At 42.7% G+C, this 115754-nt stretch overlaps 5 protein-coding genes across 16 annotated transcripts; 1 reads left to right on the top strand and 4 right to left on the bottom strand.

Annotated features, from left to right (window-relative positions):
* Positions 1-2889: 2889 nt before the first annotated feature.
* Positions 2890-26068, bottom strand: KATNA1 (katanin catalytic subunit A1). The gene is made up of 12 exons (XM_081905186.1): positions 25917-26068; positions 25412-25503; positions 16211-16384; positions 14575-14732; positions 12877-13060; positions 11708-11829; positions 7939-8044; positions 7380-7538; positions 6079-6205; positions 5459-5593; positions 4837-4963; positions 2890-3239 (listed from the first exon to the last, which is right to left on the bottom strand). Exons 3-12 carry the CDS (start codon positions 16379-16381, stop codon positions 3041-3043), a joined length of 1488 nt encoding a protein of 495 aa, XP_081761312.1. The 5' UTR covers positions 16382-16384; positions 25412-25503; positions 25917-26068; the 3' UTR covers positions 2890-3040.
* Positions 26069-30687: 4619 nt separating this feature from the next.
* On the bottom strand, positions 30688-45298 carry LATS1 (large tumor suppressor kinase 1). 2 transcript variants are annotated; one of them, XM_081905720.1, is made up of 7 exons: positions 44947-45298; positions 42222-42372; positions 39204-40699; positions 35321-35903; positions 34802-34984; positions 33537-33643; positions 30688-33408 (listed from the first exon to the last, which is right to left on the bottom strand). In XM_081905720.1, the coding sequence occupies exons 1-7, from the start codon at positions 45295-45297 to the stop codon at positions 32902-32904; spliced, it is 3378 nt and encodes a 1125-aa protein (XP_081761846.1). In that variant the 5' UTR covers position 45298; the 3' UTR covers positions 30688-32901. The 2 variants fall into 2 exon arrangements, with proteins under 2 accessions (XP_081761846.1, XP_081761847.1); XM_081905721.1 differs by lacking the exons at positions 30688-33408; positions 33537-33643; positions 34802-34984 and adding an exon at positions 36815-36872 and having other exon boundaries at positions 35827-35903.
* A 6483-nt stretch (positions 45299-51781) lies between these two features.
* NUP43 (nucleoporin 43) lies at positions 51782-63019 on the bottom strand. The gene is made up of 8 exons (XM_081905504.1): positions 62534-63019; positions 61473-61595; positions 61187-61264; positions 57336-57504; positions 55827-55962; positions 55551-55702; positions 54569-54691; positions 51782-52766 (listed from the first exon to the last, which is right to left on the bottom strand). The coding sequence occupies exons 1-8, from the start codon at positions 62651-62653 to the stop codon at positions 52549-52551; spliced, it is 1119 nt and encodes a 372-aa protein (XP_081761630.1). The 5' UTR covers positions 62654-63019; the 3' UTR covers positions 51782-52548.
* Positions 63020-66099: 3080 nt separating this feature from the next.
* PCMT1 (protein-L-isoaspartate (D-aspartate) O-methyltransferase) lies at positions 66100-82599 on the top strand. 11 transcript variants are annotated; one of them, XM_081905216.1, is made up of 9 exons: positions 66100-66343; positions 73249-73353; positions 73667-73698; positions 74661-74765; positions 76399-76519; positions 77247-77332; positions 77957-78126; positions 79944-80041; positions 81810-82599. In XM_081905216.1, the coding sequence occupies exons 1-9, from the start codon at positions 66289-66291 to the stop codon at positions 81836-81838; spliced, it is 801 nt and encodes a 266-aa protein (XP_081761342.1). In that variant the 5' UTR covers positions 66100-66288; the 3' UTR covers positions 81839-82599. The 11 variants fall into 11 exon arrangements, 6 of the variants coding, with proteins under 6 accessions (XP_081761342.1, XP_081761340.1, XP_081761343.1 ...); XR_014166724.1 differs by having other exon boundaries at positions 66103-66343; positions 79937-80041; XR_014166725.1 differs by having other exon boundaries at positions 66103-66343; positions 79937-80053.
* Positions 82600-85791: 3192 nt separating this feature from the next.
* Positions 85792-97897, bottom strand: LRP11 (LDL receptor related protein 11). The gene is made up of 8 exons (XM_081905183.1): positions 96981-97897; positions 94557-94714; positions 93658-93799; positions 93058-93183; positions 92548-92751; positions 91433-91603; positions 90978-91079; positions 85792-87600 (listed from the first exon to the last, which is right to left on the bottom strand). Exons 1-8 carry the CDS (start codon positions 97519-97521, stop codon positions 87446-87448), a joined length of 1599 nt encoding a protein of 532 aa, XP_081761309.1. The 5' UTR covers positions 97522-97897; the 3' UTR covers positions 85792-87445.
* Positions 97898-115754: the final 17857 nt, after the last annotated feature.

Genomic DNA, 115754 nt, shown 5'->3' with positions numbered 1-115754 from the left:
TAACGAAGGTCTCCAGAGCAAAGTGTGAGACAAGGCAAAATATTTATTTTCTTACCAGCACCATGTTACCCTTTATATATTGCCATTGGTTTTCTCCTGTGAATTCTCCTTGTGCCATTCGTGTTTCCCAGCACCACCTAGCACTGATTCCCATTGAATGTTTATGTTACAGAATTAGGGCACTGTTAGTGAGTGGCTCCTTAGGCTGTATGGATGGGAGATTGCCTGTTCTTGGTGGGGTTACATACTCTGAAGGAGCAGGTATGTAGCTTGGGGGTTATTTTGGATCCTTTGCTGTCACCTGAGGCTCAGGTGGCTCACTTTTACTTATCATTAGTTAAAGTGTAGGCAAACAGCAGAACAAGCTTACTCTGTTTGAATATAAAAATTGAAACTGTGGATCTATGTCAAAAAGTTTTCACCCTGTTATCTGTACAGTGGTGCCTCGCAAGACGAAATTAATTCGTTCCGCAAGTCTCTTCGTCTTGCGGTTTTTTCGTCTTGCGATGCACGGTTTCCCATAGGAATGCATTGAAAATCAATTAATGCGTTCCTAGGGAAACCGCCTTCAGACCAGGTCTGGGGACAGTCTGTCCCCCGACCTCTTCTGAAGGCTGGGGGGGGGGGGGACAAGGGCTTTTCTTCCCACTGCCAGCCTTCAGAAGGCTGTTCTGAAGGCTGGCGGTGGGAAGAAAAGCCCTTCTTCCCACCTCCCGCCCCGCAAGCTCCGGGGACAGGAGGGCTTTGCTGCCGACCGCCAGCATTTTAAATGCCCCTGCTATCCCGGGGCGATTTTAAAATGCTGGCGGGCGGGAGCGAAGTCTCCGCTGCCCCAAGGAGATTTTAAAATGCTGGGGGTCGGCAGCGAACGCTTCGCTCCCGCCCGCCAGCATTTTAAGATCGCCCGGGGCAGCGGAGAAGTCTCCGCTGTCCCGGGAAGGCAGGCGGGGGGAGCAAAGACTTTTGCCCCCGCCTGCCTTCAGAAGAGGTCCAGGACCTCGTTCCGATGCCCGGCGGCAGGGTGCGAGGTTCCCGCCCCACCGCCCGGCATCGGGGCATCGTTCCGATGCCGGGCGGCGGGGGGAGAGGTTCCCGCCCCACCGCCCGGCATCGGGGCATCGTTCCGATGCCGGGCGGCGGGGGGAGAGGTTCCCGCCCCACCGCCCGGCATCGGGGCATCGTTCCGATGCCCGGCGGCGGGGGGAGAGGTTCCCGCCCCACCGCCCGGCATCGGGGCATCGTTCCGATGCCGGGCGGCGGGGGGAGAGGTTCCCGCCCCACCGCCCGGCATCGGGGCATCGTTCCGATGCCGGGCGGCGGGGGGAGAGGTTCCCGCCCCACCGCCCGGCATCGGGGCATCGTTCCGATGCCGGGCGGCGGGGGGAGAGGTTCCCGCCCCACCGCCCGGCATCGGGGCATCGTTCCGATGCCGGGCGGCGGGGGGAGAGGTTCCCGCCCCACCGCCCGGCATCGGGGCATCGTTCCGATGCCCGGCGGCGGGGGGAGAGGTTCCCGCCCCACCGCCCGGCATCGGGGCATCGTTCCGATGCCGGGCGGCGGGGGGAGAGGTTCCCGCCCCACCGCCCGGCATCGGGGCATCGTTCCGATGCCCGGCGGCGGGGGGGAGAGGTTCCCGCCCCACCGCCCGGCATCGGGGCATCGTTCCGATGCCGGGCGGCGGGGGGAGAGGTTCCCGCCCCACCGCCCGGCATCGGGGCATCGTTCCGATGCCCGGGGCGGGGGGAGAGGTTCCCGCCCCACCGCCCGGCATCGGGGCATCGTTCCGATGCCGGGCGGCGGGGGGAGAGGTTCCCGCCCCACCGCCCGGCATCGGGGCATCGTTCCGATGCCGGGCGGCGGGGGGAGAGGTTCCCGCCCCACCGCCCGGCATCGGGGCATCGTTCCGATGCCCGGCGGCGGGGGGAGAGGTTCCCGCCCCACCGCCCGGCATCGGGGCATCGTTCCGATGCCAGGCGGCGGGGGGAGAGGTTCCCGCCCCACCGCCCGGCATCGGAGCAGCGTTCCGAAGCGGGGCGGCTGGGGCAGGTGTTCCCGCCCCCCCGCCCCGCTTCGGAGCAGCGTTCCGAAGCGGGGCGGCTGGGGCAGGTGTTCCCGCCCCCCCGCCCCGCTTCGGAGCAGCGTTCCGAAGCGGGGCGGCTGGGGCAGGTGTTCCCGCCCCCCCCGCCCCGCTTCGGAGCAGCGTTCCGAAGCCGGGCGGTGGGGGCAGGTGTTCCCTCCCCCCCGCCCGGCTTCGGAGCACCGGGAGAAGCGATCTCCCCGCAGCCCCTTGCTTCAAAAGAGGTCCGGGGGCAGCGGGGAAGAAGCGCTGCGCTTCCCGCTGCCCCCGGACCTCTTTTGAAGCAAGGGGCTGCGGGGAGATCGCTTTTCCCCGCAAACCCTTGCTTCAAAAGAGGTCCGGGGGCAGCGCGAAGCGCTTCCCGCTGTCCCCGGACCTCTTTTGAAGCAAGGGGCGGTGGGGAGAAGCGATCTCCCCACAGCCCCTTGCTTCAAAAGAGGTCCGGGGGCAGCGGGAAGCGCTTCCCGCTGTCCCCGGACCTGGGGCTGCGGGGAGAAGATCGCTTCTCCCCGCTGCCCCTTGCTTCAAAAGAGAAGACCCGCTGTCCCCTGGGCAAGCTTCGTTTTGCGAAGCAAGCCCATAGGGAAATTCGTCTTGCGAGGCAACTCGAAAACGAAAAAACCTTTCGTTTTGCGAGTTTTTCGTCTCGCGAGGCGTTCGTCTTGCGGGGTACCACTGTAAATAGGTACCTATACCACTTCCCAACTAATACTATTGCATTAGTTGGGTGCATAGATTGAAGGCTAGTTTACATGCAAATACCTTGTGCAGAGAACAGGAGGGACAACTGGTGCAAGAGGTAAAAAATGAGCTGCAGTTTAAAAAACTAACTTTATTAAGGATATTGCTGTTAACTGTAATTACAAAAGTTAAAAAATAGTACTCAGTGCCCTGTTGCACTACTTTTTAATTACTTCTGGAATTGTTTGAAGACTTAAGGCAGATATCTCAAGGTAGGAAGGCTTAGCATGATCCAAATTCGAATATCCATTTCTCATATTTTTCAATGTCCGCAGCAGAGACTGACTTTGAAACTTTCTTTAAAGCCATTTCAAAATCTTCCATTGTGGTTGGCATGTGCATTTCATCTCTGGAAAGATTTCGGATTTCTTCTGGTGTCAAGCCTTCAATACGCCTTCTCATAGCCATTAGTGAAGCATCCCTGTTGGTATCCAAGATTGGACTTAATGAGAATACACAATGCCACTGGTCCTAAGTAAATAGCTAATAGTAGCTGTAGATGAACACTGACATGCTTAAAATATCAAACAGAGACTGCTTGGAAAGTTTGACCTTCAGCACACAAACGGAAACACATCTGAGGATTTCGTACTGTATTCAGTACTGCATGGCTAGGGAACCTGTGGCTCTCCAGATGTTGGAGTCAGTCCAGCAACATCTGGAGGCATGCAGGCTCCCACTTCTACAACAGTGGATTAATAACAGTTCAGTAGATCACATAAAACTATTGCAGTAATTTGGAATCTGAGACCCAGCTTGAAACCCCAGCTTACACAGACACCTTTTTATCATTCTTTTCTCTCTCTCTCTGATCATGCATGTCTTATCCTTTGTACAGTGGTATATCAGGTTACATACGCTTCAGGTTACAGACTCCGCTAACCCAGAAATAGTACCTCGGGTTAAGAACTTTGCTTCCGGATGAGAACAGAAATCGTGCAGCAGCAGCGGCAGGAGGCCCCATTAGCTATAGTGGTGCTTCAGGTTAAGAACAGTTTCAGGTTAAGAACAGTCCTCCGGAACGAATTAAGTACTTAACTCGAGGTACCACTGTATACTCACAGAAACCGCTACACATTTTTGGTATCTCCCTTCAGCAAAATATCACAAGAATCCAGGAAGTTGCCTTATACAGAGTCAGAGCATTGGTCCATCCAGTTCAGTATTGTCTACACACTGACTGCCACTGGCTCACTAGGATTTCAGGTAAGGGATATTTCCAACCTAGGAATTTATGCATTCAGAGCAGATGTTTTACAGCTACAGCTCTGTCAAATATCAAAACTGCCTTCAATGGGAAGACAGGAATTTTGGTATTTCAAACAGTGACACTGGCTAGGCTAATAGATGACAGATGGCAAGGAGTGTGGTGTCATTTTGGAGGGGCTGATATGGGCATTACCCTCTTTATTTTGCAAGGGCTGAACGGATTCGCCCACTGAGAAACGGCACAAGTAGTGCAGTTGAGACAGGTATGGGGTTAGAGAAAGGTTTACTGAGTGAGGCAGGAAAAAATAATGGAGAGGGAGTAGAGGGGAGTGGAAGAAATAAGAGAAGGTAACTGATGTGGATGAGGAAAAAGTGAATATGGCCAGAGAAAAAGGATAAAACAAAATGTAGAGTGGAGAGGAACAATACATGAGAGAAGTGTGCACCAAGAAGGAAAAAACCCATCGTGGCAGAGAATGGGGACTAGGGGGAAAAGGTATACAAACCTGCCATTCCCTAGGTTCAAGGAAAGCAGACAAATATGTTGAATCTATCTGCTTTCCTTGAACTAGAGGAGAATGAAGAGGGAGAAGAATAAAGACTGCCTGGCTGGGAAATAGTTTCAGTATAATATTTTTTTATCAAAGCAGCAGTAAGCCAGGGGACAAACGGCAACATTAATGTAGTTTCATAAACAAATTTTGGATTCCAATAGAAGCCCCAATTAAATTATTATTCATTCAAATTTCTGAGTAGGTATGCTTAAAACAGGCCTTCATTATTTTAGAAGTGTTACAGTTTTAACGTACCTGCACACATTAGTAATGTCAGCCCCGGAATAACCGTCCATATTTTGTGCTATATTGGCAAGGTCAACATCATCAGCAAGTTCCAACTCTCGCAGGCTTATTCTTAGAAGTTCTTCTCTACCTTTGGCTAAGACAGAACATTTTTTTAAAAGCAGCAATATAAATAGTTTGAACCACATAGTATAATTACTAACTTTCACAAAATGCTGAGGCTTTCAAAAATGGGTTCCTAAACATGCACTTAGTTCTGCTTTTTTGCCACCCGAGAATCTTGTGTGCCAAAGTTTACAATCAACAATCTACCAAGGAAGGGAAGTGATTTTCACTGCAACCCAAACTGCCACCCTAATCGCAGCTCTGGAGGTTCAGGGGACTTCCCAGGGGAGAAGGGAACACTGGGCAGGAAGACTGGGAGCTGCAGAGCCTCTATTGGATTTCTGTCCCTTCCTTAGAAGGCAGCACAAACCTGGGATTCTACTTTTTGGGGGAGTATTTTCCCCGGAGGCCACTTAGAAGCACCACCCCTCTTTCCCAATACAGTCCTATACCAAATTCAGGTTCAGAATTCAAAATTCAGGATAAATAAAAAGGTTGGTTTCCGCCAAAATGGAAGTTGTTCTACCCGATGGTAAAGGAATATAAATTCTCTTCTCCAGCCGCCGTCGTAAGGCCTCGTCAATATCCCATGGGAAATTAGTAGCTGCTAGTACCATAACCATTTTGGTAGGGTCATCATTTTCAGAAGCCCCTCCAACACCTAAATCAGAAGGAAAGAGGAAGTTATTAGGGGAGGTCACAAAATTCTGGAAGCTATCCAAAGTTAAAGCCAATGTGAATTTTAATCACCTGCATAAAATGGCAACAGATTTGCACTGAACAATTTGAATAAAGTGTCTCTTGGCTATTGAAGCAGCTCCCCCTGCTGCTGCATTTAATTACTAAAAAACGAAAACAGGAGCAGAACGACTAAGACACTTTGTAAAGAGGGAAAACACTTTTCAGAAGTCTATCCACTGGTCTGCAAAATTAAGACTGTTCAATGATTCCACCACCACGGTAATTCAGACAGTGGCTACATCCACATGATCCATGTATAGCACAAAGCTACTACTTTAAACACTCATACATAATTTCTGATCCAAAGCAGAAATATTAGCACAGTGTTGTTACTATAATGTCACATCAAAGTTCCTCCTTTGAGCTCCGCTACTCTTTAACACAATGTGAACTGAGCTTATTTACCATCCATCTGAACGAGTAATTCTGCCTTCACCCTTCGGCTGGCTTCATGCTCCTCAGAAGTTCCTCTGCGACTACAGATAGAATCGATTTCATCTATAAATATTGTTGTTGGTGCATAGAATCGAGCCTGGAGAGACAAGATGAAGGAACATTAATTGAACTTAAATCACCAGAAGTACCGTTGGGCTATATTTGACAACTTATTTCACAAAAACATGGCATATAACCTTGAAAGTCCATACAATTACAGTTTTTCCCTCTCAAGTCAGCAACCAGCACCAGATTTAGGGTGATTTGGGTAGTTCCCCTGCACAGGGTGCTGAGCTGAGGGGGTGCATCATCATCATCATCATCGCTATATTTCTATGGGTACCTACTCAAAAATTTTTGGGGGGGGGGGACCAATGCCATATTTTGCCTTTGCTCAGGACACCATATTACCAAAGTCTACCCCTGAAGCAACAATCTTGGGTTCCCAGACACTGGACTTCAACTGCCATCATTCCTAGCCAGCATGGCCAAATGTTATGCATTAATCCAACATCCAGAGACCCAACAAACGTTCAAATAATATTCTGGGCAGCATGCAAGTGGGCTTTGGAGTGCTTCATAATAAATTTTAAAAATCGTCCAGTAGCACCTTAGAGACCAACTAAGTTTGTTCTGGGTATAAGCTTTTGTGTGCATGCACACTACTTCAGATACTTTTAATTTTTTTTTTACTGTGTCAGACCAACACGGCTACCTACCTGAATTCATTCATTAAAAAAGTAATAGAGGTTATACATTAACTTGAATGGTATGAAACCAAGGGAGGTGCTACTATGCTATTCACTGCTAAGTGGCAAAGCAACCTGTAAGACCTGTAAGAGGGGTGGTGTGGGAATGAGGCTGGCCACACACACACACACACACACACACACACACACACCCCTCCCTCTACATTTTGTGATGCAACTGCATCATGCTTGTCTGGTAAAGGAGAATAGCCCATTGCAGTCAGATAGGACTGGTACTGTGTTAAGACAAAATTATGACGGTACAAGGAGTCTGGTCCACGATAGCCCAACGCTGGTCAGGCCTGCTCACCCGACCAATGTAACACAACAACCATTACATACAAACATGCATACCCTTTAGCTGTACAACTAGAAGTCTGAAAAAAGCTTAAATATAAATATGAAAAAGCTTAAATATAAATTTCAGACGAGTAGCCAGATTTTTGAAACACCTGTATATTCTAGAAACTATTATTCATCCAAAATATATATCAAAGAACCAACAGTGAACTCTAAAATCACCATTTCAAATAGAAGTCGAACAAGTTTTTCAGATTCTCCTCTGTATTTTGAAGTAAGTGTTGATGATGATATGTTGAAAAAGGTTGTCTTGCATTCAGTAGCTACAGCTTTTGCAAGCAGCGTTTTTCCAGTGCCAGGAGGACCAACCATCAAAACACCCTATGTAAAAGAAAGGAAGTCCAAAAAAATGTTCAGAAAATTTCTCATTTGAGATATCTAGAACACATTTTCCACGGGAAATTGCTTTAGAACTTCCTTTTCTCCAAATGTGCTTTAATATCATGTCTAAGAAGATGGTATCCTAGCTTTGAGGATCAGAACAGCAGGCATTCTTACTTAACTTGTTTACGTACATATCTAGATCACTACACATGGCATTCAGAGGAATTGTGATATATTATATTTTGCTCTATTGCTAAAATGTGAGAAATTCTAGCCATACAATAACTGCATTCAGATTTTAGGTTAATACTAACGCATCATTTTCTCTTATTAAAATTGTGCCCAATCAGGACATATGAAAAAATTATTAATTCAAAACTAAATTGCATGATTTTACCTTCCAGGGCCTTCTAATCCCCTTAAAGAATTCTGGCATCCACATGGGTAAAACCACCGCTTCCTTGAGCAACTTTTTAGCTTCCACTAAATCAGCTATATCATCCCTGTTTAAGAAAAGAAATTAACAGATTATGACACACTAGAAGCAACTAATTACTGTTCCATTCAAGAGTCCCTATCACAGTCGGACGGTGACCTTGGGTTAGCTTCTAAAACATGCATTCCTACCTGCAGCTGAAACCTTATATGACTATCTACGGAAGAATATCAAATAAATAGTTTCTCATTTGAATTCTATCTGCTCCCAGGTGTCAGCATTCTGTTCCAAGTAAATTTGCATGCTCTGTAATTCTGTTCCAGGAGAAAACTATCAATACATCAACAAACTTGTTGTTTGTACAAAATGTTCTTTCACGTGGAAGTCTATCATAAAGTTGTTTTTAATATAAAAAGTTCAGGTGGTTTTTTTCATTTAAGCATTTCAGTAATATTTATCATCCCTTTAAGTAACCTGGCTTAAAATGCTCTCTGAATGCAGGCACCACATTCAGTTAAATTTTGACTTTCTAACACACCAAGTTAAAATATGATTTTATATATAAACCAAGGGTAAAAGTGATTAGAGGTGAAGCTTTATAAATACGTGCATTTGTTATATAAATTATAAATATTCAAGAAGTCAAAACCACAGAAAGGTATTTAGTGGGTGTCCCACTGCTGACAGAAAAAATATATTAGCTGACTGAGCAGGCTGGCTGTTTCCAGCAATTCCTCCTCCCCCTGCAGCCCCTCAAACCACCTCCTCCTCTAGAGAGTTTCAAAATATAAATTAAGTAACAAACAAACAAACAATCACAACCACAACCGTTACATTCTAAGTTATGGAGAAACATTATTTTGTACAGTATGTGCCAGCCCTGTCTTTGGGCACAAGTAGCCTAATATTATTCATGTTTACTCAGCAGGGCACATTCCTCAGGATTTAGTTAGAATGAAGTGTTTCAGTATGAAGGAATTTGCTTTTAAAGTACAGGTTCATAATAGAAACAGAAACCAATACATTGGTTGTATATGGCAAGTAAAGACCAAGGAAAGCAGGCAATTTGCTTCTCTAAGTCAGAAGAGTGTTCTCCCCCCCCCCTTTTCAGGCATTGAACAGGCCCAAATACAGACTTTGTTGTTGTTGTTTAGTCGTTTAGTCGTGTCCGACTCTTCGTGACCCCATGGACCAGAGAACGCCAGGCACCTCTGTCCTCTACTGCCTCCCGCAGTTTGGTCAAACTCATGCTGGTAGCCTCGAAAACACTATCCAACCATCTCGTCCTCTGTCGCCCCCTTCTCCTTGTGCCCTCCATCTTTCCCAACATCAGGGTCTTCTCCAGGGAGTCTTCTCTTCTCATGAGGTGGCCAAAGTACTGGAGCCTCAGCTTCACAATCTGTCCTTCCAGTGAGCACTCAGGGTTGATTTCCTTCAGTATGGAGAGGTTTGATCTTCTTGCAGTCCATGGGACTCTCAAGAGTCTCCTCCAGCACCATAATTCAAAAGCATCAATTCTTCGGCGATCAGCCTTCTTTATGGTCCAGCTCTCACTTCCATACATCACTACTGGGAAAACCATAGCTTTAACTATACGAACCTTTGTTGGCAAGGTGATGTCTCTACTTCTCAAGATGCTGTCTAGGCCTGTCATTGCCCTTCTCCCAAGAAGCAGGCGTCTTTTAATTTCGTGGCTGCTGTCACCATCTGCAGTGATCATTGAGCCCAAGAAAGTAAAATCTCTCACTACCTCCATTTCTTCCCCTTCTATTTGCCAGGAGGTGATGGGACCAGTGGCCATGATCTTCGTTTTTTTGATGTTGAGCTTCAGACCATATTTTGCGCTCTCCTCTTTCACCCTCATTAAAAGGTTCTTTAATTCCTCCTCACTTTCTGCCATCAAGGTTGTGTCATCTGCATATCTGAGGTTGTTGATATTTCTTCCGGCAATCTTAATTCCGGCTAGGGATTCATCCAGCCCAGCCTTTCGCATGATGAATTCTGCATATAAGTTAAATAAGCAGGGAGACAAAATACAGCCTTGTCGTACTCCTTTCCCAATTTTGAACCAATCAGTTGTTCCATATCCAGTTCTAACTGTAGCTTCTTGTCCCACATAGAGATTTCTCAGGAGACAGATGAGGTGATCTGGCACTCCCATTTCTTTAAGAACTTGCCATAGTTTGCCGTGGTCGACACAGTCAAAGGCTTTTGCATAGTCAATGAAGCAGAAGTAGATGTCTTTCTGGAACTCTCTAGCTTTCTCCATAATCCAGCGCATGTTTGCAATTTGGTCTCTGGTTCCTCTGCCTCTTCTAAATCCAGCTTGCACTTCTGGGAGTTCTCGGTCCACATACTGCTTGAGCCTTCCTTGTAGAATTTTAAGCATAACCTTGCCAGCGTGTGAAATGAGTGCAATTGTACGGTAGTTGGAGCATTCTTTGGCACTGCCCTTCTTTGGGATTGGGATGTAGACTGATCTTCTCCAATCTTCTGGCCACTGCTGAGTTTTCCAAACTTGCTGGCATATTGAGTGTAGCACCTTAACAGCATCATCTTTTAAAATTTTAAATAGTTCAGCTGGAATACCGTCACTTCCACTGGCCTTGTTATTTGCAGTGCTTTCTAAGGCCCATTTGACTTCACTCCCCAGGATGTCTGGCTCAAGGTCAGCAACCACACTACCTGGGGTATACGGGACATCCATTTCTTTCTGGTATAATTCCTCTGTGTATTCTTGCCACCTCTTCTTGATGTCTTCTGCTTCTGTTAGGTCCTTTCCACTTTTGTCCTTTATTATGGAAATCTTTGTACGAAATGTTCCTTTCATATCTCCAATTTTCTTGAACAGATCTCTGGTTCTTCCCATTCTATTGCTTTCCTCTATTTCTTTGCATTGCTCGTTTAAGAAGGTCTTCTTGTCTCTCCTTGCTATTCTTTGGAAATCTGCATTCCAAGCTCTAATTTTAAGATGCACAAACTCATTCTCCCACCCTCACTGAAAACTGGCTCATGTAATATTCTAAGAAAAATTCTGTTGAGGCAAATTGATCATCTTTTCCAGGGATTCTTGGTACAAGTGTATATGTTAAGCTCATTTTATAACATTCTTGCCTTATGTATACACAAAGGAGAAAATGTTAATTCAGATAATTAGCAACTCTTAACAACTGTTGACTAGCCCACATTGGGACAGTAGTCATCTACGCTTCAGCCACTAAAACTACATCCTGTTCACAGCAAATACAGGATGCCAACCAATGAGTGAATGGCCACTCAGCTGGCTATGTGGTAACAGGATTGCTTCTAAGCAAGGAAGTCTGTATAGCAGCATTAGTTAAGAGTATGGTTATTATTATTTCAGACCACTGATGGCGTGGTATAGCATCTAGTTGTGTACCATTCTTTTGCTGTTCCTGGCTGCACAGTAGGTATGATGTAGTGATATCCCCTCTATAGAAGCCTTGTGCTAGATTCAGCTGAACGATGCAAATAAGTTGGCAGGTCACAGTGGACAATATGTTGCCCTGAGCTAGGCCTGATACACTTAATTCCTTGTATGTAATATCTTGCCGTAAACTGAATGAAAAATATTATTAATGGAAGACCTACAATCTGTTGTCAGGTTAAATTTAATTTTTAACCAAGCATTGGCATTACCCTCTTTAAAGGATTGAGCTTACACACATACTTCCCAAGTAAAAAAAATACAGAGATGGGTTACACTTACCATCGAACATTGGGATTTTGGGAAATGATGTCTCTTTCCAAAGCTTCTACTAAGTCTTTGTCGTATCCAGTGCTATCAAATTTCTTTGGCTCAGATTCTGAAATGTCAGACGAGGGCTTATTCTGCATTACAAACACAGTTTGCATATCAAACCTACATTTGTTATTTTTAAATTGTCCACACAATGAATCACTATACCTGGCTTAATGCCCGCTTAATTATAATAGAAGCAAGGGTCCTGTAGGCAAAAGTGGGCATAGTCTACACAGCTTACAGCCGCACCAGAATAATGCAAATTCAAGATGGAAATATGGCACTGGGTGGAACTATTAAAATCATCCCCAGCTAATTCAGAAGTCAGCTGAGCCATGAACTGATCTGGCACCTTGTTATAATAAATAATTCCGTTACTGAATTGTGGCATTAGGTATATTTATATAGCATTTTACAATGGAAATGTTTTGTAAAAGCACCCATGGCTCCACCCAATATTAGCAAAGGCTATTTCTCAGATGGAAGGACATAGTGGAGGTCTCTGCTAGTGGAAGAGGGGGAACCATTTTTACCAACCCCATTGATCCCTTCCCCAAAGATATATTCTGGAGCGTTGAGCAGTGCTGGAGTGCCATGGTGGGTGTTGGTGAAAATGGTCCCCTTCCATTAACTGAAGCCTCTTCACTTAATTAAAAGTTCTTCCATGAATGGAATGACTCCATCCATTTGCAGAAACCACAGGAGAGGGGAGTGCTCTTGTGCTCAAATCCTGCTTACTGGTTTCCCACAGGTAGCTATTCAGCCACTATGAGAACAGGATACTGGACTAGATGGGCCCTCGGCCTGATCCAGCAGGGTCTTTTTATGCTCTTATGAAATACACTATAGCCTTCAGACTCCCTGAAAGGAAATTCTAATAATATTCATCTTTGTACCATTTGACAAAAACGCCACGTTTAGTTTCATTAAGGCTGCAATTCTATACACATTTACCTGGAAATATGCACTACTGAATGTAATGGGGCTTCAAAATTGACATGTTTCAAACTACTCTTCCCTAAAACCTTAGACCTCCTGCCTCTTGAGAATGTTGACAGTGTATATGAGAGAGATCCAAATGGGAGAGGGGCACTTCTAAGAACTTGAAAAGCTAGCTTCACATTTTAGACACTTACTTTTTCTTCTTTCATTTTATTCTGCGGATCCTTCTTTTCCCGGCCACGGATTATTTTGCCTTTATCATTAGAGCTTCGGGAGGAGGGACGGCTGGAGACTTTAGGCGCTGCACTCGCTCGGTTATTTTGGCTCCTGCAATCACTGCAATGAGCAGACTGACGTTTCCTGGCTCCTGGTGAACTTCTGGTTAGTTAGAAAATGTAAAAGAGAAAACTGTAATAAAGCTAAACTAAAGCAGCTTTCAACATAGGGGCAAGTGCATAAGCATTTTGTTTGGACCTGAATAGTTTACATTATGGGGCAATAGATCTTAGAAATCCCACCCCCCTGGGCAAGGTCTGTGCTGAGGCTTCATGTGGACTGCTAAGGCAGTGTTTCCCAACCTTTTTTGGGCAAAGGCACACTTGTTTCATGAAAAAAATCTCGAGGCACACCACCATTAGAAAATGTTTAAAAAATTAACTGTGTGCCTATATTGACTATATATAAAGTAACTCTCTTTAATAGGCATCAAATAAACACAAAGAAAGTATTTTATAATTACTTTATTATGAAATAGGACGCACCTACTTTTTTTGGGGGGGGAAATAAAGGAAAAAATTTTTTCCTTTATTTCCCCCCCCAAAAACCAGGTCGGGGTGGGTGCTGCGCCTCCCCGCTGTCCCCCGAGCTTGTGGGGCTGGCCCATGTCTGCCTGGCGCGAGGGGCGCTCTGCTTCAGGGCGCCCCGCGCGTCGGGCGGCAGGCTACAGTCCGCAGCATGGGGAACCCTCTGTTTCAGGGCGCCCCACGCGCCCCCGGGTGCGCAAGGCTTGCCAACACGAGCGCGGAGCACGGGGCGTCCTCCGAAGGGCGCCCCGTGCTCCGCGCTGCCGCCCGCAAGCCTTGCGCTCCTGGGGGGAGATCCCCGGGTGCGCAAGGCTGGCCAACACCAGCGCGGCGCACGGGGGCGTCCTCCAAAGGGCGCCCTGTGCTGCCGGCTTCCGCCCGCAAGCCTTGCGCTCTCGGGGGGAGATCCCTCGGGTGCGCAAGGCTTGCCGACACCAGCGCGGAGCACGGGGCATCCTCCGAAGGGCGCCCCGTGCTGCCAGCTGCCGCCCGCAAGCCTTGCGCTCTCGGGGGGAGATCCCCCGGGTGCGCAAGGCTTGCCGACACCAGCGCGGAGCACGGGGCGTCCTCCAAAGGGCGCCCCATGCTCCGCGCTGCCAGCTGCCGCCCGCAAGCCTTGCGCTCTCGGGGGGAGATCCCCCGGGTGCGCAAGGCTGGCCGACACCAGCGCGGAGCACGGGGCGTCCTCCAAAGGGCGCCCCGTGCTCCGTGCTGCCGGCTTCCGCCCGCAAGCCTTGCGCTCTCGGGGGGAGATCCCCCGGATGCGCAAGGCTGGCCAACACCAGCGCGGAGCACGGGGCGGCCTCCGAAGGGCGCCCCGTGCTCCGTGCTGCCGCCCGCAAGCCTTGCGCTCCCGCCGCCCGACTCGCCCGCCTCCCTCCCACGGCACACTAGGCAACGTCTCGCGGCACACTAGTGTGCCGCGGAACACCGGTTGGGAAACACTGTGCTAAGGTATATTTACCAGGGACAGCGCAGCATGCTTTTTCCCCAACTTAGGAACTGGAACCGGTGTGTGGGCCTCACAGACATTTTAAATGTAATGTTTTGGGCTTCCCTGATCCACTTTACACTCTCGGCGTCTCTTACCTACGTTCGGCAGGTACAGGCAGGGACCAAACTTCTCCATCATGAGCCGGTAATTCTTGCTGCGCAGCTTTCAAAGGCGTGCTGTCTAATTTAAAGCTTTCTAGTGTTTTCATGATATCCTTCACGTGCTTCGCTTCTACACTTATCTCCTGCCTAACCTGATTGAAAACATGAAAAGTATAGCTTTAACAGGTAGAAACATGTCCCTAGCTGAGCATATGTAGCTTAAAGAAATTTCTAGGGCTCCATTAGAAGTGCTAGAGATGTTTAACTTCAATTGTTTGCTTTGATTTTTTTTCAATTGTTTGTTTTGATATTGTATCAGTCTTTTATTTTTATCTTTATTTTGGATGAAGGGGCCGTTTGGAAGTTTTCAAGATAAATATGTTACTTTATGGGAAGTTGACCTGGTCCACCAAAGATTCCCAAATCCTGCACCAAAATGGGGAACAAATGCACCACTACATGCTTGACTTTTCTTTCAATGGATCTTACATGCAAACTTTTTATGCTTAAAGTTCATTCCAGTCCACTTTGTACTGTTTGCAAACTTATGCTAAGTAACTTAGAAGTTTGTTTGCATGTTCCATTCCATATTAAAGGTACAGTATTACTTCTCTGTGATAGCTAATCTTAAGGATCGCCCATATGCTAGGTGCCCTTTAAGGTAGTTATTCCAGAACAGACTCCTGTAATCTAAATTTCATAGCAGGCACAGTAATGCACCACAGAAGCCCTCGCACTGGTGTTTACTGCAGGCCTTTCAAGGTTACTTGGGCCACTGCAAGATATTCCAGTACTAAATAAGCAAGGCATAATGATGAACTATTATTCTATTTATATCCCACTTTACATATTTATATTCCAGAGGCATATGTATTCCAGAGGCATTTCCAGATGGCCTCCCATCCAGGCATTGTTCTCAGCAAGGTTGCCGCATCATGTGCCTTTGGAACGTACCTTTAGTACTGAGAAAGAATACAACTCCCAGTGTGGCAGGAGCAAATTATCTGACAGGAAATTTCAGATGATCATTCACATGGAAGAGCCACGATATGCCAGAAAGGTCACATTTTTTGTACATAAAGTTGTGTTTTTTGAAAAACATTAAGGGAGAGCATTCATAAATGCAAGTCCTCACCAGTAGTCTGAAGTGATACATTCCAGGAAGGGCTCAGATGTTCACATGATAGTGATTAATTAAGACAATTCATCAGAGCAGTAAGTTTTAGATTAATCAACTAAGGCTGCAAATCCAAACTCCACATACCTAGGAGAAAACCCCATTGAATTCAATATAGGACTTGCTTCTGAGTGGACAAGGTTTGGCTTGAACTTTAGTTAAGCGCTGGCATCAGATTTTAATCAGTGCTGAGTTTATTTTTGAGGCTTTTTAATTATTAAAATAATAGGTAACTTAAAAATTAAAGGTGCCATTTTCTCTAACAATTTGTAGCAGCTTTTCTTTAGTAAGTGTAAGTCAGGAATTCACCAAGAAGAGGTTTTAGAAATGTGCATGTTTATAAAATTTAATCGATCTGTTGTAAGCAAATTATTATCAAGCAATTTTTTTAAGCTAAGGACCTTATGAATTAAGTGTAAGTAAGAACCAATCAATGGAAAAAGGATGACCCACCTGTTGCCATTTCTGCTGGAGGTATGTGTCTTTGACAGAAGAGAGGTATTTATTCATTTGGTCAAGTACTCCCTGGTAATAGACCATTGCAGAGTCATAATTTCCCAGCAAGGCGTACTCACGGGCCAGCTTCACATTCTCACTTATCATGACAAGACTCATGGTCAACATAAGCTGGGGAGGAAAAAAATGCTGCAATTGGAGTATGCAACAGCTGGGATATAAAGAAAACCTGTCAAATGTGTAACATGGAAATGTGTAAGAATGGAAAGGTTCTCATGCTGTATTTCAATTTTTCATACATTATGTGAAATAGTCTTAGTACTACAGAACAGTTACATTTTGCCACAAAGCCATCTCTCTCAAAGACCTTTGAATCTATTGTGAACATGGCTGTTGTCAAATAATCATGGCACAAGCATTACTCAATACATAGTTCCAGCATGTTCAAACAGTTTCATCTCCAAAGAACTATACTTTAAATAATGATAGAAGTTGCACATAGTCTGTAGATTTGTCATAATTTACATTAGACTGTTAATTGTGAATAACTATAACATAAACTGAAGAATTAAATTCTATGGTATATAGCAACCAGACACATGGCTTCCCCTCCAGTCCCAGTTTCATTGCTTTGTATTATTCAAATTCAGAATCTGAAAGATTTTCCCTACCAGTCTTAAAGCACCTGACTTGCCTACAGAATGTCCTAAATTTAATCCCTGGCATTTCCCGGTATGGCTGAGAGACACAGGTGCAATCTACACACACATAAAAAATGTTCTGAAAATGCTTTTTTAAAAGCATTTTAAAAATACATTGAATTTTCCCTAAGGTTCACCATTGCCATATAGTGTCACATCGTATATTGCACTTTAAAAGTTTTATTTGCAGCTGTATAGCTGAGTCCACAGAGTGGCCAAGGGCTTTTAGAAGCATAGAAGTACATGAGATAGGCTATGATGGGCAGAAGATGTTCCATTAAAGCCAAATAAGAAAAAACAAAACCATACTTCTCATACATCTCTCAGAATACATTAAATATCCTGGGCTGCCCGTATGGACTTCTCCGCGACCCTTCCCCTCTGCAGGGAGGTGGGACCAATTCAGATGGTCCGCCCCCGCCACTTAATGGATCCAAATGGTTTCCAGAGAGTGGTAGGGGATGCTTTATCCCATGTTGATGGCCTTTCAGCTGATTCCCTGGTGGCCTGCTGGAATGTGGAGTTAACCAGGGCTATCGACTGTCTGGCTCCGAAGCGCCCTCTCCGATTGCATGGAGCCTGGACAGCCCCGTGGTTTTCTTTGGAGCTGAGGGCGATGAAACAATCGCTGAGACGGCTAGAGCGTCGGTGGCAGGAAACTCAATCCGAATCTGACCAGACACAGGTTAGAGCTCAACGTCGAGCCTACCAAGTGGCGATAGCGACGGCGAAGAAGACTTTCTTCACCGCCTCTATTGCATCTGCAGAAAATCGTAGCAGGAGACTCTTTCAGGCGGTTCGCAATTTAACGGAACCACCTTTGCCACCGGGGCCTTGTAAAGACCCCAAGATCTCCTGCAACAATTTTGCAAAGTTTTTTGCAGATAAAATCACTCATATTCGGAAGGAGCTAGACACCACCGTAGGAGCAGGGCTGGGGCGGGAGAGTGCTAGAGCTCTGTCTGGTCAAGTTGCATGGAATCAATTTTAATCCGTTACCCCCGAGGATGTGGACAGGCTGCTTGGACGCGTGAAACCAACCACCTGTCTCCATCCTGGCTAATAAAAGCAAGCTGGGAAGGGCTGGGCGATGGGCTCTGCGGGGTGGTGAATGCCTCCCTCTGTGAGGGAACATTCCCAGATCCGCTGAAAGAGGCGGTCATTAAACCGCTTCTTAAAAAACCATCTTTAGACCCGGCCAGTATGGCCAACTATCGCCCAGTCTCAAATCTTCCATTCTTGGGCAAGGTGATTGAGCACGTGGTTGCTGAACAACTCCAGGCACGCCTGGAGGATGCGGACCATTTGGATCCCTTGCAATCAGGATTCAGACCTCATCATGGGACTAAAACTGCCTTGGTCGTGCTGGTTGATGATCTCCGGCGAGCTAGGGACAAAGGTGAGAGCTGTTTCCTAGTTCTGCTGGATCTCTCAGCGGCCTTTGATACAATCGACCATAACATCCTTCTGGACCGTCTAGAGGGGCTGGGAGCTGGGGGCACTGTTATACAGTGGTTTGGCTCCTTCCTCCTGGGTCGTGTTCAGAAAGTGGTGGTGGGGGATGAGTGTTCAGACCCGTGGGCTCTCACTTGTGGGGTGCCTCAGGGTTCCGTCCTCTCCCCCATGCTTTTTAACATCTATATGAAGCCGCTGGGAGAGATCATCAGGGGGTTTGGACTGGGTGTCCATCAATATGCAGATGATACCCAGCTCTACCTCTCTTTCAAATCAGAACCAGTGAAGGCGGTGAAGGTCCTGTGTGAGTGCCTGGAGGCGGTTGGAGGATGGATGGCGGCTAATGGATTGAAGTTGAATCCTGACAAGACAGAAGTACTGATTTGGGGGGACAGGGGGCGGGCTGGTGTGGAGGACTTCCTGGTCCTGAATAGGGTAACTGTGCCCCTGAAGGACCAGGTGCGCAGCCTGGGAGTCATTTTGGACTCACAGCTGTCCATGGAGGCACAGGTCAATTCTGTATCCAGGGCAGCTGTCTACCAACTCCACCTGGTACGCAGGCTGAGACCCTACCTGCCCGCGGACTGTCTCAGCAGAGTGGTGCATGCTCTAGTTATCTCCCGCTTGGACTACTGCAATGTGCTCTATGTGGGGCTACCTCTGAAAGTGACTCGGAAACTACAACTAATCCAGAATGCGGCAGCTAGACTGGTGACTGGAGGCGGCTGCCGAGACCACATAACACCGGTCTTGAAAGTCTTACATTGGCTCCCAGTACGTTTCCGAGCACAATTCAAAGTGTTGGTGCTGACCTTTAAAGCCCTAAACGGCCTTGGCCCAGTATACCTGAAGGAGCGTCTCCACCCCCATCGTTCTGCCCAGATGCTGAGGTCTAGCGCCGAGGGCCTTCTGGTGGTTCCCTCATTGCGAGAAGCAAAGCTACAGGGAACCAGGTAGAGGGCCTTCTCGGTAGTGGCGCCCGCCCTGTGGAACGCCCTCCCATCAGATGTCAAAGCGATAAATAACTACCTGACATTCAGAAGACATCTTAAGGCAGCCCTGTTCAGGGAAGTTTTTAATGTATGATATTTTAGTGTATTTTTGGTTTCTATGGAAGCCACCCAGAGTGGCTGGGGAAACCCAGCCAGATGGGCGGGGACAAATAAATTATTATTATTATGTATTACAGAAATGCTATCAACAGGAGGGAGGCTGATGGAAGGAGAAGAAACTCTGTAGTTGCCCAACCACATCGTGACTTCTTAATTATTATTAAATGTTCTCTCTTTATATCACTTCAGAAGTGCTGTGTGCCTGCAATTCTATACAAGCCTATTCAGCAGCTAGTGCCATTGAGTTAGTTGGAATCTACTCCCAGCATTCCAAGAGTTCACCCTTAGAAAACCTAATGTATCTTAATGGCTCATTCATAAAAGATCATTGTTCTGGGGAGACTTAAATAAGCAGCCATAAATGTTACATTAAATGTTCTGTGCTATGTTCTAAGTAAACTAATCTGGTTATCCATGGAAGAAGGATTTAGGATAGAATTACACTTAAAAACAAATGCAGGATCATTTCTGCAGCATTTTGTGCTTAGTGGAAATGTTACTCTTTTGATTTCTGCTTGTTTGTAAGTAACACGAGATTAAAACTCAGGGAATGACTCTCACTGAAGTTGGTAAAAGCTCTCTGCTTTATCCCTTTAAAACACATTTCACTGTGTCAAGTGTTGCTATGAGATTCAGTACGCAATCCATTCAGAGCTACATGTTGAAACGAGTTATAGGTGACATTTCTGGCTACAGAACTTATATTAATAGAAACTCAAAACACGCTGACATAACTAGCAGTAAGTAGTACAGGGTGCGGCAGCAAGTTTGCAGCTTCCCCTGCCGATAACACAGAGGCCCAAACTACATTGACCAGATAAACAGCTATTAGCTGTACATTCTACTGATCACCATGTAATTTTTAGAATTTTATTTTGTGATATGGTATATATTTTTGATTTTTATATGTTTTGATCATTTTGTACACTGCTTTTTAAAAAATAAATAAACTGTTTTTAAGTATCTTAAGTTTTAAAAAAAGTTTAACAAAATTTCACTGAAGATACCAACCACACTTAAATTAATGCTAAAAGACATTGCTTTGTTTAGTATGTGGCTCTTTAATGGGATTTACTTTGTGTACAGTGCTCTCTCATTTCAAATACTCTTCCTCTGGTTTTCTCCTTGTTTACCATTACTACCGTTTCATTCAGTATTATCTACTTCCTTTCTTTTTTGCCTGCCTATGACTTTTCAGAGCACTCTTATCTCTGGTGCTTTACTGCAAAAACCGAACTGTAATGTGCTTTTAAACTCTGGAATCCAAAAACCCCAAATCTCCTTTATGACTTGCCATTACTTGCTTAATTGTTTTCATCATCTTGCTAAACTTGTAATTTCAAACTAGTTTAGTCATCAGCTCATACTAGCAAACAGGTGTATCAGGTATGAGAATCATTTTTACCCATCCTAAACATCTATGAGAAAGCTTGCTGAAATCTTGGAAGCATGTTTCCTCACACAAGTTGTACACTAAAAACTTCACAGCATTTTCCAAGACTTGTAACTTTTAACAATAGCACTAACAGAAGCTCAGCTTCCAAAGAGAAATTATGAAGCTTATAAAATGCATTTCCAGTCATGACATCATACTTTAGCATTATGTTTTTTATTCAAACCATCTATTTAAATAATTTTTTTGTGTGTGTGTGCGTGCTCTGCTGCTAAATGAAACTCTCCCAAAACAATATTTGGGCCGGATCGGGTGTGGGGACAAAGCGGGCAAGTGCCCCTGGATGGCACATTAGGGTGGCTGCAAAATTACTGGGTTCAACACGCACACACATCAATGCTGAAAGGAGCGAAAGGGCAGGGAGGAGCCTCTCACTTCACTCTGGTGGAGATCCCAACATTGGGTCTGGTCTGTTGGGCTGGCAGCAGAAGGCAAACAGCAGCCAGACAATGCAAGCATGGCAGCAACAGCAGCAGTAGAGCCCAGAACCTTCCCTGCCATTTCTGCCTTGCCTCACTGTTGCCTGGCAGCCCTTGTTCCAAGACGCAGCAGGTCCCAAGGCAGACAGATGGGCAGCCCTCCTTGTTTTCCTCTTCCTTCCACCTCACCACTACCGATGCCTCCTTGCTGGAAACGCCCAGGGCAGCAGATATGCTGTAATCAAATGCCTCCTTTTTTCTCCCACCCAATCCTCAGCTTTCAGGGTACACACCCCGCCACAGGAGATGGATCCAGATAAGCGCCTCTGCCTCCTTTCCCTTCCAGTCACCTTCTGCTTCCTAGTACCCACTGCACCAAGCAGGGCAAGCCCATGAACCCTGGGCAGAGCAAACCAGGAGAGTGGCCCCCTTGCAGGCACTCCCCTATATACTGGCCTCCCATTATGCTTTACACTTAGTAACCTATGTGTGGATGTGTGGGGGCTAATTGGGAACACTGACAGCTTCATACATCTAAGAAGACAGAAGTGTATGTAACTTGATTTCCTGTGTTGGATGGTCCTGGCTGCTAAACTATACATTATTATTATTATTATTATTATTATTATTATTATTATTATTATTTAATTTTGCTTTTAATTGAATTTTAAATCTGACAGTGCATTATAAAGGAAACTGGCAACTCATTTTCAAAGCTCCCTTTCCTTAACTTAATCCACCAACCTATATGAGGCCTTTTTAAAGCATTTGTCTTTAGGGAGAATGGGTGGCACCCTATGACAAAAAACAAGACTTTTGCACCCTATGACAAAACTTGTAGATCCAGCACTGAACAATACTACATAAGGAGAGTGTTGCTTCTGAAATGACAGTTCAGAATTCTGCCATCTGCTAGAGTTTCACAGTTAATTTTGAAAAGTTATTTGTAAACAGATAACAGGGATAGACAAAAGCATTGCTGCCTTCATCCCCTCTGATATGCATGTTACTTTGTTCATTCTTTTACTCTAAAACAGGGGTAAGTCAACCTTTTTATACCTACTGCCCACTAATGCATTTTTCTTGATGGTAAAATTTCCTTACCCCCCACCAGTGCTTGTGCCGTAGAACCCCCTACCACCCACCTCAAATCCTAAAACGCCCACTAGTGGGCGGTAGGGACCAGGTTGACAACCCCTGCTCTAGAAAACCAGAGCATTATGGGCACAGTGTACCCAAAGTCAAAGTCCCACCAATATCAATTTTGAGAAAATTAAAACACTGAAATCAAGAGAAAATGCTTGTTGTTGTATTACAGCTTGCTACACTATGCTTCCAGTTCTGACCTGTTTGAAGATTATTAGGCTCCTGTACACTTATTAGAACCAGAACACTTTGTTGCCATTATTAGTTGTACATATAATAACAAAAATAAAATATGGACTAAATAACAACATTTTGATTACAATGTTTCCAGTTTTTAGAGTCTGAGTGCCTTCACTGAGAAATGTATACCCTTCTTTGCATCTTTTAAAAAACATGTTAGTCTAGTAGTAGTTGGCGAGGCAGGGCAAACCTCCCCACTGCCTCTGCTGACCCTCTCAGTAATGAGCAGTGACCCAAGTGTTGAAAGGAAAGATAAAAAGTGAAGCTTTACCCTGTTCTGCTGAGCACTCCTGCCTTAGCCGCAAAAGTTATACCCAGATCCCTTGGGAAAGTGAGGAGTGTGGGTGTTCTCTCTTGGGTCTAAAAAACAAGGTGTCTAAAAACCAAGGTGACCGCTGGTTTAGGGGGACTTACACAAACCACAGCAAGAATCAAGCTCATATTCCTCCTTTCCAATTCCTGTGTAACTGGGAAGATGACCTTCCGCTGAACCAGGGATAATCAAAGAGGTGTCCACCAGATATTGCTGGACTACACCCCCGCCCCCATAACCAAATGTCAGGAGTGATGCAGCTGTAGCCCAACATCTGGAGGGCAAAAGATTGACTACCCACAAAATTTCAACATAGATGCAATAATTTTATCAAGACCAAATGCCCATTCTTGCAACCTTCAGGAGCAGACCCCGAGTAATCATTTTACATTAGCTCACTTGCAACAACAAAAGTAATAATGCACAATCCTGATACTGAATTCTCCACTCCCAGGGTTTATTATCTACAGGACAAGAAAACAATGAAATATTTATTCCTATAAACACCAGCATTGTTTCTAATATTTATATACCACCCTTATTATCAAATTTCAGGGCAGCTTATATTGAACGTAATTAAGAAACTACACAAAGCATTAATGCAACAATAACAGTGGAAAAATAAAAAATATTTCACTGAAAACTAGATGTTTAAAATAAAGGAAATGCTTGATAAAAGTGGTAGGTCTTAAACAGATACCAAAACACAAGGTTGGTACCTGCCATACTTAAGGAAAGAGGGAATTCCAAGAGCTGGAAAGATCTCCCCCTGGGTGCTTCAGGATGCATGTGTGCAGGTGATGGAATGACTAGGAGGGCCTGATACAGAGAACTCAATTAACGGACAGGATGATATGAGAGAAGGTGCTCCCTCAAGCCCCAAGTTGTTCAGGGTCTTATATGTCAATAAGCACCTTGAACCTGCCCCAGTGTAACATGCTCAATGGTAGGCAGCACCATTCAGTAACTGAACCACTGAGTTAGCCGCAGGTCCTAAAGCAGCAACAAGCACAACACAGAGCACATTGCAGTAACCCAACCTGGAAGTTAATAGTGTATAGATTAGCCCTCTCCAAGAATGGCTATGGCTGGTGCACCAGTCAAAGCTAGGAAAAGGCACTCCTAGCCTCTGGGACCACCTACGCCTCCAGTAGCAATGATGGTTCAAGGTGTAACCCAGACTACACACCTGAACTTTCAGAAGGTCTGCAATGCAGTCATGCAGCAGCTGTGAAAATAGGCAACTTCCATGCTAAAGATCATTAGCAAAGGAATATCATATCAATCTCAATATCATAATGCCATTATACAAATCTAAAGAAGAAGTTATAAAGATGCATAAAATTATGTATTGTTACAAAAGCTGGGTGCCTCCCACACTCTGCTGAGCAGTGGCAAGAGCTCATGCTCATGGGGTTCCAGGCACTGTGGTCCTTTGAAGAACGGAGACATGGTGAAACTGTTGTGGCTTCAGTCTCCATGGGAGGAGTCCAAATCTTACAGCATGGTCATTTCAAGAGGGCATGTCCCTGCAGCAGTGAAGCCCTGGAGTCAAGGCATCTCCCTCAGCCAGCCTGCCCAAAGATGGATCCCAGTCTCTCTTCCTCCTTCTCCTTCCCAGACTCCTTTTTCCTGTCACCTCAAACACACAGTCACCCTGCCAACCTTCCAAACCCCAGTCTCTGTTCACATCTCAGGGCAGGGGGGGAAGGACAGTTCTCTTGCACTGCCAAGTTATTTTAATTAGTGGGCCACTGATAAAATATTGGTCAGATATCACTGGAACTCTAATTTTCCTTAGTGGCCCTGTTTTGCATAGACTAGCCCAGAAATTCCTCTGCAGTTTGCACTTCTCCTTTCATATCCCAAATCATCAAAATACTACCATTTATTAATTTCTAGGATTTGTGGGGCGGGGAGCACTCCCAAATCTATAACAGTATAGTATGGAGAACTAGCAGACAGAGAAAATTTTTCCTTCCTCTCTCGTAACTTGGGAACATCCAGTGAAGTTGAATACAGAAAGATTCCGGACAGGTAAAAGAAAGGGCTTCTTCACACACAGCACGTAGTTTAACTATGGAGTTCACTCACACAAGAGGTAGCATCACCAACCTGGATAACTTTAAAAGAGGATTAGACAAATCCATGGTTAATAAAGCTTTCCATGGCTACTCGCTACAATGGCCAGGGGTTTTATTTCCACTTTCAAAGGCAGTATGTCTCTGAGCACCAGTTGCTGGGACTGGGAATCACACTCCTATGGCACAGGGAAGAAAGAAGTTCCCCCCACTCCTCCAATACTCACGATGATGTCGCCACTCCGCCCCCAACCATACCAAAAGAGAGACTGACTTACTCCAAAAGCAGGTGTTGTTTACTCCGGAAAGCAGTCCAAGGAATGGCAGGACGAGTAGCCCGACAGTGACGTCTCCCGCATCACCTGAAATCCTAAGAGAACACGTAACTGGGCAAAGGGCTCTCCAGTCACCCGCGGGATGCCTCGCACGGACAGGTGCTGGGGGGGGGGGGAGAAGGGAAGGGAATGCCAAGAAAGTATCCAGCAGGAGGAGGAGACGAAATAGGGGATGGAGCCGCAGGAAACCGGGAGCTGGGGACGCGGGCGCCTCCCCTCCAGCCTCTTCTCGGGCCTCCTGGACGAGGAGAGGCTGCCCAGCAAAGACCATTCAAAGCCCTCCCGCCAACGCCGCACGGGGGGCGACATCCCACTCCGGATGCTATTGGGGGGCGCAGAAGCCGCCCAGAGAAGACGCCGAAGGAGGCGGGCGGCGAGGGAGGGGCGCTCCGGGCTCAACGGACGGGGAAAGCGAGGCTGGCGGAGGGGGAAGCGGACGTTCACTCACCTCTTCGGCGCGCTCAGCTCCGTAACGGCGGCGACGGCGGCAGCGGTGGCGCTAGGGCCCGACTCATCTCAGCGCCGCCTCCCGCCCACTACGCGCGGAGGCGCTGTCGCTAGCGCGCAGGCGCCAGCTCTTGTCCCGCCCTACGGCGTCCTAACGTCCCCACGCCCCGCCCACCGGGAGTTTCTTTTTTTTCTCGGGACTCTGAGTGCCGTCGGATTCTTTCCCCCTTCGTTCATTTATATTCTCTCCTCCAATCAGAACTTGCGGCGTCACTGCTGGGCGGGCTCTTCTGCCCGCTTTTTCTTTTTTACTTTCTTTCCCCGCCTCCACCCGTCACATTGTTTGGTACAAGGATCCGGCTGGCTTGTCACTTCTCGCTCTCTTTGGGAAGGGGTGCTGGTGGTCCCCGAACTCTTCATGTCAGGGACGGAGATCGCTAGGCCGAGGTGCCTTCTCGGAAGTCTTTCCCAGCCACAGCCTCACCCTGCCGCTTGACCCCTCGCCTGGCCCCGCTTAGCGCCTTCTTGCGTGCTTGGAATGTGCCCTTTATCTCTGACAAGGCTTCTTGCACGTCTGAATGCAGGATAGAGAGCGGGCTGAGTGTGTACAAACTAGCCTACTGGAGCTGCCTGTCTGCCTTCAGGCACTGCAGTCATTCCCACAGGGCAGGGTTGATGTTGCCATGTCATGTTTGCAGACGTCTTCGTAAGGCAGAGTTGGTCTGCCAACAGGTTGGTTGGTGCCTGCAACTATGACCCTGGGGGTTCCTGCCACCTTCCATTTCGTGAATATGACCAAGTCAGCACAGGTCACCGAAACAGGAGTGCAAACATGCTGGGAATGTGGGCTTGGGAGAGTGCATCTTTGAGGCTGTCCTGCAACCTGCTGCCCAAAATATTTCTGACTCAGCACATGTGGAAGGCGTTGAGGCAGCAGGTTTGGTGTTGCCCTCTGTTTTCCTGCAATTAAAGACTATATGATTTTGAGAAGCGGTCCTCCAGATGTTTTGGTTGGTATCTTCCATTATCCTTGATCATTGGCTCTGCTGCCTGATGGGAGGTGACGTGTGGAGGGTAGAGATTCCTTCTTTGGCTTAGTGGCATAGCAAAGCCAAGGAAAGACCTTTTTACCTTACCTTACTGGCAGCAGTAGGATCACGCTACACTCATAGCATTTCACAGAGCCTCATACGTTTCACAAACTGCAGTATCATAGCAATGCAACAGTCCAGAGCATCTACCAATAAGTAAACCTCACAGAGTTAACTGGGCTTACTTTCAGGTGTGTATAGAAGAGCAGAATAAAGTGCTGTGTATTTTTAATTTTTTTTTAGGTTTGATTTTATAGTTTATTATATTAGTACTTTGGAATGCTACTTCATGTTACTTTAGAATAAAGACCAATAGGATAGGGTCTTATATTTGTACCTAAGTTGGGAAGAAATTACAAGTCTTATGAACTGTGGTTTTCAAAATACCTATATTTAGGGGGGGGGGGGGAAATTCCATTACATGGTAAGATTTATACTCTATTTGTACACTGTCCTCGGACCCCATGGCATGAAGGCAGCTTTAGAAATACAGTAAATAACAACTGGGGGCAAAATCTTAACCTCTGGATGCTCATGTCAGATGTTAGTGGGATGGTGTGCCCGCTTATCAGCTGGTGAAAAGCACCACTGGTGGGGGTGCATGGTACCAGTGGCTCCAAGTTCGGTGAGGGCAGGTGTGAAGCAACTGCTGCTGGTACCCAGAGAAGCTCCCCGCCCCTCACAAAAAAACCCCAGGACATTAAAGGCATTGGAGCTCCGAGATCCAAAGACTCAAAGACTCGTAGGTCCCTGACAAGCCTAGTGCAAGGAAAAATGTATGAAAAACCACCCTTCACCCATGTGGCAGAGTTTTGGATGAGCTGACGGATCCATCCGTCTGTTGCTCCCTGTTAAGCATTTGGATTGCTCTGTGAGCCAGGTAATCATGGCTCAATACAGCATAACATTTGAATGAACAGGATTTCAATATCCCCATTCAACAAAGAGGAGGAAGACCAAACCAACAGTTTTTATCAATATAAACTTATATTTGATAAGCAGCTTATTAACTGAATTTAAATTTTATTACCTCAGCAAATGGTACATTAGAGAAAACCAATTTAAAAAGTGGAAAGAGATCCATAAGACACAAGGAATTTAATGGATTACCAAATAGTTATTACATGCAGAAATATGTAAAGATGATTGTTACACTGTCCGTCAAGGCACTTCTCTCACACTACAGAATTTTCTTAATAAAAGTGTAATGTTTACCAGCAGTGTTTACAATACAAAAGGCATATATACAAAATGCAATATAAAAGTAAACTTGAATAGTGCCTTTCACTAGAGGGTATATTAAGGCATTTTAAAGTTTTACTATCAGATGTTTACCCAAATATACCATTGCTTTCCTTTGGCTGCATTACAGCAAATACTAATATCTTGTTTAAAATACCAGAGATCTGCAGCCAAAAATTAACAGGTACTTTGGGTAACAGCAGCAGCATCTATGAACCCACTCACACTGCATTCTCTAGCAGACATACAATATCAACAAAATCCAAAAAAACTGGTTCTCCATCACAGCTTTGCATACTGCAACAACAGATTTTTTTAAAGTCTCCAAAAAAGAAAGAAAAGTTCTACGAGTAAGATAGAAAAGACTCAGCAAGAGGGCCTGCCCAAGGAAAGAATGTAAGCAAATAGTACAACCGTATTTACAATACAATTACATGATTATAGAACATTTTATATAAATACAGGTCATATGTGTATGTGGAAAAGCAAAGCAATGACATTTTTAATGTTTTAACTGAAAAGTTTATTTAGAAACCAAGTGTGGAGCAAGTTTATGTTTTCTCTCTCTTTTGTTCGGTCCCGTCACAAACATTTTTGTTGAAAATACTACAAAACTAAAAAAATAGAATTTCTTCCATGAAGAAAAATGTAAATTGTGCAGTCTATAAAATATTCAAAATTCACACCAGAGACTACTTTGAAAAACTTATGAGAAAATCTACACATGGACACAAGGCAACTATAACATCACAATTGCTTATGAGCATATCTTCTGTTTTTCCAAGGGCACAACTTTGCAATAAAGACACACAAACTGATGAAGTACATTGCTAATAAAAACCGATGCTACAATAAATCCAGTCTGACTACTGATATAGAATAGGTCCACCAAGAGTATAAGTCACAAAGAGTGGGAAAGCATGACATTCTGTTTATATGAGGACTCTCAAACACCAGTTATCCTAATTTAGCACTCTTCTTCCCCAAGAAAAAGTAGCATTTGTTGGAATGTTTTGGATAGACAGTAGGGAACAAATGAGGCAGAATATTATTTTTAAAATGTTCCAAAATGCAGAGTCACACATCACATTCCTAATTTCTCTGCATATAAATATTAACAAACTTAATTAAAATAATTAATTTGGGTTCTACATTTGTGAATGTTACATCATCATTCCTTGGGCAAAATTTAGAAAACTTAACAGGCCTTATTTGTGCACCTAAAACTTTTGATATGTTCTTTACATTTGGATTATTATTATGGTTAATTTTTATTTATCACTTGCTCTTCAACCTAAGGTCTCAGGGTGGGTCACAACATTTTAGAATACAACTTTGTAGTTTGTTGTAAACTTTTTAATCACAAAAGTAGGGTGGGTTCTACAAATATACATCTCAAGTGTCAAAGGCCTGGATAAAGAGGTGTATCTTCAGCATTCTTCGAAAACTTTGTAGTGAGGGTCCCAGACACCCCTCTGTGGGGTGGGAGTTCCAGTTTAGGGGCTGTCACCAAGAATACCCTCTCTAAGCCTCGCCCAAAGTTCTTGGGGGCAACAAAACTATAAAGAGAGGCCTCCTCTGCCGATCTTAACACCTGAGAGGGTCTGCAGCGAAGGAGATGGTCCTTCAGGTATATGAGGACTAAGTAGTTTAGGGCTTTAAAGGTAAACAGTAAAGGACCCGTGGATGGTTAAGTCCAGTGAAAGGTGACTATGGGGTGCGGCACTCATCTCACTTCAGGCCAAGGGAGCTGGCGTTTGTCCACAGACAGCTTTCCGGGACATGTGGCCAGCAGGACTAAACCACTTCTGGTGCAACGGAACACAGTGACGGAAGCACCATTTACTTTAAACACTAACATGAACACCTTAAACTGGGCCCAGAAATGAACAGACAACCAATGCAGCTGTTTAAGAAAAGGGATTATATGATTGAAAATGGAATCCCAGCCAGTAATCCTGATCAACTGAGCTTTCTAAGTAATCTTTAAGGGCAGACCAATGGAGAGTGCATTGCAATGATCCAATTGGGAAGTTGCCAGGGTCTGGAATACAGTGACCAAATCATTTATTTTCAAAATGGTACATAGCTGGAAAAAGGCACTCAAAGCCACTACCTGAAGCTTCAGTTGAATCCAGAACCCCTAAGCTATGGACCTGCTGCTCCTAGGACAGGGTAACCTTCCAAAACAGGCCATCTCCTAGACATGAGAACTCGGGATACATAAGATCTCTCTGTTTTCTCTATGAGTTTAGATGAAGAACATTCTGTTTTGAATCTGAGAAAGCAAGTTCACATATGTACTTAACTGTAGATAGCAGTTTAAATTTATCTGGCTTTAGCCAGGAATATATTATATTTTATTGCAGGACAAAAAACAATAACTTGCCAGTTTAACTGGAACTCCTATCAATAATAAACAAGGGACAAGCTTCAAAATCCTCTTTAAAATAGGACTTTTTATTTTTACAAAAAACACATCTCAAAAGTTAGAATAACTGTACACTGCATCCTATATAATGCTAAAGTTAGACATTCCAAGGTCTGATTCATACTGCAGCTCCAAACACAGAACTTATGTTTTGTAGTGTAGGGGAGCAAGACAAGACTATCTGACCACCCACAGAACTTTTCAAAAGATTGTCTAGTTAAGACTAAAAGCTATATACCAGATAAGGGAGGGTGCATGAATTGGTTTTTTTATACCCATCATATGTAGGACCCACACAAGGTAAATTCTAAACCAGAATGTTAAATGATAAAGGTGTTGGGGCAATTGTTTTTCTTGAAAACAGATATCTATATGCATTTTGCAGTAGCCTATACTCCATGAATATTACTGTTTTTAATAGAGAAATATTAAACATGCCTATTGCTCAAGAGGTAAGCAGGCATGAGAATGGTCTAAAGCCACAAGATCTGGTTCTAATGCTGAAAGCAAGCAGCCCTGACCATGTTTTCCTATATAGGCACAAGTTTATCTAGAAGATTCTTATAAGCCATTTATGTCATTATCAGAGGAAAAGCAGGGAATCATAATAAATAATAAATTAACTCATTGCAAAAGAATAAGCACTAGTCAGGGAAGGAGATTCTTCAGAGCACATCACATTATTTTTCACAACCAGAGAGATATATACATATTCTTAAGTAGTTGTATGACTACTACAGGATGTTGAATCTGCTAATTCTTCAAGGGTGAAAAGGCTAGCATATGAGCTTGAAAGGGTAACTATTTGTGCAACTCTGTGTTAGAGAGCAGGATGTTTAGAATAATCTGCGCAGGGGGGAACTGCTTTCTAAAAAATCAAGCAAGCAAAATTATCTGATCTGCTGTTTTTCCTTTAGTTTAAAGTAGCTGGCTCTGGGATGAAGAACTATTTACCTTCTACAATCACTGAGGTACAAACAGATTTTGCGGGCACAACAGTTACCTGCAACAGCAGCATGTGCCCTCTATGCAGGAAGCAAGAAATATCTTCAAGCCAACATGTACCATGGAAACCAGGACTTAGCATGTTATTCTTGGAATGATGAAACAAGAAGCTGCAACTTCAAAGGTATCCCAGAAGCAGTCTACTGGAGAGATAAAATTATACCTAATCCCCAGTAAGCAGGATTACTAGTTCAGTTCAAATTAGTTAATGAATCTGGGAGTAAGGAACTGAACCACCTGTTTCAAAACAAGCCCTTTGGTTTGAAATGATACAGCACAAGGACAGTAATAATGGAAATGCAGGGAACCTGGTTATGGCGTCTCTTACAGGGATAGGATAAGAATTCATAGTAAGTATGTATCACAGGAACTCAAGTGTTTTCAGTTTCTTCTAATGCAGGATGAGATCAACCAGCAAAGACATTTTGTGATAGGCCAGTATCACTCTACACACACGCCCCCCCCCCCGCCTCAATTTTATGTTATGGCACCACAAAGCCAGTAATGCTTCACAAAACAATCAAGCAAAATTAAAATAATTACTAATATGTGGACATAATCATTTATTGTCAGAAGAAACACAAACATTCCTATGCATGTTTACTCAGAAGTCAGTCCCACTACATTCTCAACAGTTTACTTCTAAATGGGTTTCGGGTTATAATCCTACGCTTCTTTGTTCCAAACCCACAACCCCCCCAGAGTGCCAGAAAATCCCTACTACTTTACTCTCTGCAGTCTCATCTAGAGTGAGAATTTTATAAATAGTCAGGAAAAACAACTATCAGTTTAGTAAGTACATGGTATTAATGATATTTGGTCAAGCTAAGGCAATTTTAAAAAATGAAAAATTATGGGAGGAAAATAAATGTATGTGGTCTATATACAAATAGACAAGCATCTAATTTCCTAAAGATATTACAATTTCCTAATCTGAATACTTTACAAAGGTGTAACTATTTATTTTACAATTTATTTTTTCCTAATATTACGGTTTCCTATATTCCTCTTTAACAATGCTGGAAAAAATGAATGCTTGAAAAAGGACTTCTGTGTTGATAGGGAGAAAAGAAAGACAGGAAAAACCACTAGATCAACAATGACCATGCATCCTTTTTCTCCACCCCAAGTGCGCAGAAAACCAGCTTTCCAATTGTTTTTCAGGTTCTCTTGTAGCATACATCTTGGAAATCCCAAAGAATGGTTTAAGTCCTCCACTAAATATAAACTAGATCATGATTTTGGGCCTCTCTTCTGGTCCTCTCCTCATCTTCATCTGATTCTGACTCCAATCTATGACAATTACTGTATTCATATTCAATAGGCTTGGGATAGCTGTAAGGGTAACCATTGTCATCAAAAAACCTTCGAAATGTAAATTCATAAAAAGCATGTTCAGGATGTTTGCCATTTTTATACCACCCATTAAGTGTGTCATTTACATTCCCTTCCTTATCCTCACTCCATAATTTGTCTGGGTCAATTGGATCAAAATTTGATGTGTCTGTGGGATGCGTAATTTTAGGGATGTAGGAAGCAGGTTGCTGCCGCAGATCACTTGAAAAATCAATAGATTTAAAAAACGGATGTGCTTTTATCTCATCTGCACCATTCTTGCCTAAGCGGTCTTCTGGCCCACGGCAGAGCTTAATAATAAGGTCAGATGCCTCTGGCGTTAGTTTTGCTTGCAGTGGAATGTGCAGTGATGTTTTCCAATTGATAACCTTTAGATTAAAAACACAAACAAGTGCAACAAAATTAGAAGACTGTTTCAGTAATAAAACACCTAACCTCACCAATAAGTGAAGAAACACTTCTGAAACACATTTGAAAGTAGATTTTCCTCAGATACCTTCATCTGTGTTTCCAATGGTGTTTGTGCCAGGAAGGGAGGTTGTCCAACAAGCATTTCAAAGAGAATCACCCCAACACTCCACCAGTCACACAGCTGTGTATATCCTGAAACAAAAGAAAACTCAGTAATTCAATATTTCAATAAAAATTCTAGATTTGAGAATACACCAGCTATTTTTTTTTTCATTTTTTTCCATCATGTTTTTCAATTTTCTACTGCATGTACCGGTAACTTTATTTTCAGGTCTTAAAAATGGGCTGATGGTTAGTGATGCTTTTGCATGTGGCACTTTAATGTGTATGCAGTTTGGCTTGATTCAATTTCAGAAATGTTGCTATATTCAATGCTTATATAAATTATTGCTGAAATGTTATTGAACATAATTTGTTTTGTGGAAAGGCAGCATACAATCAGAAGTCTAATCTAATTATTATGTAGCAGGACTGTTAAAAGTCAGGAGCTCTATCACACGTAGCACAATAATACAAAATTTAAGATCATAAAGTGTCACAGTACAGTTGTATTAGAATGTTACCTGTATGATAAAAACATTTTGAAAAAATGGTAGGCTCACCAAACAGGGGAAAACCTTCATTGTTCATGTTTGCATTTGTAGTTGAAATGAGAAGCTACCTTAAAAATAGGTGCTTTTTCTATCCAGATGTACTTTACCACAAGCAGAGGAATCTATACAATGTTGGATAACTGTAATCTTCCCCTATTAGGATGAAGAGTTCTTCACATTGATACACTATGTTGTGTTACAAAATATAGCACCATAAATTGTCATTTGTATCACCGTATACAGTCCTGTATTACAGTGGTGCCCCGCAAGACGAACGCCTCGCAAGACGAAAAACCCGCTAGACGAAATTCCCCTATGGGGAAATTCCCCTATGGGGTTGCTTCGCAAGACGAAAAAAATCTTGCATCCCCCCGCAGGTTTTTTTCCGCTTTTTCCGCCCTTTTCTTAAGCCGCTAAGCCGCTTATCAGCTGTTCCGCTGATAAGCCGCTTAACAGCTGATCGCTGGAAGCCGCTTGACAGCTGTAGCGCTAATCCGCTAAGCTGTCAATGGGCTTGCTTCGCAAGACGAAAAAACCGCTAGACGAAGAGAATTGCGGAATGGATTAATTTCGTCTTGCGAGGCACCACTGTATAGCGGTGCTTCCTTATTATACCAGTTTGCGTTTTTGGGTAATCATTTTCAGAAACAAGCACCAAATTACTTTGCCAAGGAAAGGAACAACAGGAAACATTTACCTGTCCGCAGCAATACTTCTGGTGCAATATAATTTGGTGTCCCAACTAATGAGTGTGCCAGACAGCGCTGGTGCTGACGTGCTGCTCTACGTTCAAGTGGCTTCAACCTGTCTCCACATCTACAGCTTGCTGGATCTCCCCATTCATTACTGAAATCCATGCTGTCCTGACGTGGGTGGTCACCTACAACAGAAAACATTTTGCAAACCAATAGAAGCAATTGTGAAGGGGGTGATGGAAAGCAAAATCTTGCTCATCTTTGCTGTAAATATATTTAAAATGATGTCATTTCACAATAGTCATTAATATTTTTTGAAGTGGGACAAGATTACAAAAGACATCTAATATTATATAATGGGTGATTGAGACTATCTCTGCTTTGATAATGACTTCACAAAATGTTATGGTGCTCAATCAGGCAGCAATGTGGAAAACCTGCTAGTAAATACAAGTAAGCACTGCTACTATATATGCTAATATGCAGTAACAAAATGCCATTATTGCAAACATTTCTCTTACCACTCTGGTAGTATTTGGAATCATGTGTCCACCGAAAGCCAGTACAAAGCCCAAAGTCAGTCAGTTTGATGTGGCCATCACGATCAATCAGAATATTATCTGGTTTTATGTCCCTATGAATGAATCCCATCTTATGGACACTTTCAACTGCACAGATCAGTTCTGCTATGTAGAACCGGGCCATATTTTCTGGGAAGACCCCCATTCGAATTAACAGACTCATCATATCTCCTCCTGGAATATAGTCCATAACGAAGTATAAATTGTCTTTATCTTGGAATGAATAGTACAAACGAACTACCCACTCATTATCAGCTTCTGCAAGAATATCCCGTTCAGCTTTAACATGAGCAACCTGATTCCGAAGTAACACATCCTTTTTACGTAGAGTTTTTGTTGCATATAAGGCATTTGTATCCACCTTTCTTGCTAAGCACACCTCTCCAAATGCCCCAATTCCAAGGGTCTTAATCTTAACAAACATTGATTTATCCATTTTTGCCCGTTTCAGACGGATGTAGTTAGATTCCTTTTGGCATAACATTTTCCTCATTTGATCCTGGGCTTCTTGGGATAACCCAACCTATGCAACAAATATGAAATTTGACAAGTGAAAAAAATGAAGAATTGCTCATGGAAAATGTCTACAAACTCAGGTTTAGGACAAGCAAAGCACCAGTCCTTAAATAGGGAATAATGCCTCCATTTTTTATTGTTTTAATTTCTGTATTGCAATATGTTAGGAGTCAATGAAAACACTTCAGAACAAATATGACACAAAATGTAGTATTCAGGGATGGTTAAAAGGAGTGATTATAACAAAGCCATACACTAAGAGCCATGCACAATGAGGCTCAGGATTTAAGGACAATTGGTTTGATGAGGGTCTTGACTGATGAAAATAGGCAAGCTGAAGACAACATTCTGTTACTGCTAAGAGTTTGGGGGACAGGATGGCTATGACTACTTTCCTTCATAGAAATGTTCTTAATAGTCAGCTAAAGCTAGATCTCATTCACATTTCTTCTATTTACATGACAAGAAAAGTAGTCTTCTCCTGTCAGGATTCAAATCTTACTAAAGAAACTGCACTATTTCTTCCCATGTGACTTTCTACCCTTCACTGTTAAAGGACTCAATTTATAATTGTGTTGAACACAATCTTTAGAAGAAAAGGAGGGTGGAAAGTTATACAAATAAGTGTCTGGCAAAATAAGTAATGAAAGTACTAAATAAACCAGCCACTTTTAAGTATACAGAATTAAGTAAAATACAAAAGTATAATTGTATCATTATCCCTGTGCTACTGCAGACCATAAGTAATTTTATAAAACAGGAAAAGGAAGGAAGATTAGTAATCTGATATAAATACATTCAAGTATGGTGAAAGAATACATGCTTAATTCAAATGCAAGTAAGCATGCAGGGTCCCTAAGAAAGAGTCCATGCTATTCTGTAAATGCAACACTTGTCTCCAAAATATTACTTGCCTACCCAGTAACGAAGGGTAGAGATGTCAGGAAAGGTTCCAACACCTTAATAGTTAAATCAGCTGTTAGTGAAAGTGAAAAGGAAAGAGACTAAGAATGAACATGTAGAAAAAGCAAGAACTGGAATTTGATTTACACATCAGTTAGCTTACCATTACATAAAGATACAATTTAACAGAGATATTTTTTGAAAACAAAACTGCACTTCTAAAGAATGTCACAGAAGCAGGGAAAGGTGGTTCACCCTTGATTCCAGTGAAAGTGTAAACTAGAAATTAATAACATGCAGCTGAAATTCCAATGCTTATTTTTAACACAGGTAATAAAGGCAATTCCACTGCTTTGTCAAAATATATTTGTCTGTAACAAATCAAAAGAACTCACAACTGATTAAAACAGTTCCTTCCTACGTCACATAATTAAGGAAAACCCTTATATCTTGTTAGCCTGTATTCATCACAGGATTTATTAAATCTCTCAGTCTACTGAGTCACTTACTTCTAGGCCCATGTCTGCCACAAAAAATAGCTGCAAAGCTGAGATTTAGAAGTAATGGTCCTAGCAGAATCAGTGTTGCTAGAGTTTGGGGAAAATAATACTTAATCTCTTTGGCACATTCCTAGGGAAGCTGCCTGCTTCTGATTACACTTGTGTATATCCTTGGTTGGGCACATATAAATAAGTTTCCGACTTCCCCATTCCCAACTCTCATGGCATCAACAATTTGTTTCTCTTCTGAGCAATAAAGTTGAAAGTCGGCATACTGCATTTTTAGATCACTTGTTTCTACCCATTTTCCAGTGCTTCCTGATTGCATGCATTCCTTTTATAGTTTCTTGAATGCACCAACTTGGCTTCAGCAGACATAAGGAGATTTTTTGACCAAGAACCCTGTTTTCAAAAAGTAAGGTAGGCCTTTCCTACAAAGGTATAGACAATGGCTAGAGAGCTTCAAGCTCTCCTGTGATTCCAGCCTGATACCCTGACTAGAGCAGCATTATTGCTGATTGTTAGAAGAGCTTTCGATTTTTCAGGGTTTCCCCCCGGCAAATGAGATTCCTTCCATTAGGACAGGCTTCCTCAACCTCAGCAGCTCCAGATGTTTTGAGACTACAATTCCCATAATCCCGGACGACTGGTCCTGCTAGCTAGGGATCATGGGAGTTGTAGGTCAAAAAATATCTGGAGGGCCAAGGTTGAAAAAGTCTGCATTAGGATCTTTAAGCCATTCTTATTAGAATTCTCTTGTGTTCGAAACAAAGCTAATTGCTTGGACAAAGCTAATTGCTACATCTCACATCCGAACTTGATGCTTACTGCTTACATAAAGAGATATGTAACAACACCTGTGGTCTGAGGCTGAATTCTACCACTACTACAGTAAAGAGAGAAACAGAGTGAACAACAAAAATCCATAGGACAAAACAGTAACCTGGAAATGCTGCCCTGGGACTTTAATTGAAGGTGAAAGTATAAATTCTGCAAATATATTCTGGAACTGAATTTGAGATTGTACAGATACAGGCTTGGATCTTAGGCTCAGAGTCATTTCTGGTAGTCAAACAGCAACTCAGGATCAAAGCCATTTATCTGCTATGTATAATATTTAATTATTTATTTATAGTTTTCAAAAGAGAGTAAATGTAGAACTATAACAAATGCTGCATTCCTACAGAGCTAGACTATCATCAACTGTGCACATGGAAGAAGTAAGTTAGTAGCATATGTCACAAATGCCTGCTATGGAAATGACCAAAAAACCTGAAACAGCTCCTTGCAGGAGCTTAAGTATATTTTGCTCATGCAACATTACTTCAGAAACAATTTTTTATAACTTTTCTTCCTAGACACAAAATACCCAACACATCTACCTTGATACTGTTGCATGATATAATACATATAAGGGAAGCAACTCAGATTCAACAATTATCTAAGTATGAATTTTGGGGGGCTGTGGCAAATGATAGTATTGCATCTAACAGTAATGGCTGATGTGGTACGCTAGAGCCACAGACTTGTCCTTCCGAAACCAACTCTGCTGCAGCTTACCTGGATGTCATTGAACTGGAGTGTCAAAAAGTCAATCTGGTACTCCAATTGGTGCATTCATGGAGCCCCAACCTTACTGATGCTCCACCCAAGCACTGCCCTGGTAAGCTGCAGCACTGGTGCTGCCAGGAAGATGGCTCCACAGTTCTAACCTATCACACCAGCTGCTCCTGGCATTTGGGTATGAAAGATCTCAGATTCAGAGTGTTTGGCCATGAGTAAATCACTGAATGTCAGCCTAGTTCACCTCAGAGATTTGACACAATGATACAATCAGAAGGCTTGAAAAACATTCCACACAGAAGCAACACGGAAATAGGAATTAAATAATTAAAAGGCTTTACCCGCATCATTTCATTTTCCAGTTGTTTCTTACGATGGAGTCGCTGCTGGTGAGATTTCAGTATGTTTTCGACATGCTGCTCCATAAAGAACTTAAAAGCCTGAGGAGAATAGCTCTGAATGCGGGACTCCCTTCTTTCTTCATCTCTCTTGTTTTTCCTAACGGGGACCGGTGAGGTTGTTATTTGCTTCTTTTCTCTATCCATTCCCTCGCTGTTCTCATTCTTTTCACTTTCTTCTTCTTTAGGGAAACTGGGCTGATCCTCTTTGCCAGGCTTTGCAACAGACTCGTAAGGAGTGACAGGTGGATTTGGGTGTAATAAATGCTTTGGGTAAGGTGGTGGTGGACCTTGATATGTTGGAGCCTCTGGCGCAGGTGACAGGACTGCCATATTTGTACATGGTCCCTCAGAAAAGGAGATGGGTTGGACAGCCTGCATTGGTTGTGACATCCAAGAAGGGTGAGTAGGAGCTAAGGCAGTTTGCAGCTCTGGTTTCAGTACACGCATGCTTTTTACTGGCTGCTGTATAGGAGCTGGAGTAACAGCAGTTACTGTGGTGGCAGAAGTCTGTGAATTGGTAGCATGGCTTTGTCTGCTTCCAAGAGGGTTATTGAAGGAATTTGACCTTACTGGAATATTCGGTTGCCAAGTTGGAATTTCGTGCCCAGAGGACGACTGGGGCCAGGATGTTGGGATTCCAGGAACATTTATATTGTACAGCTCCATATTATGGCTGTTTCTGTTTGGAACCATCATAGACTGAGGGATGTTCCCATTAGGATATGATGGGGCTGCAGAGCCTCCTGCTTGCATTTGCAAAGGTGTGGGGCTTTGCTGGCTTGCCGGAGACATGGGGTAAGGCGGTGGTGGTTGACGATTCGCTGAGTTACCAGGCACAATATTCTGATGAACAATATAATCAGTCTGACAATTGCCATTTTGCATTCCAGCCCTTCCAGATGAAAAACTAAATTTATTGTTAACTGAACTTTGCATGATGATTGGTTGCCTGCCAACAGGAACAGAACTAATACCTCTTTGTCCCTGTGTGGAAGGATTCATCGATGATGGATTTATAGGTTGCGGAGGATAGCCATCTTGCCATGCCCCTGGTGGCACTGGAGAAATGCGAGAGATCATATATTCCATGCTACCAGAATACCGTTTTGTCTGAGAATTTGTTTCCCAGGAAGGAGGAGGTGGAGTTGTTCCTCTGGGAGGTGGAGTTGTTCCCCTGGGAGGAGGAGGAGGAGGGGTTACACTCCTTACTTGAGGTGGAGGTGGCGGATTTGCTCTTTGTCCATTACCAGGATGAGCCTGAGCAAATCCTGTTATTCCAGAGCCAGACAAGGGTCTTCCTCCATCAGGCTGAGAAATGGGATTCTCGGAATGAAATGCCAGGCCATCTACCAATGCAGGACCATGTCTCTGAGGCACCAAGGATTCTTTAGAACCTTTCCAGCTCTGCCTGCGGTTGACTGACTGCTGCACTCCCCCTATTTGTTTTAAAAAGAAAACAACAGTATGCTTTTTATTACACGGTGCACTGTTATTTCAGAATAGGAATTTCATAGGATTAATAAATGTGATGTTTCATGGAAACAGAAGCAAAGTTCAAATAGAACTTTGAAAAAACAATATGAATGATTCATTTGAGTTTAAAAACATTAATTTAAAAGAACTTACTTCTAGGAATAAGGGGCATGAATTAATTCAAATATATGCACAGAAAAAGACTGGAAGATCCTAAAGGGTTTATACCCTCAGGCATGCTTTTCCCAACCAATTTTTTATTTTTAAAAGTTAAGTTTATTTTTCCTCTCTTGGTTGTTTTGTTGGGAGGCATTGTCCATTTTTTTTAGGGGGTATTGCTTACTTTGTTTGTTTTATTTCTTATTTGAGGAATTAAGAGACCTGTCTGGAGTGGGGAAGACTCGAAACATCACAGGTGTTTCTTCTGTGAAATGGATATTTTGTGTAACTACATATTACAAACAACTGCATGTAACTGAGCCCAAACAGATTTTTCCCCCAAAAGGAAAGCAGCAACAGGAGGGCACTATTTTTTCTATCCAGCTATTTATTTGCACCAAATTATTCCTATGCTCAAGAGGCTTTTCTCTCTTTTCTGGTTAATTTCTGAGTAAGATAGGACAAAGAAACTTGTGGAACTCCACAAGAAAGTCTCTGGGGGAAGGAGGCATTTGATTTTCAGCACAGACATGGCAGGTGGAGAATGGACTAAGCATCCCTCCCTCTTTCACTCTGAACACTCCTTTCCTGAGGCAGCTTTTCATTTTTTTTAAAAAGGGTTGGTTATGCACATTGGAATATAATATGTTAAGTGACCCATTGCTGTAAAACTTGGTCCAGATCTCTATGTATTGCCTTTCTCTGGCTATACCCAGTTTTCCAGATGCCAACCCAAAGGTGGGAGAGAAATGGGGCTGGAGCTAGCCAGATGAGATGAGGAAGCATTCTCAATTTACTTCCCTGGGGCTTCCTGGTGTATTGAGTTAGAATGAAAGCAATAGCAAAAAGACACACGGACCCTGTTTCAACAGGCCTTTAATTAAATATCCACTTCAGAAGTTAAATAACACCATCTCCATCCAACCCGATGTCAAAATGAACTGAATACACAAAATTAATTGAGCTGCAGTAGTTTGCTGTAACATTGTGTAACACTGAACATAAAATTTTATAGCATATATAAATGAAAATGCTACTTTTTAAAAAGTCTTGTCTTTATTGTTTGGATGTTGAACTTCCAAAGCTTATCTCTCTGTCCTCTGCCACAAGATTTCCAATCATGGCGGAAGTGGCCAATTTCATTTCTTGTTTCCAAGGCCATATATTAGAAATGGTTTAGTCACGCTAGCCACATTATCCAGAAAGCTGTCTATGGACAAACGCCGGCTCCCTTGGCCTGAAGCAAGATGAGCGCTGCACCCCATAGTCGCCTTTGACTGGACTTAACCATCCAGCGGCACTTTACCTTTTTTTCTTTACACCTACCTGGTGGTTTTGTGCCAGCGTTAACAGGTCTAGCTGCTGCCGCTGCCATTTGTTCTCGCCGAGAATCTTGGTAGCTCATTTTACTTATGAATTCAATTGCTGCTTCTATACTGCGGCTGTTGGTTTGTCTTAGAGCTTGTACAACCATATCCTATTTGGGGAGTGGGAGGAGAAAGGGTTTAAAATAAAACCTCCGAATAACTCACAGGGAACACATTCAAACCTTTAATGCATCATGATGATGACTAGATTAAGATCGAGATTTCAGTTCCCCAAATGTGGCCTAATTTGCATACTGTGCAAAGTATTTGCTAATTATGCAAATCGTGTGGACAGTTGGGAAAGGATGTATCAACCCTCTCCTGCTGGTATCTCCCTCCAAATTACACGTTCCAGATGGCAGGGCTTCTTATATACTTTTCCATGGAGAATATAATTGAACGCTCAAAGACTAAACAAAAATTCAATATATTGTAAGAATTCTAAGACTGCAATCCTTTTCTGGGAGTAAGCCCCAATGGACACAATGAGTCCACTTCTGTACAGTATATGATTGAACTTACAGTTTAAGTTATTATCAACTCTCTTGCAAAGGCTGATGCATCCTTCGCAATCTGTCCTTTTTCTTATGCACAGAAGTGCCTTACTATATTTCTATCTCTCTCTGTAGCTTGGTGCTTCTTTTTTTGTCACTGCTTAAGACTTTTAAATGACATTTTATCTAACTCCAATACTGATAACACTGTGAAGTTGAAAATGCAATACCATCCTATTCAGAAGTAAGTTCCATTAAATTCAATTTGGCTTACTTTCAATAAGCAGGTACAGGATTGTAGCCTTAGGCTTCTTAGTGCATAGTGTTGTACAATTAGCTATTAAACTTGAGGCAAACTTTCCCCGAGCTCTATTAGAATTTAACATTTATTCTTCCTGGTACAATGTATTTTAAGGTTGAGGATTAGCAGTGTGGGAGAAAGTGTGATGCGGGATTAGGAGGAAAGAGTGAGTGTGGGGATTAGACTGATGGCCACTATCAAAAGCACACTGAGCTGCTTCTTTCTCTCTCTTTAGAATACATAAGAGAGTGGTCTTAAAGAAAAACTCAAGGCAGACAAAAAAGAGAGTGAAGGGGGAAAGGTAAAGAGCTAATGTCTGAGCTGTCTCCTGACGCGTCAGAAGACTGAGGGAAGGTGCTCTCCTGATTTCAATAGCTCCACTTTCTGGAATAAACAGGAGCAGCAACCCAACTGAGGGTATATTTATCCACCAAATCCATCCCTGCCACCCAGACAAAGGGATGCTTCCCAGCTGCAAGGGAGTGGGAAAGAAAACAGAGGGAAAACTCTCCCTTACATCATGCAGTAAGTTTCTCAATTCAGTGATGTATGTTGCAGGCAGCAGAAATAGCTGCAAAGGGATATCTTGACACTTTCCCTTGAAATTCCTACTCCCTAGCTCATTACATATTCCTTTCACCAGTGGCAACAAAAAAGCACTGGGTGTGAGAGGAAGTAAAGCAAGAGGTGAAGACTATAAGAAGACAAATAAAAGATAGATAAGATGGTGTCCATAAAGAAGAGGTTTAAGAAAAGGAAGTGGCAGGTTAAACTGTCTCTGATAAGGAACCCAATGAAGGTAACTGAAACAACAACAAATACAGTGGCCAAAATGAACTAAATTAGCAGCAGAGTTAAAAGGATGGAAGAGGCCAGAGGAAGCTGAGAAGAGGAAAGGTATAAAGCTATAAATTAATAATTAATACTACACCAGTGCCTTGGCAGTGGAAGAAGACAACAAAAAATACATCTTAGTTATATTAATGTTTGAACAATTTTTTTGAAACAGCTTGAATAAAGAGAGGAATCAAAACAACTTTAACATAAAAGAGAATAATGATGCAAAGTAAAAGAAAATAAATATAGTGTACGTAGAGAAGTAGAAAAGACCAATAGCCCAGTTTGGGAAACTTTAAGAGAAAGCGAATGGAAACACATCTAGCCAGAAATAGCAAAAACTCAAGCAGAGTTATTAGAAATGGAAATAAATATAGAAGTGAAGCTGCAGGTTCAGCATAAAACAAAATAACAGGATTGTGAGGAAAGAGATAAAGAGAAAATGATCCAAAGCAGATGATTGACAGACTCCAGAGAAGAGAGAAATATGGGAAAGGGACTTCCTCTGGTAAGCATGTTAGGAATGCAGCCTCAAAAACAAGATGCATCTTAAAAGTATACAAGTTACACAGAAAGAGTTGGGTACTTGTGCTGATTTGTTGCAACATCTAAAGCACTTGAATTTTATGCACTAATGAAATCCCAAAAATAATAAAATACAAGAAATAGAAAACACAAAAAGAGCAACAGTGTATAAAATAATCATCTCATTAACATTACTTATGGTATTAACTTTAATCAAATAAGAGGTTGCTAGCAATCTGAAATGCTTGTGGAAAAGACCTGAACCAAAATCAATAAAGAAAAACAAATCCTTTTGAAAACCAATAGAACTAACTAGAAAGCCAAAGTTATACACTGTATTTTGGACTGAATTCTAGACAGGAACATTAAGCTTATACTAGGAATGTGCATAGGAAGCAGCAAAATATTACCAGCAACACTGTTTTCTGAGTCCCCAATAACAAATTACAAGCAAAACATTCACAATGATTTCATATGGCTTTTGCACTATCATTAATATAAGTAACCACTTAAATTTGTTATTTTACCTCATCAAATCCAGCAGCTTGTAGATCTTGAAACATCTGCCGATTAACTTCTGATGTTCCTCTTGTTGAAGAACTTGTTTCATTTGCAAAGGGAAGCAGAGAATTCCGAATTTCTTGTAATGCTTTATGGTAGGTCACAAATTTAGGGGGATTTCGACCCTGTCTGGGATCATCAGTTGATATTTTACCCACATTTTGCTCAACTTTTGCAGCTTCAGAGGGCTTAGGCAAATTTCTAAGGCTTTCTCGTATTTCTTGCAACATTTGCCGGCTGCTACCAGTGTAATTACTGGCAGGAAAAGTTTTAGGCCTCATTTGTCTATAACCTTCTGGCTTCTCACTTCTCTTCATGAAACTGTATAACCTCTAACGAAGATTCACCTTCAATATACTCAACAAGTTGGATGGCAACTTCAAAATTGACTGTTGACCTTGATTCCAGGAGGATAACCATTCATTCAAACCTAGGTCAGCCAACCTAAATAAATAAATGTCATTGTTATAACATTTTCCAATTGTTGTTTTCCTGCCAACAGCAAAATCCTATGCATGCTTAGTAAAAAATAACTCCTGCTGGGATCATTTGGTTTTACTCTCAATTAAGCGTGCATAGGATTGCAGCCAGAGTTTTATTGACATGTTTGTTTCCAAATGATTTGATGTGACAGCTTCAGCAAAATGCTTTATTCTTTACTACCTAGACTGAATTGAGGGAAGCAGGCATGGAGAGACTCTATAAAGAAGACACAACTTCAGAGATATGCATGTATAACTCACCCAACATAAGTGTTCTGTGTGCTGTCAAAGACTAGGGATACTGCTGGCATTGTCTGCAGACTCTCAAAACAAACTAACCAAGTCCAAGACTATTATGCAAAAAAATTCAGACCTCTTTTTGCAAGAAGTCATTTCTGTTGGAGAAAATTAAACGTATGTCTAGTTTGTGGAGAAATAAATATTTTAAACTGCTTTTAAAATGGGGGTGGGGTGTCCCTGAAATGCACTTTTGGAAAAGCTTTGTTGGAGGTTTACTTTCAGTAGCAGTAGTCCATTTTTCCCCTCTGAAATTTTTAAGTGAAGCTAACTCATCTGGTGCACATCTGGATTTATAAAACACAGCATAACTACCATTTTCTCTGCTCTACAATAGGCTTTTGCAACTGCTTTGTTGAGTTTTACACTCTCTGAAATGGACAAGTATGTTATTGGTCTCTGAGCCTCACCAATCCTCAGTGAAATGGATACTTGAAACTTTTATTCCTATTGCAAATTTAATGAAAGTTCATTTTGATACCCAGATCAGGCTCCAAAACTGGATTTTCCATTCCTAGGTAAGTTACAGCTACTGAAAATCTGCTTCTCCTTGCAGCTGTAAAGGCACAATAATCCAGTGCGGAAAAGATGGTAATTCTACTTGTCCCCCAAGGCATCTTTCTAGACTAGCAGCAGGATTACCAACTTTATTTTCCTGCTTCCGTCAGTTTAGCAGTAGCCTGATATGAAAAGCAGGGTTTCTATGAAGGCTGTACTCCAATGCACTTAGGAATAAGGCCACTTCTAAGTACACTGGCTGGAAACTACTTTCCCCACAATTGATATAGCCATGTTATGAAGAGCTTCACCTGTTTACTTTCAGCATGTTAAGCTACTGTCAAAGGCACAGGAATGCAATTCAATATACACTACTTTGGGAGCCAGTCATATTCCATTCAATAAGTAATCATGCATTGGATTGAGCTGCATGTGGTAAAATAACTGTTCCCGAAGGTAACATTTTGCTGGTTCCTCTATAGGAATGATGTAGTGTCACTATGTAATGACTAATTATATTTCTGAAGTAGGACATAGTCAAGATTACTAACACTATCTTACTCAGAAGTCCCACTTTGTTCAATGAGGTTTACCCTAAAATAAGTGTGTCGCACAAAACTGTAGTATTTCCCCTATCTTTAGTTCCATCTCGATGTACCTGGCCCCACCTCCCAATAGCTCCCCTATCCTCTGTCCCCCTAGTCACCTCTGGGGTTAAAGAGCCCTTTGGAGATTTGAAGGGCATTCAGGGGAGCTAAGGGAGCAAAGGAAGGGGAGTCCCATGGCATACACAGAAATCTGCTGCACAATCAGGCAGACATCACTGGATGTCGTCCTATATATTTGCTTTCAATGAAGGATGTTCAAGGTAGTGCTAAGAACATAGGCCATCAATCCAGTTAAAATACTGCAAAGATAGTAGGTACACAAGAGGCAAAGACCTGTAGTACTATCCACTCACCTTTTAAAAAGGACTACCTACTTAAAGTCTGCATTTTCAACAAAATGATCTACTTCCCACTTAAGTCAATGGAAAATCAAACTTTGATTTCAATGAGCCTGAACAGTCCTCAATGGAAAAAAGAACAGCTTCTAAAGTTTTTGTCCACAGTTTACCAATGGCACATTTAGTTCCACATTTCAAATGAGGTGTGGGCTTAAAAAACCCACCAAAGTATCAGCTACACTGCAATTTGCTTTTGAAGCATAGTATTTTCAAATGCAGTAGTGTAAGAATGTGGGAGCCACACCTGTAATAAAGAAAGAAGGAAATCCTGCTGGGATGGCCAATATGAAAATACCTTTTGAATAGGATTCAACTAGAAATGCTCAACACTATATGTGCACTAAAATATTACATGTTGTATTAACTTACTTTTTTAAAGCTGATAGGAATTGGCTTGTGTCCCTTCTGTTTTCTTTCAATATATTAAAGTTTAAAACTATTTTTCTCTTCCTGCTAAATATCACTAAAGGTAAAGCTAAAAGGACCCCTGACCATGAGGTCCAGTCGCAGCCAACTCTGGGGTTGTGGCGCTCATCTTGCTTTATTGGCTGAGGGAGCTGGCGTTTGTCCGCAGACAACTTCCAGGGCATGTGGCCAGCATGACTAAGCTGCTTCTGGCGAACCAGAGCAGCGCACGGAAACGCCGTTTACCTTCCCACCGGAGCGGTACCTATTTATCTACTTGCACTCTGATGTGCTTTCGAACTGCTAGGTTGGTAGGAGCAGGGACCAAGCAATGGGAGCTCACCCCGTTGCGGGCATTTGACCTGTCAACCTTCTGATCGGCAAGTCCTAGGCTCTGTGGTTTAACACACAGCGCCACCTGCGTCCATCACTAGTCATGTTTTAATTCACAAAGAGCTGGATTCAGACCTGCCATGTTACAAATGAAAAGGCTTCTCTAATGGAAATGTGTTGATTAAAGGAAGCTGCTGCTCTGAAAACTGAACATTCTCGCAGGTAGAATGGAGGGATGGGAGATGCAGTATTTGCTGATTCCACTTATTGAGTCCCAAGCGCCAAGTTATTGTATTAAAATTTGAATTCCATATAATTTTAAAGAAATACTTCAGTATCTAGCACAGCACATTACAATTGCTAAACAAATAGAAAATCATTAAGTGGTCAGCCAAAACATTCAGCAATTTTCAGGTGGTCCAGGAGATAACAAGTTTGGGAACCACTACCTTAGATCACAAACACACTTGGGAGTACGCCCAATTTAAATAAATTAAACTTGAATAAACATGTGTAAGATCAAGCTGTTAGGAGACCTATAACAATGAAGCAAAAGTCCAATAGCTCATAAATGCCAATGCAATACTATAAACCAGGGGTCAGCAAACCTTTTCAGCAGGGGGCCGGTCCATTGTCCCTCAGACCTTGTGGGGGGCCAGACTATATTTGGGGGTGTTGGAATATGAACAAATTCCTATGCCTCACAAATAACCCAGAGATGCATTTTAAATAAAAGGAAACATTCTACTCATGTAAAAACATGCTGATTCCCAGACCATCCGGGGGCTGGATTTAGAAGGCGATTGGGCCACATCCGGCCCCTGGGCCTTAGTTTGCCTACCCATGCTATAAACTATGAGGACAAAAGACACAGCTAACTTTTATAACTGTTAATACCTACAATCATTATGTCTCAAAAACACCACATTGAGGCACACTTTTAAAACAAAAGAAAATAAAGCACAATAATCTTTTCATCCCCCCCCCCTTAAGTAAAATTTATATATCTGAGGTTCTGTGTTTTTTGTTTACAATATTCCCTCTCTCCACCCTGGGCTCAATATAGTAAGCCATCTAGGCAAAAGTTTGCCTGTTTTATTATTTGTATAGCATACAGCAGAATGTTAAGCACCTAATATTTAATAATGACAATCAATGCCAAAACACTTTGAAGTGGAGCTGTGGTTTAAAGAGAAAAAAACTCCAACTGCAGGTTTTTCTTCACAATTAGGCTATTTATGACTATAGATCAGTTCAACTAAAACATGCACCTAAGCAAAGTACTATACAGTACTGTAAACCAGAAAAAGAAAAGGCTATCAGCATCATATCAGTTAGATGTGTTAAGTGATTTGATCTTGCAGATTAATCTCAGATTCACATTGGTGTTATACTTTGAACAGACATTCTTTTACATCTAATCATTATTCCAAGCAGTAAGATGAAACATAAAAAAAAATATAATACAGATCTGGCTGTGGAGAAATAGTAGGCAGGTTTCCAAACAATTTTGATCTCCCCTTGGAGAATGTTAACTACTACCCTTCTTTAATTATCATTTTTTTAAAAACCAGTCAGCAAGATAGAGAGATCTGACAGGAAAACAAAATACCAAATGGAGAAATAAAAGAGAACAGCTACTTCGTTAAGACGTTGCACTTACTTCTCGTCAGCACGGCATGAAAAAGTGGGGAACGGATGGAGAGCAGGAAATAAATAAGGTGGCTGCAAGCGGGTGTCTAAGGTTGAATGGGACGGATGGTCTAACAAGGAACGCCCACGACACCAAAAAGGCCAGAAACCTGCCTGAGAGAAGCTGTACGGAGACGGAGAATGCGGGGGGAGGAAGGAGGTGAGACGCTCACCACGCCAGGGAGGCAGCGACGTTCTTGCCGTGGCAGCGAAGGACCCGTTATAACACCCCAGGCCAAGGCGTGCGGTGCGCAGGGCCTTCCCCATTAACTAGCCACCGAGTTTCCTTCCCTGAGGCGGAACTGCAGCCAAGCCTTCCTACCCACCTGCCTGAGGGAGGAGGAGGAGGAGGAGACGGCAGCAGCGCCTCAAGGCGAGCGATTCCCAGAGGGGCGGGAGCGGCGCGTCTCTGCAGCGGCCAGAAAGGCTTCGGTCGCCGGTGCTGATGGCAGCAGTTGCTCGTCCCCTCCCCCCTGCAATATCTCCCACCCACCCCCTTTTTTCCGGGGTTCAGTTCCGGGCCGCCATTTTGTCGGAGGGCCTGTCGCCCAAGCTTCCCGGATGTAAAACCTTTTCCCGTCTTCCTTTGCGTGTTTCGCCGGCTTTTGGCCTCCTCCTCCTCTTCTCCCCTCGCTTTGGAATGCGAGGAGTCAGAAGCCTCCGCCTTCTTGGGGGGGGGGCGAGGCGGGTGATGCAACTGGCGAGGGAAGCTGGGCCAGGCGAGCGGTGGGGAGAAGGCAGGCGCGTGCCTCTCTCGCAGCGCCTGTGAACTGCTGCTGCTTCTCGGAGAGGCTGCTGCAGGTAGACGGCTCCCTCTCACCGAAGGAGCAGCAGCAGCAGCAGCAGCCTCCGCTTGCTTCTGCCAGGGAGGAGCACGCAGCGCAAGCGAGGGAAAGCGGCTGCTCAGCCGGGCGAGCAAGCGGGCCAAACAGTAGGGCCTGAGCGTGCCGCTGAGAGAGCGAGAGATGGCTGCGGCAGCTGTTTCTTGCAACTAGTTTCGTTGCTCGGTTGCCGGCGAGCAGTAGGTGGCTGCAAGGAACAGCTGCAATCTCTATTCATGGGTCACTTTCCTCGCCTGCTCTCGATGTCGAGGGGAGCGGATTGCGCCCATTGTTTGGAACTAAGTAGAGGACAGAACCAGGCCAAGGCATTCCGATGCCTTCGGCTTAGCCTACCCCCCATTCTTCAGGAAAAGTTTTCAGACCCAGGACCCACTCTTCACCCAAACATGCAGTAGGGGACACATTCCTTAATCTTTTACAGTGCATTTGCATGGTGGTTGTGCTCCTTTGTGGCCCACCTTGGATCAGGCCACAACTCACAAGCGGCATAGGGTTGCAGATAGGTAGCCTGTTGGTCTGCCATAGTCAAAACAAAAAAAATTCCTTCCAGTAGCACCTTAAAGACCAACTAAGTTAGTTCTTGGTATGAGCTTTCGTGTGCATGCACACTTCTTGAAACAGAAGTTACCAGACCCTTCTATATAGTGAGAAGGTGGGGAGGGGTATTACTCAGAAGGGTGGTAGGAATGGGTGATTGGCAGAAGTGTGCATGCACACGAAAGCTCATATACCAAGAACTAACTTAGTTGGTCTTTAAGGTGCTACTGGAAGGAAATTTTTTTTTGTTTTGGCATAGGGTTGTTTAGCCTAATCCTAACTGAAGACTTATTGTGGAGGTAAAACTATGGCCTTCACATGGTTTCTGTAACAGGACAGCCTTCTTTGGAGTGCACCAGTGCCTTCCTACCCACCTGCCTACCCCAAACAGCTCTTGGTCCTATACACCTGGAGGAGGGCTGGAACAAACTATTCACTTTTGGTTTAAAAAGCTCACTTGGACTATTAGACTAAGGTTACCAGGTGTCCCCAGATTTACAAATCAGTCCCCTGACAAAATCCATCTATGGTATTTCGTAGGTAGTTGAAAAGTGTCCCCGGATTCATTGAAAAAAATCTGGTAACCTTATCATAGACCCTTCTGGCAGCCCTGCTTATAGCTATCAAAGACAGCTTTATTATTCAATAAATATGTTCAAGTCCTATAATAATTGTTTGAGCACTCGAGTGTAGAAAAAAGAAAACCAACTTCTATTGACAGTTTAATAAAGTTTTCTCATAAGTGATACATGCAGTCAGTGATTTCTTGACAATTTTACAAGCAGTTGTGTTTCTTAAATTGATAAGGCTATTGAACCTTAGCTTACTTAACTGGGAAAAAGTCTTCCTGAAATCAGTGGGACTTACTTCCAAGTAAAAATTCATAGTAACAGTGCTAATCTAAATGAAATTTGTATGACAGGCCAAAGATTGATCTTATTGTCAGATACAGTGTTGGAAGTATGCAGTGTCACATTAAAGTTACTATTTAAAACCATTTCATGGCTTACTATTAAAATTTTGAAGCATTTTAACAGTCTACTGTTTCCACTTTCCTTTGCCAAGATTTATATTTTTTTCCAGCTTCGATTAGAAGTATTGTAACCTAATCGGTACATAAAAATGCAACATAAGTCTCCCCAAAACAAGCATTTGTTCAGAAATTTAGCCTACTGCCACTATCAGTAACCTAAACATTAATTATACTCTTCATGATTGCTGAAGAACTGTAAAAGTGGCTGAACTATCCTTTTAAATTTTTGAGCTTTAGGTAGCTTATTGCAAAGAGGAGTTGGTAACACATGAACTAGAAGGAAATGGCAATTATTTTTCTTTTATATAACATGGTTAAAGAATCGAGGCTGCAATGTGAATTGTAGTTTATCTGCCATTACAAATTATGCCCCTAGTTTACGACTAGAAAATGTATGTATTTCAGCATTTAGAAGTTCAAAACCAGCTTTTGTGGAAATAAAATTATGCAAATAGGTTTTTTTTAACATAAATAGATTCTGCATCAGTTCCATATACAATACATGATCCTAAAACATCTAAACTATTCACAGATAATGTTGGATTTGAAACTAAATTTGTGATCTCCATGCGGTCTTTAGTGGGATCATTGCTGAGCCAGGCACTTGTTACAGATTGATTAACTGCACTGTGAGGCAGATATGTAGTAGTACTTCTCCCACCTAAAATAAAACACAAAATGAGTTAATTTTTAACTTACATGCAGAAATAAGAAAGTCATTGTTCTCCATAGCAAATGTGATAACTAACCGTTGTTCATGTTGTTAACAGTTTAAGTATTTGGCTTTGCTGCTAACATCCCAGAAATATAACCTACACCTCTTTCCTTCTCAACTTAGAGATGGGTTGGTGCTATGGTCTAAACCACTGAGCCTCTTGAGCTTGCCAATCAGAAGGTCAGCGGTTCGAATTCCACAACGGAGTGAGCTCTGTCCCAGCTCCTGCCAACCTAGCAGTTTGAAAGCACGCCAGTATCACTGTGGTGGGAAGGTAAACGGCGTTTCTGTGCGCTCTGATTTACGTCACGGTGTTTCGTTGCACCAGAAGCGGTTTAGTCATGCTGGCCACATGACCCGGAAAGCTGTCTGTGGACAAATGCTGGATCCCTTGGCCTGAAGGCGAGATAAGTACTGCAACCCCATAGTCGCCTTTGACTGGACTTCACCGTCCAGGATCCTTTACCTTTTTTACCTTTGCCTTCTCAACTTATGAGAGCCTAGTACAACAGTGAGACATGGTCCCTAGAGCCAGCTCCAGTTAGTAGGCTATCAGCTGTATTTTATACCAACTGCAGTTTCCAAACAGTTTTCAAAGACAGTATACAGTCAAAGTTCAGTATACAGGTTACCAGACCACCCTATTCATTACCTATAAAGTCCTAAATGGTTTGGGACTTGGCTATCTGAAGGACTGCCTTCCAAAACATGAATGCTTCATTCTTTAGGTCTTGTCCATATCCCCTTGACAAGTTAGGCAAGTTGCCCTGAAGTTGGGCAAGTGGTACTGGGAAGAGGATTTTCTCTGTCACAGTGCCTCATATATTAAATGCTCTCCCAGGGAAACTTCCCTAGTGTCTACCTTAATTTCTATTTGGTGTCAGGCAAAGATTTCATTGTCAATATGTTTCAACATACTTTGTAGATGGTTTTAAGTTGTTATGACACTGAATTTTATGTTTTTTATGGGTTTTATTACTGGAAATTATATTTTCTATAGTGTTTTACGCTTCTCTTGGAGTCTTTCACCAAAGGGCTGCCTATAAATAAAATACAGAGTAGCGGCAGCATGGGCAAAACCACTGTTCTTCAGGTGCAACACATGTTATGCTACATAATGCAACACATTATTTCCTTCTCTTCCCCTGGCTCATCTCTGTTTTTATAATTAATTTATAAATCAACCACTTTATTTTAAGGGGATCTCTTCCACCCAACTTTCAAAATTTGAGCCTTTCATTCTAGCACCTTCTTTTCTACATTTGTGTGTTCCCTTCAAGCACTACCAACCTTTCACTTCCTTTATCAAAGCAGTAAGTCACTGCTGAAAGTTTCATTCCCCAAACAGAGTGATTGTAAACATACCACATCACCACACCAACTTGGAAAATTGGCACCAGATACTGTACTGCTTTCACCACAGAATTCCTTTGAGATTTCTAGTATATGTATATATTTCCTCCCTCCTCACATTAACCACAGATGGGATAGCAGAGGAACATTAGGCTTGTGCCAAGTTTTACTGCTCTGTCTTAATTTGGCTAGAGACACAGCACATTAGAAATAAACAGAAAATGCCAAACTGAATATCACAACAGAAGAACTCTCTGAAGATGAGCAGACACAAAAATGTAGTAACATCTATGCTTGATAAGCCCATGTTGTCCCATGCTTTTCCTTTACACTCACTCCCAAGTCTACTGACAGAAGATAAGCTCCTTCAAGTTTCTCAAAAATAGGAAATTTACCTGTATGAAGGAATGATTTTCTTTCAGACACATCAGTAGAAACATCCCAGTGCCACAGAGCTCCATCTTCCGAACAAGTGAACAGATGATCAGGATTGGAGGGATGAAAGTGGACTTCCCATACTGAACAAGTAAACAAATTTTATTGAAATATACACTAATCTGGACATAATAAAGATACTATATGGCATGAAGGCGTGCAACATTTTACAATATTAGACTATTATTAGAGGCTGTCTAATACAATGAGCCTAAGTGGAACAGAAGCTTGAATTTTTACAAAGTAGACTCATACATATATTTTTTCTATGAACTACAAAATGATTTTGAGTATGCACACTGCCTCTGGGGTGTGATTGTAGCTTTTCCTGAAATGAAATTTTATTGAGAAAATGCAGTGAAATCTCTATTGTTCCCTCTTGAGCACCTTATGAGAGCATTCCACTGCCTAGACTATTTTCCCAAGTTACAGTTGCTACGCTCTTGTATATTTTGTAAAATGTGTCGTAGTTTCTGTGCTAGCTCTCTTGTCTCCCAGCAGAACAGAGGGTGACTGTACCGGGAATAGGTTCTATTTAAGAATTTTGTAATAAATTCTCTTATTCATTCATGTTCAGGAAGGGCTAATTCCCTGATATGAATACACACACATGCTCCTAGGGGTCCCTTGCAATGCTACAATTCTATTACAGTACTCTATGAATCTGGGGACCCAATGTTAAGAAAGGCTGGCTTAGAGCCATTTCTCTTTTACCTCATAGCTCGTATACATGGACACACCACAACCATTTGAATAACTGGAGGTTGTACAGACCTCCCAAACATACCCATGTATATGCCAAGGAGGAGAGATACAAGGGTCTATTGAGCTCTATGGAAATCCTGCCTCGCCCAAGTACTGTACTCGTGTGGAAGGCTTGAACCTCTAGTTGTTGACATTAGGACAGGCGCAAGAATTACGCCTGTTTGTTTCGGTACTTACATTCTGCGTCATGAGCATTTAGCAAGGAAACTGGCATGCCGCCTTGTCTTACATCCCAAATACTCAACATTCCATCTTGGCTGCCTGTGGCTACAATGTGCTGCTGACTAGGGTGCCTATCCACACAGTGTAGTGGAACTCTTTCCCCTGTCCTGCAAGGCAAGAGGAACACACATTTTAATGGGGAATCAAACAGGCTGTAATCCAGGAAGCAAATGACATTTAGCTATAGTGCTTGGCTTTAACATCATTCCTTATCCGAGAGTACATACTTACAATGAAAATATCTGTGAAGGCTCATTTCCTTGCTGTCTAAAATCCCATAACTTTAGCTGACCAATGGAATTGACTGTCAGGATCTCTGTTGTGCGAAGTTGAGTAACTGCATGGAGTGTACTGCTGTCAGCATTATCTACAAGAAATTAGAACAAAAAAGTTCATATCATCTAAAACTGTATCACTCTTAGCAAGCATTGTTTGTTTATATATCAGAAAAGCAGAGTGAACAACTGTTTCTAAGAAGTAACTGTAGGATTTACCCCAGGAGATTAAATGTTCTAGAGAGAATTTTCTAGCATGTAAACTACTAGTTGGATATACTAATATACCTTCTCATTAAGGGTATACTAAGGTTGTAATCCTATAGCCGTTTACCTGGGAGTAATCCCCACAGAATTCAATATTACTGTTTCTGATATATTGCTCACACTTCTGTCTACCAAGAGAGATGGGAATTTTTGTACAATGCTTATTAAAGTGCAAAGAATCCAATTAGAAACTTCATGAAAGTAAAGGTCAAGTATTTTAGAGTGTACATGGCCCTTATCAGTGTCTTCACAAAAGATCAACACCAGAATAACTTCATTGGTGTATGAGAGAAGAGTGTTGCCTCCCTGAGAATTGCTCTGGTTTGTTATGCCACTATCTCATTATTAAATATCTCAATACCTTGGTTAAGAAACCAGTAGCAATTTTAGATTTTTGTTAAATGGCTAAACAGTTTTGGTCTACAGCTTCCATTTTGCTGAAGCTATTGTTTCTTGTTCACTTTTCTAACCATTACTACAAAAGCACTTTTTTAACCATATTCTTTAGGATCTTACTGTTGAAGCTTTGCTGCATTCGCATATGAGTTCTTATGAAAACCACAGCAGAACATGTCTGTCTGTAGGTCCCTGAGAATATTCTTTGCTCTAAAAAAACCTAATACTTTTATTAGAGAATGCTTTTAATGAGAAAGCAAAGTACAGGCATTGCAGCAGAGTATACCATTCCTATGGAAATTGGATGTGTGCAGAAGGAGTTTTAACAACTAATAGCAGTACTAACATATAGCAAAGTACGAGCTATACTTCTGTTCAAACAGGAGAGCTGTCAGTTTGGAAAATGTTTATCTCATCTGCTTAAAAACATTCAAAACACCTTGGCATGTAGATTAAGGCAGATGACAAAGGGCACCATCCAAAATTTAATGTCTTCCTGAGCCTCAATGAACTGGTGGTTTATAGGGTAAGGTAAGCAATACTGCACATGCCCATCGATGTACAGTATCAGTGTAAATCACATTCCAGTGTTTCATAGTTGTATATACTCTGCTCTAAAAGTGTACTTAATATTCTTGTTCCCTACAGCTATGATTAAGTTCACATAAAAATGGCACTCATGGATCTTCCAAGGACTCCCTAGACAATTGATTCATTTTTATCCTGAGCTAGCAAAGGTGAGCAGGAAGGTTTATAACAATATGTTGCACAAATATTTAGGACTTGAGCTCAAATTACTTACCTATAGTACGTTTAGCTTCCTTATGGTCAACTTCAAACACATTTATCCTACCATCTTCACCAACCGTAAAAATTTCAGGGCTGTTGCATATGATCCCAGTGCATGATGCACTGCCACCAGATGCATCATAGTAATGTGCATTTTTCCATTTCTGGTTTAAAGACAGAGTCTAAAAGACAAAAGAGAGGTTTAAACAGCCACCCTATGTGGAAAAAGTTAGTACAGTATCTGAATTTAGAGTGGTGATGCACACATTCAAGTTCAAAACTTCATCAGATATACAGTGGTGCCCCGCAAGACGAATGCCTCGCAAGACGAAAAACCCGCAAGACGAAAGGGTTTTTCGGGTTTTGCGACGCTTCGCTAGACGATTTTCCCTATGGGCTTGCATCGCAAGACGAAAGCCCATAGGGAAATCTCGGGGACCTTTTTTTAAATGCTGGCGGTGGGGAGCAAAGCCTTTTTCCCCCCTCCGGACTTCAGAAGAGGTCCAGGAAGGCCGGCGGGGGCGAAAGGCTTTGCTCCCCACCGCCAGCATTTTAAAAGCGGTCCGGGATAGCAGGGAAGCTCTTCCCGCTATCCCGGACGGCTTTTGAAGGCAGGCAGGGGGGGCAAAGACTTTTGCCCCCCCCCGCCCGCCTTGGGAAGAGGTCCTGGACCTCTTCCCAAGGCGGGCGGGGGGCAAAAGTCTTTGCCCCCCCTGCCTGCCTAACCGGGGGCTTTTAAATCGCCCCGGGACTGTCCGGGGCGATTTAAAAGCCCCCGGACGGCTTTTGAAGCCTCCCCCCGCCGCCCGGCATCGGGGCATCGTCCCGATGCCGGGCGGCGGGGCAGGAACGCCTCCCCCCGCCGCCCGGCTTCGGGGCATCGTCCCGATGCCGGGCGGCCGGGCAGGAACGCCTCCCCCCGCCGCCCGGCTTCGGGGCATCGTCCCGATGCCGGGCGACGGGGCGAGAAAGCCTCCCCCCGCCGCCCGGCATCGGAACCATGTCCCGATGCCGGGCGGCGGGGCAGGAACGCCTCCCCCCGCCGCCCAGCTTCGGGGCATCGTCCCGATGCCGGGCAGCGGGGCGGGAAAGCCTCCCCCCGCCGCCCAGCTTCGGGGCATCGTCCCGATGCCGGGCGGCGGGGCGGGAAAGCCTCCCCCGCCGCCCGGCTTCGGGGCATCGTCCCGATGCCGGGCGGCGGGGCGGCAAAGCCTCCCCCCGCCGCCCGGCTTCGGGGCATCGTCCCGATGCCGGGCGGCGGGGCGGCAAAGCCTCCCCCCGCCGCCCGGCTTCGGGGCATCGTCCCGATGCCGGGCGGCGGGGCAGGAACGCCTCCCCCCGCCGCCCGGCTTCGGGGCGAGAAAGCCTCCCCCCGCCGCCCGGCATCGGAACGATGTCCCGAAGCCCGGCGGCGGGGCGGGAAAGCCTGGGCGCGCTTGCAACTCTCCGCAAGGAGCGCTCCCGCTGCTTGCGGAGAGGTCCGCGCCTGTCCTGGACCTTTTCTGAAGGCAGGCGGGGGGGGGGCAAAAGTCTTTGTCCCCCCTGCCTGCATTCCCAGGGGCTTTTAAATCGCCCCGGACAGCGGAGAAGTCCTCCGCTGTCCCGGGCGATTTTAAAATGCCGCCCGCCAGAAGAGGTCGGGGGAAGGCGGTTTCCATAGGAACGCATTAATTGATTTTCAATGCATTCCTATGGAAAACCGTGCATCGCAAGACGAAAAACTCGCAAGACGAAGAGACTTGCGGAACGAATTAATTTCGTCTTGCGAGGCACCACTGTAAAAGGTTTTTGGGTAGCTTTATACAAAGTACTACTTAGGCTAAACCAATTTAGAGAGTGCAGTAAGACTGCATAAATGCAAATTGTAAATAAAATGGCACAATGAAAAATGCTACAGAATCAACAACTACATAAGTTAGCTACTAAAGTTTCAAAAGTCAAGACAACAATCTATGTATTATATAAATTGCCAGTAAATATATCTTCAGTTTTGTAAGCAGACACATATATTTCTGTCTGCTCCTATACACCCCACATCTTCCAAAGGATTTTAAAAATGTTTGAAGTACAAATGCATGAGTGACATGTCCAAGTCTCAAGGAAGCAACACAGAGGTATTCTGTTTCCACCTTTCCTGGTAACTAGAATATGTTGGATGGGCAGCATCATGAAAACCTTAATTAATGGTTTACCACAGATGTGCAGGTGGCTCTCACTTCACTTCCTTTCTAACACAGTCAGGAGCCACAAATCACAATCCCTAACTTAGTGTTACATCCAAACTGGCAATCGTGGTTTGTTTCACTCCAAACCACAATGTCAAGTCAAGGTTAGTTCTTGACTTAATCGTGTATTTTTCTGGAGAAAAAGACATGATACTAAACCAGGGGTGGTGGAATGTTGCTTCTTCAAGGGGAATAGAAAAACAGACATAATCTCTATGTTCAGGGCAAACCATTTGTTATTGTTAACACAACAAGCAAATTGGGTCTGTGTGTACACACTCACAATTAGCTTGTCACAGATAGCTTCCAAAAAGCCTACTGTTTTTCAAAGCCTCAGTGCAGCAAGAAGGCAGGAGAGAATGAATATGTGTATAATAATAAAAATAAACCTTTATTGTCACTACACCACCTGTATGCAGTGAAACTAAATGAGCCCCCCCCCCCCACATACACTCAGACAGCATCAGCAGATTTATGTTTGTTGGCCACACCATCAGCTCTGGCCTTGTCCACTCTGGTCACACTTACTTTCATTTTGAACCCATTGGCATGTGGCCCCAGAAAGCTGGCTATGAGGGAATGCAGCCCCTGGGTTGAAAAAGGTTCCCCACCCTGATTTACAACATGTCAGGTCAGTGCCTTGCAGTTATTTATAATGAGTAACCAACTCCAAGGAAATCAGATTGCCAGACATATCCCATCAAACCATTCTGCAGGAATGGTTTTGCATTTAATCTGAAAGACTGATTACACACAGCAAATCAAATGGTAAGTTATCAGCAGACGTTCAAGGACAAGGGCAAATAATTATGGATGGAATTCAACATAGCGGGGTACGTACACAGGGAGTGAGGTCCGCTCATGCAAACGGGTTTCCAGTTTCTTCTGCCTGCACACCTCCTAAATATGTTCCAGGAATTCCAACCCGAGAGAACAGATTTAGGGGGTGGGTGGGAGGGAGGGAAAGTCCCATTGCATGTCATTTAATGACTTAGCTGAATCCCACCCATTGTTTATTTATACACTACCTTTAGGTCAAATAATCTCTCAGACAGCTTATAATACGTTAAAAATACACAAGTACCCAATGCCCCTTATTCTTCTGGCCAGTGACAGAGACTGGCCCTTGCTTCAACAGTTCCATAACTGCTGATAGTTGGAATGTAGCCTTTGATGAAGTGCCAGACACAACTGGGGGGGGGGGAACCCCCATCTAATATAGGACTACATTATAAGTGTTCTAATGAAGTAGAAATGCTTCACTGTTTTCTTTTGTATACTGAGCTTTATATTAACAGCACAATCATATGCAGTAGTACTCAGAAGAACGTCTCACTATGATTAATGGTGATTAGAACTGCAGACTATTCCACAATGAAGGTTTTGTCAACATTAATGTATACTCAGCTAATATACATCAACACAAGCCTGACAAGTTGTATGGGTATAGTTCTCATAAAATGTTCCTACAGCTGCCTAGGGACCACACAATTATGCTTTAGTCAACTAAGTGCAAGAGAAAGAACTAACCACTTCTACTCGACTTTTTTAGCTGTCATTTATATTTAACAGCTTCACACTTGTTTATTCTAGACATGCAGAGCAACTGTCATAGTAGCTGAAAGCGAATACTATTTACCTGATTATTTTGATGATGTCTGAATATGGTCACACTTCCAGTGGATGAAGCAGTCACAATTCTCTCCTGATCCAAAAACTAAGGGAGAGGAAATCCTCAAACATGTTAGCACACAAATCTGTATTTACACAAGATTTGATAAGCAAATTGTATCAGTGTCCCATATTTAATTTCCCCAACTGTAGAGGTTAGGAACTCCCTTTCTTACTGGTATAACTGCAACACCTTAAACTTTCTTAACATGGAAATTAAATGTCATTAAGAGCTATTTTTATAGCACTTTTACCTCCATATCCATAACATCACCACTGTGTTCAATATCACATAGCAGATGTGGTTCTCCATGGTATTCTCCATTTGGGGTCAAACTTCCAAAGTCTCCAACAGACCATATTGAAATCTTATTTTCCTGTAGGATTACAAGAAAAGCAAGCTCTTTTACCAGTATAAGAAAAACCAAACTTGGATAGCAACCTACTTCAGCTACATTTTCATTTTTCTTGCCAAGCTAAAAAAGTGTCCCAAATACCATACTATCATCAACAAATATATGAAGTTAAAAGGTAGATACAAAACACTATATATTGTGCACACTACATAGAGGTAAAAAGAATGGAAACACAAAACTGCTGGATTTTCTTTTTTACATACGTAGTACCTACTGAACTGTCAATAGACAGCTTACCAGGTTTCTATAATTTTGTACAAAAGCTTTCAGTGATCACATAATCTACCTTATTGCATTAGTGAGGAGAGGGAGCAAACAAACAGAGAGAAAGCTATTAAATTACACTTCCAAAGCAGAATGAAATGATTATTAGTATATGCCAGTTATTTCTAAGCCACCCCAAACCTTAATTACAAATGGCTAGTAGTTGTTTTAATCGTTCTTTTTTAAAAAAAAAAAGAAAAAAGAGGGAAAGGGGGGGAAGAGTTCATTTTCTAGGGAAACCCAGCCAGATGGGCGGGGTATAAATTATTATTATTATTAATTATTATTATTATCATCCTAACATTCTCACTGGCTCGGGGAGCTCAACAGTTAAATAAGAACAGGCAGAATGACACAAAACACAAAAACCGCCCAGTTAAATCGTAACTACTACTACAAGTTGAATAAACTAAATAAAAAATATGGGGTCTGGGGCTTCGACGGACCTCTGAGTCTAAGCGAATACAGCTCCACCCCCGAGATTCAGACACGGAAAACGTGCACGTAGGAACGGAAAGCACCGAAGACGGGGGGAGGGGAGAGTGCTGCACCCCTCTTTCCAAGGCAGCTCACCCTGAGGCCACAGGAGAGAGGGGCGGGGTGGAAAGGGGTGACGGGGTGGAAAACCGCGTTACCTCGTTATCCCACGAGCCGGTAGCGAAGACTTCGGGAGGTTGCAGGGCAGCGGCAGACACGGGTCGCCAGCGGGCCTTACTAACTTTCTGGGACACGTACTTGGCGGCCACATCCTCCATGCTTAAGCGGGGAGAACCCGCCGCGTCTCTCTTACCTCCGCCGGCTTTCAAATGCGCCCTCTTGATTGGCTGACACACGTCACGGGAGACGGCGAAGGAAGCGGGACAAAAGCCTGTCAGGACGGCGCTGCTCTCTCTCAAGGAGGCGTTAGGTTCCCCATATTACTGGGGGGAGCAAGGCGGGATGCTCTATCTTTGGCTTTTCCTTTCGTTTTCTAATAGCTAGAATTGGAGGAAACGCTGAGGTGGGATGTAAAGCATCTCCAGACGTTCCTTCCATGTCGGTTTTTCCCAGGACGTGGTGGTGATGCCCCACATCTCGTGATATATGTCAATACTGAGCACCCTAATAAAGACGAGGGACCCAATGGCACGAGGGAAGGCTTGGCTCCCTGCAATCCTTCTTGGCCACCATCCCATTATGTGCTACTATGGGCGTAGCCAGGATTTATGTTAGGGCAGGGGCAGGACACCCACCTGTCATCATCAACTGTCTAGCAGATTTGGAATAAAATGTTGTTTTAAATTACTTTCTTTTCACCCCAAGTTCTCGGAAAAAATCTCTCAAAATCTCTGCAATTTCTACTTTTAGTTAAGTATTTTTATTTATTTACTTATGGGGGGCAGCTGTCCCCCCCTGGCTACACCCATGTGTGCTACAGCGGCAACTGTAAACACACCTATTAGGAAATTCTAGTGAACAGAGTGGCTTTTACTTTGGAGTAAACATGCAAGGAATCATGCTATGCAGTGTCATTCGAAACACAGTTCCTATGGAATACAGTAAGCCTCATTGAACTCCCCGTCAGTGGAATTAGCTGAAGAGTACAGTATTCATAGGCCTGTAAAGCTCCTCCCTTGTTTCTTCTACAATTTATAAAGCTAGACCTTGATACTTCAGAAACCACGTCATGGTTTTCCTGATATGTCGCTTCAAAATTATGGGATGATAGTGGTATTTGTATGGGTTGACGGATGTTTGCTCAGTTCTGGGAGAAAGAAGTGTGTACTGTATATACGTAAGTAAAATATGAGTGTTAGTACTGCATCAGCAAAAGAGAATGAACTGTATTTGGTTTGGAGGATTCATTTTTGTGCAAGACAAAAACAGCACTCGATTTCATGTGACAATCTCAATAGCATTGTATCCATGCCCCCAGATCTTACTTGCTCAGTCATATGTCTCACTGTGTTCAATGAGGTTTATTCTCAGATAACTATACATAGGGTTGTGGCTGTAAACTCAAACTGGGCCAGGAGTTATTGGTTATTATTTACTTTCAAAAATTATAATGGCTGATAGGTACTTAGCTCTGCATAGAAAAGGACTGAAAAATAGTATAGCATACATATCAGATAGCTTCTTGGCAGCTACTCTAGCCTCTATAAAAACTACATGATTTCAAGTGGTGTAGTTAGGTAATTTTAGACTCTGGACTTAAAAGTATTATGGAGGGTACCCTCTTTAGAAGGCAGTGTGTATTATTTTGTTACTTCAAAATGTGGTAAATCAGCCCTGAGTGGGGCCTTGAACTTTTGTTCCAAAGTTCTGCCCTCTAAGCAGTTTATGTAAGGTAATATTAAATATTCATAGGAAAATACTCATAAAATCAACACAACAAAAGTAGGCATAATATAATTATAATATATTTATCCTAATATAGATAAAAATCAACCTTCTTAAAAACAAATATATACAAAAAATAACATTTTTAGCAGACATTGCACACAGTACAACAAAGAAGTTTGCCTATAGGCAGGGAGTTCTGAAGAACTGTGCTGCCATAATAAAATATTTATTTATCTCAAGTGTGCAATGAACAGTAAATGGCTCTTGTTAAAATAATTCTCCCTCTCAGGTACATAAACTGCAGATTCTGGGATTCTTCCTCATCCAAATCTAGGCAAAGTTGAGGAAGTGTGAGCAATTACCAATAAATTAATTAAAGAAGCATGTTTCCCTCATTCTCCTCACAGGTTAGATGGAACAGCATTCTTGACCCTCTCCTTGACTTGGCTGTTTAACAAGAGTGCCTCTTCCTCTTTGGGTGGGCCTTATAACTTTAACCTATAAGTGCTATGTGCATACAGTGGTACCTCGGGTTACACACGCTTGAGGTTACAGATGCTTCAGGTTACAAACTCCACTAACCCAGAAATAGTACTTTGGGTTAAGAACTTTGCTTCAGGATGACAAGAGAAATTGTGCTCCGGTGGCGCAGCGGCAGCGGGAGGCCCCGTTAGCTAAAGTGGTGCTTCAGGTTAAGAACAGTTTCAGGTTAAGAACGGACCTCCGAAACAAATTAGGTACGTAACCCGAGGTACCACTGTACTTTAGGTGTGCCCTGCCTGGGGAGCTAAGTGAGTGCTGTGTTGTGTGTGCTCCCCTTCCTGTCCTTGGTGGGTTATGCTCCAAAACAGTGGTTGTGAGGAGCATAAAAGGATTCAGATCCCTGCCTGGAGGGATGCTTCAGAACTGGCAGTAGGGGTCAGTTTTGGCTGTGCCGCTTGGACTGATAAGAGTGGGGACAGAGTGGCATTGCCATGGCTGTTGTACGTATGGTGATGCAATGGTGTGTGCTGCAGATACTGTACACCTATCTTGCTGAGAGTTCATTGGCTCCCTCCATGGGTGGGCAGCATGTGGGCATACCTGGCATCGCAGTCGCAACTTAGTGGGCACTGGCTGTTTTCAGGGGTGTTGAGGACTTGTTTGCCATTTTTGTAGTGCATTTTCTCATTGGATGTGTTGTCCCTCCCAGCTGAGCACACACCAGATCCATCAGCAATTCCACAAACATTCCCCAGCCCTATCGTTTTAGTGGGCAACATCCTTGTAGCCCCTTTCTGTTGTTTCCACTGTCTCTTTTTGTATGTCACTGATTTTTTGTTGTTGTTAGGATTTTCTCTATGTTGTACCCAGTGCTGGGATTGGTGGGCTATGAATCTTTTTTCTTGATACATAAAAATCATGTGGCCCCATTACATATACTGTATGTCCTATGTGCCGCCGCCGCCACCACACGACAGAAAGCGTTTTGCGTCCAGCCAGGCGCGTATGTTGCGCTTTGCTCCCTGCCGGCGACGCTGCGAGACTTTTCACCCCCTAAAACTGAGCTCTGCCTCAAAAGCCTACCCACATTGCACTGCAAATAAAACTGCAAATGTGCCTTATGGGCCATGCCACGGTTATTTATAGCCCGACAGGAGAACCAGTCACATGCTTCCGTTTAAAGGAGCAGCCAGCTTCCCACAACCTCGGCTGCGAAGCCCCTCGCCGTCCTCCGCAACCCCAAGAACCCAGCCTCCTACCCCGCCCCTCCGCTCATCACCAAGAGGTTCCCCCCTTCCCGGCCCGCTCCCCTTTATTCCATGTACTGCGCCTGCGCACACCAGCCGCGGTTGCCCGGCGGCGGCGCCCGTTCAGAATGTCGAGCGCGCGGGGGGGCGGGGGAGCAGCCCCTCCCTCCGGCGGACGCGAGGCGGCGGCAGCGGCGGCGGCAGCTGCTGCTGCGGGAGGGAAGGAGGCGGCGCCTGTGTCGGCGCTGGAGGTTGTGTCCTTCCTGGGGAAACTGCTGTGCGCAGTCGCGGCACTGAAGGCGGCTCTCTACCTGCTCCGCAGAGTCTGTCTAGCTATGGCCTGGAAGTCAGGAGGCGCCAGTCACTCCGAGCTCATCCACAACCTCCGCAGTGAGTGCGTCTGGGGCCGGTGGCCAAGGAAGGGGGTGGGAGGAGGAGGAGGCAGAAGGAGGGGCCAGGGCGCGCGCAGTCCATTCATGTACCACACATAGACAAGCGCGCGCGAACCCCGTCGCTAGGGAGTGACCGTTAGTTGTCGGCCCTCAGAAGCGCGCGCCTTCGCCAACGGCCTTCGCGCCTGGCGGCTGCTGGAGACGAGGGCGGGTGGGCGGTCGCGAGCACCGCGAGGGGAGGGGAGAGAAAAGAGAGTCCCCGCAGTCGGGCGGGTGTGTCTCGGTGCGGCGCGAGCTTGCTTGAGGGCGGTGGCTTCTGTCGCCACTACTGGAAGAGAGCAGGGTTGAGTCCCTCCGCTGTTTCGCAAGCGGGGAAGCGGCAGCCTCGGCTGTCCACCCAGCTTCGCCGCTGGGCCCGGCAGTCGTGGTAGAGGTGCCTCTCTCTCTCTCCCGGTTCCGTTTCCGCTTCCCGCGTCTTAAGGGGGAAGGCAGCTAAACGGCCGGCTCTCAGCTGTGAGCATCGCGCATCGGACCTGCCAAACGCCCTTTTAATATAAAATTAATAAACATTATGCGGGTTACCTACTGCAGCAGGCATGTGTTATGTAGTTTCCCATTCACAGGTAAACAACCGATGCATAGCTCACAAAAGCCGGAAAGTTCCAGGTTTTTCAAGTCGTTAAAGGCAAAGTTAGGTTTCAGGTTCATGTGACTGCAGAGAAGAATGAAACCATCTAAATCTAAAATGTCCCTTGGATAGTGTGGCAGCTGCTCTTTCGCTCTCCCCTCAGTCATTATGCAACCGTCTAGTGAGTCTCTTGGGGTGCTTCTCATCAGTTCAGCTGTTAACATCTTTGTTTGCCTGGGAGCTGCCACCCATGTTAATGTGTGCTGCAAATGCGAATCCTATAATGAGAAAGTTGGATGAAATGGATAAGTTGTTGTTTTTATTTATTTACAATAATTGATTAACAGCCTAATAAAAAAATGTCACTTATTGGTGCACACAAAACAGATATCAATATACAATTCAACAAAATTTAAAAGCAGGTACGCATAACTTGTTTACATGGCCGGGTAGGCTTGCTGAAACAAAGTTTTTAGTCGGTGTCTAAAGCAACATAATGAAGGTGTTTGTTCAGTGCAAGTTTTGCGCATTGAAGCTGTGGAAGTAGGCACATAAGGGGCTAGATGACCCCACAGACAAACTGCTCCCAAGCTGTTACGGGCTTTATATGCTAATAGTAAGACCTTTAACTTGGCCTGATAGCAAATCAGCAGCTAGTGCAGTTCTTTGAGTTGCAGTGTAATATGCTAGTAGGTTCTCACTCCTGTCAGCGATAATGCTATAGCATTCTGCTCTGACTGCATCTTTCAGAGCAATCGCAAGGGAAGCCCTGTATATATCATATTTTAGTAATCCACTTTCATAATTACTAATTTCCTGGGTTTCTTTGGGCAAGCTATCCTAGTTGAGGAATGGCTGAAGCTGGTGGAAGGTGCTCCTAGCTATGGAGATCACCTGAGCTTAGTTAGTGAGAGCTGGGTCCAAGAATAACTCCAGACCATGTACCTGCATCTTCTGAGCAAGTGTAACTCCCATCCTTGGAGGCAACTGGCCCATTTCTGCGACACAGGAACCACTCACCCACAGAGCCTCAGCCTTGCTTGGGTCAAAGTTCTGTTTATTTGTCCTCATCCAGCCTACCATTGCATCCAGGCACTAGGCCACCACTTGTGCAGCCTTTCCTGTTTCAGATTTTATTGAGAAATAGAGCTGAGTGTTCTAATAGTCTTTTTATATGCTTTTTCTTACCCTGACACCATCTTTTGAGGGGTGGGAAAGGCATACAATAAATTATTATCAGCACCTTGTTTCAAATATCCTAATGACCATTCCTAGCAGCTTCATATAGACATTAAACAACATTGGTGATAGTATAACACCCTGTGGCACTGTCATGGGACCAAAAACCAGTTCCCTAGTCTTACTTTCTGGACCCGGTCCTGTAGGTAAAATTGCAACCCCCCGTAAGCTATTTATGGTTAATGGTAGCAAAGGAAGGACTTATTCCTCTTGTCCCATTCTCAGTAAAAGTGATTTATCAGGACAGCCAAGGCAGATTTGGTCACATGGCCAGGCCTAAACCCAGATTGGAATCAGTAGATAAACAGCATCCATAAATGCTTACTGGCACCTCCCCACCCCCCAATGTTAAAAGTGTGGCACTTACTGTACTGTATCAACTTCATGGTGAATTCTGGCACAGGGTTGATTTCTTTAGGAGTGGGTGTTGTTTCTTTCAAGTCATGGATCACCTCCTCACACTATGACGTGTTAACCATGCCCTCAGTCCAGCCAGTCACACCCCTCTGCTAGATTTAATAAGCCAAGAAGGAGCCATGGTTGGGCACAGAGCAGCAGGTGCCTTGTCAACATCACAGGCTGCATAAATCGAAAGTAATCCCACAACATATGACAATCTGCGGTAGTGATACCACAAATATAAATTAGTGATGTCATTTGTTTGACGGAGTTGTGATTTTTGTTTATTAAAGCATTTGGGGCTATTACTAAATTATATGGGTTTGTACAAAAAGCACCCAAATAAATGAGCAGCAGATCTCGAAAGTAAGAATTCCCATTCCTGTTCCATGAAGTATTTTACAGGAGAAGCTGGTTGGAAAAGATTTATAGGTCTTAGTCAAAAATCATTTGCAGCAGCTCTTGCTGTCTGTTCCTGTTTTCATATTGCAACTAAGCAAATAGCTTTAGTATCCTGTTTGTCGTATTTGGGAATGTAGCAAGTGATTTAGAGAGCAGAGTGAAAAACAGTTGGAATTTTTTTGAGATTTGTTTTATATTACATTGTATCTTAATACTTTTCCTGTTATATATGTCTATAAACTCATTATAGGACAGCAGCTTTTAAATTTTGGAGGCAGTTTTAGTATGTGTCAGTCTCTACTTGTGAAATAATACTGATAATTTTAATTTATTTATTCCCCGCCCATCTGGCTGGGTTACCCCAGCCACTCTGGGTGGCTTCCAACACATATAAAAACACAAAGAACATCAAATATTAATAGTAACAATCTGATATAATGTAAAAAAGTCACAACATATCAAATAAAGGAATATTCAATAATCCATTAGAATCTAATAGTAAGCAGTTGTTTACCATAAATAAATTGGGCATGTGGCTTTTTTTTATGCCTCTGACAACAGAGGAATTAGACCGCCAAGACCACATAACACCGGTCCTGAAAGACCTACATTGGGTTCCAGTACTTTTCCGAGCACATTTCAAAGTGTTGGTGCTGATCTTTAAAGCCCTAAACGGCCTTAGCTCAGTATACCTGAGGAGCGTCTCCACCCCCATCATTCATTGAGGTCCAGCTCCAAGGGCTTTCTGGTGGTTCCCTCACTGCGAGAAGCGAAGTTCCAGGATAACCAGGCAGAGGGCCTTCTCGGTAGGGGTGCCCGCCCTATGGAATGCCCTCTCATCAGATGTCAAGGAAATAAACAACTATCTGACTTTTAGAAGACATCTGAAGGCAGCCCTGTTTAGGGAAGTTTTTAATGTTTGATGATTTATTGTATTTTTTATATTTTGTTGGAAGCCGCCCAGAGTGGCTGGGGAAACCCAGCCAGATGGGTGGGGTTTTATTTATTTATTTGAGTGTACTTCTATAAAGGAAACATAACTTTGCAACATTCCGACTTCAACAGCACATGCATAGTTATATTTTATGACTGTGTATGTCCATAACACTCATTTTATTTTGTTTCTTATTTATCTATTTCCAGTATTTTATACTTATCCTTTGTAGAACAATATGCGTAGGTAGCCAAAAGGATCTAGGTCAATAAATATACAAAAATAACCATTAAGTGCGGAACAGGAGTCAAAGACAGCACCAGAAAGATTTAACTTAAGGAATTTAAATTTAACTAAAAAGAGAAGGTATGCTGAAGTTAATCTTTTCTGCCTGACCTGCCAAATATTTAAAAACATTTCTCTGTTAAGAACATATGGCTTCCTCCACCAACCCATCACTGGAAAATCAATTATACTGTCTAGCAAAGCAATAGCGTTTCCTGAGAATAGTGTAGGGAAGGTGGGCTTGTGTTATTTCTCTCCCTACGCCCCTCTCTTATTCTTGATGTTGTAGGGATGAAGAGTTAAAAGCTACATCATAGTTTATTAATAAGGTAGGGGTGTGAGCCGGGACTTAAATAAGCTGCAGATTTGTTTCAGAACCTTTTGCAACATAAATATGTATGGTGCTTGCAGGCAGGACAACAGCATGATGTAGTTTGAATTCTGCTACTAAATAATGAATATGACTCTTACTACTGAAAAACCTTGGAAAGTGTTACATAAATTCTAGTGCTGCTTTGCAAATTTTGGATGACAATTTCAGAATGATTTTCACCGCCCTAAAAATGATAGAAATGTGATAAAATGAAATAGTAAATATCCAGAAATGTGACACAGATAGGGTGGTATTCAGCTAGGTATTAGTGAACTCATTGAAATTAATGAGCATGACTAAATATTATTTTAGAACCTGATTCTTCCCCTGTAAAATCATGCTCAATTGTTGTTTTTAAATCTTCTGATCAAGAAGCTAACCAATCACTATGTCAAAGAGCACATTTACTTTCAAAATTCACCCTTAAAATAATTCTAGTTTGAAGTCTAGGGAAGAAATGATCTGAAAAATATATCTAGGCCCTTACAAAGCTCTGTTTTCTGTTGCAGCTACTAGTATGTGTTTTTGAACTTGTTTTTCGGTAACTCTCTAAAAAAAGAAAGAATTTTTTTTACTAGTAGTTAGTGCTCCACATCTGGGGTGAAATGTTAGTTATCAGACTGTTATTTTTCTCCCCTTCCCCCTTGTTATCTTCTAGTCATTTCCAGATTTTTTAAAAAACTGTTTTTCAAAATGAAATGTATTGGTGTTCCAACCCCCTTGCCTATGACTATTTTGTTCATTCTCACAGCAAAGTTGAACATATTATGGGTTTGAAGATTATTAAACAATTCATAGTTTCTTGAACTCTCTTCTCAGGTTTATCTAAAACTTGTACTGTTGCTGAACCACAATACAGTAGTGTAGTTCTTATTTTACGACATAGTTGGGAAGAGACCATAGTTCAGTACCTGAGCGCATTATATCACACAAAAGGTTCCCAGTTCAATCCCTGGCACCACCTGCTAAGTGGGTCAGGTAGCAGAGGAGAAAGACATCTGCCTAAGATACTGGAGCTGCCAATCAAAGTAGACAGAACTGGACTATGTGGACAAATAGCCCAACCTGGAATAAGGCAGTTTTTATTATCTTAGATGTTGCATAATTATTTCTTCAGCAAAAATATAGTTCTGCAATCCACAGAAACAGGGGCAAGCCTTAATTAGTTTAAAGTGAGGTAAGGAAGCTGGACCAAGAAGCAAATCTTGCTAAAGCAATATTTTAAGGAATAGGGACCATAGAGGTACTGTATTCTAATAATGAAACACGGTTATCATATTTAGTTGTAAATCTATTTTTATGCTGTTGCAGATGTACTCTGAAGCTTTTCTCATTTGTTCTTCTAAAAAATGGGAGGTTAGGAACTGGTTGACCAAAAAATAAATAAAACAACACACTTATTGAGGGGGTGGGAACCAGCATGACTTGGTCTCAGCGCTAAACATGTGCTGATATAATGCTTGTCAACAAAGGTACCATAGTCCCAGCCACTAAATCAGTAATCAAGGCAGACAGGAACTGGATTGTACATTGTGGATGTTAATTCAATTTTTCCTCATTGACAACTATGCTGAAATAAGATTAGAAGATACACTCTCAGGGTAAATCCCCATCTAGAGTTCACATATTTTCTTTCTGAAAACTGTGGCACATTTTTCAGAGTGTGGAACTGAAGAGACTCAGATGTGTTGATACACATTGGATTTGCCAGGCTTTATATAACTCAAAGAGCTGCAGTGGTCTATTCTTTGCTGTGTTAGAACAAGTATAGCTGAATTTTGGTTACATGTGTTCTCTGCTGCAGTCCCATTCCTGCCTGTATTTCAGTGCTCTATGTGCTTAGCTGCTCTGCTAAAGAAGAACTTAGGAAATGTGGCACATAACCTTAGCAAGGGGGGATCAATCCAGAAACAGTCAATCACAGGCCAAAGTCCTAGATGAGGAATTTGTCCAAACAGGCAAGACTAATATTTGGCCCACCCCAAAATTCAGGTTTTATCTGGAAGCACTTACACCCAGGCCATCTCTAGAATAACAAAGGGACTGGCAGGGATAGGATAAAGCGCTTTCTCCACTCTGAACCCTTAAATAGCTGACTATAACAATAACATCAGCACTACGCAGTCCAGAAGACTCATGGTCCAACTCCTAATTTATTTTGACAGTAGGTTTTCATAGTAATGTTGAAGTGATGAATGTCGGCTTCCATAATTTGCAGATAAACTAACATGGGCATAATGTATATCACTGCTGTAGGCTATATTTTAAAGTAGCATCTTCCTGAAGTTCCCCGATGTGAGTTGGTTCACTTCAGAGCCGCTGAAGAAAGGAAAAGCCAAAACATTTTGCTATAAGAAAGTAATCTCTTTTTTATAATCTCTTTTGTAATAAATATACTGTATACTGTAATAAATATACTGTTTCAGTAATTAACTCAATCCTTCCTGATTCATAGCAGACATTTGCATTACTGTTTGATGCTTGAAAAATTCTCTCCTATAAACTTTTACAACTGAGCATTACATCAGTTGACTGACCACTTGTGTTTTTTTCTGAAGACTGTGGTACATTTTATTTTGTAGTTTCAGTATAATGGTATTGTGGAATAATATTCCCTTATATTTTGATTTGCCTTTCTTCCAGAAAATGGAATAATCAAGTCAGATAAAGTATTTGAAGTAATGCTTGCAACAGACCGCTGCCATTATGCAAAATGCAACCCATATATGGATTCTCCTCAATCAATAGGTATGAAAATTATGTATTCAAAGTCTTTAACGATGACTAAAAGCTTTATTTTCCTAAGGCCTTGTTGTGTTGAACCAAAGGTGAACTGTTCCAAAAGTGTTGCAAATGCTATCTCGGTAGTCAAGATAACTCCAGAATTAAATGGTGGTTGTTGTAGCAATGATTTGCTCTTGGAAACTGTTTCTTTGTCATTATAATTCTTCAGATATGATATATTTAAGTCCTCACTTGTTGTCTAGCAAAGGTGCTAATGTTGAACATTTTGATAAGTGAGCTGTTTTGTTACTCATATCATTCTTTAAATGTTTTATAGGATTTCAAGCAACAATCAGTGCTCCACACATGGTAAGCGTTATATTTATATACTGTCAGCCTGACTCCTTTAACAACTAAACTTTCATTTTCCTCTTTCTACCCTTATGAAACACCCCAGTGTAGTACATGGTGGGGGGAACCCTAATGCTTATCCCCCATACCCTTTTTAAGTTACAGATAGGTAGCTGTGTTGGCATGCCATAGATACACTGAAACAGTTTCATTGTATCTGAAGAAGTGTGCATGCACACGAAAGCTCATACTAATGACAAACTTAGTTTCTAAGGTTGTACTGGAAGGAATTTTTTTATTTTGTTTCGACCCTTTTTAAGGATACTGTTAGTTGTTAGTGGTTTGAGAAGGTAGGTTTTTTTCTCTCCCTCATGTTTTTCTTTGTGGGTGGGGTTGGCTTCCAACTGTGACACCTGTTAACATTCCATATCATAGTTGCTGTCAATAGTAGACTTGATTGATAGATTCACAGTCTGCCTGGCACAAGTTTCTTTTGAATGCTTTTCTGTCTTTCTGTGTCTAGGCTCATTCTGTAAGCTCAATAGATTTTATTAGGGTTTATAGAGAAAAATACAAAACTTAATAGCAAATATTAAGCTCATTATTAACCTTTGGGGGTCCTAAAAGCTATTTTTTATTTAGTAACATATTTCTGTGTATCCTGGGCTTGATCCTCTGAACTGTTATTGTGTAAATGGACAATTCTGAAATCAAATTTGGGTAGATAAAGGGTTTGGGGATCTTTCTACATTTACAAATTGACAGTTGACATACTTATCTTTATGTGGTTTGAAACTGTAGCTGTTAAATTGTGAAATTGTTTGATATCTATAACAGCTTGATTGAGTTAAGTTACTGGATTCTCTGTAGGGAATTGCATAGTTTGAATTCTTTATGAAAGAACATAAAATCATAGCATTGTACATTGGGCAAAACCAAAAATAAAATACCAACATCTTTTCCTTTTTTCCTTTGGTCAGCATGCATATGCTCTAGAACTCCTATATGAACAATTACATGAAGGAGCCAAAGCCCTTGATGTAGGATCTGGAAGTGGAATTCTTTCTGCATGCTTTGCACGAATGGTGAGAGGACAATTCTTAACCACTTACAATAAATATATGACTCTTGTTAGGTTTCTGTGTGCATTACAAAATGCTTTATTTTTTATGTCTTTACAAGAGAATTGCAAGGACTTGATTCTGATATTATTTTATACTTTTAGAAGGATAGGTATTTTTGGGTACCTTTACAGCAATGCCTTACTGTTTCAATAAAGTCCAGCTCATAAATTTCAGTAAAGAACATGAAGCAATACTAGCTCAAATCAGCTCATATTTTTGTTTTTTGTATTTAATGCCACCTAATAGTTGGATTGAATATTTTGAAGAAAGAACAGCCTATGAAGTATGGAAGTACTCCATTCTGGGGCAAGTTCCTGTGTAATGCTTAGTAAATATAATCTGAAAAGGATGCTTTAAAACAGGGCTAGGGATCCTCAGGGCTAAGGGATCCCTCCAGACCTCTCTGTCTGGCTCTTGGGACTCTCCCCCAGTGAAGCCCATCCTCAGACCTCACTGGCCCTGCTCTGCACCCTCCTTAAGTGCTTTTACCTTGCTGGAATATGCATTGTGAAAAGGCCTCTTGTCTGCCTGGGTAGAAAATGCAGAGATGTGTAGAAGCATTTGACTTGTATGTGGCTGGAATAAAGCTTACTGTACAAATGTAAGAATTGCATCCATTGCTCTGCTGACTTGTTGCCTCTGGCCCATTGACCATCAGCATGCAGGTTCCCCAGAAGGTTGCTCATGAGGCATTCATGCTGCAAAATGTTTCACATCCCCACTTCAATACCTTCCTCAGTGATTTTTCTTACTGATCATGTAAGGAAGCAAGCAGGGGTGTGCAGGATTTTCTGTTTCTATTTTCTTTTGCAGAGTGTGCGATGTGTATGACATGCCATTAATATAGAAGTAGACTCCAGACTCTGCATTCTTTTTTTAACATCAACTTGCAACATGGAACACACTCTTATTTTTTTAAAAAAACCCCACCATATTTCTTTCCCATAATCTTGTAAGAAAAAAAGAACTGCCAAGGTCCATCTAGTTCAGTATTCTTTTTCCAGCTAGTGGCTTCTTTCCATCATCTCAGTATATCTTAAGAAACCCTGAACTTTAAAAAAGTTGCCTTGTCACCTGTGTAATCCTGCTTAGGTGAATCAGCAGTCAATACTAGTGCTGAACAGATTATATTCTATTACATTTCAAATGCCAATAGAATGTTAAGTTTTAAAAAAAGTTCTGTACATAACAAAATAAGTTGCTATTCATGTATTTCATAGTAAAACTGCTAACATGCAACACTGGTTTGAGGCCTTAAAATATTCATATCTTCTTGGAATGTTAATTACAATATATTAATATGAAAAAAAATATTGGGAAATGACTTCGTAAGTATGGACCATGAGAAACTCTAAAGTATTTATGGCAATAACTTTATTAGAAGAAACTTGCATGCCAAACATTCTAAGGCAAAATGGATGTGAAACTGGGGGAAGAGAAACAGATAGACAGATACAGTAATAGGAAAAAGCCGTATTAGGTTTTATCCTTCATCTCCTGTAGCCTTTGCTTATAACTTCAATTGAAAGTAAAAGTAAGAAACTGAATACATACATAGTACATTCCATACCAAAATAAACTTGTTTTGTTTCAGGTTGGTCCCAAAGGACAAGTTGTAGGAATTGATCATATCAAAGAGTTGGTAGATGACTCAATAAATAATGTTAAAAAGGATGATCCCCTATTGTTATCTTCAGGAAGAGTGAAACTGATTGGTAAGTACTGGAGTATATTAACAGTAAAAAATAGGTATAGGAATATGCTTGTTCAATGCAGGATCTTACTTTTTGTAGTAGGTTTTCTGTGAAATATATACAACTAGAGTAGTTAGGTTTACTATCCAACTTATATAATTTTATTTAATTATTATGTTTACTTTTTGATGGGTTTTTTTAAACAAAAACCTTCCAAGCCCACTAATAACTTCATTTTCAGTTACATGTGCTTAGGTCTGTAATCTTTTGCAAGCCACTGTGCTTAGTGACCAGGTCATGGGATCTGATCTAAGAAGTTTAGCGTTGGCACAGAGTCATAGTCTTTCAAACTGGGTTTCATTTGTGGGTCCACTCTGTAAAAGTGTTTCCTCTTTATGGCACTGCAGTTGCACAAGAGCAGAAATCACTAGGAGCCCTTTCCAATCCTCATATACAGCTGCCTTTTGTTGTGTCCACATCTGGCTGCATTTAGTGAACTACTGCTGTTTGGTACTAATTCCCTGGAACCCAGGTCGTTCATTCCCAGTAGAAATTTCAGTTGGGAATCTGATTAAAATTTAGGAGGCTAATTATGGCTGTTTTTAATTTCAACATTTTTTTGCTGGTTCCACATAAACTCATAAACTTAGTTAAGATTTCATCTATGAGTTCAGTGTCTTGAATAAGCCGAGGACAATATGAAGACAGCTTTTCCTCATCCTTGTATATATCTTTTCTCCCCTTGTAGTGGGAGATGGAAGGTTGGGATATTCTGAAGAAGCTCCATATGATGCTATTCATGTAGGAGCTGCTGCACCAGTTGTTCCCCAAGCAGTAAGTGATTTATACATATATATGGTACATATTGTTTGCTATGATTTTTCTTTATTAATTGAAATGATTAATTGGATGCTTATACCTGCTTTAAACGATGGGCTTTTTAATTAGATTTCATTAAATGAAACACATTCCAACAGTGGAATTTGATTTGGTATACTAATAGGTGATGTTGATGTTTTTTGGAATTGGGAGTGCTGGTGGTTTGGAAATGAAAAGCTTTGCACAGTGCAGGCCCAAATCCCTTTTAATTTTGTCAAGGCAAATAAAGATTGGGGCATTCCAAACTATCCCCTCTCCTTTTACCTGTTTCCAGAACTTAGCTTCCAGCAATTTTTCAGGGGGAAGGGCTAGAACTGTGGGCTGTGTCTCAGACCATTAGGTCTAAAAGCTCTTACCATCAAGGAGTATAATACAGTATTCTTTGTTATTTTACATTGTACAAGGTAGGGATCTTAGAGTTGTATCCAACTAAGTAATTAAGACTCAAGAGCAGGCCCATTGAAATTAATAGACCTAAATTAGTAATTTCCATTAATTTCAATGGGTCTGCTTTGAGTATAACTAACACTGCTTAGGAGTACACTTGCTGTGAATAATTAACTTTTTATTTATTTATAGCTTATAGATCAATTAAAGCCTGGTGGAAGGTTAATATTACCTGTTGGACCCGCTGGAGGAAACCAGATGCTGGAACAGTACGATAAGCTAGAAGATGGCAGTGTCAAAATGAAGCCTCTGATGGGAGTGATATATGTGCCTTTAACAGATAAGGAGAAGCAGTGGTCCAGGTGGAAGTGATTTTCTGTTCAACTTTCTTCTTCCACACACTTACACATACAAGGTGAAAGGGTCTTGAATCTTGATTCTTAAGACATAGCTTGCCAAGGCTGCTTTTGCTCCCTGCTTTCTGCTTGACTGTACCACCAAAAGCAACCTCTTGCATTGTTACATCACCACATGCAAGTTTTTGTGTGTCTCATTAAATGCTGGGGAAAATACCATTGCATTGATTGCGTTTATTTCATTTTTCATTATAACTTGTGTCTTCTTGAGGTTCTCTAGTATAAGCTAAAAATATTACCTACATTTTGAGACTAAAGTATTCCCAAAATAAAGAAGTTCTTATTGGTGTCTTGGGTTAGATTTTGATAAGTATGCATTATATGCAAGGTGCAATAGATCAGACTGTGTTTCACACTGCAAGTGTCTGCCTGACTTCTATAAAGGAAAGGGATTTCCCAGTTTTCAAAAGTCAAACATTGCTCAGAAACCTTTAGAGCAAGCAATCTAATTATGGATATTTTTACATGTTAGTTGTTTATCTTTAAGACAAGTTCACTATAGTTGATCAAAAGCAACCCAAGCCAAATACTTTACATTTGCTATTTTAAAAGAAGATGGTATTGGATGTGTGATAATGTTTGTCATATTTTCTTCAAGCTGACAAACTGTTCATTTTCAACAAGCTACCAGGTCTCAGAGATTTTTAACTCTGGGAGCTGTCAGGGTTTGTGGATAGCTTTGTAGTTTAGGGCACACATAACAGAGTAGTCAGTGCTAAAAAGGTGCCTGTCATTAGCATGCATATGAATAAGCCAGCAGTCCTTCACTGCTGGCTAGATAGAAATGCTTGTGAACTGTCTTTGTTGATGAGACAAACACATGCCTGATTAGCACTCCAAATCTATAAAGTTTTACTTTGACATTTAATAAAAATGTCGCATTTCTAGACACTTTACAGCTGTAGAAATGTCTGTGCAAAAATAAACTAATTAATTTTGCTTTTCTGCCTTCAATGGAAGGCCCACTGTTTTGTGAGAACAGTATTGAGCTACTGCGTAGCATACCGATAACTTCATGAATGAATTGCTGCTGACCAAAAGCTGCTACAGAAAGCTTGTTTCATATTCAGAGACCTAGATTCTGCTGAGCAAATTAATATTTGCTATTTGTTTAAATTCTGTATTAATATTTTATTGATGGATAGCCTTTGCTTCCAAAGTAGATTTAGTACAGCCTTATAACTTATTACTGCTACTAAAAAAACTGAGCCTATGACAAGCAACAGTTACCTCTAGGTTAGTGTGCAATTTCCCATTTTCACCAAAATAGTGTTTGGGTTTTTTTGCTGATAATGGAGAGATAGCTCTACACAGCTAGCATAGGCTGTGTATAGCCCTCTTAGCCTCAAAAAACTGCTGGCAACAGATGCATGGTATTCACATTCTCCCACTCAGTGAAGGTTGCATATTTGGTTATGTCCTTGTAACGTCCTGGGTAGAAGCAGAAACCTTCACCCCTGCAGTTGCTGTTTGGAAGGCAGATAGCTATATTTTCTGTTTTTATGTAATAGATAGATTAAGGAGATATGGTGTAGTGTGTCATAAAATAGGAAGGTCTTCTTTTCATTAAAATCTCCATTAAAGCTAAACACTTTTGAACTTAGCTATTAGTCTATCCATTAATTGAAAACTGACTGAAGTGCCTCAAACAGAACCTCCATTTGGAAATTGGTTATAAATATTGACAGATCTGAATGAAGCCTACTGAAGATCATGAAGTTGTTGCAACAGTCATTAATACAGATATTGCTTAAAGAATTTAGAAACATCAGAGCAACTGGAAGAAGATTCAGTTTACAAAAATGTCAGCTAGCACTCCCGAGATACAAGCTAACAGCTAGTGCAGTGAAGAAAATGCAGAGTGAGTAAGCTGGTCAGTAGGTTTTATGCTTACATTTCAATTAATCTCCAGTATCTCCCTACCTGTAGGGATCAAGCCATGTGTCTAGTTATTTGCACATTGGACACTTCGTTGTGAGAGAGGCTGGATTGGAGCCAGTTCACATAACTGCTTTCTTTTCCCAAGCCTTACTTTTTACAGCACTCTGTTGTGGTGATAGATATGGCTGTCATCACAAGGTGATTGCATAAATCAGTCTATTTAAATACTGCTCATCAAAGTAATTGTATTTCAGAATGAGCTCACAAACTAAAATGTACATCCGTTTATTTGAATGTCTGTAAAATTCTAAAAGGTTTCAATTTGAACCACCACAAATATAATCATGAGGAAATCATATCAGGGTTGTGCTTTTGCTGCAAAAGTTCTTAAGCCACAAAAATGCAAGTCTCCAGAAGACCATGACCACAAGACACAATTCCACCTCAGATGTCCTTGCTGCTGCTCCTTTGCTCTGCTTTACACCCCAAATCATTGCATGGCTTTTTCTTGGATTATATTTCTCCCCACAACCAGTGACTGCACGAGAAAAAAATGGGGGCACAGAAGGGGCTGAGCATATAGTGGGCGAGTTGTTTTCTGAAATTAACATAACAGAATATGCTAATGACAGCAAGGTGGAGGCGGGTCAAGCTCCTTGTTTGGGGGGGGCACTCCAAAGAGTTGATAGAGTAGCAGTAGTAAGAAGTCGTGTATATGGTTTCTGACATTTATGTACACTTTTACTTGGCCTGTTAGAAAGATACTTGAATACTGTATTTGTATAATCACTATTGATATAGAAGAAGCTACCCACATCTATTCCACTCTGAATTTTTGTCCTTGGCTTCAGGTCTTTCAGTGGTATAGGTACTATTTAGTCCTGGATCAGTTAAAATCAGTTGAGAAAGATGTTCTGAAAAACAAGCAGTATTTTATAATTTGTATTGCTCTGTGATTGGCTACTGCTTTGGTCCATGCCTCATCCTTATAACAGTGAACTCAAAGGCTCTGTTCTTTCTGGTTTGTGGATAGGGAACTATAGCTGAAGCAAAGTAACTAGTTCAAACCCCCTCGGCAAGTCCATGACTTGAACTGAACTCCTCAGATTTAAGTCTACCATATTGCGGGCCAACTAGACTTCAAGTGCAGATGCAGACCCTGTTTCCTTTTCAAAAAAAACAAATTAGCATTAAGAGGCAATGAAAAGCAGCAGGAGTAGTTGAAGAGTTTAAGCCTTTCCTTGCTTGCTGTTTCTCAGCTACATATATCCTCCTGCCACTCTCCACAAGGATCTCACAAACTCAATGCCTTGTTTGCCCCAGGGTGGTCTGCATTCCTCTGGACAGAACAGGGTCTCCCTGTTCACTGGATGGGGAGCCTGTTATCAACACTGTGAAGTCTAATTTTGAACTTAGGTTTCACATTTTGCAGCCTTTGGTGCAGGTTCCAAGAATAACTAGACTATAATGGCAAATGAATCTACAGTATATGGCTTACAGAGAGCTAAGGCATTCTCTTCTTCAGTAAAAAGGTAGACTTGTGATTTTACAGCTAATGGTATTTTAAATGACATTGACGGAAGCATAGGAGGTATTTTTGCTTTGATTTATGTGCACTACTAGTTTGATGTTCTTGACCCTTCTTTTGGCTTAAGTACCTTAACAGGCTTATGCAATTTTGCTGCAATATCTGAGAACGAGTTTAATTTTGAGGAGTTAAACTTGTAATTTTTGTCCTCTTTTTGCAGGGATGAAATGTAAAAGCTACGTCATCTGACCCAAACATAGTGTTAACAGTGGACTGCTCATCTCCAATTCTTAAAAGCTTTTCAAAACCAACAGCATTGCAGCTTGTTTTGGACTTTGTTACACTGTTATCAGCATGGAAAAGTGTGGTGTTTTTTATTTTGTAGAAGTTAATGCAAGTTTGATAATGAACTGATGGAAAGTTTAAATTTGGGCAAATGTTTCTTTTCAACATGCCCTTATTTTCACCTGTTTAAAGAAGTGTAATATGTCTGCAGAAAGCCAGACAGACCTGCGATTTGTTATCTTCTTTATTTTGGATTGGGAAACGTTCTGAACACTTCTTTCAGCTCCAGTGTTCGTCCATCAAACCGCTTATCTGCACTTTCTGACACTACATGCACACTATATGGTTCCTGTGTTCAGCTGTCTTCTAGATGCTACTAAAATGAGATGAAGTTCTTCTAAGCTTTCAGCGTGGTGTCATAGACTAGCATGTAGTATATACAATCAGCTGCTTTCTTCCCTTTAAAAATCAGATATCGTGTATATAAACTTCAAGACATCAGAAGTGACAGCTCTTGTTGAATACACTGCTGTTCAAGATGGACATAACTGACATAGTTTTCTCCCTTTTACTTGTAGAATAACTTAGAGGTTTATAGTAGAGTATTGTTTGCAAATTTGATGTACCTGAATTTAAAACTGTATAACAAATACTGTGTAAGCTATGTCCTAATCATTGAACAGTTTATGCAATGCTGCTTTGCCAAATAAAATTCAAAACAAAAAGGGTTTGCAAGTGCTATTTTTAATGAGAATGCTAAACATTAGAAAAGACTTTTACCAACAACTAATTTTCAGAAGTGTGAAAGTTCTCGTGTGATCCTTATGTTGTTTTTGAAAAACATGTTCACTTTCTCCTGTTGTACCTGCAAGAAGACGCTTGCTTTTTTTTAAAAAAGCAACACACCTTGAGTGCTTATTGTAACAGAAGGGTGTGGTTTTGTGTGCAGCTGTTGCTACCTATCAGTTAGTGTACATAATCCCTGATGTTTCAAAGATAGGGCATAGATCTGCATAGAATTTGCATATGATTTGTGTCACATGCAAATTTGTGTCCTTTTTGTAGGTGGAGTGCTCAAAAAATAAATAGGTGTCCATAAAAATAATAAAAGGCACACAGAATGTGACTAGGTAAAGCTTTTCCCTTCATATTATTTCCATACTAGAAAATACTTAACCTGTTGAACTCTTTTGCCTGCCACACAGCTATTAAAGACACAATAACCATGCTTTCCCCCTATGCCAACCCTAAACCAAAGCCTAGGTGGCAATCCTATATTCACTTAACCGCAGAATGAGCTCCATTAAACCCAAAGACATGTAATCTATAAATTTCAATGAAAGCAGCAATGTGTATTAATTGTTTTACTGTTTTAACTGCTTTATTCTAATTGTGATAAATCATCAGTATCAAGACCAGGGCTTTTTTTCAGCTGGAACTCACTGGCAACAAGGGAGGTGTTCATGGTGAGTTCCAGCGCCTCTTTTTCTAGAAAAATAGCACTGATCAATATGACCTTTTGAAAAGCATAGCTAATACAGGAACAGGATGAGAGAAGAGATCCCAAAGATTTGAGCATTACAGAAGCACATTGTGAGGATCAATATATTTGCTGTTGCTTGTCAGATACTTTTAAAGGCAAATAGAGAGTTAGCTTATTTTCCAGACAATACAAATCATGCAAACAGAGGTTTAGGGGAATGGAAAACACTGGCATGATTGTCTTTGCAGGCATTGTTGTTACGTGGTGATGAATAAATCACCAGTTCCAATAGCCCTGTTGAACATCTTTTAATTGTTCAAGCACATTTACAAATGCTGCAAAGGGCCTCATTTATTTTTCTTCATAAAATGCATGCAATATGTAATGGCTCCATTGTTTTTAGAATGTTTGCAAAAATGATTATGCTACAGCTTGCCTAGCAAAAGGCTGGTAGGCCTGACAGGAGCAAACAGAACTTGAGAAGCACTGAAACAATGAGAAATGTTTTAAGAAAGAAAAATTAAGGTGAGTATTTAAACCAAAAAGTGCTCTTTTGCACTGTCTCTTAGTTTGGAGAAATAAGTTCACAGCAGTAGAAAAGGACTGCCTTGTACAATGTTAGCTAGTCCGTCCTAGGTTTTATGTCTTCAGTTAAATAAATGAGAATGAGGCTATGGGCATGGCAGGGTAGATTTAACTCATCTCTCCCCCAACCCCAATGACCCCCAGCTATATTTTTACTCATTTATTTAGATTTAGCCTAACAGTTTGGGCCAGGCAATAAGGTTAATCATTACCTCAGTTAAATTATTAAACTTTCATCGTGCTGCATTCCTGGCCAGCAAAAGCCAGCTTGAATACAAATTTCCTACCTTGCTTCCAAAAGATATGTGAAGTGACTCAAAATGCAGCCATGGGTCACATCCTAAAGCAGGAAAGAGGAAACATGGGTGATATCCAGTTAAGCAGTTCCGTAAATGCAAGAAGTTGAAGGACTTACTTCCTTCCCCGCTGCTTGTGCCCCTCTTCCCAAATCTGCTCTGGAGGTTTGGGGAAACCTCAGAACAGGTACACTGGGAGGAGAAGAGAATAAGTTCCACTGTAATCAGAAGTCTTTGCATTGATGAAAGCACTGGCTGGTTGAGGCTGATGGGAGCTGGAGTCCCAATGGAATCAAGAGGGTCCCATATTCTCTGTACCTGCCCTTAAAGGATTCTGTGAATTGTGGCCTTCAGCTTTGTAGATAATTGTAAGATTAAGAAGGGACAGAATTGGTAGCCTCATAGAGCAGGAGTTTCTTGTTAAAATGGATCTGCAGTGAAAATAATGCGAAGAAGGGGGAAACACATTCGTAATAGCACTGCCAATTGTAAGTCCACTAGTTACAGCCCTGCCCCTGTGAAAAATTACAACAATTATTTGTAAAGCTTAGCATTTGGACAAAAAAATGGGGTTGTAATTTCAAACTGATAAGCAAGGAAAGGCAATCAAAGATGATGGAGCAAAGCAGCGTGCAGCTACATTAGCATGTAGTGGGGCTTTTCCTTAACAGCAGCACTTCCACCCTGGGTCACATGATTTCTCAAAGTAGAAGGTTCACAAGACACTTGAGAAGCAGGTGCAAAAGTATACATTAACGCCACATACCTGAAAGTACTGTCAATTTACTGTTAAAAGTCACATAACATTCACCATAATTTTGTGACAAACAAGTAATTTGTACATGGGACTAGAACTAACAGCATAGCCTTAACACAAATGTTTCTCTTTTTAATCAGTTAATAATGCAAAGCAGCTGGTAACAGCAGCAGACCTGCTGCTTTCAAACTCCACAGAGGCCTGCTTCTTAGCAAAGTGGTAATAGGCAAACTGGCTGTGAAGGAGAAGGTTTCAAGCCTAAGCTTCTCAGTATGTTAATTTGCTATGCGAGGAGATCATTTTGGGTGCAAGTGTCCTTTGAGAACCGCATGTTCAGCAGTAAAGCCCAGCCCCAGGCAGCAGGTTTTAGAACCCAACTAGGCATGATGAGGCCATCTTTTGTGTGTCTGGCCAGTTTGCATATAAAGCAGAAACTGGGTGAGGGGCTGAGCTAATGAAATGCAGGAGATCAATTATATGCTAAGAATAAAAAGAGCCCTGGCTACCTCTCTTCTCCTTAGTCAGTTTCTCCAGAACCCTTCCTCTGTTCTCAGCTCTGACACTGACTCCTTTTACTGTTTAAGACACAACTTCTTATTATAATGGGACAGAAATGTGAAAGGAATGCATGTGCAGCTATCACAGACTAGATTACTTGTGTGGTCCCTTCCAACTCTGTAATTCTATGGTTCTAGAAGTGGTTCTATAGTTCCACTGTTTTGCAACAATACAGAACCCTGCTAACATAGATTTTTGTTTACAGTTACTGAAAGGAAAACAAGTATTTTGCAAGGTATTAAGAATAAAATAGGTTTATTATCTCTTAGTTTACATTATCAGGTTGGGACATTGGCAATGTAGAGGTCTGCGGTAGGATTCAAAGTTGTAAGTTCGTTAGAATAAGAGAGACATACAGAATCATTGCATGCCTTTTCTGCATTGATTTGAACCTGGGTCCTCGGATGGGAACTTCTTTGCACAGATGGATAAAGAGGAGGGTTCACAGACAAAAACTGATACGCAGACTACAAACTTTACTGTATAACGAACACTTCCGACAATTCAATCATACATTGAATTCATCAGACGACGGGATGAGCTTTAAAATGGATGCAGCTACTGAAACTTTAACTTTGCTGTGAGGGTCCAATTAGCAAGAATCTTTCAAGCTCCATGAAAGCAGGCAGCGTTGTATCAATAGCAGCAATGGGATGTGTTGCTGAACATATGGCCTAGTCCATATCTGTAGCACAATGAGGTGGCAGAGTCCTGAGCTATTAGCATAGAGTGTACAACTTCAGACTGCTGGGGCTGCTATCATCTTTTTGATCTTCAGTTTAAAGCGGGGGATAATGCTGCTCATTGCCCATGATAAAGAGATTGCTTGAAGGGTGGGAATCCTCACTGTGTTTAGAAAAATAGCATAGCAGAGGGCAGTTTCCCCTACGGTCCTTCTGTTTGTGCTGCTAGGTTTGTTTTTGTGTAACGGAACACTAAAACATCTCTCTTCCCTTTTCCACTGTCTGAAGTGATACAAACCACTCATACCACTTTAAGATCCAAGTACTTCATTTTGCTGCCTGTATAGACCAGGCCTAATGTTTCACCTTGGGAAACTCTGCACTTTAACAGGGGGGCTTGTAAATAATCCCATGCCTGTGACAAGTAAGAAGCAAACCCAGGCAAGTAGGTGAGTAGAAAAATATGCTTCTATTTGAACCAATCTTGAAGTGATAATAGTGCCATGTTATTTTAAAATAAAGTAAAATAAAATACTGGTTTTAAAGTAGTAAATAAATATCCTTTCTGTAAAAGGAAGCTAAAGAAAGACCATTTATGTCAAAGGAATCTAATTTCTCACCTAAGGCCAGATGCAGAGAGCCAACACAACAGGAAATAGATGTGTCTAGGATCTTATATGACTGCTATATTTTTCCATGCCCTGACCTGTGCCATCCCTTGGGACATGGGAGTGGTGCAGCAATGTGGATCATCAGCCACCCAGAAACCAATATTCAAAGCGGTGCTGTAACACTGCATGATGCTTCTTTGCAAAACAGAACTGAGTATTATGGATTACAAGGAGAGGGCAGTTCTTGGAGAACATGGCATTTCATCCATCGCAGGGCTAACTCCAGCCACATTACCTTAGATATGGCAGTATTTTCATGGGACTGAACTGATACACAACCCAGTAAGATGGAATTTGCCTTATTGACAAGCACAGGATAGTCCTAGAGCTCTGGCAGAGGGAAGCCGGTCTGTCTGCTGGTGCAGCTACAAACATCTCTACCACTGATGTTAGAAAGAATCTTTTAGAAGGTGGCTGCTGCATTTTCTCTTTAAACATGAGTTTTTACTTTTTTTTAAAAAAGAGGAAAGTGTAAGATGCAAGAGGCACACTTTTTTTGAGGAAAGCTCAAGGAAAGGGAAGTCACCTGAACCCTGCTTTAGAGATACATCCCATTTATGAGGTAATCGGATTCCTCAGACATCAGGGGCCGAGCTTTCTTAAGTTTCTGTCTCACTAACCGAAGTCGGCAAGCTACCATGAGCAGCAGCATAGCGGTGATGGCCAGCCCAAGAGCCAGAGGGAGGACAGCACCTTTGAAAGGGAAAGAAAGGAGCAGTTAAACAATGTTAACACCAGAACTAATCAAGAATGTGCTATATAAAGCCAAATTAATAATAATAATAATAATAATAATAACAACAACAATTCACCAGCTTGTTAGTGTATATTTCTTCTAATACATACATTTTTGAATGCTATTTTTCTGAATATACATCCCCCCCCAAGCGATTTCCCCCCTAATAGTTTTGTACCTTATTTTTCCTAACTAGCGTTCTTTGGTTTTGCACACTTTCCCCCTAATATACGTAGTTTTGGGTTGGAGAGATGCACCACAAAACTTGGAGAAGTGTGAATTTCAAAAGACAGCTGTCTTGTGGTTTGTGTGTTGCTTTGGGAACTGCAAACGTAGGTTTGCATTAAAATGTGAAATGAACCAAATTTATCTTTCATCCCTAATGTCAACCCACTTAAAAACATTCAACACCAGTTGCTGTCCCAATTACTAGAAAAGGATTTTCTTAAAAAGTTAACAGATAATGCTTGGTCTCCAGTAAAACAATTCCACGTTTTGCAAGAGTGCCTTGCAGGTATGATGCTCAGTGGGAAAGGTGCATTTGAAGAGCCAGGCAGCTACTATGAATTGTAACAGTGCCCCTTGGGCACAAAAACGTAACTTTTGCCATTGAGACTCTGTTGCAATATTACCAGATGGTTGTCTATGTCACTATGATAAACAGAATGCTGTTTACTGTCTGAGCATGCACCTAGATAAAGCTTAGGCCAGTTTTCAACACATTTCTTTTTTATTTGCCATGGCTGCAAGTTACATCAGAATTTTGACTTTATATCTGATCATGAAAATTGGATCCTCTACTTCTAGAAAAGAAATGTGACCATATGAAAGTTAGTGCTTAGGGCTATCAACACTGCAAACAGCTGTGCCTACAATAAGGAAAACAGTATTGCAGATTTCTCTCTCCTTGCCTTCACTCTGAAAAATATGGGCACACAACCTCCAAGCTGAAGGCTGATCTCCACCTGTGTTCCTCCCCATTCTGAGCATCCTGCATGTTTAGCTGATCAATCTGCCCCTTTTTTCTTATAATAGTAACACTTGCTTTACGCTTTTTGCATACTGGATAAGCTTGCAGGCTTTGGCATAGACACAGTACCCTTGAGAACTGTGCAAAGCTGGCATTTGCTGCAAACTGGAAGAACAGGTTTTCCCTGAGGTCAATAGGAGGGAGAAGACTGCGTGTCTAAAATGCAGCTCATATGCTTCTGCAGTGTGGTTGTGCAAAAATTATGTAAGTCCGTATGCACCTTCACACAGGGGTCATTACCAGGAAATAAGCCCACCATTGCTTTTGTGATTTAAAAAGTTTTTCTTTAAGGTCCAGCTTGTTCTCCCTTAGGAAACTGAATAGAGGGCCTCTTCCTTAAACAAATCTTTGTCAGAAAAGAAGTGCACACCATCAATTGTCAACTGCTGTAATAATATTTTGTGCTAACCTACATGTCATAGGGATGATATTATAAACCTAGCTCCCATATATTATCTAAGGATCATGCTGAGTTTTCTGCAGGACATCCTTCTGTCCTTGAAGGGAAGGACGGCATACCAGAAGCCCAACAGGTCAGGAAACCCATCTATTATCTACACTGAGGGCCAAAGCAGACACTATGTTATCTACATATCTGTGCAGAGTGGGGGTTGTTTAGTTTTATGAAAAGACAAATTGCTGGCAGTGCTTGATTTAGGGTGGTGTAAGCAGTTCCCCGTAACAGAGTGCCAAATTGAGGGGGTGCAAAATTGAGAGGATCCATTTGGGGGTGCCAAATTGTGGGCTCGTACAGGGCGCCATATTACAAAGGATTCCCAAAGTCTGCCCCCATTGCTGGAATAGAAGGTCTGATCTGGAGCAGGATCCCCCTGTTGGAGATAGGGGAGTTTTAACCCTCTTCCCCAACTATGGTCCTGATCTGGATCAGACCCCCCCCCCCATATCTTCAGTTTGCATACGACAATAACAGCACTGAAATGAGTGGAAGCTTTCCCCCAACGCAAACTGCAGGTGCAGTATTCTAGATCCAGATTGGGACAACTGTGAATAAACCACCCTTACCTATCCTAGGGTCCCAATCTGGACTGAGGGTCCTAGCCTGGCAATTTATGTAAAAACAACAATGAGAGCCTGCACATAAAGGCACAGCTATGGAGTTAGAAGAAGAAGAAGGGTTTGGATTTGATATCCCGCCTTTCACTCCCTTTAAGGAGTCTCAAAGCGGCTAACATTCTCCTTTCCACTCTGTGAGGTGAGTGGGGCTGAGAGACTTCAGAGAAGTGTGACTGGCCCAAGGTCACCCAGCAGCTGCATGTGGAGGAGCAGACACACGAACCCGGTTCCCCAGATTACGAGACTGCTGCTCTTAACCACTACACCACACTGGCTCTCATTAAAATAACATGTAGTTTTGCCCTGATACATTGGCACAGCCAGCCTGGCAGCCTTGATGCCAGGCTTCCTGGAGGCAAGCCAGACACGAAGAGAGTGACTGGGCAAATCAGGTTGTCTCTCTGGCAGAGAATGGACTTCTTAGTGTGCCTGCTTCTGAGGAAGAAGAGTGTACACAGCCTGATGCAAAGATACAGACCCACCAGAGTAGGCAGAAATAAAAACAAGATGCAAGCCATCGGCTGTTGTGCTAGAAGTCCTTGACAGGTTTAAAACCAATCTGTGGTCTTCAGACTAGCTAAAAAAAAAAAAAGTAAAGGACCCCTGGACAGTTACATCCAGTCGAAGGTGACTATGAGGTGCGGCGCTTATCTCGCTTTCATACCAAAGGAGCAGGTGTTTGTCCATAGACAGCTTTCCTGGTCATGTGGCCAGCATGACTAAACCACTTCTGGCACAATGGAACACCGTGACGGAAACCAGAGCGCATGGAAATGCTGTTTACCTTCCTGCCACAGTGGTACCTATCTATCTACTTGCACTGGCGTGCTTTTAAACTGCTAGGTTGGCAGGAGCTGGGACAGAGCAATGGGAGTTCACTCTGTCACGGGGATTTGAACTGCTGATCTTCTGACTGGTAAGCCCAAGGGGCTCAGTGTTTTAGACCACAGCGCCACCCATGTCAGACTAGCTACAACAGCAAATGCAAGAAGCAAAGGAACCTTAGGCAGCGTACATGGACATGCTGGCCCAATCCAGGACATAACCACCATCCAGGGATGTTATTCCTGTAGTTTGTGATTACTTGGTGATGCAAGTTGTTAAGATTGTATCGTTAAGGCATTTTGTTTTGTTTCTAATCAATCCCACTCTGCACATTAATGGGAATTAAAATGTTTAGTGACACCTAACTCTCTGAGGGTTAGTTTAAAAATATAGCATAGTAATTACCTGCTTCTGGAACCGGATGGCTCTTTTCGATGGGAGTGCCCTTTAACACCACAATGTTATTTTCATTTTTATAATCTGTGTCTTTCCCTGAGGTTTTAGAGTCTGTAAATATGGAGCAGGATATATAGCTATAAGTCATATTCCATATACACAACAAATCATTTGCTTTACAGTCTGCCCTCCCTGCTATGTTTTTTCCAGTAACTACAGCACATAGAGTGCTGTCATCGAGCAGAAGCATAGGGGCTCCTCTTTGGCATCTCTTAACAGGCTGCAGATGCATTAGTATTGTTCCTGGCTGCCACTGCAAATTTCCTGTCTTCTAATAAGAGGATTATTCAAGCAGCTCCTGGGATTTCAAGGGGCTTATTCTGAGCTAAAAAAACAAGAGATTCTGCAGTTATGTTGTACTGCAATATTCCCCTTCTATAAAAAAAAAGGTGACTGATTATTACCATGAGCTTTTACACATTCAGCAAGGCAGTCTGATTCTTGAAGGAAGTTGTTTTCATTGCCTTTGCAGCCGCCATAGACGAAATGTATGCAAGTGCCAGAAAAAGCATCAAAATGCCAGCGAGGGAAATGGCCATTGCAGGGGCCAACAGCAGGAGGCACCAAGCACAGCTCTGCGATTAAAGCAGGAAAAAGAAACTATAAACATTATGTCTTCTAAAACATCTAAAAATAAACAAGGGTTTAGCTTTTCTAAAGTTTGGTACTTATTGCATTAAGTATGTGATTTAATGGTTGCCACTATTTTAGAACACTTCAGTTTCTTAACTACGAAACTGATGGATTTTGTTTTTGCATTAACATGCCTGACTACTTCTGCTCTTTCCACGTCAGTGGCTAGAACTGTGTCCATCTCACGTTATTAATTGAATCACAGCAGAAAAGGCAAAAGAGTAATTTGCAGGCAAAAGAAATCGGCTATGGAGACCATATGGCACCTATTAGAGCCAGATGCTGAGTGAAATGTGTATTGGAATATGCAGCAAAATGGGAAGAGGTATAGGCTCAGGGTCATTTTGACAATGTTTCCCGTGTCTAAGATGAAGGTGTATCAGGTTACACCAGCCAAGGAAGACTTTCTACGTAGACCCTGGCACTCTGAATCTTGTGCAACACTATGAGGTTTGATAAGTCAGAAATGCGGAATAAAGCTCTAAATTTGCACATGAGAGTAAGAGTTATCAGAATTAACCAGGGTGAGAACACGTTCTTACTCATAGAATACACAATGATAAATACTTCCATGATCAGAGATGTGGGTGGGAGGGAAAACAGTGCTTCTATGATCAGGCTCAGAACACGCAACATTTTCTTCAAATTTCATTGAGATCAATGGGCTTAAGTGTATTTAATTCTGCACTGGAGGGTGGTCTTTATTTTTGTCCAAGTTAGTCTTGCAAGTACAGGTGCTTATCAACATAGTGTTGCCTGTATTGGTTATAAGTTCTTAGGAAGAGACATACTGAGAACTATACTAATGCTGCAAAACATGACATCAAACTTGCACTGTGGTGGCAGTGTGCTAATGTCAGAGATATTTAAGGTACATTCATTATACCTGGCATTAACCCAGTAATTTGTTTCTTTGGTCCCTGAGAGGATGATTTGTTGATCTTCTCTGCATCAGATGCTTGATTGCTTACAGTAGTTTTCTGGGTGATTTCGAATGCAAGTTCCTTGTTGACATCATTAGTTTGTCCAATGCTGTTTTGCTGGATGAAGCTAGTGGCTGGGTGAGTTATTGTCTTTTGTCCTGAAGTAACTGAATAAATTAAAACACAGACATTGTCTTTATGGTAAGTGTGTGTGTGTGTATGTTGTTTAAACACTCAAATAATCAGATGACTGACACTGAGAATGCACTTTCAAAGGAGCTCACTTGCAATGCTGATCAGGAGATTGCTGGTGACAGCGAGCCCCATTGAAATTTTCCATCTGCAGGTGTGGTTTGAATTCAAACGCCTCCTGTCAACAGACATTTTTCCTCTGCAAGTCTGTAGAGGGAAAATGTCCATTTGAAGGTGCATAAGTAAAAGATGCGTGAAAACTCAGTGTGCTGTTTACTCACATTTCTGACAAAAAGCTTCATCAGACCCATCCAGACACTGCTTTTCTCCATCACAGGCATAGGTGATATCAATGCAGCAACCATCATCACAGAGGAACTGGTAGCGCGAACATACCCCAAAACATCCTGTAACAAACCAACTCTCAAGTTACATGAAAAGAGAACCACTAAACTGAGTTGTTTAAAACTGGAAATGCTGGAATGGGAGTTATAGAAACTATACATTACAAGATTATTATACTGCCCTTCACCAAAAATGGTTAAATAAATAAATAAATAAATAAATAAATAAATAAATAAATAAATTCTAAAGCCACTTACAAGCCTACTTTGGCATTGTGGCATATAAATGAAATAATGATAATGATAGCAGCAACAACATAATACATAATAAAAGCATTAAGGTAGCTCTTAATGGCACACCCTTTCCCCCCTCATCATTAGAGAGTAAGCTCTGTCAATTTCATAATTATGGGCAATATCAACATTGCACAAGTGTAAGTTTGCTTGTGCGATGAGACTTCTCATTCTCTTCTTCAGTTCAAAGTGCTTGACAGATACCATGCGGTTGCAAAAATATTATTTCAACCATTTTCTCACCTAACATGGAGTGACCCACTGGAAGTACGGTCACTGAGACATTATCTGAGCTTCTTTGGCCAGCTGTGTCTGTCACGGTCAGCTCCAGCATGTATTTCCCTTCTTGCAAATGAGAGAGCTTCAGAGTTCCAGGTTGTGGTACCTGTCCCAAAGAAACCAAGGCATTAATTAACCAAGTCCTGCTCCTCACACCCTTGCTATTTTATAGTAACACAGTCAAAAGCCTGCAGAATGCTACTGAATGAAGCCAACATCCATGCTTTGACACAAGTACAGACCTGAAAGTCTGCCAAGCAGCTGATAAGAATATATATATAGAGAGAGACTGAAATTGGAAACAGTGAGTAGTGGTAGTGTAAAAACGTAGTAAAGCATCAGCATATTGGACCAGTGCTCTTTTGGTAGCAAAGAGCACAGGCCCAGAAAATAAATATTTGACCATAAGAAGTGCAGTGGTATCCTAAGAGTAATATCAAAAAATAAACATAAAGGTGATCAACCCATTTCAACTTCTTCCTTCTTAATGAAGATTTCATGCCAACTGCAGGGCTAAATAATAAACCCAAACAGCAGGATTCCAAACATGATAATAGTATACACATATTCATTCCCTTATGCATAATATGAGGAAGGAATGTTTGCAAGGCATGTTCATTTAAGGCTTAATGCCCATATTCGTAATATATTTGTAATATATACATACAGTATATGTGTAGAAACCCAATTTCCTGACAAATACCAGCTTTGAGAAATGAATATCAACTAAACAGTCTACAGTCTCTAAAACATCTCATTATGGATTTTATCTGATTGCACTCTGAAAAGTTCACATTGTTATTTTTACAATACCAGGACCAAATTTAGCAAAGAATTAACTTGCACTACAAAGTTATAGGTACCTTCATATCAACTGAAGGGGCACCTTGAAGCAGTCTCCACTCATACTGTATGATTCCATGGTCATCTCTACTTTCTCGGCCATCTAGAATCACCCAGTTAACGGGCAACTGAAGCATAATGTCTTTCCCTGCCTTGCTGAGAGGAGGCTCATCAGCTTCTAAATAAAAGAAAAGCAATCCGGTTACTAAAAGAAAAGAGAGCGCACATCCCTGGCAAGTTTTGAGTTCTCTTCTGGCACACAAGTGCCTTCACAGAAACACACCTGGATGATGAAGGCACAGAGAAGGGAGGCAGGCATACTCATTGGACTGGAAGGAGAGGACTGAAAAGGCCACACAGAGATCCTACTCAGTTTTCATGCAGCCTTCATGGAACTTTTGAGGGCTCTCAATGCCCCTTTTTCTGGGGAAGCTGCTGCCACAGCCTCCCAAGGGGTGAAAATCCTCACTCTTTAATGGACAAACATAGAAGTCAATTGGTGCTGGTCCCTTGCCAGTCTGAGTAGAGGTGCAGTTGTTGCTGCAGCAGTTCACTTCTCCTCTTTCCCATTCCCTAGCTCTCTCTGCTAGCGAATGCAATAAACTTGTTGAAGAATAGAAGCAGAGGCATGGACCTCTCAGTCCAGGCAAGTTTCTCTCCCTGGTTTTTACCAACTTAAAAAGAAAGAAAAGAGACAGCTTGCCTGAGAGTACTCACATTTTTCTCTAGAACCTAAAGACCTTGGCTCTTGCGTCTGAAAACTGGCTGTGGTTCACACCAGTCCAGTGAAAAAAACCACTCTGCTTGTAATCAAGGCATTCTTGTCTTCTCAGCACTAGCATGCTTAAACTGCAACCTTCCATTTACTTGTAAGAGAGCAAATATCTTCTGTAAGTAATGCAAAATGAGTTGCAATAACCTTCTTGTGCTCTGAAAATGAAGGTAGGAAAGAGCCCTTCCCCAAATGCCCAAAGCTGCATGCATTTGCATGTTCGGAACTGCCAGACTTGCATGTTCATGCCACTTCACTCATCACAGGATTTCTATGTGTAGAAATTGACAAATTGTCCAGACAAAGATTGTAGCATTTGAAGATTCTGCATGAGCAATGTTCCTACATATAAAGCAGTGATTCACTGCAGATCCTCAGTGTCTGCACATCATGACTGTCGTGTTTATAATGTGTTAATTTCTACATGGAAGTGCCTTGCGGAGAAGCAAGTGAGTCATGCTTCTGTAAGGGCTGCCGCCAATGACACAGACACTGTGTCATCCTCACCTGAGTGGGCAGAGAGTCTTTGACTGGTGCAAAGCACTGCGGTGCAAAAGCACTGCGGCTACGTGTTGAGGAAGGAAATTCATGCATGCCTTTGTGTGTTCATGAAGGACCTTAACAATACATTGGGTGGTATTCAACTAAGTTTTAGTCTGAGTAGACCCACTGAAATGAATGAATATGGCTAAGGTAGGCTCCTTAATTTCAACAGCTCCACTCTGAGTAAAACTTAGTTGAATACCAGAGAATGATATTGAACTAAATCCTACTTGGAGCAGATCCAGTGAAATCCAAGGACACTTATTTCAATGGGTCTCCTCTAAATATATCTTAGTTCAGGGGTAGCCAAGGTGGTGCCCACCAGATGTTGTTAGATTCATCAGCCCCAGCCAGCATGGGTGATGGGAGTTGTAGTCCAGCAACATCCAGAGGATGTCATGTTGCTTACCCCTGACTCAGCTGGATATTACCCACAGAACTGAGAGAGGAGAGAAGTGAGCGACACTTTTGCCACTTTGTCAGCTTTATGTATACCGTACTTTTCGAACAAGAGAAGAGGTTGGGCCGAGAAGGAAAGAAGAGAAGGAGAATCCCACTATCTTGCTCGCCACCCACCACTACATAGGCCTGTAATAGGGACACGGAGATGTTGTGAACCGCCCTGTGATCTGCAGGTGAAGGGTGGTATACTAAATAATCAATCCATCAATCAATCAATCAATCAATCAAGGAGGCCCAGGCAGAAAAAGGGTATGACACAAAGATGCACTCTGCCTGCCTGAAGCATAGTGGGTGCCTACATAATATATACATAATATATATTCGTCTCACTCCATCTATGGGGTCACCAAAGGAGAAAGAGCTGTCCTCTTTCTGCCCCCCGCCCCAACCGGCCCCTTCGTCTCCGCCGGCGACAGAAGCTCTAGTATGTAAACAAGGCCACCCTGTAGCGACTGCCATTTCCTTCCTGGTACAAGTCTAAGGTGAGCATCAACAGCCATGGCTCAGTTCCAGGGCTTAAACCTCTCCGTTTCCAAGAGCCTCCCGGGCCCCCCCAAAGCGCCTCGTCCCCACGCCCCCAACCAAGTGCCGGTCTCAGAGCGCCCACTGAACCAACAAACCCAACAGGCCCCAGGGCGGCTGCCACGGACGGAAGGCCCCTTCTTACCCGGGGCGGGCGGGCGGCTGCTGGGCTCCAGGCCGTAGCTGCTGTAGCCGCGCTGCGGGGAGAAGAGGCAGACGGCGCGGCCGCGGTAGGTGCAGTTGAAGAGGTAGCAGCGCAGCGCGGCGGGCGACTGCTGCGGCTGCTGCACGACGGCCAGGGTGCATCGGGCTTCGGCGCAGCAGGCGTCCAGGCACTGCCTAGGCCCCGCCACCGAGCCCGGCGAGTCGAGGAAGGTGGCTCCCGCCGCGATGGAGTCCTTGGTGCGGATGATGGTGTCGGGCCTGGCCGAGAAGAAGCCCGACGGCCCGCCGTTGCCCCCGCGGCAGCGGCCTGCTGCCACCTCCGCCAGCTCGTTGCCTCCGCCGCCGGCGCCGTCCGGGGGCTCCTGCTGCAGCAGCTGGCGGCGGAACTCCTCCAGCAGCGACTCGACCCCGGAGCCCGCAGCCGGCGACCGGAGCTGCCCCGACGCCCACGCCGGCAGCGGCAAGAGCAGCAGCCAGAGGAAGAGAGGCAGGCCCGTCGGGCCGGGCACCTGCGCAGCCATGGCTCCGAGAGGGCCGCAGCGAGGCCGGCCAGGGAGAGAGCCGAGGGGACGCTGGGTGGGCAGGCGGAGAGCCCCGCCGCTACCAGAGCCGCCCAGGAGGCGGCGGAGGAGGCGGCGGCGAAGGGCGCCCCATGGTGGCCCCTCCCCGCGCAAGCCGGGGACGCGGAGGGAACAGGCCGGCTCCGATCAGCACCACCGAGCGCTGGACAGCTCCGAGGCGCACTCTGGCGCCGCCTCCTCCGAGCCTCCGCCCGCGCGCGGAAGGCGGAGGGCAATCCGAGGAAAGCTCCGCCCAGCGACCGTCGATCCCGGCTCCCTCTTTCTCCGCTACGCCGTATGTTTCACGTCCGAAGGCGGGATTGTTTGGAGATGCGGATTTGGTTATGCGCGAGAGCCGGCCGGGTATAAACGGCAAGTGGGATTGGCTGCTCTCGAATCATGCGCTTTGGTGCTTAATCTGCCCGGTTCCAAATGGATCGCTGGCTTTGTGCACGCAACAAGCTGGCATGCTTCCAAAGGAGAACAAACTGAGTCTCCAAAAACCTTCCAAAACTGCATTAAGCGGTATTTGATTTATTAATTTTTTGTTTAACGAACCTTGCATCCACAGATGCTAAGGGTAGTACAGAACACAATGAAAACATAGGACAGAACACCTATAAACACCTCTTGCAACAAATGGAGTCAATGGGCTCATGGGCGTAGCTAGGATTTTTGTTAGGGGGCAGGACTTTGTTAGGGGGGGCAGAACCAACGTGATTGGTCAGTTAGTTAAGTATTTCTATTGTTTTACTTGATCTGGGGGTGGGGTGGGGGGCAGCTGCTCCCCTCTGTCCCTCCTTGGCTTTAAAGTATAGGAAGAAATTCCTCACTACATAATTAATTCACCGCCAGCTGTCTTAATACTCGCCCTATGTTGTACACCTGGTCATTTGTAACTGAGGATGAGATAGAGTTATGGGACTCAAGTCTGCAAGCAGGATCCCTAGGTAAAAGAGAATGGAAATGCCAGTGGTCCATCCTCTACAAACCATTTTGACTATCCAAAATGCCTGTGCATTGATAGAATGGATGGCCTTATTCATTCACTCTGCATGAAGAGTTAACTCCTTTTATAATGTAATGGAGCACTCAATTATGTGAACTTTGAAATGTCTATTATTGTCAATTGGCATTTAAAAAAATTAAACTTTTATCCGAGTTAGTCCATGCTTCTCTTAGAATAGGGAAAACAGCATCTGAATTTATACAATAGTAACAGCAAAGAACACAGAGAAGATCTTCTTTAGCAATGACCCATAGCCAAGTAAGTTTGTCTTCTGTGAACACAGTCTTAACAGTGAGTCTGTAAGTGACTGTGAAGGCCAATTCTGGATCCACATGTCCTTCCACAGTGGGGACATAGGTTTCTGGGAGGGAGTTGATCATGGTGAGGGTTTGCCAAATGTGCTTGTTTCTTCTTTAAGCCCTGAGTTCGTGCTGCTTTAAAGTCCATGACACCTTTGGTAAAGGTTGTTCTCCAATTGGAGCCCTCGCAAACCAGTATTTCCCAGTTATCAGTGCTTATACTACATTTTTTAAGATTTGCCTTGAGAGCATCTTTAAACCTCTTTTGTTGTCCACCAGTATTTCACTTTCCATTCTTAAGTTGGGAATAGAGTAGTTGCTTTGGAAGACGATATAATCAGGCATCTGAACACCATGACCAGTCCAATGAAGCTGATGCTGAAGAATCATCCTAGTGTTTATTGGTTTGGTATCCAATAGTTTGTTCACATGCTGCAATAAAATAAGATAACAGATAGTTAGATGCTGGGATGCTTTTACTATGTAAATGCTTTCTGTACCTATGAATGAGTGCTCTTGGTAAATTGGTAGACTAACAAGATCCCCTTCTCCTTGCCACCTATAGCATCCTTTCCTGACTTGGCATTCAATGCATGGAAGTCAGGGTGGGGATAGAAGTTGCCCTGCTTTGAAGATGTGAGTGCCCAAGAGGCTTGCAACCCATCTATTGGGTTGCAGCCTTTTTCTTTCAGACAAGCATGGGAGCAGGGGTGTACCTAGGGGTTGGCCAGGTGAGGCCCCACCGAGGGAGCAGGCGCAGTGGATGCAAAAATCATTCCTCTCCATTCTGGCTTGGAGTGTCTAGGAGCCCGCCTGTCTGTCCATGCACTCAGACAGATAGGCCAATGGAGGAGGAGGAGGGGAGGTAGAGCAGAGCAGACCTGACCCTGATGGCTGTAGAGGGTCATTGGCAATGAAAAGCAAACTTTTTGAGTTTCTGCTCCATGGTCTCTCTTGGCTTTGGAGGTGCTGATACAGCTCCTTCCCAAGGGTGCAAGGGAGCCTAGGTACCTTCCTAGGTACCTTCTTAGCCTCTGCACGGAAGATGGTGTTCTTTTTTCGATGCTGTTGTTGTAACAGCTTTCTTGGACTCTGTGTGTGTGTGTATGAGAGAGAGAAAGAGAGAGAACTCAGACTTTGTGTGTTCTGAGTGATTTCTGAGTTAGGGGCAGAGTAGGGCTTGATCTGCTCAACAAAATAATATTTGAAAATTCTTGGAAGTTCATTTCCTGATTAAACTAGCACTCCAAAACCCCTTAATACCCAATTCTGCCAGGCTCACTCGGTCTCCTAATGGTGGTTGCCTGAGAGTTTTCACATCTGAGACGGTGACATCACAAATGGTTAGAGAAGGGCCTAAGCTTTCCTAACTGTGAATATGTATGTAATTATGCACAATCAGATGGACTTCTATAAAGAGAGTAATTTTAGGTTTTCTTCAGAAGGTGGCAGCAGCTTACTACTTATTACAACAGACGTCTTGGGTGTGGGTTATTAAGATATCTGTCCCATCTTTCTGTATTAATTGTTGACTGATATTGTAGAATGAATAAAACATATACATAAACCAGATTGCTTATCAGCTCAGTGGTTAGGTAAATTATTCATTGTCTGGCTCAAAATTCATTTTTTTCAGAGGGATGTTAAAAGGGAATGAGAATGTAGAGCAAACTGCTGTTAATGTAATCTGTATAGAAATTCTCAAAAATCCTAGTTATGATTCATTAGGCTGCTGGCTTGAGCACTCTGTAAAAATGTTGCTGTTATAATCTAACTTCCACCTCCATCACTGGAATGTGCTCAGATTTATAATACAAATTGTAGGAGGAATTCTTTCTGACATGGCAGATTCCTATGACACAGATAAGAAGTTGAATATAGGCAATCCTTGTTTTGCCTGAGGGTTGTGTTCAGGACCCCCGTTTGTGTTGGCAGAGCACACATAAGCCCGCCCCGCCCCTTTTTGTGACGTCTTTATGAGATTTTGTGGCTACTTCCAGATTCATTGCTGCGCATTCCTGCATTATTGTGCATCATTCCGACACGCCTAAATCAGTTGTTCTACTTCAGAGCTACAGTAGAATAGTATCAAAGTTTGTGTGTTCAGTTACAAGTTATACAGACCCTTTTGATGAAACAAACCACGACAACTCAGTTTAACAAAACCATGTAACCAGAATTGCTGTGTTCTAGCCTGATTAGACCAATGCAACTTTTTAAAAAATTAATCGTTTGGTATCCAGATCATACATTCTTACTAAATACTATGGCCAGCCTATGCATTTGGTATAACAGGAAAATTACAGGGTTTTTAGATAAGTGACTTTAATCTCATAAACTCCTGCACAAATGCAGGAATCACTGTAGCTTTCTTCTCCTACATATTAACTGACAGTGTGATACAAATACAGAAAACAAGACATGTTGTGTTAGAAAGCACCGAGTAGTTCAGCCTGGATTATATACACAGGCACAAATCTGGAGATTGTGCATTAGATTTGTGGCAACGTACAGCCAAGCAAGGAGTGGCCTGTATAGGGTCACTCATTAATCTATTTTACATTTGCTACACCTTGATGGGATTCAGCTTACAAATTGCTGCATCCAACATCTTAAGTTAAGAAAGGTGTTGGCACCTGGGTATCTCATGGAGGACCCAGAACCTTTGCTGCTTCCCCTTCTTGCTAAGTCAGACTCCTCAGAGTAAATTAGTCAGGTTGAATCTCAGCCAGGGTTGGGGAACCTGCAGCCCTTTGGATGTTGCTGGACTCCAGCTCCCATCATCCTGCACCATTGGCTAAACTGGAGTTCAACAGCATCTGGGGCTCTAAATTGCATGGAATGGGGAAAGCTAGAAGCTTGTAGCAGAGGATTGTTCCTCTTTCAGTTTCCACGTCTTCTCTTCAACCCTGTGTGCCCTTGTTAGGTCTGGGTGGTGTTGAAATCAAGAAAATTCACTACTATTAGCTTCAGACTTAAGAGATGTCTGGCAAGCTCAGAGATGCTAAGAACAGTTAGACATGTAGGTACTGTAGTAAGTTAGCAGAAAGGATTCATTCACTTTGGGGTTTGAACCCCAAAGTGGATGAATCTCATTAAATCTATTTTTAAAAAAGCTGCACAGTACAGCTGCTGAGGTTTTAAAAACAATAGGCAGGAAAAAAGCCCTCCTAATTTGTCTTCAAAATATTGCAAGCTAATTTGAATATAAATCAACACAAAAACAACATCTCCCTAACCTTCAGCAGTTATAGCAGAAGCCCCCTCTTCAGATTTAGATAATTGCTTCACAAATAGCAATAAGCTGTCACAGGTGCATGACATTCATTTATATAAAATATTGTCAATTAAGTGGTTTTTTTATATCAGTCTTGATTATTTCTAAGGCTGTCTCTGGCCTTGAGTGCAAGTGGCACACACACGATCAGATTCTCTCTCTCTCTCTCTCTCCCTCCCCTCCCCTTTAGCCTTCCTAATATGAATTAAATCAGAGAAAAGTGTGCAGAAGCAGTGTTTTCATTCCTGCTCCACCCCCCCATATAGATTCTCTTCACCAACTACTTTTTTTTATTAAAAAAAGCCAATTGTATGATATATTTTACTATATAGAGTGTGCGAGAGTGCAGAGATTGTTTCTCTGCCCAGATACTGCATAATTGACTGCACAGCGTTTGGTAGACACCACGTGGTATAAAAGATGAGTACAGCGAGGAACTGGTGCCAGGAGAAATCCCTCAAATCTTGTTTTTTAAAAAAGCAAATGGCAAACGGAAGAAAAGCAATTTATTTGAAGGGTTTATCTTTTAATTTGTCTGTGGCTTTAGGGAGAAATTCACCCAGAACAGTGAATGGCCCTGTCATGCCAAAGTACCTCATGCAAGAACCTGCTGAGAAGGTGGCCTCTGCTGAACCGCAGGACAAGTAGGTCACAACTGATCGGTAGCGAGACAAACTTGGCACATGCAGATATGACTAAAATGGGGTCATGACCGTTCTCCTGTCAACCGGAGGGTGCCCTTTGCATGGACGCTTGCAGCACCCCATCCCTGAGACAACGGCAGAAGTTCCTGGTCCACCTCCCCATGTCACAGCCCTTTGAGGTTTCCGCCAAACCTCAGTTCTAATGAACCTATCTGTGGCAGGGGAAGGCAAAGCTCTTCGTGTAGTTAAAATGGGTAGATCCTACATGATAGCACGCAGCTTCCCCTCCCCTCCCCTCCCTTTGTTTAATGCTCTTTTATTACAGGTTAACTTCTTTTACAGGTATGCAGGCGCTGCTACAGTCTTAGGATGGTTGCTGCTAAGGGACCAGGAAGGAATTTCCCCGCACTGGCAGGTTTCACCTTCCCCATAGCAGATGCCACAACTTTAGTTTTAGGCCTTGGGTGGAATCCTTTAGTTTATCTTCCCTAAATGTGTGTGGGGGTTTGAAGCAGTGATGCCCCCCCCCGGCGGCTGTGATTCCAGGGTTCTCCGTTAAAGGGACTAAGTTGGAGGGGAGTCACTGACCATACGTTGAAAGGTTGTCAGTGCACTCCCCAGTGTTGTGGTGAAATGGGGGTGGACACTCTGCTAAACAAATGTCTTCCAGAGCCAGCCCACTTCCCAGACAGACCTGATTACCCTGATGTGCCCCAGATCCCCGGCTGGGGACAGGGAGGGATACGCGCCCAATGGTCTTCCTACATCTGAAAGTTTAAATAAAGTTGTGGCCAGTTTAATCCCATAACATGTTGTCAAGAGTCATTCATTTCTTCTGGGTGGCTCTTGGGGTTGTGGGTCTCCACCTGGGCATGCAAAGCACACATATCCCACAACAAAATAATAATGGGGAACTACTCCCCTTCCTTATTGCTATGACTGTGTCTTCTCCATAACTCTAGAGTCACTGAGACCTGATTTTGCTGGAGCACACCCTGGTTTCTGAAAGTGAGGATCTGTCTCCTGAGGTCTTTGGGCTCTTCCAGCTTACAAGAAATATAGCAGGATATTGCCATGCCTAATATTGTGGGGATGATAGTTAAGGAGAGGAAGGAGTCGGAAAGAATGTGACGGGGGGATAGTGAAGAAAGGAGATAATAAAGGAGGAAGAGAGATGGATAGAGAGGAGATGACATGGGGCATTCTTTCCTCCATGTCCGGGTCAATGATTCCAGCAAGGACAACTTTATCTGTCATGCTGTAATACAGAAGTCTAGGCTGCAATACCTGGAAACAGAAGCAAGGCCGCCCTGTACTTCCATTCTCTCTGAGAGACACATTATTCTCCATCCCTGACAGGTTGTGATCACTAGGAATGGATACACCTCTGGGGAGCACATTTTCTCATCCACCTTCTGTTATCTTCTTTCTTTCCCAACATCACTCTGATCCCTTCATTTAAAGTTATCCCTCTTGAAATCTGTTGCTTTATGATAATCATTTCCCTTTGTTCACAGGAAGTTTTAATCTTCCTTTGCTCTGTCTGATTTTTGTGATCTTTCCCCACAGCCCTTACAATTCTAACCAAGAGTATTTGAGCTTTCTCCCCACTCCCTAACAAAATGTGAGACAAATAATGAATAACCCTGAAATGCAGCAAAGGGAATCTTTCTATACATCTTCTCTCTGAAAATTCAGGTGGTGCAATTAAAGTTGATTTGGTGCTCTAGCATGTCAAACTCCCCCCCCCCAAAACCTACCCAGACTGTTTTGCAACAAAGTGACAACAATATGCACTGGAAAGTGCAGGATAGCAATTGCTTGATGCAACATCATATAACTGTATTTTATATTAAACAAGGAACAATACATCATCATTCTTGGTAGCACAGGTGTTAGACTGCACTGAAATTATGCTGCCATAACAGGTGTTTTTTTTGGGGGGGGGGAATATTCCACAGATACCACAATATGCCTGTACCACCTACTCTCACATGAAATTCTCCTCAAGTGATCAGATAGGAATGCCAAAGTGACAGATTTATAACACAGAAAGCACTTTTCTTTCGGAACCCCAGCTTCAACATAACTTGTTAAAAAACATCCCAGGATGGTTTCAGGCTTACAAAAACACAAAGAGCCTGAGAAAGGCTTGGGGTCTGGGGCTGGGGGTGGGTAGCTAGATTGACTCTCAAGTCCGATCCATGTAGCAGTGGATATCAGCACAAACTGATATGGAGAGGAATCTGACAGCTAGCAAATTGATGCAAACATAATGTGGGTCTGATAATATGGGTACTGCAAGAGGTTTAAGGAAGCACAAGGGGTGCAGGTTAGTATTGCAAATGGGTTGCTGAGATATCATGGATGGTTCACTGACAACAATAAAAAAAACCTTATCAGTTTTTCCATTAAAAGAATTAATCCAGATTAAATTGGGGAGGAGGAGGAACACAGGCTGGCATTTTGATGACAACAAGGGTGTGTGGATGCGGCAAAGAACTTTCAGGCATAAGGAGCACCCACCCCACAATCAAAACCCACCTGAAAGTGCCTATGGTTGTCAGGGACTGTGCAGATGAAGAGGAGTGGTGGAGACCACCTCCCCTGGAGCCTCCCAGAGAGGAGGAAGGGGCAGATAACATAGATCTACAGGACTGGTTCGACCCCGGGCACACCCCAGAGGAAGAAGAAGAGGGAAGAAGTTGGGAAGTAATGGGAGGTGAGGAGCTGGGTAGTATTGAGAACACAGTGCCCAAGCAGTAGCTGACGGACACAGTGTCTCTGGAGAGTCTCCCAGAACCCATCCCCGCCTCTAAAACCAGGCGCTCACTGAGAATAGCAGAGCAGAGGGCTTAAAGGCAGCGGACCCTTAGCAACTGTAGAAGAGGGGAGGAGTCTGATTAATAGGGGAGTACGGAGAAGGGGTGCACGGAGCTTCACTTGGAGCAACGTTAGATACTGAAAAGTCTTGGTTGTCTTGCCTTGGCATCTGGAATAATAATAAAAAGGAATAAAAAGCCTGTGTTTTCTCTGTCTCTCTGCTTTCCTGGGCAATCAGCCAGGAGCCATCGACAGCAGCCTGACAATGGTGTTCATTGGAAGTTGCTTTATACTGAGTCAGACCATTGGCCCATCTAGCTGAGCATTGTCTATGCAGACTGGCAGCAGCTCTCCAGGCATAGGAGCCAACTCCTACATGCCAAGGTCCCTTTGGCCCCCCAATAAAATATTTGAGAGGTCTGCCCCACAGTTGATGGACATTGCCATTCAAATGATGTGTGTGAGCCATGTCTTGTGATCTATTATGCAGAGTGGAGCTTACCTGGGCCCCCCAATATTTTCTCCAGGGTTTGAACCCAGAGCCATAGCTAGGTGATCTTGCGCCATTGGCAGAACCATCCAGATTGTGGCCCCTAGCCGCAGACAAACTAGCTCTTCTTTCCGCCTCTCCTCCAATCCCCCACTTCCACCCATTCAACTCACCTGCTATTTAAAACCATTTCTTATGAGGCAATAATCAATATTTATATTTATGGACATATTTTTAGCCGATTTTGCACCCCCCACCGCCTGCACCCCTGGTGGGGGCCTGCCTCGCCACCCCCTAGCTACGGCCCTGTTTGAACCTGGGACCTTCTGCATGCAAAATGGAAGCTCTGCCCCTGAGCTCTTCCCTCCTTGTTCAATGGCTACAACTGAACCAGCTTGCACATTGGATATGATTGCCAGGTCCTCTCTATTTATCAGTGTTAGCTGCAAAACCTCAAATCTAGTATCCCATATGCCAGTTTGGGGCTGATTTGTGGTCTATATGCCTTCTTTTATAGTGATGTATACTGTGTAATCATTTAAAGCTTTGCTAGCTGTGTGTGTTGTTAGTCACATTTCTCTGAATTGTGGCCAGAAAAATCTTTATATGTTTTTATTCTAAATCAAGGTTTTTCCCCCCTTGAAATTTACTATTATGTTCTATCTGCGACTTTGAATGTATGAGAATGAGCCGTAATTGCAACACACGGACACATTTTCCTCCAGTAAGAATAATTTGGAAGGAAAGGCATTTCTCTGGGCTTATCTCATGAAAACACGCCTACATTTCCACATGAAACAAAATAACAGTGGTCTTTCTTGTTCAGCTGACTCTTGCCAAATAATTAGATTACCGCTATCTCATTAGCATTGAAATGGCATCACCAAAGCACACAAAATGAATGTTTCTCTTCTTTTCACAGAGGGAATTTGGTGCATATTTGCCATCATTGTTCAACCATTTGTTGTTGTTGCTGTTCTGCATTGATTCACATGCCTGATTTCAGGGGCAAGGAAACAGTGTCCATCCAGTAGTTGTTATTGGACAACATCTGGCCAACCATCACCACTGGACATGCCAGCTGTGGATAATGTGAGTTGAGGTCCAGCAGCATCTTCAAGGGCATAGGTTCCCCACCCCTGCCTTATTTGCTAAAACTGATCATAACCCAATGGCATGTACAGAAAGTCCTGTGACAGATGATCAGCTGCATGGTTTTGGCAATGCCAGTCTTTACCATTGACATGACTGGGATCATTCCACACCTTTTCTCATTCTTCACTGTTCCACATGGTTGATGGAAGGAGAGGGTGGCCAATGCAGTCATCATGCCTTGCTTTCCAAGGTTTCCCATAGATGCTTTTTCTGGTGAAATTTCTACCTGGATATACTTCCAGTGGCAGATTTATATACTTCATGCATTGATTCTGGCCACATTTCAGAACAGTCATTTATGTGTAAGTCCAGTTGAAATCAATGGGACTGGAGAGAGGGAGAGGGAGGGAGAGAGTTGGCTTCTTGACTTTGTGGAAAAACATTCCCATAAACTTTCCTTTCCCAGCTATCCAATTATAATATTTTGTTACTGGGAAATTTGAGCTGTGCATGCCCAGTTTGTGGTATGGAATGCTAAGTGCACTGTCCTTTTACGTCATAGACAGGCACCCATGGTTAATTCCTGTAACACTGATGTACCCAACACAGCGATCTTTGCTTCTGGCTGGGAGATGTGTGGTCTGAAAATTGGGAGTAGCAGTGATCACCGCATTGCCATGGTCAGAGTCCCAGTGGCAAAGTTTGCTCTTCTGTGCCAGTCCCCTCCTCTGCAGGGTTAGAGATCCCATTACAATGGTCAACCCCAGACACTTATGGACTCTGAGGGATGTTCTGCTACTAGAGCTGGCGATTCTCCTGAGTCACTAGTTGAGCTATGGAATGGGGAGAAAAGAAATGCAATGTCCTGCAATTGCTCCTGATCGTCCTCTCTGATGAGTCTGGAAGGCTCCCTGGTTTGGTGGTGAACTTCAGGCAATGCTGTTGCACTCAGGTCCTGCTTGTGGGCTGCTCGTAGGTACCTGGTTGGCTACTGTAAGAACAGGATGCTGGACTAGTTGGGCACTTGGCCAGATCCAGCAGGATTTTCTTCATATTCCTGTACGTACTTAAGAGTGTTGTACTGCAAAAGTATGTGAGTTATTCTGTGTCATTAAATGAAACTTGTTGATTAGTTCCCCAGTGCCCTATCACTCAGAAAACCTACTGAAGGAATGTTCCATCAACGAATAACTAGATAACATTGGTGTCTTTTTTTATAGACAATAAATGGATATGCACATTAGCACCAAGCTGTCGCAACATTCTGTGCTGAAATAGACTGAACCATGATGCAAGGACTGCAATTTAGTACGTATGCAGTTGCAGGCAGCTTAGTCATAATGTATGATGCACCAATACACACACGTTTCAGATAGAGCAGTATATCACAAAATGATTAGGCTTTGGGTGATAAACTGCATCATTTGTTCTCTTTGCAAAATGGAAGAGTGAAGTCCTTTCTGTGGAATTAGAAACGTTGTGTCTTGAGTTATTTGTCAGGGATTGGTGAAGGAAAGTTGGGATTCATTGAATCATGGGAGATAATATGTATTGTCTTCCATGGAGAAATAACTAAAGACTTGGTCAGAGTGAAGGAGCTTTGTTAAGCATAAAGGTCAACACGTGAAGTTTCATTTGAGTCAGAGTTTAGCCTTGAAACTTGTTACCACTGTTGGGATTTAACACTGAAAAAAAATGTGGAAAAGTACTATCGTGCCTCTGAGCACATGCAGAGAACTACGGACTCAGGATGAGATTCAACTAAGTTGTTGTTGTTGTGTGTAATTCGGTTCACTTATGAAACATGAATTACCCTCTTCTCCCCCTGCACCCTCTGTGTGTCCCCTAAATCTGCTTAGGAGTGTTGGGGGGAAACTCAGAAGAGTTTTAGGGTATGTGCAGGTGTGCAAGCAGACCTCATTCCCTGTGTGCATTCCCCACTTAGTGCTATGTTGAATTCCACCCTAACCTTTTAAAAAAGGAATGCTCTCTGGATTCTACAGCCCCCATTTAACTCCTTCAGAAGTCGCATCTCATGACTTTAGTGAGCTGTACTGATTGACCATTGAAGAGCAGAGTATACATTTTTAATAATAACATTAATAAATAAACTATCGATCCCCTCCAGGCTGCTGAACATGTGGGTTCCTGGAGCCCTTGATTCTTTCTCTCCTGCAAGTATAGTGTGGCTCTTCTCTTTATTCAGGCAAGAAGAAGGTTCTACTTTAACAGTGTTAATGAAAAGGTAAAAGTATGTCTTGTATCTTGTATTGCTCAGGGTTCACCTGGCAGTTCTGTGGCATAATGGATGGATCATAGAATCATAGAGTTGGAAGGGACCATGAAGGTCCAACCCCCTGCAATGCAAGAAACATTTGCCCAACTTGGGGCTCAAACCGCCGACCCTGAGATTAAGAGTTTTATGCTCTACCAACTGAGCTGTTGGATGACAACTAAAGTAACAACGGGGGGCTGAGAATGAAGTGGGAACAGGTGAGACCATGGAGAGGGAGGAGAACTACAGACCAGCAGAGAGACACTCCACTGTTGGAGAGGGACCCTATGCTTGATCATAGGACACCTGTCTGAGACCATCCTGCTTCTTGGATTGCATTCAAAGCCAGTGGACTGAAATAATGTCATCCTAGTAATTTTTATCAGGGAATAGCTCATTTTACAATTTAACTATCTACCTCTGATGAGGGGGTGGTAGTATTTGACCACTAGAGCTGGGCATTGCAGGACCCTGTGACTCGGAGGAAGTTTGTGTTCTGTACTTCTTGCCTGACTTAACATCTGATGTGTCAGATTTGCTGAGATATATCATTGTCATAATTGCCACACAGGCACCTGTGGGTTCTTAACCTACAAGTCTGAATGCATCAAAAATGTGTGTTTTTTCTCTACATTGCAGGTGGTTAACATAATTCACCATGCATTATAAAATTGCTAGTCTGTTTTTTCCCCCTTCAGGAAATCTTTTTATTTTTTTGTGATGTACAGAGTCTAAAGGCCACCCAAGAACCTCTCATGCATCCTCATCCATAGCTGGTGTACCCCGCCTTGGAGTTTCATGTGTGGATGACCTGGGCTCTGTGCTTGGACAGCAGTTTGATTAGGCCTTTGCTGAGAAGCTCCTTGGCCAAGGAGCCTCAAATCCTCAGCCTTTCAGAGACCACAGAAGGAGTGATGAGTTTGTAGTTTGGCACCTCCTTGCACAGCTTGTCGTAAGTAGCTTTGTCAAACAAAACAAGGTTGTTCAACTTGTCTCTTACTTTCCCTTTGGACCACTTCTTCTTCTTGGCTTTTCCACCGGACTTGTTGACAGGGTCCTTGTCCTTCTTGGTTGACTTGCCAGCATCCTTCTTCTTCTCATCGTCCTTTGGCAGCATGGTACAGTCGGAAAGGCTACCGTAGCTGCTTCTCCCTCAGTGATTTCTGGCCAGAAAGCTTTCCTGGTCTCTGTTGAGGCAGGACAAGAGAGAGGCATTGGTCTGGTGCCAGATGGAAGCCTTGGAGGAGAAGGGGAGGGGAAGCAGCAAGCCACCAGCCTCTTTGCCAACCAATGAGACGATCCATGCAGTGGTTACAGTGTGAAGCTACTGAAGCCGACTTGGGGGTGGAGCTGACAGTAAGTTGTCTTTTGAATTTCATACAGGTAGACAAATCATAAAGAATAACTTCTTGGCATTTGTAAGAAAATATCTCTGTGGTCAAAAGGTAAACAGGATAAAATGAATAGCAGTTCCAGGTGAACTGCACACACACACACACACACACACACACACACATTTCTGCACCCAACAAGAATGTAAAAACTTGGTTTTGAGAAGTGCTGTACATCTGCTTGCCCCAAGGCCTAAGCTAAGCTGATGTTTAGCTAAGGAAGGCTAAAAGGAAGCAGACTCTGGTATCAGCATGTGTTTTAACTTGTTACTTCAGTGTCTGTCACAAAGCAATTTTGGACATAAGATACTGTGCTACACAAAGGAGCATTCTTCTGTGGGAAAGCAGTTCTTAAGCACTCCATTGACTTTTCTGACAGCCAGCAACTTTTTTCATATAGCAGAACTGTATCTTTGAAAGCTGCCACAGACTAGCCTGTAGGTAGGGATAGGTAAATATATCATGTTTTGTTTTTCTCATTTTCTCATCTTTTCAGTCTTCAGTTCTCCATATTTCCACTTCAGTTTGCATTTTCAAAAAGTCCTCATAAATGTTTATCAGATTTTTAGTGCAAATTTCCCCTAATACATATTTTTGCAAGCAATTTCCTCCCGGTATAATGTGTATTTGCAGGTTAGTCTCACCAGTATATGCATTTATAGTCATGCTTTTTAGCCTAGTATATACTTTCTATGCATTACTTGGCTGGAGAACTGCATTGCAAAATTCAAAGAAGCGTGAGTTTCAAAGGTTGGCTGCCTTTTAGTTTGTATGTTGCTTCTGAAACTCTGAATTGAGCCAAATTGAATTTCTCCCCCATCCCTGCCTGTAAGTCACCCAGGATAAAAATGGATACCTGATCTGTGCTGAGAAAGTCAGAATTTGAAGCAAAGTATACTGAACATATCACTCTCCCACCCCAAATTGTGGGATATATTTCTCAGAAAGATATGAATTGTGCCCTTGGCTAATAAAAATAATGTATGTTAAAGTGAAATTCCATTCTCCCATGTCAAAGGGAAAGACCTTGGTCACCATGCATGGGTGCAGCACAACTGCATACTATGTCACACAACTAATTATACCAGAACAAGACATTTACCCTGCACACAGCTACAAATGCCACACTCTTGACTGCTGATGTGTCACGTCATATTAGAAGCTTTTTGCTTTGAGCTTGCGGGATTTCTTCAGTGTGCCTGGTTCTCAACTCACCTCTGGGATTCTGCCGTACAAAACAGTTGTTCCAAAACTGCAGATGACCATGCTTGGCAGTTATGAGCTGTACTGAAAATATTTATCATGGACAAATATTGAGGCTAAGAAGTGACATCATCTGCTATGAACAAGATTTGAAGCCAAGTCTTCCTCTTTTTCAGGGAGTATCCTTTGGACCACACCATCAGGGCAGAAGGTGTGACAGAGAAGAGATCTGCTGTTTTCTACTCCCATCCCCATGGCTACTCATGGTACTGAAACAAAGGGAAAGGATTGTCATCTCGAAGGGCCATAAAATTAGGGTCTCACTCTTGCACTGCATGTAACTGAGAAGTAGCTATTAATAATAAATAACTGGTGAATACTTATTATGGTTATTTCTCACACGCATGGAAGACAATACATGATAATAAAATTAAATTAACAATTACAAAACCCTGCCGGCGGGTTTATAGTATTCATTCTCATGAGGAAAAGGACAGAAGAGAGTGAGAAGGAAAGATCATGAAGCAAGAGAGATACTAGGTTAAAATCCCAGAAAATTAGGGAAGGGCAAGGAAGATAGACCTTCCCTGAAGCACTTCTCAAAAAGTAGACGGGACTGAATCATATGAACATCTGGAGGCTCTCCGGTGCAAAGATAGCCCTGCCAAAGAAAATGAAGGTAGGAGACAACAATTTCCTTTTAGATACTGCTACAGGCACCCCAGTCTCCAAGCAATGAGATATTTTGGGTTGCCAGCACATACTTTGGGCTTGGTTTCCTCAGGAGCAGAGGAATCTGCCTTGTTTTAAGTCAGACCATGGATCCATCTAGCTCAGTGTTATCTACAGACTGGCAATGGCTCTCTGGGATTTCAGACTGGGGACATTCCCACCTGGAGATGCCAGAGATTGAACCAAGGACTTTCTGCAGACAAGAAGATGCTCTACCACTGAGAAGGTCACTGGAGATGGATCTTTGCGATACAGTACATGGTTTTATTTGCACATGTAGACAGACTGAACATTGGATTGAAGGACTTTCAGCATCAATACTCCAATAGAACTTGCTCCCCCATTAGTATTCTAGGGCAGTGGGCAAAGTCATACTTTGGTTTCAGCACAGAGAGCAAGTCAGGTCTCTGTGTTTTGAAACTCTAGTTCCAGACTAGCTGAGGTCCATTCTTCTTATGCTCACCGATGACATTGATTCCCAGCCAAGGCAGCGGAGTGAGGCCTGTCCCTTTCAGCATCTCCATCTAGTTGTTTCTTTAGCAACTTGTTACCTGCACCCTTTAGTCATGCAAAAAGAGATACTTAACCACTTAAGCAGCCTCTTCCTCTGCAGAATCAGACTAGCCTCCCAATCCTATAACAATATTTTCATTAACAGTGGCTGGTCCGATTAAAAACAAAAGTCACCTTACATATTTGTTTAGAGTCGAGAAAAAGGAGAGCTCATTGCAGAACTCCAAAGTAACTCCCCCTTTTCTCTGTTTCAGTCACTTGCAGGCTGCAGCAAAGATGAAAAAGAACTTCTTTCTTCTGGCAGCCTATATTTCCCTTTATCCACATTCAAATCCTGACATTTTTTGCTTCCAGATAGGGAGGGTTTTTCTACATTCATGCTCCATCTTGTTCTGTTCTATTGTTTGTATCTTCAGGCAAGAGCAAGACTCCCAATAGGTTTTGTTGCTGGGTGTTAAATCTTCCAGAAGTTTTCAGCTGCTAGCAGTTTTGGCCAGGCAGAAGCATAGTACAGGAGGGAGGTAGAATTCCTACATAATATGTGTATGTAGCTGATGAGATACAATTGTTTCCTTAAAAACCAGCAGTCTTCACTGCTGGCAGTAATACAAATGTGTTTGTGGGAGGGGGGATTGTCAGTGGCGGAGCTTCATGCTCCAGCACCAATGTGTGTGTGTGTGTGTGGAGGGGCTGGTGCGCATTCTGGGGGCGTGGTGCCCAGTGTGTGTGTGTGGGCAACCGCAATGGCACCCCACTGGGATTGCACTGCCAGGGGCGGTGCGCTCCCCCCCACAGCTCTTCCTTCGCCAGTGGGGATTGTTGGCTTGTCTTTGTTCATGTTTGATTATGTTTTTTGTCTTCTCATTTTGTGTTTTTATGTTATGAATTGCTTTGTGATATTCAGATGAAGGACAGTATACAAATTTAACAAACGAAAACAGCAATTCTGTTCTAGGTAGTAAATCCCCAGTGCATCTTTAAACTCATAAAACTGTTTAAATGTAATATGGATTAGTTGCTTATCTCGGAGGTTGAAAGCAAAACCATGCAAGCAAAGAGTTAATGTTCAATGAAACAACCAAGAGTAAGACCTACTGACAACAGTGCAAGGTTGTTGTGTTTCAGGTGGGCAACAAAGGGTGCATGAGAGTCCCCTCTTGGGTGTCCTCCCTTCATCATACTGGATATCTACTTTGAGGCAGTTTTGGACATAAGATACTATGGGGCAGAACAGGATCCCATTATGAACATTGATCAGTTATATGAAAACAGGAAATGTAGACTGCATTTTTGTCCACTGCATCCAGCAGTGAAGACACGCAATGAAAACTGTATTGCAGGAACATCAATAACTTGATGAAATGAGCATCATAAATGCTGGTATTGGAATAAAAAAACATATCCATCATGAAGGCCATTCCAGCTATCTTGTGCTGTGAACTAGGTAGATTCTCTAGATCCAAGTGAGGAAGAATGTCCAAACCTGCCACCTCAGTAACATGCATAGCAAACTCCTGTCTTTCCATTGTCAGCCAAAGGACTTGTCCACACTGGAGTTTATTGTGTGTTTGCTGTTGTTTGTGTTACTATTTATGTGCAATAAGATGTTACCCTCAAACAATACCAGTCTCAAAGCATTTCCCCTATAAAGTTGGGTTTATGCAGTATGGGGATAATATGATAGGTTGGGGGTGGAAATGGGGTTCCAAATTGCTCCACTTGGGGTTTTAGGATGGGTGGGTCAATCATCACTTTCTACTAGTCCCCCTTCCACACCCACTGCTTCCATTTCTTTTCTTCCTGTGCTCATAACTGGAGATGCCAGAGATTGCACCAAGGACTTTCTGTAGACAAGAAGATGCTCTACCACTGAGAAGGTCACTGGACATGCTCCTGAATGAAGGATGTATTTTCTTACTCTTGATTCCTGAGATTCGCAACAAACGAGAAATCTCCAGAAGCATACCACATTACAACTAGTATATGTATATTTCTTTTGATCCCTCAGATTTGCACAAAAGCAGAAAACTGCACAAGCAAACCACATCAAACATTTTTACACCAAAAATTGCACAGCAATCTGAAAAGTGTGTGCTGAGAATTTACAATTGCTTTTATTTCTTTTCCGCTGGAGTATAACCAGATAGATAGATAGATAGATAGATAGATAGATAGATGTAGATCCCTCAGATTTGCACAAAACCAGAAACCAGTACAAGCAAATTTTCAGTTGCCTGACTTTGTGCTTTTATTCACTTCTTGTGCAGAGATACTTGTTTTCAAAAAAACAAGGTGTGTATGCAGCTATCTGCATGCATACTTTGTCAGTACTTAATTGATATAATACAACCAGCAAATCAGAAGATAGGAACAAACACAAACACAAGCACCTGGTAGTATGAACAGAAAATACCAAAGCTGCTCCTCATATACAAATACATGT

This window comes from Podarcis melisellensis (genome assembly GCF_964234715.1).
Source record: "Podarcis melisellensis genome assembly, chromosome: 3".
Lineage (NCBI taxonomy): Eukaryota > Metazoa > Chordata > Lepidosauria > Squamata > Lacertidae > Podarcis > Podarcis melisellensis.
This window is presented reverse-complemented; position numbering and strand designations above follow the sequence as displayed.

Excerpts from the sequence above, each read along its gene's own strand:
- LRP11 (XM_081905183.1), bottom strand. The coding sequence starts at position 97,521 with ATGGCTGCGCAGGTGCCCGGCCCGACGGGCCTGCCTCTCTTCCTCTGG. Across the intron at positions 93,800-94,556 it reads CCCCTTCAGTTGATATGAAG|GTACCACAACCTGGAACTCT; the intron begins GTACCTATAACT and ends TCTTTGGGACAG. Across the intron at positions 92,752-93,057 it reads TGAAGCTTTTTGTCAGAAAT|TTACTTCAGGACAAAAGACA; the intron begins GTGAGTAAACAG and ends TAATTTATTCAG.
- LATS1 (XM_081905720.1), bottom strand. The coding sequence starts at position 45,297 with ATGAAGAGAAGTGAGAAGCCAGAAGGTTATAGACAAATGAGGCCTAAA. Across the intron at positions 40,700-42,221 it reads CGCTGGCACAAAACCACCAG|GGGGAGTGCAGCAGTCAGTC; the intron begins GTAGGTGTAAAG and ends TAAAACAAATAG. Across the intron at positions 35,904-39,203 it reads TGGAAAATGAAATGATGCGG|GTTGGGTTATCCCAAGAAGC; the intron begins GTAAAGCCTTTT and ends TTTGTTGCATAG.
- NUP43 (XM_081905504.1), bottom strand. The coding sequence starts at position 62,653 with ATGGAGGATGTGGCCGCCAAGTACGTGTCCCAGAAAGTTAGTAAGGCC. Across the intron at positions 61,596-62,533 it reads CCGGCTCGTGGGATAACGAG|GAAAATAAGATTTCAATATG; the intron begins GTAACGCGGTTT and ends GTAATCCTACAG. Across the intron at positions 57,505-61,186 it reads GACATCATCAAAATAATCAG|ACTCTGTCTTTAAACCAGAA; the intron begins GTAAATAGTATT and ends TTTGTCTTTTAG.
- KATNA1 (XM_081905186.1), bottom strand. The coding sequence starts at position 16,381 with ATGTTGACCATGAGTCTTGTCATGATAAGTGAGAATGTGAAGCTGGCC. Across the intron at positions 14,733-16,210 it reads TCCAGCAGAAATGGCAACAG|GTTAGGCAGGAGATAAGTGT; the intron begins GTGGGTCATCCT and ends GTTTTCAATCAG. Across the intron at positions 7,539-7,938 it reads GGATTAGAAGGCCCTGGAAG|GGTGTTTTGATGGTTGGTCC; the intron begins GTAAAATCATGC and ends TCTTTTACATAG.
- PCMT1 (XM_081905216.1), top strand. The coding sequence starts at position 66,289 with ATGGCCTGGAAGTCAGGAGGCGCCAGTCACTCCGAGCTCATCCACAAC. Across the intron at positions 74,766-76,398 it reads CTGCATGCTTTGCACGAATG|GTTGGTCCCAAAGGACAAGT; the intron begins GTGAGAGGACAA and ends GTTTTGTTTCAG. Across the intron at positions 76,520-77,246 it reads AGGAAGAGTGAAACTGATTG|TGGGAGATGGAAGGTTGGGA; the intron begins GTAAGTACTGGA and ends CTCCCCTTGTAG.